The sequence below is a fragment of the Oncorhynchus clarkii genome, chromosome 28 (genome assembly GCF_045791955.1).
Source record: "Oncorhynchus clarkii lewisi isolate Uvic-CL-2024 chromosome 28, UVic_Ocla_1.0, whole genome shotgun sequence".
Lineage (NCBI taxonomy): Eukaryota > Metazoa > Chordata > Actinopteri > Salmoniformes > Salmonidae > Oncorhynchus > Oncorhynchus clarkii.
In genome coordinates, this window is record NC_092174.1 from 631,059 (window position 1) to 775,237 (window position 144,179).

Below are 144,179 nucleotides of genomic sequence, written 5' to 3' on the forward strand. Positions count from 1 at the left end.
TGTGCATTTGCAATATGTTTAAACGGAGAGGGACCATCACCAAAATGGCATTCTGAAATCAACACAAAAAATGGCATCACCATAGTCTCCTGACTGTGCTGAGTTCAACGAGCTATCCCGCTTGACCGTAGCTCGCTCGGTCTAAGCGCAACGACCATTAGAAAAGTAGGCCCAAAATGAAGCCTGCCCCACAATGTCATTTGCTTTTGAGTGACAGTGAGAGAACCGTTTAGGTGAGAAGAAAAATTCCACCACGTGAATGTTCCTAAGGTCCTCCCGATCCGTGCAAGCCTAACCTTGACCATGTGGCATTAACCCTTAACAGTAAAACAGTGTTTTTTGATCTCACAGATTACAGTGTCATCTCTCCCCATAGGAATACATTGCCTGCACCCCTAATTTCAACCTGAAGTCTATATGGGTTATGAATGCCGTATGAACCTGTCTTCGGTACCGGTCCATCAGGCCACTATGAGGTCTACCTGTGTTGATTCTGAGCTTCCTGGACCAACCGGAAGTGGTTAAAATGCCCCTAAAAGTGTTTACCCATACCCTGCCTGCAGTTTGACAGACATAGTGCATTCAACCCTGTGTAAATAAGTCAATTCTTAACGTAAGGACTTAAAACTCAGGATTCTGTAACAGCATACCCCAATGAGGATATGTGTTGATTTGTAGCTTCCTGTGCCAACCGGAAGTGCCATAATTGGTGTCTCAGGGGCTGTTTCGAAGGGTTAAAAAAGTCAGATCTGTCCAAAACTTCATATGTGTGATTAGGCAACCCCCATGAACTGTAAATCAGTCATTTTTCCCCAAAAAATTCAAAGGAAAAAAAAATCACACTAAAACACAACTTGAATGGAGGGACGTATTGGGGTGCGTAGAGACAGACAGTGGCTGCAATAGTTAGCTTTGTTCGAGCTAAAAAAGAACCGTCAGACCTAGAGTTCCGAAACTTTAGAAACCTGTTCTAGACCTCCGGTCGATGGTGCGTGGTGAGTTACGTGGCTCTAGAAGGTTCTCGGACCGAGAAACAGCCTCGTACATTTGCAATACCTTCAATTCATTTTGACCATCACGAAAATGACTACGTTTAGAAAAGTCTCAGAGACGCAAGGCTAGGTGCATTGAAACCGGCTCGGCCCATAGAGACGGACCCCGACGTTTCTGTCCGATAGCTCGTTCAAGGACCCCGTAGCAAGTCATGGAAAATAGTGGATTTCCATCACCAATTAGGGTTTTTCTCGGACACCAAATTACCTATCGAGCTGAAACTTGGGATTCGGGGTCGCCTCAGCTAGGCCAACACATAACATAAGAAATGGACCCGCAGCTAGAACGTAACTACGTGTTTTATGTTTTTTTTATGGTTTGAACCCAAGGCGTTGTGAATTTTGGGCCAGCTCTGAAGTATGTAATAGTTGGCTACTAAACGAGTTGGAAAAAGTGGGTTTGGTGTCAGTTTGTATCAGTTTGGTGTCAGAATGATATCTAATTGACTGATGGACTCTTGTCCACTTGACTCTTGTACATTTGCAATATGTTTAAACAGTGAGGTACCATCACCAAAAGCGACATTCTGAAATCAACCCTAACGAGCGATTGAGATGAACCAGAATCACTGCAAAGCCATCCCGAGTTCATCGGGCCAGTCAATTTCACATTCCTGCAGGATTTTTATAGCATGACCAATTCGTGATGGTGCCGGCCCATTGAAACATATTGCAAATGCACAGTGACTTTGAAAAAGTAAGGAAACATAAACAAAAAAAATCCATTTTTTTTTTTTTTGGGTGACCAGTTGCACGTGCATTTGCAATATGATTCTATAGTGAAAAAACATCACCAAATGCGACATTCTGAAATCAACCCAAAGGAGCGATTGAGATGACCCAGAATCACTGCAAAGCCATCCCGAGTTCATCGGGCCAGTCAATTTCACATTCCTGCAGGATTTTTATAGCATGACAAATTCGTGATGGTACCTGCCCATTAAAACATATTGCAAATGCACAGTGACTTTGAAAAAGTAAGGAAACATAAACAAAAAAAATCTAAATTTTTTTTTGGGGGATGACCAGTTGCATGTGCATTTGCAATATGATTCTATAGTGAAAAAACATATTGCAAATGCACAGTGACTTTGAAAAAGTAAGGAAAAATAAACAAAAAAAATCTAAATTTTTTTGGGGGGGATGACCAGTTGCACATGCATTTGCAATATGATTCTATAGTGAAAAAACATATTGCAAATGCACAGTGACTTTGAAAAAGTAAGGAAACATAAACAAAAAAAATCTAAAAAATTTTTTGGGGGGTGACCAGTTGCACGTGCATTTGCAATATGATTCTATAGTGAAAAAACATATTGCAAATGCACAGTGACTTTGAAAAAGTAAGGAAACATAAACAAAAAAAATCAAAACATTTTTTTTTTGGGTGACCAGTTGCACGTGCATTTGCAATATGATTCTATAGTGAAAAAACATCACCAAAAGCGACATTCTGAAATCAACCCAAACGAGCGATTGAGATGACCCAGAATCACTGCAAAGCCATCCCGAGTTCATCGGGCCAGTCAATTTCACATTCCTGCAGGATTTTTATAGCATGACAAATTCGTGATGGTACCTGCCCATTAAAACATATTGCAAATGCACAGTGACTTTGAAAAAGTAAGGAAACATAAACAAAAAAAATCAAAAAAAATTTTGGGGGATGACCAGTTGCATGTGCATTTGCAATATGATTCTATAGTGAAAAAACATATTGCAAATGCACAGTGACTTTGAAAAAGTAAGGAAACATAAACAACATTTTTTTATTTTTGGGTGACCAGTTGCATGTGCATTTGCAATATGATTCTATAGTGAAAAAACATATTGCAAATGCACAGTGACTTTGAAAAAGTAAGGAAAAATAAACAAAAAAAATCTAAAAATGTTTTTGGTGGATGACCAGTTGCACGTGCATTTGCAATATGATTCTATAGTGAAAAAACATATTGCAAATGCACAGTGACTTTGAAAAAGTAAGGAAAAATAAACAAAAAAAATCTAAATTTTTTTTGGGGGGATGACCAGTTGCACGTGCATTTGCAATATGATTCTATAGTGAAAAAAACATATTGCAAATGCACAGTGACTTTGAAAAAGTAAGGAAACATAAACAAAAAAAATCTAAAAATTTTTTTGGGGGGTGACCAGTTGCACGTGCATTTGCAATATGATTCTATAGTGAAAAAACATATTGCAAATGCACAGTGACTTTGAAAAAGTAAGGAAACATAAACAAAAAAAATCAAAACATTTTTTTTTGGGGTGACCAGTTGCACGTGCATTTGCAATATGATTCTATAGTGAAAAAACATCACCAAAAGCGACATTCTGAAATCAACCCAAACGAGCGATTGAGATGACCCAGAATCACTGCAAAGCCATCCCGAGTTCATCGGGCCAGTCAATTTCACATTCCTGCAGGATTTTTATAGCATGACAAATTCGTGATGGTACCTGCCCATTAAAACATATTGCAAATGCACAGTGACTTTGAAAAAGTAAGGAAACATAGAATCAAATTATTTTTTTTTGGGTTACCAGTTGCACATTTCAGATCACCAGTTGCACATTTCAGATCACCAGTTGCACGGAGGAAAATCGTTACTTTTGACTTTGACTTTTAACTTCCTATGACATCATATTGCAAATGGACAAAACATATTCCTTATGCACAAGTAAAAAAAATAAAATTATGATAATAACATTTTACAAAAGTATATTCATACACTTCTTACACATGATTAATTGTCTTAAAATCGAAACAATTTCGAAAAACGGTCCAGAAAGCACTTTTTTTAGTTTTTAAAGTTTAAAAAATCAAATTTTCGACTTTTGACATCCTATTAAATCATATTGCAAATGGACAAAACATATGCCTTATGCACAAGTAAAAAAAAAAAAAAAAATTATGATAATAAAATACGAATAAAGTATGTTGATACAGTTCTTATACGTGTGTAATTGACACAAAATTCGAAAGAATTTTGAAAAACGGTCCAGAAAGCACTTTTTTAAGGATGTGTGAAGTTTTTTACCAAATTTTGACATTTTTGACTTTTGACTTTTGACTTCCTATGAAATCATATTGCAAATGGACAAAACATATGCCTTATGAGCATGTAATTAAAAAAAAAAAAAATTGATATCAAAATTGGACAAAAGTATATTCATACAGTTCTTACACATGTGTAATTGACAAAAAAAGCGAAAGAATTTCGAAAAAATCGAACCATCGCGGCCCGTTAACAAGGACTGTGCCTCCCCCCTCCTCCGTGGCCGATGTGAGTAAGACATTTAAGCATGTTAACTCTCGCATGGCTGCTGGCCCAGACGGCATCCCTAGCCGAGTCCTTAGAGCATGCACAGACCAGCTGGCTGGAGAGTTTTGGACATATTCAATCGCTCCCTATCCCGTCTGCTGTCCCCACATGCTTCAAGATGTCCACCATTGTTCCTGTACCCAAGAAAGCAAAGGTAACTGAACTAAATTACTATCGTCCGGTAGCACTCACTTCTGTCGTCGTGAAGTGCTATGAGAGACAAGGAAAGGATCATATCACCTCTACCTTACCTGCCACCCTAGACCCACTTCAATTTGCTTTCCTCCCCAACAGGTCCACAGTCGAGGCAATCGCCATCACACTGCACACTGCCCTATCCCATCTGGACAAGAAGAATACCTATGTAAGAATGCTGTTCATTGACTACAGCTCAGCATTCAACACCAGTTCCCTCCAAGCTCATCATTAAACTGGATGCCCTGAGTCTCAACCCTGCCCTGTGCAATTAGGTCCTGGACTTTCTGATGGGCCGCCTCCAGGTGGTGAAGGTAGGAAACAATGTCTCCACTTCGTTGACCCTCAACACTGGGGACCCACAAGGGTGCATGCTCAGCCCCGTTCTGTACTCCCTGTTCACCCATGACTGCGTGGCCATTCACACCTCCAACTCAAACACCAAGTTTGCAGACAACACAACAGTAGTGGGCTTGATTACCAACAACTACGAGACAGCCTACAGGGAGGAGGTCAGGGCACTCGGAGTGTGATGCCAGGATAACAACCTCTCAGAGAGAGGGAGCACCCCCCTATCCACATCGAAGGGACAGTAGTAGAGAAGTTGGAAAGTTTTAAGTTTCTCGGCATGCACATCATAGACAAACTGAAATGATCCACCCACACAGACAGTGTGGTGAAGAAGGCGCAACAGCACCTCTTCAATCTTAGGAGGCTGAAAAATCCCTGACAAACTTTTACAGATGCACATTCGAGAGCATCCTGTCGGGCTGTATCACCGCATCGTACAGCAACTGCACCGCCCTCAACCGCAAGGCTCTCCAGAGGGTGGTGTGGTCTGCACAATGCATCACCGGGGGCAAACTACCTGTCCTCCAGGACACCTACAGCACCCGATGTCACAAGAAGGCCAAAAAGATCATCAAGGACAACAACCACCCGAGCCACTGCCTGTTCACATTGCTACCATCAAGAAGGTGAGGTGCATCACAGCTGGGATCGAGAGACAGAAGCTGTTTTTCAATGTCAAGGATATCAGACTGCTAAACAGCAATCACTAACTCAGAGAGGCTGCTGCCTACATTGAGACCCAATCACTGGCCACTTTAATAAATGGATCACTAGTCACTTTAAACAATGCCACTTTAAATAATGACACTTTAATAATCAAAGCAAATCAAATGTATTTATATAGCCCTTCGTACATCAGCTGATATCTCAAAGTGCTGTACAGAAACCCAGCCTAAAACCCCAAACAGCAAGCAATGCAGGTGTAGAAGCACAGTGGCTAGGAAAAACTCCCAAGAAAGGCCAAAACCTAGGAAGAAACCTAGAGAGGAACCAGGCTATGAGGGGTGGCCAGTCCTCTTCTGGCTGTGCCGGGTGGAGAATATAACAGAACATGGCCAAGATGTTCAAATGTTCATAAATGACCAGCATGGTCAAATAATAATAATCACAGGCAGAACAGTTGAAACTGGAGCAGCAGCATGGCCAGGTGGACTGGGGACAGCAAGGAGCCATCATGCCAGGTAGTCCTGAGGCATGGTCCTAGGGCTCAGGTCCTCCAAGAGAGAGAAAGAAAGAGAGAAAGAGAATTAGAGAGAGCATACTTAAATTCAAACAGGACACCGGATAAGACAGGAGAAGTGCTCCAGATATAACAAACTGATCCTAGCCCAGCGACACATAAACTACTGCAGCATAAATACTGGATGCTGAGACAGGAGGGGTCAGTAGACACTGGGGCCCCATCCGATGATACCCATGGACAGGGACAGGGCCAAACAGGAAGGATATAACCCCACCCACTTTGCCAAAGCATAGCCCCCACACCCACCAGGGATATCTTCAACCACCAACTTACCATCCTGAGACAGGGCCGAGTACAGCCCACAAAGACATCTGCCACAGCACAACCCAAGGGGTGGCGCCAACCCAGACAGGAAGATCACATCAGTGACGCACCCCTCAAGTGACGCACCCCTCCTAGGGACGGCATGAAAGAGCACCAGTAAGCCAGTGACTCAGCCCCTGTAATAGGGTTAGAGGCAGAGAATCCCAGTGGAAAGAGGGGAACCGGCCAGGCAGAGACAGCAAGGGCGGTTCGTTGCTCCAGAGCCTTTCCGTTCACTTTCACACTCCTGGGCCAGACTACACTCAATCATATGACCCACTGAAGAGATGAGTCTTCAGTAAAGACTTAAAGGTTGAGACCGAGTCTGCGTCTCTCACATGGGTAGGCAGACCGTTCCATAAAAATGGAGCTCTATAGGAGAAAGCCCTGCCTCCAGCTGTTTGCTTAGAAATTCTAGGGACAATTAGGAGGCCTGCGTCTTGTGACCGTAATGTACGTGTAGGTACAGTGGGGCAAAAAAGTATTTAGTCAGCCACCAATTGTGCAAGTTCTCCCACTTAAAAAGATGAGAGAGGCCTGTAATTTTCATCATAGGTACACTTCAACTATGACAGACAAAATGAGAAAAAAAATCCAGAAAATCACATTGTAGGATTTTTTATGAATTTATTTGCAAATTATGGTGGAAAATAAGTATTTGGTCAATAACAAAAGTTTATCTCAATACTTTGTTATATACCCTTTGTTGGCAATGACAGAGGTCAAACGTTTTCTGTATGTCGTCACAAGGTTTTCACACACTGCTGCTGGTATTTTGGCCCATTCCTCCATGCAGTTCTCCTCTAGAGCAGTGATGTTTTGGGGCTGTTGCTGGTCAACACGGACTTTCGACTCCCTCCAAAGATTTTATATGGGGTTGAGATCTGGAGACTGGCTAGGCCACTCCAGGACCTTGAAATGCTTCTTATGAAGCCACTCCTTCGTTGCCTTTGGTGTGTTTGGGATCATTGTCATGCTGAAAGACCCAGCCACGTTTCATCTTCAATGCCCTTGCTTATGGAAGGAGGTTTTAACTCAAAATCTCACGATACATGGCCCCATTCATTCTTTCCTTTACACGGATCAGTCATCCTGGTCCATTTGCCGAAAAACAACCCCAAAGCATGATGTTTCCACCCCCATGCTTCACAGTGGGCATGGTGTTCTTTGGATGCAACTCAGCATTCTTTGTCCTCCAAACACAACGAGTTGAGTTTTTACCAAAAAGATATATTTTGGTTTCATCTGACCATATGACATTCTCCCAATCTTCTTCTGGATCATCCAAATGCTCTCTAGCAAACTTCAGACGGGTCTGGACATGTACTGGCTTAAGCAGGGGGACACGTCTGGCACTGCAGGATTTGAGTCCCTGGCGGCGTAGTGTGTTACTGATGGTAGGCTTTGTTACTTTGGTCCCAGCTCTCTGCAGGTCATTCACTAGGTCCCCTCGTGTGGTTCTAGGATTTTTGCTCACCGTTCTTGTGATCATTTTGACCCCACGGAGTGAGATATTGCGTAGAGCCCCAGATCGAGGGAGATTATCAGTGGTCTTGCATGTCTTCCATTTCCTAATAATTGCTCCCACAGTTGATTTCTTCAAACCAAGCTGCTTACCTATTGCAGATTCAGTCTTCCCAGCCTGGTGCAGGTCTACAATTTTGTTTCCGGTGTCCTTTGACAGCTCTTTGGTCTTGGCCATAGTGGAGTTTAGAGTGTGACTGTTTGAGGTTGTGGACAGGTGTCTTTTATACTGAGAACAAGTTCAAACAGGTGCCATTAATACAGGTAACGAGTGGAGGACAGATGAGCCTCTTAAAGAAGAAGTTACAGGTCTTGTGAGAGCCAGAAATCTTGCTTGTTTGTCGGTGACCAAATACTTATTTTCCACCATAATTTGCAAAAAATTCATTAAAAATCCTACAATGTGATTTTCTGGATATTGTCTCTCATTTTGTCTGTCATAGTTGAAGTGTACCTATGATGAAAATTACAGGCCTCTCCCATCTTTTTAAGTGGGAGAACTTGCACAATTGGTGGCTGACTAAATACTTTTTTGCCCCACTGTATGTGTATAGATAAACAAATCTATGTATGTCCATGTAAGTGTATCTTTGTTCATACATATGCACACCTAAGAGTGTATATTTCTGTACTTATATACAAGTGTGCATATGTACATTGACCCTGCTTGCTCAGAAAGGTAGGGCTATCTTCTTGTTCCAACGGTCTACCATTTTAGCTTGACTGTTTTATGTCATTATCATCTCTTGAACTCTTGAAAGTAGTTCATGATCATGAGATTTGATAAGGAGTTTGTTACTCAGATAATATACAGTATATTAGCCCTTATGGCACATATCCTCTCTCTCTCTACTGGCCTGTTTATTTGGCAATGCAACAAAGTGAGTTTTGAGATAGCTGAAAGACTGAAAGGTTGGAGGAAGTATTTATTCATGACAAATATAAAATGTGTTTGTTTTATTTTTGCTTATAATGGGATCCATTTGAAGAGACTTTTCTGTCAAGGTAAATTATACAATGCTAATTTGAGCGATAAAGTGATTAACAGCCTAGGAAGTCAAACCATTTGTTGTAGTGCTGGGGGCTGCCACAGTTACTGCATCAATCCCCCAGTTGTTAGTAGTTCTCCTTCACTTTAATTGTGATATTATATGTATAGTGCGAGAAATATGCATTTAACGAATCTTGAGATTGTTGTGAAACGTGCATTTTCATGGAAATCTCCCCTGCTTGACCAGAGTATCAATCCATGAAGTGAAAATGGTATTACACATACACACACTCACACTAATGCACACACATTGTTTCACAAGATCAAATTTGAAAATTGTAACAAACCAAGCATTGTGTGTGATACAAATTTTAGCTTGAGGATAGATGCTTCGTTTCATACCGGGCTTCCATCAGTATTGGTCTGCAAGTTTCAACGGAGAAGGATGAAGTTGCCCAACTAATGGTTAAAGGGGGGCTGAACTTCCTCATTTAGACACATTTTTCATATTGCCCATTAAGAAATGCAGCAGCCATGACTGAAGCCAAATGAGAGTTGTCTTGTACATTCACTCCGCCAAAACAGTACACAATTAGTCACTCACCCTTATAGATAACTTGAAACAGTCAAACCAGGTCATTTTCATGTTGCACACCTTTTAGTTTTCTTATTAAATGCTTTCAATTTTTGTATATGAATTTCTATAATTTATAGCTGGAGGTTTTTAAGTCATAATAATTTGGAGATATTGTCGTTTTAAAATTTGAGGCTGACAAACTCCCCCGTCCCTGCTGATGACAAGCACACCCATAACATGAAAATACAGACAGTTTCACTTTGCATTTGATTTGACCCAATACATTTGTTTTTAATTTAGGCCAGAAAGTTAAAATCTTTGCCGAGTTGTCTTGCCGTATTACTTAACGGTCTTGTTGGAAACAGAATGGATGATTTGTAGTGGATTTTTTAATACAGGCCGAAGCATGAGGTCATGTTGTTGAGCTTCAGGATTATTATAGCATTTTTTTTTTTTACTCTTATTCAATTTTACGGTGGAATATGATTCATTTTTATGTTTGTTTAGATTTGTCATGGAGGAATTTGCTGTGACTGACGGAGGTGTGAAAATGACTCTGAATGACATGCCATTTTTAGGTACACGGTTTCGCCTTAGTTTAAAATAAACCTTTTATTGTGTATTGAGTGTATGTTTGTTTCTGTTTGGGGTAGGAAAAAAACTGTGTCATTGACAGCTACACCACTATCCTTGTGTTTGGCATTGACTGTTTACAGTAGCTCATTCAGCTAGGTTATTCCTTGTGGGAGAAAATGTGTTAGCACGTCTTGTTATTGTTCCTAATATGTGTGATGAGAATTGAAGCTTTCATCACAGCCCCTTTAGACTAGGCTTTTTGTTACGTTTCTCAACAAAGTTTGTGGGATTTCAGCACAGGCAAAATCAGTGGAATGAAGTGGGATGAAGGAGTGATTAAGCCATGGCAATCAATTGGCTGATTCCCAAATCCTCTAGATTTTTACATTTACTTAAATATTTATTTAATCTAGAATTATACCAGGTGCTAGACATGGGTAATAATAATTAATTAAACATATTCTAATGCATCAAATTCATGTTAGATTCCGCGCCTGTGTTATTGTAACGGTTTTCTTCTATCTCCTCCTCTGATGAAGAGGTAGAACAAGGATCGGACCAAAATGCAGCGTGTAGATTTCGATCCATGTTTTAATAAACAAACATAAAACACGAATCAATACAAACACTACAAAAATAAGAACGTAATGAACGTAACGAAAACCTAAACAGCCTATCTGGTGAAAACACATAGACAGGAACAATCACCCACAAACACACAGTGAAACCCAGGCTACCTAAATATGGTTCCCAATCAGAGACAATGACGAACACCTGCCTCTGATTGAGAACCATATCAGGCCGAACATAGAACTAGACAAACTAGACATGTAACATAGAATGCCCACTCAGATCACACCCTGACCAACCAAAACATAGAAACATACAAAGTAAACTATGGTCAGGGTGTGACAGTACCCCCCCCCAAGGTGCGGACTCCGGCCGCAAAACCTGAACCTATAGGGGAGGGTCTGGGTGGGCATCTGTCCGCGGTGGCGGCTCTGGCGCTGGACGTGGACCCCACTCCATAATAGTCTTAGTCCACCTCCTTAGCGTCCCTAGATAGGTTACCCTCCTAAATGACAGCTCGGGACAGAGGGGCAGCTCGGAACAGAAGGACAGCTCGGGACAGAGGTAGCTCGGGACTGATGGGTAGCTCAGCACTGAGAGGAAGCTCAGCACTGAGAGGAAGCTCAGCACTGAGAGGAAGCTCAGTACTGAGAGGAAGCTCAGGCATGTAGTTGAATCCGGCAGATCCTGGCTGGCTGGCGGTTCTGGCAGATCCTGGCTGACTGGCAGATCTGGCAGATCCTGGCTGACTGGCAGATCCTGGCTGACTGGCAGATCTGGCAGATCCAGGCTGACTGGCAGATCTGGCAGATCCTGGCTGACTGGCAGATCTGGCAGATCCTGGCTGACTGGCAGATCTGGCAGATCCTGGCTGACTGGCAGATCTGGAAGAGTCTGGCTGACTGGCAGATCTGGAAGAGTCTGGTCGACTGGCAGATCTGGAAGAGTCTGGTCGACTGGCAGATCTGGAAGAGTCTGGTCGACTGGCAGATCTGGAAGAGTCTGGTCGACTGGCAGATCTGGAAGAGTCTGGTCGACTGGCAGATCTGGAAGAGTCTGGTCGACTGGCAGCTCTGGCTGCTCCATGCTGACTGGCTGCTCCATGCTGACTGGCAGCTCTGGCTGCTCCATGCTGACTGGCTGCTCCATGCTGACTGGCAGCTCTGGCTGCTCCATGCTGACTGGCTGCTCCATGCTGACTGGCAGCTCTGGCTGCTCCATGCTGACTGGCTGCTCTGGCTGCTCCATGCTGACTGGCTGCTCCATGCTGACTGGCGGCCCTGGCTGCTCCATGCTGACTGGCGGCCCTGGCTGCTCCATGCTGACTGGCGGCCCTGGCTGCTCCATGCTAACTGGCGGCTCTGGCGGCTCCTTGCAGACTGGCAGCTCTGGCGGCTCCTTGCAGACTGGCAGCTCTGGCGGCTCCTTGCAGACTGGCAGCTCTGGCGGCTCCTTGCAGACTGGCAGCTCTGGCGGCTCCTTGCAGACTGGCAGCTTAGGCGGCATCCTGCAGACTGGCAGCTCTGGCGGCTCCTTGCAGACTGGCAGCTCCTTGCAGACTGGCAGGTTTATGCAGACTGGCAGCTCCTTGCAGACTGGCAGCTCTATGCAGACTGGCAGCTCCTTGCAGACTGGCAGCTCCATGCAGACTGGCAGCTCCATGCAGACTGGCAGCTCCTTGCAGACTGGCAGCTCCTTGCAGACTGGCAGCTCCTTGCAGACTGGCAGCTCCTTGCAAACTGGCAGCTCCTTGCAAACTGGCAGCTCCTTGCAAACTGGCAGCTCCTTGCAAACTGGCAGCTCCTTGCAAACTGGCAGTTCTGAACAGGCGGGAGACTCCGGCAGCGCTGTAGAGAAGGAAGGCTCGAACAGCGCTAAACAGGCGGGAGACTCCGACAGCGCTGAAGAGGAGGAAGGCTCAGGCAGCGCTGGACAGGCAAGGCGCACTGTAGGCCTGATGCGTGGTGCTGGCACTGGTGGTACTGGGCCGAGGACACGCACAGGAAGCCTGGTGCGGGGAGCTGCTACCGGAGGGCTGGGGCGTGGAGGTGGTACTGGAAAAACCGGACCGTGCAGGCGCACTGGAGCTCTTGAGCACCGAGCCTGCCCAACCTTACCTGGTTGAATGCTCACGGTCGCCCTGCCAGTGCGGCGAGGTGGAATAGCCCGCACTGGGCTATGCAGGCGAACCGGAGACACCGAGCGCAAGGCTGGTGCCATGTAAGCCGGCCCAAGGAGACGCACTGGGGACCAGCTGCGTAGAGCCGGCTTCATGGCATTAGGCTCGACGCTCAATCTAGCCCGGCCGACACGCAGAGCTGGAATATACCGCACCGGGCTATGCACCCGCACTGGAGACATCGTGCGCACCACTGCATAACACGGTGCCTGTCCGGTCTCTCTAGCCCCCCGGTAAGCACAGGGAGTTTGCGCAGGTCTCCTACCTGGCGTAGCCATACTCCCTGTTAGCCCCCCCCCAAGAAATTTTTGGGGCTGCCTCTCGGGCTTCCTTGCCAGCCGTGTTCCCTCATATCGCCGGCTCCTCTCTCCGGCTGCCTCAGCTCTCCTAAGTGCCTCCACCTGTTCCCATGGGAGGCGATCTCTTCCAGCCAGTATCTCCTCCCAAGTGTAACAGCCCTTGCCATCCAAAACGTCCTCCCATGTCCATTCCTCTTTATGCTGCTGTTGCTGCCTGTTGACACGCTGCTTGGTCCGTTGGTGGTGGGTGATTCTGTAACGGTTTTCTTCTATCTCCTCCTCTGATGAAGAGGTAGAACAAGGATCGGACCAAAATGCAGCGTGTAGATTTCGATCCATGTTTTAATAAACAAACATAAAACACGAATCAATACAAACACTACAAAAATAAGAACGTAATAAACGTAACGAAAACCTAAACAGCCTATCTGGTGAAAACACATAGACAGGAACAATCACCCACAAACACACAGTGAAACCCAGGCTACCTAAATATGGTTCCCAATCAGAGACAATGACGAACACCTGCCTCTGATTGAGAACCATATCAGGCCGAACATAGAACTAGACAAACTAGACATGTAACATAGAATGCCCACTCAGATCACACCCTGACCAACCAAAACATAGAAACATACAAAGTAAACTATGGTCAGGGTGTGACAGTTATTCTGTTTTTTCCTCACTCAAGTTGGATGTATATTGGACTGGCACTGCCAAACCGTGCTTTTTAGAAGGCTAGTTTGACATTTGTTTTATTGTGAAATAACTGGATGCAGAGCTACCCATGTTCCGCATGTGTGTTGGCTTCATTGTTTGATATTGTGTGTTGAGAACAGAACCATGACTCCATTATTCATCGAATAATAAAGATTTTATGTTGAATTATTGTGAATGCTTGTTTCATTTAAAAGCTTTAGGGGGGACTGAAAGATAGTGATGGACTCTGAGTCATGGGTGGCTGGAGGGAGAGAGTTACAGAGCCTAGGAAAAGGCCCTGTGGCCGAAGCTATGGAGCTTCAACCTGGGGGATGGTAAGGTGGCCCGCTGTGGGGGAACGGAGTCTGCGTGTTGATTGGTGGGGGAAAAAAGGTTCGTAGGTCAGAAGGAGGAGCTTGTAATCAATCAATCAACTGTATTTATAAAGCCCGTTTTACATCAGCTGATGTCACAAAGTGCTGAACAGAAACACAGCCTTAATCCCCAAACAGCAAGCAATGCAGATGTAGAAGCAAGGTGGCAAGGAAAACTCCACTAGAAAGACCAGAATTTAGGAAGAAACTGAGATGAACCAGGCTCTGAGGGGTGGCCAGTCCTCTTCTGGCTGTGCCAGGTGGCGATTATAACAGAACATGGCCAAGATGTTCAAACGTTCATAGATGACCAGCAGGGTCAGATAATAATCAGTGGTTGTAGAGGGTGCAGAAAGTCAGCACCTCAGGTGTAAATGTCAGTTGGCTTTTCATAGCCGATCATTCAGAGTTAGAGAGAGAGAGTCCAAAACAGCAGGTCCAGGACAAGGTAGCACGTCCAGTGAACAGGTCAGGGTTGCATAGCCGCAGGCAGAACAGTGGAAACTGGAGCAGCAGCATGATCAGGTGGACTGGGGACAGCAAGGAGTCATCAGGCTAGTTGTCCTGAGGCATGGTCCTAGGGCTCAGGTTCTCCAAGAGAAGAGGGAGAGAAAAAGAGAGCGAATTTTTAGGGAGCATACTTAAATACACACAGGACGCGGGATACGACATGATAATTACTTCAGATATAACAAACTGACCCTAGCCCCCCGACACAAACTATTGCAGCATAAATACTGGCGGCTGAGACCGGAGGGGTCGGGAGATACCGTGGCCCCATCCGACGATACCACCGGACAAGGCCAAACAGGCAGGATATAACCCGACCCACTTTGCCAAGGCACAGCCCCCACACCACTAGAGGGATATCTTCAACCACCAACTTACTTACGAAGACCTCCCCCATGGCACGAACCCAAGGGTGGTGCCAACCCGGACAGGAAGATCATGTCAATGACTCAAGTGACGCACCCCTCCTAAGGACGGCATAGAAGAGCACAAGTAAGCCAGTGACTCAGACCTCGTAATAGGGTTACACTCAATCATAGGACCTACTGAATAAATGAGTCTTCAATAAAGACTTAAAGGTCGAGATCCAAGTTTGCGTCTCTCAATTTCATTGGGAGCCAGTAGAGTTCACAGAGGACAGGGGTGATGTGCTGCCAGGACTTAGTGTGGGTGAGGAGTCACTTTGGAGCTTATGGAGGGCCCTTGATTTGATGCCGGAGAGTAGTGAGTAGCAGTAGTCATGAGGATTTCAGCAGCAGGACGGGTGAGGCCTTTGGCAAGGTGGAAGAATGAGGATTTGACAGTCTGTCTAATGTGGTGGTCAAATGAGAGGGTGTAGTTGTGTGCATGGATGGAGATTTCGTGGTGTCATCTTTGGTGAGGATGGATTTGGTGCCTATGAGTAGGAGTTCAATTTTATCACTGTTGAGCTTAAGGATGTTTTGTTGCATTGATGTTTTTATTTTATTGTTATTTAACCAGGTAGGCCAGTTGAGAACAAGTTCTCATTTACAACTGCGACCTGGCCAAGATAAAGCAAAGCAGTGTGACACAAATAACAACACAGAGTTACACATGGAATAAACAAACATACAGTCAATAACACAATAGAAAAATATATATACAGTGTGTGCAAATGGAGTAAGATTAGGGAGGAAAGGCAATAAATAGGCCGTAGTGGCAAAATAATTACAATTTAGCAATTAAACACTGGAGTGATAGATGTGCAGAAGATGAATGTGCAAATACTGGGGTGCAAAGGATCAAAACAAATAAATAACAATATGGGGATGAGGTAGTTGGATGGGCTATCTACAGATGGGCTATGTACAGGTGCAATTATCTGTAAGCAGCTCTGACAGCTGATGCTTAAAGTTAGAGAGGGAGATATGAGTCTCCAGCTTCAGTGATTTTTGCAGTTCGTTCCAGTCATTGGCAGCAGAGAACTGGAAGGAAAGGCGGCCAAATGAGGAGTTGGCTTTGGGGTTGACAGGTGAAATATACCTGCTGGAGCGCGTGCTATGGGTGGGTGCTGCTATGGTGACCAGTGAGCTGATATTCTAGGAAGCCGATTCTAGATTTAATTTTGGATTGGAAATGCTTGATGTGAGTGTGGAAGGAGAGTTTACAGTCCAACCAGACTCCAGGTATTTGTAGTTGTTCACATATACTAAGTCAGAACCGTCCAGAGTAGTGATGCTAGATGAGCGGGCTGGTGCGGGCAGCGATCGGTTGAAGAGCATGCATTTAGTTTTACTTGCATTTAAGAGCATTTGGAGGCCATGAGTTGTATGGCATTGAAGCTCATCTGGAGGTATGTTAACACAGTGTCCAAAGGGCCAGAGTGGTTTCCAAAATGGTTTCGTTTGCATAGAGGTGGATCAGATAATCAAAAGCAACAAGCGAAAAGAGTCGGCCTGAGAATTGAACCCTGTGGCACCCCCATAGAGACTGCCAGATGTCCGGGCAAAAGGACCTCCGAGATGACACACTGAACTCTGTCTGAGAAGTTGTTGGTGAACCAGGGCAGGCAGTTATTTGAGAAACCAAGGCTGTTGAGTCTACCGATAAGAATGCGGTGATTGATGGAGTCAAAAGCCTTGGCCATGTCGATGAAGACAGCTGCACAGTACTGTCTCTTATCGATGGCGGTTATGATATCATTTAGGACCTTGAGCGTGGCTGAGGTGCACCCATGACCAGCTCGGAAACCAGATTGCATAGCAGAGAAGGTACGGTGGGATTCGAAATGGTCGGTGAACTGTTTCTTAACTTGGCTTTCGAAGACCTTGTAAAGGCAGGGTAGAACGGATATAGGTCTGTAACAGTTTGGGTCTAGAGTGTCTCCCCCTTTGAAGAGGGGGATGACCGCGGCAGCTTTCCAATCTTTGGGGATCACAGACGATATGAAAGAGAGGTTGAACAGGCTAGTAATAGGGGTTGCAACAATTGAGGCGGATCATTTTAGAAAGAGAGGATCCATATTGTCTAGCCCAGCTGATTTGTAGGGATCCAGATTTTGCAGCTCTTTCAGATCATCAGCTATCTGGATTTGGATGAAGGAGAAATGGGGGAGACTTGGGCAAGTTGTAGTGGGGGGTGCAGAGCTGTTAACCGGGGGAGGGGTAGCCAGGTGGAATGCATGGCCAGCAGTAGAAAAATGCTTATTGAAAAAAATGCTTATTGACGCAAGCAATGAGGCAGTGATCGCTGAGATCCTGGTTGAAGACAGCAGAGGTGTATTTAGAGGGCAGGTTCATCTGGCTGATATCTCTGAGGGTGCCCGTGTTTACGAATGTAGGGTTGTACCTGGTAGGTTCCATGATAATTTGTGTTAGATTGAGGACATCTAAGGACATCTACTTCAAGATTGGTGGGTCCCCTGCGGGACGGTTGAGCTAATGTAGGCTAATGCCATTATCATGAGGTTGTACGTAACAAGAACATTTCCCAGGACATAGACAAATCTGATATTGGCAGAAAGCTTAAATTCTTGTTAATCTAACTGCACTGTCCAATTTACAGTAGCTATTACAGTGAAATAATACCATGCTATTGTTTGAAGAGAGTGCACAGTTTTGAACATGAAAATATATTAATAAACTAGGCACATTTGGGCAGTCTTGATACAACATTTTGAAAATAAATGAAATGGTCCATTGGATCAGATAAAAACCTTTGCACATACACTGATGCCATCTAGTGGCCAATATCTAAATTGCACATGGGCTGGAATAATACATTATGGCCTTTCTCTTGCATTTCAAAGATGATGGTACAAAAAAAATACAAAAGAGCGGTTGTTTTTTTCTTTGTATTATCTTTTACAAGATCTAATGTGTTATATTCTCATACATTCCTACCACATTTCCACAAACTTCAAAGTGTTTCTCTACAGGCCGTTTGGGTATGTCATTTTAGGAGAAAATTGTAAAAAAGGGGTCGATCCTTAATTAAGAGGTTTTTAAGCATATCCCAGTTTAGGTCGCCGAACAAACTCTGAAGATAGATGGGGGGCAATTACTTCACATATGGTGTCCAGGGCACAGCTTGGGGCTGAGGGGGGTCTATAACAAGCGGCAACAGTGAGAGACTTATTTCTGTAAAGGGGGATATTTAGAAGTAGAAGCTAGAATTGTTTGGGCACAGACCTGGATTGCATGACAGAACTCTGCAGGCTATCTCTGCAGTATATTGCAACTCCACCCCCTTTAGCAGTTCTATCTTGGCGGAAAATGTTGTAGTTGGGGATGGAAATTTCAGAATTTATTGTGGCTTTCCTAAGCCTGGATTCAGACACGGCTAGGACATCAGGGTTGGCGGAGTGTGCTAAAGCAGTGAGAAGAACTTAGGGAGGAGGCTTCTAATGTTAACATGAAACCAAGGCTTTTACAGTTACAGAAGTCAACAAATTATAGCTCCTGGGGAATAGGAGTGGAACGGGGGGCTACAGGGCCTGTGTTAACCTCTACATCACCAGAGGAACAGAGGAGGAGTAGGATAAGGGTACGGCTAAAGGCTATAAGAACGGGTTGTCTAGTGCGTTGGGGACAGAGAATAAAAGTAGAAGATTTCTGGGCGTGGTAGATTAAATTTTCAAGGAATAATGTACAGACAAGGGTATGGTAGAATGTGAGTACAGTGGAGGTAAACCTATGCTTTTGATGACATTGAGAGAGGTTTCTTCTCTGGAGGCATCAGTTAACCTAGGTGAGGTCTCCTCATGTGTGTGGGGTGGGACAAAAGAGCTATCTAAGGCATGTTGAGGGCTCTACAGTGAAATAAAACAATAAAAACTAGCCAAGCCAGGAGTAGATAAGGCATATTAACATTAGAGAGAGGTGTAAAGCAATCACAGGTGTTGATCAGAAGAGCTAAGACCACAACGTGTAAATGGCGATGAATGGGCAGAGCGGGTCAGCTAGGTACATACAGGACCTGAGTTCGAGGCTGGTGCCGGCAGGTAAACAAAATGAGGTACCATGTAATTGAAGCAGTCCAGGGGGCATCAGCTGTGTAGCCGAGGGGTCATAGTGTCAAAAGAGCAGCAATAGGTGAGTCAGGGTGCTGTTCTGTAGTCAATGTGGACACCAAGGAACTTGAAACTTGAAACTCCCGACCCGCTCCACTAGAGCCCCGTTGATAATAATGGGGGCCTGTTTTGCCAGTCTTTTCCTGTAGTCAACGATCAGCTCCTTTGTCTTGCTCACATTGAGGGAGAGGTTGTTGTCCTGGCCCCACACTGCCAGTTCTCTTACCTCCTCCCTGTGGGCCGTCTCATCGTTATCGGTGATCAGGCCTACCACTGTTGTGTCATCAGCAAACTTAATGATCGTGTTGGAGTCGTGTTTGGCCACGCAGACGTGGGTGAACAGGGATTTCAGGAGGGGCTCCAGTGTTAAGGATCAGCGTGGCAGACGTGTTGTTGCCTACTCTTACCACCTGAGGATGGCCCGTCAGGAAGTCCAGGATCCAGTTGCAGAGGGAAGTGTTTAGTCCCAGAGTCCTTAGCCTAGTGATGAGCTTTGTGGGCCCTATGGTGTTGAATGTGATTGAGATTGCGTAATCTGTGGATTTGTTAGGGCGGTGTGCGAATTGGAGTGGTTCTAGGGTATCCAGGAGGATGCTGTTGATGTGAGCCATGACCAGCCTTTCAAAGCACTTCATGGCTACCGACGTGAGTGCCACGGGGCGTTAATCATTTGGGCAGATTACCTTCGCTTCCTTGGGCACAGGGACTATGGTGGTCTGCTTGAAATATGTAGGTATTACAGACTCGGTCAGGGAGAGGTTGAAAATGTCAGTGAAGACACTTGACAGTTGGTCCGTGCATGCTTTGAGTGCACATCCTGGTAATCTGTCTGGCGCAGCGGCTTTGTGAATGTTGACCTGTTTAAAAGGCTACCGAGAGCGTTATCACACAGTCATCCAGAACAGATGGTGCTCTCGTGCATGCTTCAGTGTTGCTTGCCTCGAAGCTAGCATAAAATACATTTAGCTCATCTGGTAGGCACTGGGCAGCTCGCATCTGGGTTTGCCTTTGCAATCAATAATAGTTTTCAAGCCCTGCCACATCCGACGAGATTCAGAGTAACATATGAACAAAACCTGTAGTAGGATTCAATCTTAATCCTGTATTGACACTTTGCTTGTTTGATGTTTCGTCTGAGGGCATAGAGGGATTTCTTATAAGCGTCCGGATTAGTCTCCCACTCCTTGAAAACGGCAGCTCTATCCTTTAGCTCGATGTGGATGTTGCCTGTAATCCATTGCTTCTGGTTGGGATATGTACGTACGGTCACTGTGGGGACGACGTCGTCAATGCACTTATTGATGAAGCCGATGACTGAGGTGGTGTATTCCTCAATGCCATTTGATGAATCCCGGAACATATTCCAGTCTGTGCTAGCAAAACAGTCCTTTAGCATAGTATCCGAGTCATCTGACCACTTCTGTATAGAGTAACTGACTGGAATATTTGAGTGTATTTGTATTTGTATTTATTATGGATCCCAATTAGCTTCTGCCAAGGCAGCAGTTACTCTCCTTGGGGCCGGAAAAATTAAGACCGTTATCCAAATTTTTAAACGTTACAATACATTCCTTACAGATTCCACAACAGACTAAGTGTGTGCCCTCAGGTGGGTTTCTGCGATAGTCGGAATATGAATGCCATCTGTTACAAGCAAGTCATTGACTTCATGGACCTTGTTAATAATCAGGCTGCATACGTTAATATGGGCTATTTTAGCACTTTTCTGGGTTGCTTGATTGTTTGTAATGCTTTACTGGGAAGCTTATCAGAAGAAGACTTGATAGTGTAGGGTGAGCTGCACAAAGTGTTCTTCCTAATATTGCACACCGCCTCAGTGCTAACAGTGTAACTCTGGTTCATAGGCTTATGATTACTGCATCCAATAGCCGTAGGATTAACAAAGGTATTCAGGGCAATTATTGTCACAATGGTAGGGATTAGCTGAGCTGGTCTTGGGTCATTGATAAATCATTGTTTCAATGCAGCCTTGAAGTGCGTGGACAGGAGTCCAGGAGCCAAGATGATTTGGATTTTATCTTCTCTTTCCAGAAGGTGTCATCAGCAAAGCAGTGGAAGTCAATGTTGAAATGATTGAGGATCTGACCAAGGGGGAGGATGTAGATGATGAAGAGTGAGGGACCATAGCACAGATCCCCAGGGGACAAACTTTATAACTGCAGCTGAGTCTGGCCATTGAGTGTGATGTAGTGGGTCCAGTTTGTGAGGTATGATTGTAGCCAGGAGAGGGCAGTTCCCTCAACACCCAAGCCCTCAGCAGAGGTTAGGAGGTCATTAATAACTTTGAGGAGTGCAGTTTCACTACTGTGGAGGGGGCGGAAACCAGACTGGAGGGGCTCAAACAGGTTGTTGATTAGCAGGTGGGTTTGTAATTGGGAGGCAACAGTATGTTTCCAGAATCTTGTCAAGGAGGGGGGTTTGGAAATGGGGCGGAAGTTATTGAGGATGGTGACTTCCAGTGCTGGCATTTTTAAGATGTGGGTGAGCAGCTGTTTCATAGTTAGAGGGGACAGTAGCATGTGTGAGAGAGAGGTTGATGATGTGTGTGAAATATGGTTAGAGAGCAGGCAGGCAGACTTTGATGAGAACAGTAGGGAGAGGATCCAGGGAGAAAGTTGTAGTCTTGGATGACATGATACGTTTTGAGATATAGGGAGAGTCAATGGGGGCAAATTAAGAGGGCTGGGTTTCAGGGGTGACTGTTGAGAGGTTGACAGAGGGATGGGTGTCTGAGTGAGATTGATCAGTCATTGATGAGTTTATTTTGGTGATTTGTCCTTGAAAAACTGAAGGAAGGAGTTGCAGAGTTCAGTGGAGAGAAGGTGTGGTCACAGGGCTGAAGTAATTTGCTGACAGTTGTCTTGACGTGGCCCTCTTTGGGTATAGCGAGTACCATCCCCCTCTCTCTCACAACCTCTCTCCTTCCCCTACACCCAGGTTTTGTTATCTCAGGTCGTAAATTCCTGGAGGAGACTCTCTCCCCTGGCCAGTATAGAGAGAGAGAGTTTCACAGTAGAACAAAGGAACTTCTACATCACAGAACTTGAGAACTGAACAATATCCATGTTTTGGAGAATGTGTAAATGGTCGGTGGAGAAGCCAGCTACAACCTGGCCCGTTTTGTTTCATTTTGTGACCTTATGAAAGACAATACAGCCACATTACCATAACTGTTTATACAGGAGCCTCCGTTATGAGGTGTGAGTCTAATTATTGTAGAAAATGAATGAGTAAAGATGAAACTATTTGTGAAATTATGTAGGGTGATGTTGAAACATTATTGTGAGAGAATTGTATTCCCTTCAAAGTTTAACTAAGTCATTGGCCCACCCCCTGAGCACAGACATGATCTGGCTCATGGGACAGCCCTTTCTACTTTTCCGAATAAAACCCCCATCTGGAGAAATCCACTTCAGACCAGGCAAATGCTTGACTAGAGACCACAAAAACCTCAGTATAGGCTAAGGTTGTAATGGTTGTTGAATTCCTAACCAAACCACGTGAAGCATTGGCTACACGAGTGGAAATGGTTAAACTCTGAGACTATCGATGCCGACAGAATAAGAGCAAATCTTCAATACCAATTACTAGTCTGCAGCTATAAATTGTGTACCATTTAATGCGAGGACCGACAACCGCCAAAACATCTATACTATAAGAACATTCCTGAATGGGACTCTGGAGTATCCATTATGACCACAAAAGACTTCTTGGAAGCAGATGGATCAAATCAAAAATCAAAATCAAATTTATTTATATAGCCCTTTGTACATCAGCCTATATCTCAAAGTGCTGTACAGAAACCCAGCCTACATCCCCAAACAGCAAGCAATGCAGGTGTAGAAGCACGGTGGCTAGGAAAAACTCCCTAGAAAGGCCAAAACCTAGGAAGAAACATAGAGAGGAACCAGGCTATGAGGGGTAGCCAGTCCTCTTCTGGCTGTGCCGGGTGGAGATTATAACAGAACATGGCTAAGATGTACATAAATGACCAGCATGGTCAAATAATAATAATCACAGGCCGAACAGTTGAAACTGGAGCAGCAGCATGGCCAGGTGGACTGGGGACAGCAAGGAGTCATCATGCCAGGTAGTCTTGAGGCATGGTCCTAGGGCTCAGGTCCTCCGAGAGAGAGAAAGAAAGAGAGAAAGAGAGAGAGCATACTTAAATTCACACAGGACACCGGATAAGACAGGAGAAGTACTCCAGATATAACAAACTGACCCTAGCCCCCCGACACATAAACTTCTGCAGCATAAATACTGGAGGCTGAGACAGGAGGGGTCAGGAGACACTGTGGCCCCATCCAATGATACCCCCGGACAGGGCCAAACAAGAAGGATATAACCCCACCCATTTTGCGAAAGCAAAGCTACTACACCACTAGAGGGATATCTTCAACCACCAACTTACCATCCTGAGACAAGGCCGAGTATAGCCACAAAGATCTCCGCCACGGCACAACCCAAGGGGGAGCGCCAACCCAGACAGGAAGATCACATCAGTGACTCAACCCACTCAAGTGACGCACCCCTCCTAGGGACGTCATGAAAGAACACCAGTAAGCCAGTGACTCAGCCCCTGTAATAGGATTAGAAGCAGAGAATCCCAGTGGAAAGAGGGGAACCGGCCAGGCAGAGACAGCAAGGGCGGTTTGTTGCTCCAGAGCCTTTTCGTTTACCTTCACACTCCTGGGCCAGACTACACTCAATCATATGACCCACTGAAGAGATGAGTCTTCAGTAAAGACTTAAAGGTTGAGACCGAGTCTGCGTCTCTCACATGGGTAGGCAGACCATTCCATAAAAATGGAGCTCTATAGGAGAAAGCCCTACCTCCAGCTGTTTGCTTAGAAATTCTAGGGACAATTAGGAGGCCTGCGTCTTGTGACTGTAACGTACGTGTAGGTATGTACGGCAGGACCAAATCAGAGCAATAGGTAGGAGCAAGCCCATGTAATGCTCTGTAGTTTAGCAGTAAAACCTTGAAATCAGCCCTTGCCTTGACAGGAAGCCAGTGTAGGGAGGCTAGCACTGGTGTAATATGATCAAATTTTTTGGTTCTAGTCAGGATTCTAGCAGCCGTATTTAGCACTAACTGAAGTTCATTTAGTGCTTTATCCGGGTAGCCGGAAAGTAGAGCATTGCAGTAGTCTAACCCAGAAGTAACAAAAGCATGAATTAATTTTTCTGCATAATTTTTGGACAGAAAGTTTCTGATTTTTGCAATGTTTCGTAGATGGAAAAAAGCTGTCTTTGAAACAGTCTTGATATGTTCGTCAAAAGAGAGATCAGGGTCCAGAGTAACACCGTGGTCCTTCACAGTTTTATTTGAGACGACTGTACAACCATTATAATTAATTGTCAGATTCAACAGAAGATCTCTTTGTTTCTCGGGACCTAGAACAAGCACCTCTGTTTTGTCCGAGTTTAAAAGTAGAACGTTTGCAGCCATCCACTTCCTTATGTCTGAAACACAGGCTTCTAGCGAGGGCAATTTTGGGGCTTCACCATGTTTCATTGAAATGTACAGCTGTGTGTCATCCGCATAACAGTGAAAGTTAACATTATGTTTTCGAATGACATCCCCAAGAGGTAAAATATATAGTATATAGTGGTCCTAAAACGGAACCTTGAGGAACACCGAAATTTACAGTTGATTTGCCAGAGGACAAACCATTCACAGAGACAAACTGATATCTTTCCGACAGATAAGATCTAAACCAGGCCAGAACTTATCCGTGTAGACCAATTTGGGTTTCCAATCTCTCCAAAAGAATATAGTGATCGATGGTATCAAAAGCAGCACTAAGGTCTAGGAGCACGAGGACAGATGCAAAGCCTCGGTCTGATGCCATTAAAAGGTCATTTACCACCTTCACAAGTCAGTCTCAGTGCTATGGTGGGGTCTAAAACCAGACTGAAGCATTTCGTATACATTGTTTGTCTTCAGTAAGGCAGTGAGTTGCTGTGCAACAGCCTTTTCTAACATTTTGGAGAGGAATGGAAGATTCTATATAGGCCGATAGTGTTTTTATATTTTCTGGGCCAAGGTTTGGCTTTTTCAAGAGAGGCTTTATTACTGCCACTTTTAGTGAGTTTGGTACACATCCGGTGGATAGAGAGCCGTTTATTATGTTCAAAATAGGAGGGCCAAGCACAGGAAGCTCTTTCAGTAGTTTAGTTGGAAAAGGGTCCAGTATGCAGCTTGAAGGTTTAGAGGCCATGATTATTTTCATCATTGTGTCAAGAGATTTAGTACTAAAACACTTGAGTGTCTCTCTTGATACTAGGTCCTGGCAGAGTTGTGCAGACTCAGGACAACTGAGCTTCGAAGGAATACGCAGATTTAAAGAGGAGTCCGTTATTTGCTTTCTAATAATCATGATTTTTCCTCAAAGAAGTTCATGAATTTATTACTGCTGAAGTGAAAGCCATCCTCTCTTGGGGAATGCTGCTTTTTAGTTAGCTTTGCGACAGTATCAAAAAGAAATTTCGGATTGTTCTTATTTTCATCATTAATTTTTTTTGTAAATTGAAATTTGCTATTGTAAATGTTAGCAACACTTCCGCCTTTGCGGAATGCACGGGGGATATGGTCGCTAGTGTAACCAGGAGGTGGGGCCTCATTTAACACAGTAAATTCATCAGGCTTTAGCCATGTTTCAGTCAGGCCAACACATCAAGATTATGATCAGTGATTAGTTCATTGACTATAATTGCCTTTGAAGTATAAGGGATCTAACATTAAGTAGCCCTATTTTGAGATGTGAGGTATCACGATCTCTTTCAATAATGACAGGAATGGAAGAGGTCTTTATCCTAGTGAGATTGCTAAGGCGAACACCGCCATGTTTAGTTTTGCCCAACCCAGGTCGAGGCACAGACACGGTCTCAATGGGGATAGCTGAGCTGACGATACTGACTGTGCCAGTGGCAGACTCCACTAAGCTGGCAGGCTGGCTAACAGCCTGCTGCCTGGCCTGCACCCAATTTCATTGTGGAGCTAGAGGAGTTAGAGCCCTGTCTATGTTGGTAGATAAGATAAGAGCACCCCTCCAGCTAGGATGGAGTCCGTCACTCCTCAGCAGGTCAGGCTTGGTCCTGTTTGTGGGTGAGTGCCAGAAAGAGGGCCAATTATCTACAAATTCTATCTTTTGGGAGGGGCAGAAAACAGTTTTCAACCAGCAATTGAGTTGTGAGACTCTGCTGTAGAGCTCATCACTCCAGCTAACTGGGAGGGGGCCAGAAACAATTACTCGATGCCGACACATCTTTCTAGCTGATTTACGCGCTGAAGCTATGTTGCGCATGGTGACCTCTGACTGTTTCATCCTAACATCGTTGGTGTCGACGTGGATAACAATATCTCTATACTGTCTACACTCGTCAGTTTTAGCTTTAGCCAGCACCATCTTCAGATTAACCTTAACGTCAGTAGCCCTGCCACCTGGTAAACAGTGTATGATCACTGGATGATTTGTTTTAAGTCTAATTGTCATGTATTGTCATATTATGTCTTGTTCCTGTTCTTTCTCTTCACTCCGTCTCCCTCTGCTGGTCGTATTAGGTTACCTTCTCTTCCTCTCCTTCCCCCAGCTGCTCCTCATCTTCTCTAACTACCTCGTTCACCCTTTTCCCACCTGTTCCCTCTTTTCCCTCTGATTAGGTCTCTATTTCTCTCTCTGTTCCTGCTTCTGTCTTTGTCAGGTTCTCGTTTGAGTTTCTCATGCCAGAACCAAACTATCGTCTCGTTTGCTTCACCCTTGTCCTGTCCTGTCGGAATCTGCCTGTTCATCTGATGCTACGTGTGATCAGGTACCTCTGTCCTCTACAACCCAGCTATTCTCCTCTGCTGCTAGAAGGGGAACTCTTCTGTGATATTCAGAAGGACTTTATGTTTCATTTGTCGCCCTCTCTGCGGGTTGTTTATTTTGCCATCATATACATTTGAAGAGGATCTATGTCTTACCTGTGTTTTGACATTAAAGGACTCTGTTTTTGTTAAACCGCTTTTGGGTCCTCACTCACGTGCATAACACTAATACTGCTGGTAATGGAGTCGCCAATGACTAGGGTTTTCAATTTGTCAGAGCTAATGGTGGGAAGCTTAGGCGTCTCAGACCCTGTAACGGGAGGAGTAGAGACAAGAGAAGGCACGGCCTCAGACTTTGACTCGCTGCTTAATGGAGAAAACCGGTTGAAAGATTCTGTCGGCTGAATGAGCAACACTGGTTGAACATTCGTACAGCATTTCCATCCAGAAGCCATGAGAAAGTTGTCCGGCTGCAGGGACCGTGCGAGTGGTTTTATACTAACGTTACTATCTGTACTTACTGGTGGCACAGACGCTGTTTCATCCTTTCCTACACTGAAATGACCCTTGCCTAACGATTGCGTCTGAAGCTGGGCTTGCATCACAGCTATCCTCGCCTTAAGGTGATCGTTCTCCTGTATATTATGAGTACAGCGACTGCAATTAGAAGGCATCATGTTAATGTTACTACTTAGCTTTGGCTGGTGGAGGTCCTGATGAACCATGTCCAGATAAAGCGTCCGGAGTGAAAAAGTTGAGTGAGGGAAAAAGCAAAAATATAAACGGTAATTAAAAAGTAAACACCGTAAAGTTGTCAGGTAGCAAAGTAAGGTTGGCAACAAAACGCACAGCAACACGTAAACAAGTCTGCAAGTTGTGACCGGAAATGGCGTGGAGAATTGAACGGATTAACTTTCCAACAGGAAGACGGGCAATTCCAACAGAGAACTCTGACAACACACTGAGCGTAAATATATATCGATTGCAATGATTCCTGAATATCCAGAGAGTCCAGGGATGGGGATGGAGTGACATGCCTGTTGCTCCTGGTGACACACCTACTCTGGCAGATACCCCTGACAGAGGCGCTGTCCAAGGGGACAGAGAAACAACGACAGGAGAATGGGAAGGAGACTCCCTACCATCAACTTCTCTGCACTCACATGGTCTTCCTAACAGACATTGGAAACCAGGACAGATGAAGAACGGTAGAATGACCTTGAAAGTAACAGTGGCAAACCTAGAAGAAATTGTAAAATCACCTCCCACTAGCATTTTACACCAACTAAGACAATGGCAAAACCACAAGAAAGTGGGTTGATGAAGAAAATCTGGACATCTGTTACCAACTGGGGAGGCTACAATGCAGAAACGACTACTGAATCAAACATAGATTTTTTTTGAAAAGCAACAAAAAATGGCTGGTAGAAGTGGGCCAGCCAAAAAACATAGAATGGACAATTGTATACTTTGTTGCAAATCCCCCATGACAGGTAAATTAATAATACCTAAACCTGCAACGTTTGATGTTTGTGCAAATAGGCAAACTAGATGATGTTGTGAAATGTACCCAATTTTCTGTGCTATGTGTCAAAAGGGTGACTGTCCCTTATGATTGGGATGAGAAATGTGTTTAAGTAGACACATAGTATAACAGAATATAACCATGTACTCAATGTAACAGTTGCTGAATGACAAATTATGTTAGACCTTCTGAATATCTGTTCACCTAGACATGTATGGGTTTGTCCTTAATCCTCCTTTTCATTATGATATAATAGTTGTTAGAGAGGTGTGTGCGAGGAAGGGTTTTATGTTTAGGTATCTTATTTAGAATGACATTGTAAGGGTTTATGAAGGTTACTTACCTTTTTGATTGTTTTATTATTTTCATATATTCTACATAACTGAGACTCGGTTTCAACCTTTAAGTCTTTACTGAAGACTCATCTCTTCAGTGGGTCATATGATTGAGTGTAGTCTGGCCCAGGAGTGTGAAGATGAACGGAAAGGCTCTGGAGCAACGAACCACCCTTGCTGTCTCTGCCTGGCCGGTTCCCCTCTTTCCACTGGGATTCTCTGCTTCTAACCCTATTACAGGTGCTGAGTCACTGGCTTACTGGTTCTCTTCCATGCCGTCCCCAGGAGGGGTGCGTCACTTGAGTGGGTTGAGTCACTGACATGATTTTCCTGTCTGGGTTGGCGCCCCCCCCCCCCTTGGGTTGTGCTGTGGCGGAGATCTTTGTGGGCTATACTCGGCCTTGTCTCAGGATGGTAAGTTGGTGGTTGAAGATATCCCTCTAGTGGTGTGGGGGCTGTGCTTTGGCAAAGTGTGTGGGGTTATATCCTGCCTGTTTGGCCCTGTCCGGGGGTATCATCGGGTGGGGCCACAGTGTCTCCTGACCCCTCCTGTCTCAGCCTCCAGTATTTATGCTGCAGTAGTTTATGTGTCGGGGGGCTAGGGTCAGTTATATCTGGAGTTATTCTCCTGTCTTATCCAGTGTCCTGTGTGAATTTAAGTATGCTCTCTCTAATTCTCTCTTTCTTTCTCTCTCTCGGAGGACCTGAGCCCTAGGACCATGCCTCAGGACTACCAGTCCACCTGGCCGTGCTGCTGCTCCAGTTTCAACTGTTCTGCCTGCGGCTATGGAACCCTGACCTGTTCACCGGACGTGCTACCTGTCCCAGACCTGCTGTTTTCAACTCTCTAGAGACAGCAGGAGCGGTAGAGATACTTAATGATCGGCTATGAAAAGCCAACTGATATTTACTCCTGAGGTGCTGACTTGTTGCACCCTCGATAACTACTGTGATTATTATTATTTGATCATGCTGGTCATTTATGAACATTTGAACATCTTGGCCATGTTCTGTTATAATCTCCACCCGGCACAGCCAGAAGAGGACTGGCTAACCCTCATAGCCTGGTTCCTCTCTAGGTTTCTTCCTAGGTTTTGGCCTTTCTAGGGAGTTTTTCCTAGCCACCGTGCTTCTTCACCTGCATTGCTTGCTGTTTGGGGTTTTAGGCTGGGTTTCTGTACAGCACTTTGAGACATCAGCTGATGTCAAATTTTATTTGATTTTAATTTGATTTGCTGTTTCTCAGTAATTTTATAATTAAATCCCACCTGTTCCTGTCATTTCCAGTGAGATTGATCAGGCCTCACTGTAAAAGTCAGTTATAGAGGGCATGCGACACCATTCAAATATTTCCTCTCCCTGTCCTTTCCCTGACCTACTGAAACCATTTAAAAACCTTTCAAAACATTTCCATCCTTCTGTATACCCAATTTCAAACTGAAATGAAAAGAAACAATCACAAAACACCTATCCAGTAACCTTATCAGTTTAACCTGTTGCATTAGGTTAGTAAAATACAAAACTGTTATTTAACAAATGTAGAACCTTCAAAAAGTTGGTGCTGTCTAATCAGCTTGGCAGTCAATAGTTATTTACAGTGCCTTGCGAATGTATTCGGCCCCCTTGAACTTTACGACCTTTTGCCACATTTCAGGCTTCAAACATAAAGATATAAAACTGTATTTTTGTGTGAAGAATCAACAACAAGTGGGACACAATCATGAAGTGGAACGACATTTATTGGATATTTCAAACTTTTTTAACAAATCAAAAACTGAAAAATTGGGCGTGCAAAATTATTCAGCCCCTTTACTTTCAGTGCAGCAAACTCTCTCCAGAAGTTCAGTGAGGATCTCTGAATGATCCAATGTTGACCTAAATGACTAATGATGATAAATACAATCCACCTGTGTGTAATCAAGTCTCCGTATAAATGCACCTGCACCGTGATAGTCTCAGAGGTCCGTTAAAAGCGCAGAGAGCATCATGAAGAACAAGGAACACACCAGGCAGGTCCGAGATACTGTTGTGAAGAAGTTTAAAGCCGGATTTGGATACAAAAAAAAATCCCAAGCTTTAAACATCCCAAGGAGCACTGTGCAAGCGATAATATTGAAATGGAAGGAGTATCAGACCACTGCAAATCTACCAAGGCCTGGCCGTCCCTCTAAACTTTCAGCTCATACAAGGAGAAGACTGATCAGAGATGCAGCCAAGAGGCCCATGATCACTCTGGATGAACTGCAGAGATCTACAGCTGAGGTGGGAGACTCTGTCCATAGGACAACAATCAGTCGTATATTGCACAAATCTGGCCTTTATGGAAGAGTGGCAAGAAGAAAGCCATTTCTTAAAGATATCAATAAAAAGTGTTGTTTAAAGATTGCCACAAGCCACCTGGGAGACACAGCAAACATGTGGAAGAAGGTGCTCTGGTCAGATGAAACCAAAATTGAACTTTTTGGCAACAATGCAAAACGTTATGTTTGGCGTAAAAGCAACACAGCTGAACACACCATCCCCACTGTCAAACATGGTGGTGGCAGCATCATGGTTTGGGCCTGCTTTTCTTCAGCAGGGACAGGGAAGATGGTTAAAATTGATGGGAAGATGGATGGAGCCAAATACAGGACCATTCTGGAAGAAAACCTGATGGAGTCTGCAAAAGACCTGAGACTGGGACGGAGATTTGTCTTCCAACAAGACAATGATCCAAAACATAAAGCAAAATCTACAATGGAATGGTTCAAAAATAAACATATCCAGGTGTTAGAATGGCCAAGTCAAAGTCCAGACCTGAATCCAATCGATAATCTGTGGAAAGAACTGAAAACTGCTGTTCACAAATGCTCTCCATCCAACCTCACTGAGCTCGAGCTGTTTTGCAAGGAGGAATGGGAAAAAATTTCAGTCTCTCGATGTGCAAAACTGATAGAGACATACCCCAAGCGACTTACAGCTCTAATCGCAGCAAAAGGTGGCGCTACAAAGTATTAACTTAAGGGGGCTGAATAATTTTGCACGCCCAATTTTTCAGTTTTTGATTTGTTAAAAAAGTTTGAAATATCCAATAAATGTCGTTCCACTTCATGATTGAGTCCCACTTGTTGTTGATTTTTCACAAAAAAATACAGTTTTATATCTTTATGTTTGAAGCCTGAAATGTGGCAAAAGGTCGCAAAGTTCAAGGGGGCCGAATACTTTCGCAAGGCACTGTGTTTCCACTGTATTACTGGACTCTGCTCCACGTAATGGAAATATATAATACTTTTATAATACATTAACTTCCTGCTCAAATTCACTGGAGTTACCTAACTATAAAACCAAGCAACAGTAATAAGAATGTTTCTCATACTTCTACTTCAAATGTCTACCTGCTTGATTTCAACTGCAGCTAATCTTGTTTTACAATCTCAAGGATCAATCCCTCTACTCATCCTTTAACCTTGTATTGAAACCTCAGCTGAGGTAAGAGAGAATGAAGGATCTTATGGTCAGACAGTGGTAACAGGGAGGGGGCAATATGAGTTAGGTTGAGGTCAGACAGTGGGAACAGGAAGGGGTAATATGAGTTAGGTTGAGGTCAGACAGTTGGAAAAGAGAGGGGGCAATATGAGTTAGGTTGAGGTCAGACAGTGGGAGAGGGTCAGACAGTGGGAAGAAGGAGGGGGTAATATGAGTTAGGTTGAGGTCAGACAGTGGGAAATGGGAGAGGGTCAGACAGTGGGAAGAAGGAGGGGGTAATATGAGTTAGGTTGAGGTCAGACAGTGGGAAATGGGAGAGGGTCAGACAGTGGGAAGAAGGAGGGGGTAATATGAGTTAGGTTGAGGTCAGACAGTTGGAACAGAGAGGGGGTAATATGAATTAGGTTGAGGTCAGATGTCAGTTAGGTTGAGGTCAGACAGTGGGAACAGGGTTGGGAAATAAATCAAATCAAATTTTATTTGTCACACACACATGGTTAGCAGATGTTAATGCGAGTGTAGTGAAATGCTTGTGCTTCTAGTTCCGATAATGCAGTAATAACCAACGAGTAATCTAACCTAACAATTTCACAACAACTACCTTATACACACAAGTGTAAAGGGATGAAGAATATGTACATAAAGATATATGAATGAGTGATGGTACAGAACGGCATAGGCAAGATGCAGTAGATGGTATCAAGTACAGTATATACATATGAGATGAGTAATGTAGGGTATGTAAACATATAAAAGTGTCATTGATTAAAATGGCTAGTGATACATGTATTACATAAAGATGGCAAGATGCAGTAGATGGTATAGAGTACAGTATATACATGTGAGATGAGTAATGTAAGATATGTAAACATTATATTAAGTGACATTGGTTAAATTGACAAGTGATACATTTTTTACATACATTTTTCCGTAATTAAAGTGGCTGGAGTTGAGTCAGTATGTTGGCAGCAGCCACTCAATGTTAGTGGAGGCTGTTTAACAGTCTGATGGCCTTGAGATAGAGGCTGTTTTTCAGTCTCTCGGTCCCTGCTTTGATGCACCTGTACTGACCTCGCCTTCTGGATGATAGATGGCAGTGGCTCGGGTGGTTGTTGTCCTTGATGATCTTCATGGCCTTCCTGTGACATCGGGTGGTGTAGATGTCCTGGAGGGCAGGTAGTTTGCCCCCGGTGATGCGTTGTGTAGACCTCACTAGCTTCTGGAGAGCCTTACGGGTTGTGGGTGGAGCAGTTGCCGTACCAGGCGCTGATACAGTCCGACAGGATGCTCTCGATTGTGCATCTGTAAAAGTTTGTGAGTGCTTTTGGTGACAAGACAAATTTCTTCAGCCTCCGAAGGTTGAAGAGGCGCTCCGTGATGTGTACGCAGAGGAACTTAAAACGTAATACCCTCTCCACTACTGTCCCGTCGATGTGGATAGGGGGGTGCTCCTGCTGTTTCCTGAAGTCCACAATCATTTCCTTTGTTTTACTGACGTTGAGGTTATTTTCCTGACACCACACTCCAAGGGCCCTCACCTTCTCCCTGTAGGCCGTCTCGTCGTTTTTGGTAATCAAGCCTACCACTGTAGTGTCGTCTGCAAACTTGATTACTGAGTGGGAGGCGTGCATGGCCACGCAGTCGTGGGTGAACAGGGAGTACAGGAGAGGGCTCAGAACCCACCTTTGTGGGGCCCCAGTGTTGAGGATCAGCGGGGTGGAGATGTTGTTACCTACCCTCAACACCTGGGGGCGGCCCGTCAGGAAGTCCAGTACCCAGTTGCACAGGGCGGGGTCGAGACCCAGGGTCTCGAGCTTGATGACGAGCTTGGAGGGTACTATGGTGTTAAATGCTGAGCTGTAGTCGATGAACAGCATTCTCACATAGCATTCCTCTTGTCCAGATGGTTTAGGGCAGTGTGCAGTGTGGTTGCGATTGTGTCGTCTGTGGACCTATTGGGGCGGTAAGCAAATTGGAGTGGGTCTAGGGTGTCAGGTAGTGTGGAGGTGATATTGTCCTTGACTAGTCTCTCAAAGCACTTCATGATGACGGAAGTGAGTGCTACGGGGCGGTAGTTGTTTAGCTCAGTTACCTTAGCTTTCTTGGGAACAGGAACAATGGTGGCCCTCTTGAAGCATGTGGGAAGAGCAGACTGGGATAAGGATAAAACACACCAGCCAGCTGGTCTGCGCATGCTCTGAGGACGTGGCTGGGGATGCCATCTGGGCCTGCAGCCTTGCGAGGGTTAACACGTTTAAATGTTTTACTCACGTCGGCTGCAGTGAAGGAGAGTCCGCAGGTTTTGGTAGCGGAACGTGTCAGTGGCACTGTATTGTCCTCAAAGCGAGCAAAGAAGATATTTAGTCTGTCTGAGAGCAAGACATCCTGCTCCGCGACGGGGCTGGTTTTCTTTTTGTAATCCGTGATTGACTGTAGACCCTGCCACATACCTTCTGTGTCTGAGCCGTTGAATTGCGCCTTTATTTTGTCTCTATACTGGCTCTTAGCTTGTTTGATTGGCTTGCAGATGGAATAGCTACACTGTTTGTATTCGGTCATGTGTCCGGTCACCTTGCCCTGGTTAAATGCAGTGGTTCGCGCTTTCAGTTTCGCGCGAATGCTGCCATCAATCCACGGTTTCTGGTTTGGGAATGTTGTAATAGTTGCTGTGGGTACGACATTGCCGATGCACTTGCTAATAAACTCGCTCACCGAATCAGCATATTCATCAATGTTGTTGTTTGACGCAATGTGGAACATATCCCAATCCACGTGATCGAAGCAATCTTGAAGCGCGGAATCAGATTGGTCGGACCGGCGTTGAACAGATCTGAGCGCGGGAGCTTCCTGTTTTAGTCTCTGTCTATAGGCAGGGAGCAACAAAATGGAGTTGTGGTCAGCTTTTCCGAAAGGAGGGCGGTGGAGGGCCTTATATGCTTTGCGGTTGTTAGAATAACAATGATACAGGGTTTTACCAGCCCTGGTAGCACAATCGTTATACTGATAGAATTTAGGGAGTCTTGTTTTCAGATTAGCCTTGTTAGAATCCCCAGCTACAATGAATGCAGCCTCAGGATATGTGGTTTCCAGTTTACATAGAGTCAAATAAAGTTTGTTCAGGGCCATCGATGTGTCTGCTTCGGGGGGAATATATGTGTCTGTGATTATAATCGAAGAGAATTCTCTTGGTAGATAATGCGGTCGACATTTGATTGTGGGGAATTCTAAGTCAGGTGAACAGAAGGACTTGAGTTCCTGTATGTTGTTATGATCACACCACGTCTTGTTTATCATAAGGCATACACCCCCGCCCCTCTTCTTACCAGAAAGATGTCTGTTTCTGTTGGAACGATGCGTGAAGAAACCAGCTGGCTGTACCGACTCCGATAACGTGTCTCGAGTGAGCCATGTTTCCGTGAAGCAAAGAACGTTACAGTCTCTTATGTCTCTCTGTAATGCTACCCTTGCTCGGATTTCATACACCTTGTTGTCAAGAGACTGGACATTGGCAAGCAGTATGCTCGGGAGCGGTGTGCGATGTGCCCGTCTCCGGAGCCTGAACAGAAGACCGCTTCGACTGCCCCTTTTACAGAGTCGTTGTTTTGGTTCGGCGGCTGGGATCCGATCCATTGTCCTGGGTGGAGGGCAAAACACAGGATCCGCTTCAGGATAGTCATATTACTGGTCGAAATGATGGTGAGATGACGTTGCTCTTATATCCAGTAGCTCACGACTGCATGTAATCAACCTAAGATTACCTGGGGAACCAATGTAAGAAATAACACGTAAAAAAAACAAATACTGCATAGTTTCCTAAGAACGCGAAGTGAGGCGGTCATCTCTGTCGGAGCTGGAAGTTGAGTTAGGTTGAGGTCAGACAGTGGGAAAAGGGAGAGGGAATATGAGTTAGGTTGAGGTCAGACAGCGGGAACAGTGAGGGGGACAGACAGTGGGAACAGGGATGGGTAATATGAGTTAGGATAAGGTCAGACAGTGGGAACAGTGAGAGGGTCAGACAGTGGGAACAACAAGCCAAGTCCTCCATCACCCCTAGTGGAGTGGGGTGACACAGGAAACATAACCAGCTGAGTCCTCCATCACCACCATTGGACTGACACAGGTAACCAAAACCAGCAGTGGCCTCCACCACTACCATTGGAGTGGGATGACACAGGTAACCAAAACCAGCAGTGGCCTCCACCACACCCCAGTGGAGTGGGGTGACACAGGTAACCATAACCAGCTGAATCCTCCATCATCCCCAGTGGAGTGGGGTGACACAGGAAACGTAACCAGCTGAGTCCTCCATCACCACCATTGGACTGACATAGGTAACCACAACCAGCAGAGGCATCCATCACTACCACTGGAGTGACACGGGTAACCACAACCAGCTGAGTCGTCCATCACCACCACTGGAGGGACACAGGTAACGACAACAAACTGAGTCCTCCATCACCAACATTGGAGTGGAGTGACACAGGAAACATAACCAGCTGAGTCCTCCATCACCGCCATTAGAGTCGAGTGACACAGGAAACATAACCAGCTAAGTCCTCCATCCCCACCTTTGGAGTGGAGTGACACAGGTAACCAAAACCAGCTGAGATCTCCATCTACCTGTGTCATCCCACTCCACTGGTAGTGGTGGAGGCCACTGCTGGTTTTGGTTGCCTGTGTCACTCCAATGGTGAGACAGGTAACAAAAACCAGCAGTGGCCTCCACCACCCCCAGTGGAGTGGATTGACACAGGTAACCAAAATCAGCAGTGACCGCCACCACTACCAGTAGAGTGGGATGACACAGGTAACCACAACCAGCAGTGGCCTCCACCACCCCCAGTGGAGTGGGGTGACACAGGAAACATAACCAGCTGAGTCCTCCATCAACACCATTGGAGTGGGGTGACACAGAAAACATAACCAGCTGAGTCCTCCATCACCACCATTAGAGTGGAGTGACACAGGAAACATAAATAGCAGAGTCCTCCATCACCAACATTGGAGTGAGGTGACACAGGTAACCACATCCAGCTGAGTCCTCCATCACCCCCAGTGGAGTGGGGTGACACAGGAAACATAACCAGCTGAGTCCTCCATCACCACCATTGGAGTTACACAGGTAACTAGAGGCATCCACCACTACTAGTGGAGAGGGGTGAGATAGGTAGCCATAACCAGCAGAGGCCTCCACAACTACCAGTGGAGTGGGGTGTCGTAGGTAACCATAGCCACTAGAGGTCTCCACCACTACCAGTGGAGTTGGACAGGTAACCATAACCATCATAGGACTCCACCACTACCAGTGGAGTGGGACAGGTAGCCATAATCATCAGAGGCCTCCACCACTACCAGTGGAGTGGGACATGTCACCATAACAATCAGAGGCCTCCACCACCACCAGTGGAGTATAACAGTCAACCATAACCAGCAGAGGCCTCCACCACTACCAGTTGAGTGGGACAGGTAACTATAACCAGCAGAAGCCTCCACCATTACCAGTGGAGTGGATGACACAGGTAACCATAACCAGCAGAGTCCTCCACCACTACCAGCAGAGTGGAACAGGCATCTATAACCAGCAGAGGCCTCCACCACAACCAGTGGAGTAGGACAGGTAACCAAAACCAGCAGAAGTCTCCACCACTTCCAGTGGAGTGGGACAGGTAGCCATAACCAGCAGAGGCCTCCACCACTACCAGCGGAGTAGGAAAGGCAACCATAACCAACAGAGGCCTCCACCTCTACCCGTGGAGTGGGAAAGGTAACTATAACCACAGAGGCCTCCACCTCTACCAGTGGAGTACAGTTAGCCATAACCAGAAGAGGCCTCCACTACTACCAGTGAAGAGGGGTGACATAGGTAGTCATAACCAGCAGAGGCCTCCACCACTACAATGGAGTGGGACAGGGATCCATGTCCAGCAGAGGTCTCCTCCGTTAACCAGTTGAGTTTGACAGATATCCAAAGCCAGCAGAGGCCTCCACCACTACCAGTGGAGTGTGAAGACACAGGTAACCATAACCAGCAGAGGCCTCCACCACTACCAGTGGAGTGGGGTGACGTAGGTAACCATAACCAGCAAAGGCCTCCACCACTAACAGTGGAATGGGACAGGTAACCATAACCAGCAGATTTCTCCAACACTACTAGTGGAGTGGGGTGACGTAGGTAGCAATAACCAGCAGAGGCCTCCACCACTACCAGTGGAGTGGGACAGGTATCCATTACGAGCAGAGGCCTCCACCACTACCAGTGGAGTGGGGTGACATAGGTAGCCATAACCAGCAGAGGCCTCCACCACTACCAGTGGAATGGGACAGGTAACCATATCCGACAGAGGCCTCCACCACTACCAGTGGAGTACAGTTAGCCATAACCAGCATAGGCCTCCACCACTAACAGTGGAATGGGACAGGTAACCATATCCGGCAGAAGCCTCCACCACTACCAGTGGAGTACAGTTAGCCACAACTAGCAGAGACCCCCATCACTACCAGTGGAGTGTGAAGATGCAGGTAACCATAACCAGCAGAGGCCTCCACCCCTAACAGTGAAGTGGGACAGGTAACCATAACCAGCTGAGTCCTCCATCACAACCATTGGAGTGGGGTGACACAGGTAACAATAAGCAGCTGAGTCCTCCATCACCTCCATTGGAGTGGGGTGACACAGGTAACAACAACCATCTGAGTCCTCCATCACCACCATTGGAGTGGGGTGACATAGGTAACCACAACCAGCTGAGCCCTCTATCACTACCACTGGAGTGACACAGGTAACCACAGCCAGCTAAGTCATCCATCACCACCATTGGAGTGACACAGGTAATCACATCCAGCTGAGTCGTCCATCACCACCACTGGAGGGACACAGGTAACCACAACCAGCTGAGTCCTCCATCACCAACATTGGAGTCGAGTGACACAGGGAACATAACCAGCTGAGTCCTCCATCACCGCCATTAGAGTGGAGTGACACAGGAAACATAACCAGCTGAGTCCTCCATCACCACCTTTGGAGTGGAGTGACACAAGTAATCACAACCAGCTGAGTCGTCCATCACCACCACTGGAGGGACACAGGTAACCACAACCAGCTGAGTCCTCCATCACCAACATTGGAGTCGAGTGACACAGGGAACATAACCAGCAGTGACCTCCACCACTACCAGTGGAGTGGGATGACACAGGTAACCACAACCAGCAGTGGCCTCCACCACCCCCAGTGGAGTGGGGTTACACAGGAAACATAACCAGCAGTGGCCTCCACCACTACCAGTGGAGGGGGATTACACAGGTAACCAAAACCAGCAGTGACCTCCAACACAACCAGTGGAGTGGGATTTCACAGGTAATCACAACCAGCTGAGTCGTCCATCACCACCACTGGAGGGACACAGGTAACCACAACCAGCTGAGTCCTCCATCACCAACATTGGAGTGAGGTGACACAGGAAACATAAATAGCAGAGGCCTCCATCACCACCATTTGAGTGGGATGACAAAGGTAACCACAACCAGCAGAGGCCTCCATCACCACCACTGGAGTGACACAGTTAACAACAACCAGCTGATTCGTCCATCACCACATCTGGAGGGACACAGGTAACGACAACCAGCTGAGTCCTCCATCACCAACATTGGAGTCGAGTGACACAGGTAACCACAACCAGCTGAGATCTCCATCTACCTGTGTCATCCCACTCCACTGGTATTGGTGGAGGACACTGCTGGTTTTGGTTACCTGTGTCACTCCAATGGTGCCACAGGTAACCAAAACCAGCAGTGGCCTCCACCACTACCAGTGGAGTGGGATGACACAGGTAACCAAAACCAGCAGTGGCCTCCACCACCCCCAGTGGAGTGGGGTGACACAGGAAACATAACCAGCTGAGTCCTCCATCACCAAAATTGGAGTGAGGTGACACAGGTAACCCCATCCAGCTGAGTCCTCCATCACCCCCAGTGGAGTGGGGTGACACAGGAAACATAACCAGCTGAGTCCTCCATCACCACCATTGGAGTGGGGTGACACATGTAACCATAACCAGCTGAGTCCTACAACACCACCATTGGAGTGGGGTGACACAGAAAACATAACCAGCTAAGTCCTCCATCAACACCATTGGAGTGGGTGACACAGAAAACATAACCAGCTAAGTCCTCCATCAACACCATTGGAGTGGGGTGACACAGGTAACCATAACCAGCTGAATCCTCCATCACCCCCAGTGAAGTGGGGTGACACAGGAAACATAACCAGCTAAGTCCTCCATCAACACCATTTGAGTGGGGTGACACAGGTAACCAAACCAGCTGAATCCTCCATCACCCCCAGTGGAGTGGGGTGACACAGGAAATGTAACCAGCTGAGTCCTCCATCACCACCATTGGACTGACACAGGTAACCACAACCAGCAGAGGCCTCCATCACTACCACTGGAGTGACACGGGTAACCACAACCAGCTGAGTCGTCCATCACCACCACTGGAGGGACACAGGTAACGACAACAAGCTGAGATCTCCATCTACCTGTGTCATCCCACTCCACTGGTATTGGTGGAGGACACTGCTGGTTTTGGTTACCTGTGTCACTCCAATGGTGACACAGGTAACCAAAACCAGCAGTGGCCTCCACCACTACCAGTGGAGTGGGATGACACAGGTAACCAAAACCAGCAGTGGCCTCCACCACCCCCAGTGGAGTGGGGTGACACAGGAAACATAACCAGCTGAGTCCTCCATCACCAAAATTGGAGTGAGGTGACACAGGTAACCCCATCCAGCTGAGTCCTCCATCACCCCCAGTGGAGTGGGGTGACACAGGAAACATAACCAGCTGAGTCCTCCATCACCACCATTGGAGTGGGGTGACACATGTAACCATAACCAGCTGAGTCCTACAACACCACCATTGGAGTGGGGTGACACAGAAAACATAACCAGCTAAGTCCTCCATCAACACCATTGGAGTGGGTGACACAGAAAACATAACCAGCTAAGTCCTCCATCAACACCATTGGAGTGGGGTGACACAGGTAACCATAACCAGCTGAATCCTCCATCACCCCCAGTGAAGTGGGGTGACACAGGAAACATAACCAGCTAAGTCCTCCATCAACACCATTTGAGTGGGGTGACACAGGTAACCATAACCAGCTGAATCCTCCATCACCCCCAGTGGAGTGGGGTGACACAGGAAATGTAACCAGCTGAGTCCTCCATCACCACCATTGGACTGACACAGGTAACCACAACCAGCAGAGGCCTCCATCACTACCACTGGAGTGACACGGGTAACCACAACCAGCTGAGTCGTCCATCACCACCACTGGAGGGACACAGGTAACGACAACAAGCTGAGTCCTCCATCACCAACATTGGTTTTGAGTGACACAGGAAACATAACCAGCTGAGTCCTCCATCACCGCCATTAGAGTCGAGTGACACAGGAAACATAACCAGCTAAGTCCTCCATCCCCACCTTTGGAGTGGAGTGACACAGGTAACCACATCCAGCTGAGTCCTCCATCACCCCCAGTGGAGTGGGGTGACACAGGAAACATAAACAGCTGAGTCCTCCATCAACACCATTAGAGTGGAGTGACACAGGAAACATAAATAGCAGAGGCCTCCATCACCACCATTGGAGTGGGGTGACACAGGTAACCACAACCAGCTGAGTCCTCCATCACCACCATTGGAGTTACACAGGTAACCAGAGGCATCCACCACTACTAGTGGAGAGGGGTGAGATAGGTAGCCATAACCAGCAGAGGCCTCCACCACTACCAGTGGAGTGGGGTGTCGTAGGTAACCATAACCACTAGAGGTCTCCACCACTACCAGTGGAGTGGGACAGGTAACCATAAACATCATAGGACTCCACCACTACCAGTGGAGTGGGACAGGTAGCCATAATCAGCAGAGGCCTCCACCACTACCAGTGGAGTGGGACATGTCACCATAACAATCAGAGGCCTCCACCACCACCAGTGGAGTATAACAGTCAACCATAACCAGCAGAGGCCTCCACCACTACCAGTTGAGTGGGACAGGTAACTATAAACAGCAGAAGCCTCCACCATTACCAGTGGAGTGGATGACACAGGTAACCATAACCAGCAGAGTCCTCCACCACTACCAGCAGAGTGGAACAGGCATCCATAACCAGCAGAGGCCTCCACCACAACCATTGGAGTAGGACAGGTAACCAAAACCAGCAGAAGTCTCCACCACTTCCAGTGGAGTGGGACAGGCAACCATAACCAACAGAGGCCTCCACCTCTACCAGTGGAGTACAGTTAGCCATAACCAGAAGAGCCCTCCACTACTACCAGTGAAGAGGGGTGACATAGGTAGTCATAACCAGCAGAGGCCCCCACCACTACAATGGAGTGGGACAGGGATCCATGTCCAGCAGAGGTCTCCTCCGTTAACCAGTTGAGTTTGACAGATATCCATAACCAGCAGAGGCCTCCACCACCACCAGTGGAGTAGGACAGTTAACCAAAGCCAGCAGAGGCCTCCACCACTACCAGTGGAGTGGGACAGGTAACCATTTCCGGCAGGGGCCTCCACCACTACCATTGGAGTTGGACAGGTAGCCATAACCAGCAGAGGCCTCCACCACCACCAGTGGAGTAGGACAGTTAACCAAAGCCAGCAGAGGCCTCCACCACTACCAGTGGAGAGAGATGACATAGGTAGCCATAACCAGCAGAGGCCTCCACCACTACCAGTGGAGTGGGGTGACGTAGGTAACCATAACCAGCAAAGGCCTCCACCACTAACAGTGGAATGGGACAGGTAACCATAACCAGCAGATTTCTCCAACACTACTAGTGGAGTGGGGTGACGTAGGTAGCAATAACCAGCAGAGGCCTCCACCACTACCAGTGGAGTGGGGTGACATAGGTAGCCATAACCAGCAGAGGCCTCCACTGCTACCAGTGGAGTTGGGTGACGAAGGTAACCATAACCAGCATAGGCCTCCAACACTAACAGTGGAATGGGACAGGTAACCATATCCGACAGAGGCCTCCACCACTACCAGTGGAGTACAGTTAGCCATAACCAGCATAGGCCTCCACCACTAACAGTGGAATGGGACAGGTAACCATATCCGGCAGAGGCCTCCACCACTACCAGTGGAGTACAGTTAGCCACAACCAGCAGAGACCCCCACCACTACCAGTGGAGTGTGAAGATGCAGGTAACCATAACCAGCAGAGGCCTCCACCCCTACCAGTGAAGTGGGACAGGTAACCATAACCAGCAGAGGCCTCCACCACTACCAGTGGAGTTGGGTGACGAAGGTAACCATAACCAGCATAGGCCTCCACCACTAACAGTGGAATGGGACCGGTAACCATATCCGACAGAGGCCTCCACCACTACCAGTGGAGTACAGTTAGCCATAACCAGCATAGGCCTCCACCACTAACAGTGGAATGGGACAGGTAACCATATCCGGCAGAGGCCTCCACCACTACCAGTGGAGTACAGTTAGCCACAACCAGCAGAGACCCCCACCACTACCAGTGGAGTGTGAAGATGCAGGTAACCATAACCAGCAGAGGCCTCCACCCCTACCAGTGAAGTGGGACAGGTAACCATAACCAGCAGAGGCCTCCACCACTACCAGTGGAGTTGGGTGACGAAGGTAACCATAACCAGCATAGGCCTCCACCACAAACAGTGGAATGGAACCGGTAACCATATCCGACAGAGGCCTCCACCACTACCAGTGGAGTACAGTTAGCCATAACCAGCATAGGCCTCCACCACTAACAGTGGAATGGAACAGGTAACCATATCCGGCAGAGGCCTCCACCACTACCAGTGGAGTACAGTTAGCCATAACCAGCATAGGCCTCCACCACTAACAGTGGAGTGGGGTGACATAGGTAGCCATAACCAGCAGAGGCCTCCACTGCTACCAGTGGAGTTAGGTGACGAAGGTAACCATAACCAGCATAGGCCTCCACCACTAACAGTGGAATGGGACAGGTAACCATATCCGACAGAGGCCTCCACCACTACCAGTGGAGTACAGTTAGCCATAACCAGCATAGGCCTCCACCACTAACAGTGGAATGGGACAGGTAACCATATCCGGCAGAGGCCTCCACCACTACCAGTGGAGTACAGTTAGCCACAACCAGCAGAGACCCCCACCACTACCAGTGGAGTGTGAAGATGCAGGTAACCATAACCAGCAGAGGCCTCCACCCCTACCAGTGAAGTGGGACAGGTAACCATAACCAGCAGAGGCCTCCACCACTACCAGTGGAGTTGGGTGACGAAGGTAACCATAACCAGCATAGGCCTCCACCACTAACAGTGGAATGGGACCGGTAACCATATCCGACAGAGGCCTCCACCACTACCAGTGGAGTACAGTTAGCCATAACCAGCATAGGCCTCCACCACTAACAGTGGAATTGAACAGGTAACCATATCCGGCAGAGGCCTCCACCACTACCAGTGGAGTACAGTTAGCCATAACCAGCATAGGCCTCCACCACTAACAGTGGAATGGGACAGGTAACCATATCCGGCAGAGGCCTCCACCACTACCAGTGGAGTACAGTTAGCCACAACCAGCAGAGACCCCCACCACTACCAGTGGAGTGTGAAGATGCAGGTAACCATAACCAGCAGAGGCCTCCACCCCTACCAGTGAAGTGGGACAGGTAACCATAACCAGCAGAGGCCTCCACCACTACCAGTGGAGTGGGACAGGTAACCATAACCAGCAGAGGCCTCCACCACTACCAGTGGAGTGGGACAGGTAACCATAACCAGCAGAGGCCTCCACCACTACCAGTGGAATGGGACAGGTAACCATAACCAGCAGAGGCCTCCACCACTACCAGTGGAGTGGGACAGGTAACCATAACCAGCAGAGGCCTCCACCACTACCAGTGGAGTGGGACAGGTAACCATAACCAGCAGATGCCTCCACTTCTACCAGTGGATTGGGGTGACGTAGGTAACCATAACCAGCAGAGGCCTCCACCACTACCAGTGGAATGGGACAGGTAACCCATAACCAGCAGAGGCCTCCACCACTAACAGTGGAGTGGGACAGGTAGCCATAACCAGCACAGGTCACCACTACCTGTGGAGTGGGACAGGTAACCATTTCCAGCAGAGGCCTCCACCACTACATATGGAGTGTGAAGACACAGGTAACCATAACCAGCAGAGGCCTCCACCACTACCAGTGGAATGGGACAGGTATCCATAACCAGCAGAATCCTCCACCACTACCAGTGGAGTGGGTCAGGCAACCATAACCAGCAGAGGCCTCCACCACTACCAGTGGAGAGGGACAGGTAACCATAACCAGTAGAGGCCTACAATGGAGTGGGACAGGTAACCATATCCAGCAGGGTCTCCTCCATTAACCAGTTGAGTTTGACAGGTATCCATAACCAGCAGAGGCCTCCACCACTACCAGTGGAGTGTGAAGACACAGGTAACCATAACCAGCAGAGGCCTCCACCCCTACCAGTGGAGTAGGACAGGTAACCATTTCCAGCAGAGGCCTCCACCCCTACCAGTGGAGTTGGACAGGTAGCCTTAACCAGCAGAGGCCTCCTCCACTACAAGTGGAGTGGGACAGGTAACCATAACCAGAAGAGGCCTCCACCACTACCAGTGGAGTGGGTCAGGTAACCATAACCAGCAGAGGCCTCCACCACTACCAATGGAGAGGGACAGGTAACCATATCTAGCAGAGGCTTCTATCATGGGCAGCGGATTGGGACAGGTAACAATAACCAGCAGAGGTCTCCTCTAATTCCAGTGTAGTTGGACAGGTAACCATAACCAGCAGAGTTCTCCATCATGAGCAGTGGAGTGGGACAGTAAACCATAACCAACAGATGTCTCCACCACTACCAGTGGAGTTGGACAGGTAACCATACCCAGCAGATGCTTCCGTCACTAGCAGTGGAGTGGGACAGGCAAGAATAACCATTAGAGGTCTCCACCACGGCAGGTGGAGCAGGTTGACATGATAGCCATAACCAGTAAAGGCGTCCACCACAACCAGTGAAGTGGGACAGGTAGCCATAACCAGCAGAGGCCTCCACCACTACCAGTGGAGTACAGTTAGCCATAAACAGCAGAGACCTCCACTACTACCAGTGGGGTGGGACAGGTAACCATAACCAACAGATGTCTCCACCACTACCAGTGGAGTGGGACAGGTAACCATAACCAGCAGATGCTTCCATTACTACCAGTGGAGTGGGACAGGTATCTATAACCAGCAGATGTCTCCACCACTACCAGTGGAGTAGGACAGGTAACCATAACCATCAGAGGCCTCCACCACTACCAGTGTAGAGGGGTGACATAGTTAACCATAACCAGCAGATGCTTCCATCACTAGCAGTGGAGTGGGACATGTACCCATAACCAGCAGAGGTCTCCAACATGGCAGGTAGAACAGGTTGACATGGTAGCCATAACCAGTAGAGGCCTCCACCACTACCACTTCATCACAGTGATTACGTGTCGTAAAGGTGAGTTCCATGAGAGAGAGAGAGAGAGAGAGAGAGCCTCTCCAAGCTCATAGTTTATAGATTGATGATCTGTAATAGTGTATTGCATGTGTTAACTTCATGCAAGAGAGAGGCAGCCATGATTTTATTTTTGATAATTGTGTAGAGTAGATTTGAGTTTGACCTGCTATACCAACATTTTTTGTAAATGTTTTCAACCGTATGTTGCTATTTATTAATACAGTAAAGTAACGGTATTATACATTGAAAATATTTTGCTAAGTTTCAAACCATACCGTGTGTAGAGCAGCAGTAGTAACAACCTGAAATAGGGGAAGTGAGAAAAATACTGGGAAATTATTCATACAGTAGCAGAGAAAAAGTACAAAATGGTAGTTTAATTGAATATTACAGTCACACCAGTATTCAGTACAGTATGAATGGCCATGGCCCCCAAGAATGATTGAACTGTACCAGAGTAAGTTCCCCGCTGCAAGGCCCCCCTTATCCTTGTACATTTGCAAGTTAAGATTTGTCTGAATCCTTTTCTCAAAGTTACTAGAAATGAGCATTTAAAACGAGTTTGTATTTAAAATGGGGGCATAACCCCAGACTACAGTCGCAAAATGTGTCCTGCCCCAATGTCAGAGTCGCTCCCACGCCCCTGGGCCTGGTTAATTTTCATTCAATACTGAGCAATCTGTGCTTAAGTGTCTCCAGAATTAAGAATATCCATGTACACCTTCTCAAGCAGTGCTCTATTACTTAGTAGCCGAAAGATGGGCTTGGCCTACAGTGTATCAATGTCAAAAGCCATCACACGTTGAATACAATTGCACACAGCATCTGCGTTCAGATTGCTGCTGTCACAAAAGTGTCACTTCCTACTTGCAAAATCAATTCCTTTTATAGTTCTGAGGTCCCTCACCGAGGTAAAGTAGGTTTTATATCAGACATTCACCTTTAAATCTCTTGTTCGCAATAACTTTTGCATTGATTGTCATAGGAACATCAAAACAAGTGCTAATTATTCTAAAAATGTCTGGCCTACTTTTATAAATCAAATCAAATGTATTTATAAAGCCCTTTTTACATCAGCAGATGTCACAAAGTGCTTATACAGTAACCCAGCCTAAAACCTCAAGAAATTCAGATGTAGAAGCACGGTGTCTAGGAAAAACTCCCTAGAAAGGCAGGAACCTAGGAAGAAACTCAAAGAGGAACCTGGCTCTGAGGGGTGGCCAGTCCTCTTCTGGCTGTGCCAGGTGGAGATTATAACAGAACATGGCCAGATTGTTCTTCAAGACGTTCAAACATTCATAGATGACCAGCTGGGTCAAATAATAATCAGTGGTTGTAGAGGTTACAACCTTAGGAGTAAATGTCAGTTGGATTTTCATAGCCGAGCACCCAGAGGTCGAGACAGCAGGTGTGGTAGAGACGAGGAAGAGAGGGAGAGAGAAGGAGAGTCGAAAACAGCAGGTCCGGGACCAGGTAGCACGTCTGGTGAACAGGAACTGGAGCAGCAGCACGGCCAGGTGGACTGGGAACAGCCAGGAGTCATCAGGCCTGAGGCCTAGTCCTTAGGGCTCAGGTCCTTCGAGAGGGAGAGCATACTTAAATTCACACAGGACACCAGATAAGACAGGAGAATTACACCAGATACAACCTTTGATTTGCATAAAAATGTATGTGTTGATTTGATAGAAATAAGGAAATCATATAAAAATGCATTTAAATCTCTTGTTCGCAATAACTTTTGCATTGATTGTGATAGAAACATCAAAACAAGTGCAAAATATTCTAAAAACATCTGGGAAAGAAGTTCAAAGACGAGACAGATACTTTAATTGGAGAAACAGGAAGGACTGAGATCAAAAAGAGGATAACAGAAGAATGCAGAGAATATTTAAAACATTTCATGATTAATCCTATCTTCATGGCTTCACCCTCTTATTATATTGAAAAACTTTGTCTCTTTCTTAAAAAATTTTGAGTTAGCTTTAGTTCTGTAAACCATTTTCCAACAGTATCTACTGAATCTCAATTGCTTAAACAGTATGTCGCATTAAATCTGCATTAGGCAATACACTCACATAGCTCATTTTCAAAGATTTGTGGAAAAGGAAGAGGACACCCATGTGTCTTTTGACAATGTGTATCACAGTCCACATTAGTTTAGGTATACAGCTGAGGAATGTCATCCCTCTCCAATTAATGAATGCTGAATGTCAACAATTCATTTTATAATCCAACGACAGGGCAGTTTCTCAAACCTTTTCAAAATGTATTTTTCAATATTTTCAATAAATCACTAACTTTTTTATTTTTTTTATTTCACCTTTATTTAACCAGGTAGGCTAGTTGAGAACAAGTTCTCATTTGCAACTGCGACCTGGCCAAGATAAGGCATAGCAGTGTGAACAGACAACACAGGGTTACACATGGAGTAAACAATTAACAAGTCAATAACACAGTAGAAAAAAGGGGAGTCTATATATACATTGTGTGCAAAAGGCATGAGAAGGTAGGCAAATAATTACAATTATGCAGATTAACACTGGAGTGATAAATGATCAGATGGTTATGTAAAGGTAGAGATATTGGTGTGCAAAAGAGCAGAAAAATAAATAAATAAAAACAGTATGGGGATGAGGTAGGTGAAAATGGGTGGGCTATTTACCAATAGACTATGTACAGCTGCAGCGATCAGTTAGCTGCTCAGATAGCAGATGTTTGAAGTTGGTGAGGGAGATAAAAGTCTCCAACTTCAGCGATTTTTGCAATTCGTTCCAATCACAGGCAGCAGAGAACTGGAACGAAAGGCGGCCAAATGAGGTGTTGGCTTTAGGGATGATCAGTGAGATACACCTGCTGGAGCGCGTGCTACGGATGGGTGTTGCCATCGTAACCAGTGAACTGAGATAAGGCGGAGCTTTACCTAGCATGGACTTGTAGATGACCTGGAGCCAGTGGGTCTGGCGACGAATATGTAGCGAGGGCCAGCCGACTAGAGCATACAAGTCGCAGTGGTGGGTGGTATAAGGTGCTTTAGTGACAAAACGGATGGCACTGTGATAAACTGCATCCAGTTTGCTGAGTAGAGTGTTGGAAGCAATTTTGTAGATGACATCGCCGAAGTCGAGGATCGGTAGGATAGTCAGTTTTACTAGGGTAAGTTTGGCGGCGTGAGTGAAGGAGGCTTTGTTGCGGAATAGAAAGCCGACTCTTGATTTGATTTTCGATTGGAGATGTTTGATATGGGTCTGGAAGGAGAGTTTAGAGTCTAGCCAGACACCTAGGTACTTATAGATGTCCACATATTCAAGGTCGGAACCATCCAGGGTGGTGATGCTGGTCAGGCGTGCGGGTGCAGGCAGCGAACGGTTGAAAAGCATGCATTTGGTTTTACTAGCGTTTAAGAGCAGTTGGAGGCCACGGAAGGAGTGCTGTATGGCATTGAAGCTCGTTTGGAGGTTAGATAGCACAGTGTCCAAGGACGGGCCGGAAGTATATAGAATGGTGTCGTCTGCGTAGAGGTGGATCAGGGAGTCGCCCGCATGAGAAACATCATTGATATATACAGAGAAAAGAGTCGGCCCGAGAATTGAACCCTGTGGCACCCCCATAGAGACTGCCAGAGGACCGGACAGCATGCCCTCCGATTTGACACACTGAACTCTGTCTGCAAAGTAATTGGTGAACCAGGCAAGGCAGTCATCCGAAAAACCGAGGCTACTGAGTCTGCCAATAAGAATACGGTGATTGACAGAGTCGAAAGCCTTGGCAAGGTCTATGAAGACGGCTGCACAGTACTGTCTTTTATCGATGGCGGTTATGATATCGTTTAGTACCTTGAGCGTGGCTGAGGTACACCCGTGACCGGCTCGGAAACCAGATTGCACAGCGGAGAAGGTACGGTGGGATTCAAGATGGTTGACTTGACTTGGCTTTCGAAGACCTTAGATAGGCAGGGCAGGATGGATATTGGTCTGTAACAGTTTGGGTCCAGGGTGTCGCCCCCTTTGAAGAGGGGGATGACTGCGGCAGCTTTCCAATCCTTGGGGATCTCAGACGATATGAAAGAGAGGTTGAACAGGCTGGTAATAGGGGTTGCGACAATGGCGGCGGATAGTTTCAGGAATAGAGGGTCCAGATTGTCAAGCCCAGCTGATTTGTACGGGTCCAGGTTTTGCAGCTCTTTCAGAACATCTGCTATCTGGATTTGGGTAAAGGAGAACCTGGAGAGGCTTGGGCGAGTAGCTGCGGGGGGGGGGGAGCTGTTGGACGAGGTTGGAGTAGCCAGGCGGAAGGCATGGCCAGCCGTTGAGAAATGCTCGTTGAAGTTTTCGATAATCATGGATTTATCGGTGGTGACCGTGTTACCTAGCCTCAGTGCAGTGGGCAGCTGGGAGGAGGTGCTCTTGTTCTCCATGGACTTCACAGTGTCCCAGAACTTTTTGGAGTTGGAGCTACAGGATGCAAACTTCTGCCTGAAGAAGTTGGCTTTAGCTTTCCTGACTGACTGTGTGTATTGGTTCCTGACTTCCCTGAACAGTTGCATATCGCGGGGACTGTTCGATGTTAGTGCAGTCCGCCACAGGATGTTTTTGTGCTGGTCGAGGGCAGTCAGGTCTGGAGTGAACCAGGGGCTATATCTGTTCTTAGTTCTGCATTTTTTGAACGGAGCATGCTTATCTAAAATGGTGAGGAAGTTACTTTTAAAGAAAGACTAGGCATCCTCAACTGACGGGATGAGGTCAATGTCCTTCCAGGATACCCGGGCCAGGTCGATTAGAAAGGCCTGCTCACAGAAGTGTTTTAGGGAGCGTTTGACAGTGATGAGGGGTGGTCGTTTGACTGCGGCTCCGTAGCGGATACAGGCAATGAGGCAGTGATCGCTGAGATCCTGGTTGAAGACAGCGGAGGTGTATTTGGAGGGCCAGTTGGTCAGGATGACGTCAATGAGGGTGCCCTTGTTTACAGAGTTAGGGTTGTACCTGGTGGGTTCCTTGATGATTTGAGTGAGATTGAGGGCATCTAGCTTAGATTGTAGGACTGCCGGGGTGTTAAGCATATCCCAGTTTAGGTCACCTAACAGAACAAACTCTGAAGCTAGATGGGGGGCGATCAATTCACAAATGGTGTCCAGGGCACAGCTGGGAGCTGAGGGGGGTCGGTAGCAGGCGGCAACAGTGAGAGACTTATTTCTGGAGAGAGTAATTTTCAAAATTAGTAGTTCGAACTGTTTGGGTATGGACCTGGAAAGTATGACATTACTTTGCAGGCTATCTCTGCAGTAGACTGCAACTCCTCCTCCTTTGGCAGTTCTATCTTGACGGAAGATGTTATAGTTGGGTATGGAAATCTCAGAATTTTTGGTGGCCTTCCTGAGCCAGGATTCAGATACGGCAAGGACATCAGGGTTAGCAGAGTGTGCTAGAGCAGTGAGTAAGACAAACTTAGGGAGGAGGCTTCTGATGTTGACATGCATGAAACCAAGGCTTTTTCGATCACAGAAGTCAACAAATGAGGGTGCCTGGGGACATGCAGGGCCTGGGTTTACCTCCACATCACCCGCGGAACAGAGAAGGAGTAGTATGAGGGTGCGGCTGAAGGCTATCAAAACTCAAGATGAACTGGAAGAGGTGGCTGACTGGACGAGGTGGCTGACTGGACGAGGTGGCTGACTGGACGAGGTGGCTGACTGGACGAGGTGGCTGCAGCTAATGTCCATGAATCCCAGTAAAGGATCCTGGCCAAACACGCCCCCATTCACATCGACTGGGCTGTACAGGAGTGGGTAAAGAGCTTTAACTTCCATGTGTTCACATCGCTAAGGACCTATCATGGTCCAAGCACACCAACACAATCACGAACAGGGCACGACAACGCCTCTTCTGCCTCAGGAAGCTGAAAAGATTTGGCATTGGCCCTCAGATCCTTAAAATGTTCAACAGCAACACCATGGAGAGTGTCTGGACAGGCTGCATCACAGCTTGGTATGGCAACTGCTCTGCATCCATCCGCAAGGGTAGTGCATACGTCCCAGTACATCACTGGGGTCGAACTCCCTGCCATCCAGGACCTCTATGCCAGGAGGTGTCAGAGGAAGGCCCTAAAAATGGTCAGACTCCAGCCATTCAAGTCTGGGACCAAAAGGCTCCTGAACAGCTTCTACCCCTAAGCCATAAGACTGCTAAATAGTTAACCAAATAGCTACCAGGACTATCTGCAAAGACCCTTTTACTATTTTTTGACTGTGTGCACACACTGGACTCTACCCATACACTCACACATACTGACACTGACACTCCAACACATGCACACATCATTTTAAAATATGGAGTCAATGCATGCACCTGTGCGAAAATCTATTTAGCATATTAATACAATCCCCATCAAAATCTGTCCGTTTAAGCTATGGGCCAAGTCTTAATCCTCAGCATCTGCCGATATCGGCCTTCCGCATCTGCGGTGAAAAGTGGCAGAGCTACGGAGGTGTTTGAAAGTCCAGGAGACATTACGAAATTCGGTCTTCTCACGAAAACGTCTGTACGCCGAACAGTTTGGGCTACAAACTATTATGACCACTCTATCGAAAGATGAGACTCTAACAAACACAAGAGATGTAGATCTACCACATAGATAGGACAGACACTTCAAAACAAACGTCCTTCTGATTTATTTTTTGACTATCTGGTTTTCCATGTATGAATCTGTTATTCAAAGTGTTTCGAAAGGATAATAGCAGTAAATTTAATCAAATACATGTAAAAATATTTTTGTTATATATTTTTTATATTCGTTTTATACCTACAGGGATCCTACAATTATAAATCTAATGGCTAAACTATCCTTGGTATGACCAACTTAAAATATTTCTATATGTTAGCTTAGTAGAAATCCAGCCCCGTGCCCTTAGAGTCTAGGGAGTTATAGGGTAGGGCAATGTCTCTTCTTCCTTAGTCCACAGAGAGAAATTGACTATTTGTTTCACAGGACCAGAACCTCAAAGTAACAGATTCATATAGTAGTTAACATCTTCCAAGAACAGCTATTCATATAGCAGAAATGACATGCCATTCATATGAGAACATCAATTCATAAACTTTAAAGTCCCACAAATCCTCCATTATGAAATGGGCCCCTGCTGACAGGCGAGTAGAAACATACCGGGCCATGACAGACGGAGCGGGGACAGGGGGCACTTTTCCTCCTACCAGTGTGGATGCAACCATGACATACCCAGTACTTACCGTATATATACAGTGCCTTGCGAAAGTATTCGGCCCCCTTGAACTTTGCGACCTTTTGCCACATTTCAGGCTTCAAACATAAAGATATAAAACTGTATTTTTTTGTGAAGAATCAACAACAAGTGGGACACAATCATGAAGTGGAACAACATTTATTGGATATTTCAAACTTTTTTAACAAATGAAGAACTGAAAAATTGGGCGTGCAAAATTATTCAGCCCCTTTACTTTCAGTGCAGCAAACTCTTTCCAGAAGTTCAGGGAGGATCTCTGAATGATCCAATGTTGACCTAAATGACTAATGATGATAAATACAATCCACCTGTGTGTAATCAAGTCTCCGTATAAATGCACCTGCACTGTGATAGTCTCAGAGGTCCGTTAAAAGCGCAGAGAGCATCATGAAGAACAAGGAACAAACCAGGCAGGTCCGAGATACTGTTGTGAAGAAGTTTAAAGCCGGATTTGGATACAAAAAGATTTCCCAAGCTTTAAATATCCCAAGGAGCACTGTGCAAGCGATAATATTGAAATGGAAGGAGTATCAGACCACTGCAAATCTACCAAGACCTGGCCGTCCCTCTAAACTTTCAGCTCATACAAGGAGAAGACTGATCAGAGATGCAGCCAAGAGGCTCATGATCACTCTGGATGAACTGCAGAGATCTACAGCTGAGGTAGGAGACTCTGTCCATAGGACAACAATCAGTCGTATATTGCACAAATCTGGCCTTTATGGAAGAGTGGCAAGAAGAAAGCCATTTCTTAAAGATATCCATAAAAAGTATTGTTTAAAGTTTGCCACAAGCCACCTGGGAGACACACCAAACATGTGGAAGAAGGTGCTCTGGTCAGATGAAACCAAAATTGAACTTTTTGGCAACAATGCAAAACGTTATGTTTGGCGTAAAAGCAACACAGCTGAACACACCATCCCCACTGTCAAACATGGTGGTGGCAGCATCATGGTTTGGGCCTGCTTTTCTTCAGCAGGGACAGGGAAGATGGTTAAAATTGATGGGAAGATGGATGGAGCCAAATACAGGACCATTCTGGAAGAAAACCTGATGGAGTCTGCAAAAGACCTGAGACTGGGACGGAGATTTGTCTTCCAACAAGACAATGATCCAAAACATAAAGCAAAATCTACAATGGAATGGTTCAAAAATAAACATATCCAGGTGTTAGAATGGCCAAGTCAAAATCCAGACCTGAATCCAATCGATAATCTGTGAAAATAACTGAAAACTGCTGTTCACAAATGCTCTCCATCCAACCTCACTGAGCTCGAGCTGTTTTGCAAGGAGGAATGGGAAAAAATTTCAGTCTCTCGATGTGCAAAACTGATAGAGACATACCCCAAGCGACGTACAGCTGTAATCGAAGCAAAAGGTGGCGCTACAAAGTATTAACTTAAGGGGGCTGAATAATTTTGATATGAGTCTAGTTGTTTTGGGCAGGGAAGAGGTGTAGGAGCTTGATGCTAGGAGCTTGATGCTCTCTCGGCAACTGCTTGACGAAGGCTGAGAGGGGGCGACAGGAATTGGGGATCTGCAACCCAAGATGACTGCCTTTGATTGGCTGACCCCACGGTATGATAAGGCACCTGGCAACCTGATCCCTAGCAACCAATCGGTTTGGTTCGGGCCAGAGGTGGGAAGGGCCAGTTACATATTTTGTCTCTGAGAGAGGGCTGTGAGATGGTGTGCTAAAAGTCACCGGCAGGAAATTCTGTAACACAATTAGCGAAACCAAAACTTGTATGGCGTTGATGCCTTGTGTCAGTTCCATTGATGGTTTGAATCATTTAGTTTTAGTTTGATGCTTCTATGATGATCCATGAAAAATGTATTGAGGATAAAAAATTTAAATGCATTTTTATATGATTTGATTATTTCTATCAAATCAACACAACTTTTTATGCAAATCAAAGGTTGTAAAAGTAGGCCAGCCATTTTTTTAATAATTAGCACTTGTTTTGATGTTTCTATGACAATGCAAAAGTGATTGTGAGCAAGAGATTTAACGTCAAATGTCTGTTGAATGTCTGATATAAAACCTACTTTACCTCGGTTCAGCCCTCTCGGTGATGGCTGGTGACGTCATACAAATAATCCGCAGTACTAGAAGGAACCTGTGCAACTGACAACCATCATTTTTCCGGGTTGGCCTGGTTGTTTTGAGTTCTACGTGTTAATACGACGATTTCCTTATCGATTCCAGGTGTAGACCTATACTTTCTCGAGCTTGAAGGTATGTGTTTATCTGGACTGTAATCTACTGTTGTGCTTTCACTTTGAAGGTACTAAAGTGTCTTCAATTAATCTATGTAGGGTTACTACAAACGCGCAGCATAATTTCAAGCATTAGCAACAGGTATCATGACTAAAAAAATGTGTTAATGTTTTGGTTGTAGCATGTTGAAACACTTTTGCCTGTAAACAAATTAAGTTGGGCGCCTGAGTGATAGCCTAGGCCTATATCCTTCAAATTGTTATAAACTGATAAAGCAAACTCAGATATGAACTCGACGGCTGAAAATTGCATAGCCTAAGAGAAAGCAATTGGTTGATTTAAATTCTCATCTCAAAGAATGATCATGCTTATGTCAAATAATTAGCAAAATGGTTATAGTTGCTGTTGTGAGAATAGAGCCAGTCTACAAATTGAAAGGAAAAAAGCAAAACTATTCTCATACTTCCTCAATGTGAAGGCAGCTTTTCAAAGTAATTATACCACTTCCTCATTTTGTTTATTCAAAACACGCATTTAATTCGCCAAATTCTCTCATTTGCTTTGTCGATCTTATGCATTGTTACTTATAGTTTGAGATGTGTTATTTTGTGCAACAATGTAATTTTGTGTAACGATACATTACAATAGATTTTTTATTGAAGGTTACAAGTAGACTACAGTTATTCAGCCTTGATAACATTTCCCAGGAGAGAAAGAAGGTAGGCAGCAGGAGAGAAGCGGTCTTATCGGCATTCACTTGAATGATACTACAATATATGCAGAAGGACGTTTAGAAGATTTTAGGAAGCAATAGTGATGACACAGAAAGGACACTGTCACCTGTGCTTTGACATGCATTTCATCTGTAAGAACAAGGTTGATGATTCTGCATGGAAATTAAAGGACTTGAGATGCGCTATGCAGATATCGCTCCTCCATTTCCTGGTTCTTAAAATTCGAATAATTAGCCTAAATTCGGTTTGTGACAAGACAAGAAAGTATAGTGTAGAGAGTCATTGTACCATCTAAACAGCGGCGAAATATATTTTCCAGAACCAAAAATATAGTTTTTTTTCAGCTGTTTGAAACTGGTGTACAAAACTGAAAGTACAAGACGCAAAAACGAAACTTAAGAACGGGAAGTATATAAATAACGCACATAGAACAAATCTACCGCTTCTTAGACTTGCTTTCGATGGGAATGACAGATCTAACACTTATATTTCTATGTGAATATGGTCGGACAGCCCAAAAAGTTACATATTGCAGCTTTAAAGGCTTATCATACTAAGAATGATCTTTGTCTGTTACTTCTGCTTGCTGGAGTTGTGTATTGCCTTGTACTTCACAGATCATACTATATTTTAGTTAAAAACCTGTGCAGAGAACTTACTGAAAGCTTCAGTGTGGGAGTTGATGTCTGACTCTAATGCAATGCTATCTTTTGGTATAAATCCTTTGTAATGAGATGAACCTCTCAATCTCTTTGCTGTGGTGTCAGTTACTAGTGGGTAGAGTAAACACCTCATGTTCAGCTATTGTCTGTTTATTTGCAAACCCTTGAAATTGTGCATGCTGCAAACAGGTATTGCAGTTATAAGTACTATATTGGTGTATGTAGTATACTAGACTGTAATTCCATTTCAAAGTGGGACCACTTTGTGGTTAGAGTTATTACTTAGCTACATCAAATCAAATCAAATTTTATTTGTCACATACACATGGTTAGCAGATGTTAATGCGAGTGTAGCGAAATGCTTGTGCTTCTAGTTCCGACAATGCAGTAATAACCAACAAGTAATCTAACTAACAATTCCAAAACTACTGTCTTGTACACAGTGTAAGGGGATAAAGAATATGTACATAAGGATATATGAATGAGTGATGGTACAGAGCAGCATAGGCAAGATACAGTAGATGGTATCGAGTACAGTATATACATGAGATCCACAGCAAGGTGACTTCCTTCAAATCAACCAAGACTGCCGCTATTGGCTCTTCTCAGTTTGAGCCATCCTTTCAGGTCTGTCCACATTTGGAACAGCCAGCCAATAGTGGAAGTCTTCTTGGGAGATTTAACTGTTATTGATATTGATTTCTCTAAGAAGTCATGTTTTAGAGTAAACCTTTTGCTAAATTAAGTTCAAGTTTTATTAGTCGTATGTACAGGATACACATGGTATACATTGTCCAACGAAATGCTTACTTGCAGGTTCCTTCTAGACAATGCAACAACAATAATAAATAATAAAATATAAGAATACGAACATAAAGTAAATGGCTCAGTGGAATAGAATAAACATTTTAGCATCAGTATAATACAGGAAGGCCCAATTTATAGTCCAATATTTACACGTGTATTGGGGAAGGGTGGGGATGGGGGACAAATGTTTAAATTCAGCAGTTTATTAAGAGCAGCAGTTGTGATGTGTGTGTGTGTACGTCTGTGTGGTTGTGTGCATGAGTGGGTGCCAAGGTGCAGAGAATCTGAGCAAGTGGTCAGTCCAGTTCAACTTGGAATGATTATGAGTAGTAACATAGTAATGAAGTTCCTAATATTTTAATGATTATGAGTAGTAACATAGTGATGAAGTTCCTAATATTGGAATGATTATGAGTAGTAACATAGTGATGAAGTTCCTAATATTGGAATGATTATGAGTTGTAACATAGTGATGAAGTTCCTAATATTGGAATGATTATGAGTAGTAACATAGTGATGAAGTTCCTAATATTGGAATGATTATGAGTAGTAACATAGTGATGAAGTTCCTAATATTGGAATGATTATGAGTAGTAACATAGTGATGAAGTTCCTAATATTGGAATGATTATGAGTTGTAACATAGTGATGGAGTTTGTTCATGCTTCTACATCTGCTCTGGCAGAATGTTTACACATCATGGTATTCTAGATGTATCAGCCCAACGGCAGCCCTGTCACAGGGCTAGAGAAATCTAACCACTTTCAAATTCATAGATGTAAAGACTGACATTTTAAATAGGGCCGTCTCCATTTAGTTGACTGGTTGATTGTTTGGTCGATAGTATGTTGACAGATTTCTTTAGTCGAGCAGTAGCAAAACAATTAAATAATTGAATGGTGTACAAGACACCAGTCTGATAGGTTCCTGTCTGTGTGGACTAATCCATTGTGGAGGATGGCACGGTCCATCACTAAGACATGTGCTACTGAAATGGTATATTGTTGGTTATATATTATTGAAATGGTGCAATACTAATAAACATTTTATTATTTTATAACAAATGCACTTTCTCCTGCATTGGATAGCGGTCATTGTCTGAGGTTCTGAAACATCAGTGCGCTGTTGAATTGAGCCTTTTCCTAGACCATGTTGCTATGTGCATAATAGCAAAGTTAACCAGCATATTGGTGTTGAGAACAATGCGGTAGAGGGAGAAGCGGAGTTAGGAGACGAGAAAACAGCCCCTGCCTTATTGTCTAAGAAAAGTGAGAGAGGAAACTCCAACTTAATTAGGTCTGTAATTAATAACCTAACTGTTAAATGTCGCTGGCTTCATAAATCATCCATATATATCTACAGAAATAAGACAGATCCTGTTTCTGCTTGTGTTTTTTTAGTAGCCTACTGTTTCAGTGAGCACCAAGCTTCACACTAAGCTTCACACCAAGCTTCACACAACCACATGTCGGTTAAACAATTTCACAAATGTGTCTGTTTTTAATGTTTGCTAAGCTGTAATAAAGGCTTTACACTTTTTGTTCGTTAGAACAGCCTCTCTGGTATTACTTATCATTTATTTAGTGTTGTTTACACTCTTCCAAATTGTCAGAAAAGTAATATTTATAATAAAAATAACCCTCCTTTTTCTTGATCTCCGTATCGTTATTATTATGTCGTTATTATTAGGCTTAGTATAGCAGCTTTGTGTAACCACCACCGAGCTGCAGGCCAAAGAGTGTTAGTCTTAAAACCGTGACTCACTTAGGCCTATATTTCAAAATTATATAGGTTACTGTATCAGTCAGTCATTAATTTGTTCATGTCATCACACAGCAGACGAGTCATTCATGATTTGAAATGCAATCAAGCATTTTAGTTTTAGTTTTAAAATAAAGCGACCCTTGGAGAATTAGCATAAACAAAAAATACACCGTTCCATTTTGGAAATTGCATTCACAAATGAATGTGACTGTTTTTAGTCTTCGCTGTAATAAAGGCTTTACAAACAAATTACGACAGACTCTCTGGTACGCTTGTCATGTATTTAGTGTTGTTTACATTGTTCCAAATGGTCAGAAAAATTATATTGTAATCTAACAGCACATGTTTGACCCACATATTATGCACGGAGTACTTTCTCCTTACCTTCTTTTTCTTGATCTCCAGTATTTTCCACAACTAGTCAAATTTATTCCACACATCTGACTTCCCCTTTACCTCGCGAGCAACCAGTAAACATACCCCTGTTTAGAGTTTATTTGCCACGTCCTCTGCATCCATTTTGCTGTCACATGTGTTTGGAGTTTGTTATAACCAATATATTGATGTGACTATGATATGCTATAGTTCAGGCCCTATTGGTCACCTACATGCGATGCATACATGTGTCATGTAAAGACAGCAAGAGTTGAGGAATAGGGAATCAGTTTCGGTATCAGGACTTCTCAGTCAGAAATTGCTGTAATTATGTTGTAGCTTCAGCAACATGGACAGCACGATAAACACTGATGAAGTTCTGTAGTTGTCGCAGCAGCAGGGAGGACAGAGAGACAACGGGTGCTAGTCACACAATCACTCGCTGTCATTTTTTCAACACAGCACTGTCTGAGCACAATCTAATTAAGAAATGTCAACCAATCGATTGGTGGAAAGAATAGACAGCTCTCGGTCGACCAATATTTTTGGGGGTGAAAAATTACATTATTGGGTTATTCTGAGGCGTTTATAAGTTATATTCTACTCAAAATATTCGGTATCATTAAATTAAATGGCCATTGAATAGCAGGAAATACAGTTGAAGTCGGAAGTTTACATACACTTAGGTTGTAGTCATTAAAACTAATTTTTCAACCCCTCCACAAATTTCTTGTTAACAAACTATAGTTTTGGCAAGTCGATTAGGATATCTACTTTGTGCATGAAGTTTACATTCACTAAGTTGACTGTGCTTTCAAACAGCTTAGAAAATTGCAGAAAAGGATGTCATGGCTTTAGAAACTTCTGAGAGGCTAATTGACATCATTTGAGTCAATTGGTGTTGTACCTGTGGATGTATTTCAAGGCCTACCTTCAAACTCAGTGCCTCTTTGCTTGACATCATAGGAAAATCGAAAGAAATCAGCCAAGACCTCAGAAAAACAATTGTAGACCTCCACAAGTCTGGTTCATCCTTGGGAGCAATTTCCAAATGCCTGAAGGCACCACGTTCATGTGTACAAACAATAGTACGCAAGTATAAACACCATGGGACCACGCAGCCGTCATACCGCTGAAGGAGACACCTTCTGTTTCCTAGAGATGAACGTACTTTGGTGCGAAAAGTGCAAATCAATCCCAGAACAACAGCAAAGGACCTTGTGAAGATGCTGGAGGAAACAGGTACAAAAGTATCTATATCCACAGTAAAATGAGTCCTTTATTGACAACCTGAAAGGCTGCTCAGCAAGGAAGAAGCCGCTGCTCCAAAACCGCCATAAAAAAGCCAGATAATGTGCAGATTTGCAACTGCACATGGGGACAAAGATTGTACTTTTTGTAGAAATGTCCTCTGGTCTGATGAAACAAAAATAGAACTGTTTGGCATGATGACCATTGTTATGTTTGGAGGAAAAAGGGGGTCGCTTGCAAGCTGAAGAACACCATCCTAACTGTGAAGCACTGGGGTGGCAGCATCATGTTGTGGGGGTGCTCTGCTGCAGGAGGGACTGGTGCACTTCACAAATAGATGGCATCATGAGGTAGGGAAATTATGTGGATATATTGAAGCAACATCTCAAGACATCAGTCAGGAAGTTAAATGGGTCTTCCAAATGGACAATGACCCCAAGCATACTTCCAAAGTTTTGGCAAACTGGCTTAATGACAACAAAGTCAAGGTATTGGAGTGGCCATCACAAAGTCCTGACCTCAATCCTATAGAACATTTGTGGGCAGAACTGAAAAAGCGTGTGCGAGCAAGGAGGCCTACAAACCTGACTCAGTTACACCAGCTCTGTCAGGAGGAATGGGTCAAAATTCACCCAACTTATTGTGGGAAGCTTGTGGAAGGCTACCCAAAACATTTGACACAAGTTAACAATGTAAATGCAATGCTACCAAATACTAATTGAGTGTATGTAAACTTCTGACCCACTGGGAATGTGATGAAAGAAATAAAAGCTGAAATAAATAATTCTCTTTACTATTACTTTCACATTCTTAAAATAAGGTGGTGATCCTAACTGACCTAAGACAGGGCATTTTTACTAGGATTAAATGTCAGGAATTATGAAAAACTGAGTTTAAATGTATTTGGCTAAGGTGTATGTAAACTTCTTACTTCAACTGTAGATTCTGCCTTAACATTTACCTTGCAGCAGAAGAATGTATACGTGTTCAAGGTACTGTATGTAGAGGGAACTGTATCTCTGGTGTGTGAATACTATAATTTTGAGCCTAAGAAGTGTTATGGAAATCAAAATGATAAGAGAGCATAAGTGTAGGTTTAGTCTGCATAGGGCAGGACCAGAAGGTGGCATTTCTATGTGCTGCAGCATAACTTAAGTGCTGCTTGACATAGCCTTAAGGCAAAGATACTTGTCTGACTAGCTAGCTCTGTAAGTGTTGATTTGTGTTTGGCCTCTTGTCTCTCTCCTGTATGCCAGCGGTCTTTCATGGATGCTAGTGTTTTGGTAATGGTGTTATGAAGTTTTTATTCCTTCCTTGTATGTTTTAGGTTTACCTGTGATATAATTGTTTACATAAAGTTGCAGAGAACATGAACGTAGCATGATGATTACATCATGAATACAACATGTTATCACAATCATACACTGCATTTCGCATCTGTTAAATAAACTTCTGGATTTTCCTAGACCACATTGCTGCTATACTAATGGTCTATTGCTGGTCTGAAAGAGAAATTGGAGTTTGTCTCTGGTGTATGTCACCAACAGATGTAGCGTTTACCTTTGTTAGTTGGCTACAATTTGTTCAATGTGTTGTTAAGCTTGGCATGTCTGTTTGACAGACTGAAGATAGACACTGACACATTGCCAAAAAGAGAATTGAGTGGAGAAGACAAGAGAGACAGCCAAACACAAATACAGAGGAAATGCCAGTCTGATACTTTGTAACTTCCTGGGTGGCTTGTGTCTGATGTAGCACATTTGTCACACTATAAAATTGACACATCCGTCTTTAAACACTCTGCAACACGCTGCAGGACTAAAGCAATGTGAACTAGTCCCCAGAAGCCTTCAACATATTTTGAGTTGTCTTTTCCGTCATCTTACCCTCCTTTAGAAATTAGCATGATAAATTGAATTGAGGGTAACACTTAGGCAGGGTTCAATCCAAAATTACGCTGTAGCATGCTTGACATTTTTAAAGTTCCAGTATGTAGCGGGCGACCTGACCAAATGCAAAAATAAATGTGTGTTTATCGATCTGTCATTCTCATTGACAGCAAGCGGTAGATCCCTTCTGTGTGCGCTATTTCTCAGTGATTTAGACTGTACACTGATTTTGTCACAAACTGAAATGAGTCGAACATGATAGAATTTTAGCAACCAGGAAATGGCGGAGACATTTCTACATATTGTGGCTTTAAAGGTAATTTTCAATTGAGCCAATATCTGCAGCATTTTCCTTGAATGCGAACTCTGCAGAAACCGTAACATTTTCTTTAAAATACACATGGTCTACGTATGATCGGATTGAATCCCAGCTTGACTCTAGTAAAGTTCATTCTTCTGAAATGTATCCATTTACAGTGCTAATCGGTGATTGGTACATCTATTTTTGGACTTTTAAATAATTATATTTTATTAAGAATAGAATATAACTTAAAATAGTTAGAATAGTTCAAATGTCTAACCCATCAGAATCCAACATATAAGCATTTTGTACTCCATTGTTTGTGAACAAACACTGTCTAGCCTCAAAACAAGGATAACACTATAATTTGTATACCATGGATGGTCAGTCCTTGCATCAATAGCTCTGTGAGAGTGGTTACATTTCCCAGGCCCCATCCCTCAGCGTTGTACTAAAACAGTGGGAGGGTGCCCTTTAATGTGTTTACCATAATACTTATTGTAAAATGTGGTATCGGCAGTCAGAATGTCAAAGCAACTATTGCTGTTGTGCATCACTGAGTTTAAACCCCTAGGCAATAACAATGCCTAATATTACACCTTCTCAGAGCTCCTAGATTTAAAATTCTAAACACTGTGCTTGGTCAATAAGATGTAGTTTTCTAAAGAGATTTCTGTTGTTTATAGATATTAATTAGACATTATCTGTACATAATGTACACACTTCCTAAAGAATTTAGTTACATGCTTGCTTTGCTTCATGTTTGCTCCATAATCTTTTGTGAATGCTTTATGTTGCTGAGGTTCAATATTTAGCAAGCATTCAAATTGGTTATGAAGGTAAAGTAGCTCCTTTGTAGTTGCGTTTTACTATTTTATAAATCCTTTACAAAACCTTTGTAGAAGTGTCCATGGTAAAAAAAAAATGTTTTGTTTGTGCATGTGTACTAGAAGTCGACTGATTAATTAGGGCCGATTTCAAGTTTTCATAACAATCAGTACGGCATTTTTGGATGCCGATTATGGCCGATTACATTGCAATCCACGAGGAGACCTTTTGGCAGGCTGACCACCTGTTACGCGAGTGAAGCATCAAAAGGACCTTGTGGCTGCAAGGAGCCAAGGTAAGTTGCTAACTAGCATTAAACATATCTTATAGAAAAAAAATCAATCTTAAACGCTAGTAAAACCAAATGCATGCTTTTCAACCGTTCGCTGCCTGCACCCGCACGCCTGACCAGCATCACCACCCTGGATGGTTCCGACCTTGAATATGTGGACATCTATAAGTACCTAGGTGTCTGGCTAGACTCTAAACTCTCCTTCCAGACCCATATCAAACATCTCCAATCGAAAATCAAATCAAGAGTCGGCTTTCTATTCCGCAACAAAGCCTCCTTCACTCACGCCGCCAAACTTACCCTAGTAAAACTGACTATCCTACCGATCCTCGACTTCGGCGATGTCATCTACAAAATTGCTTCCAACACTCTACTCAGCAAACTGGATGCAGTTTATCACAGTGCCATCCGTTTTGTCACTAAAGCACCTTATACCACCCACCACTGCGACTTGTATGCTCTAGTCGGCTGGCCCTCGCTACATATTCGTCGCCAGACCCACTGGCTCCAGGTCATCTACAAGTCCATGCTAGGTAAAGCTCCGCCTTATCTCAGTTCACTGGTTACGATGGCAACACCCATCCGTAGCACGCGCTCCAGCAGGTGTATCTCACTGATCATCCCTAAAGCCAACACCTCATTTGGCCGCCTTTCGTTCCAGTTCTCTGCTGCCTGTGATTGGAACGAATTGCAAAAATCGCTGAAGTTGGAGACTTTTATCTCCCTCACCAACTTCAAACATCTGCTATCTGAGCAGCTAACCGATCGCTGCAGCTGTACATAGTCTATTGGTAAATAGCCCACCCATTTTCACCTACCTCATCCCCATACTGTTTTTATTTATTTATTTTTCTGCTCTTTTGCACACCAATATCTCTACCTTTACATAACCATCTGATCATTTATCACTCCAGTGTTAATCTGCATAATTGTAATTATTTGCCTACCTTCTCATGCCTTTTGCACACAATGTATATATAGACTCCCCTTTTTTCTACTGTGTTATTGACTTGTTAATTGTTTACTCCATGTGTAACCCTGTGTTGTCTGTTCACACTGCTATGCCTTATCTTGGCCAGGTCGCAGTTGCAAATGAGAACTTGTTCTCAACTAGCCTACCTGGTTAAATAAAGGTGAAATAAAAATAAATAAATAAAATCTTCACATAATCACTAGTTAACTACACATGGTTGATGATATTACTAGTTTAACTAGCTTGTCTTGCATTGCATATTATCAATGCAGTGCCTGTTAATTTGTCATCGAATCACAGCCTACTTCAACTTCGCCAAAGCGCATTCGCGAAAAAAGCAGAATCGTTGCACCAATGTACATAACCATGAACATCAATGCCTTTCTTAAAATCAATACACAAGTATAAATTTTTAAACCTGCATATTTAGTTAAAACAAATTCATTTATCAGGAAATATTAACTAGGAAAATTGTGTCTCTTCTCTTGCGTTCTTTGCAAGCAAAGTCCGGGTATGTGCAGCAGTTTGGGCCGCCTGGCTTGTTGCGAACTGTGTGAACTGTGTGAAGATCATTTCTTACTAACTAAGACCGTAATTAATTTGCCAGAGTTTTACATAATTATGACATAACATTGAAGGTTGTGCAATGTAACAGCAATATTTAGACTTAGGGTTGACACCCGTTTGATAAAGTACGGAACGGTTCCTTATTTCACTGAAAGAATAAACATTTAGTTTTTGAAATGATAGGTCATATGGTCAAATCTGGAAACTAAGGCTCATATTTCTGTGTGTTTATTATATTATAATTAAGTCTATTATTTGATAGAGTAGTCTGACTGAGTGGTGGTAAGTAGCAGCAGGCTCGTAAGCATTCATTCAAACAGCACTTTCCTGCGTTTGCCAGCAGCTCTTAGCAATGCTTGAAGCACAGCGCTGTTTATGACTTCAAGCCTATCAACTCCCGAGGTTAGGCTGGTAATACTATAGTGCCTATAATAACATCCAATAGTCAAAAGTATATGAAATACAAATGGTGTAGAGAGAAAAATCCTATAATAATAACAACAACCTAAAACTTCTTAACTGGGAATATTGAAGACTCATGTTAAAAGGAACCACCAGCTTTCATATGTTCTCATGTTCTGAGCAAGGAACTGAAACGTTAGCTTTCTTACATGGCACATATTGCACTTTTACTGTCTTTTCCAACACTGTGTTTTTGCATTATTTAAACCAAAGTGAACATGTTTCATTATATATTTGAGACTAAATGTATTTTATTTATGTATAATATTAAGTTAAAATAAAAGTGCTCATTGTTCATTCAGTATTGTTGTAATTGTCATTATTACAAATATATAAAAATCGACCGATTAATCGGTATCTGCTTTTTTTGGAACTCCAATAATGGATATCGGTATCGGCGTTGAAAAATCATAATCGGTCGACCTCTAGTGTGTACGTGTGTGCATGTACATGTGTGTGTGTGTGTGTGTGTACGTGTGTGTACGTGTGTGTACGTGTGTGTGTGTGTGTGTGTGTGTACATGAGCTCAAGACACAGAGGCTGCATAGCAGGCCTGCCTCTGCAAAAAGGAGGCTAACGCTCAGATTCAGTAGTTGGTGGTAGCATGCCTTGGTGGAATAAACAATACTGTATGTAGACCTCTCCCTAATTGAATAACTGGTGAAATGATGCATTGAGTTGTACTTCAAGCACACAAGTCCATAGGCCTACACCTGCGATGCGTAAATAGTACACCTCTACAAAATGTTCATTCTGTCTAGTATGTCACAATGTTTCATTGTGGATCCCACTAAAGCATTCAACTAGATGTGCAAAGTATGTTCATTCAGACGCATGTTTCAGTCAGACATGTATGCACAGTCACTCGATGGGTGGCAAGTTCACACAGGTTTCCCCCAAGTTGCGGATCACACCTCTCCTGCTCTTTGCATTTTTCTGTGCTCACTCGTTCCCCTTTTATTCCATGGCACAGATACATGGGTATGCAGTAGACTAGAGGGGTAAACTACAAAGATACACAGATACATGGGTATGCAGTAGACTAGAGGGGTAAACTACAAAGCAGGATCAAGGAGTTAGCCAGCAAATGTTCCTAAATATTATTAATTACATTTTTGAAAGGTAAGCTTTAAGTGGGCATGATCTAATTGATACAACAACCAAACACACATTGAAGTTAAGCTTTCTTAACAAACCAGAGCATCTGTAGTTCATTTTGGTTGCTTATCAAAGTTAAGCTTTCTTAACGAACCAGAGCATCTGTAGTTCATTTTGGTTGCTTATCAAAGTTAAGCTTCCTTAATGAACCGGAACATCTGTAGTTCATTTTGGTTGCTTATCAAAGTTAAGCTTTCTTAATGAACCGGAACATCTGTAGTTAATTTTGGTTGCTTATCAAAGTTAAGCTTTCTTAACGAACCAGAACACCTGTAGTTAATTTTGGTTGCTTATCAAAGTTAAGCTTCCTTAATGAACCGGAACATCTGTAGTTCATTTTGGTTGCTTATCAAAGTTAAGCTTTCTTAATGAACCAGAACTTGGTTGCTTTTCAAAGTTAAGCTTTCTTAACGAACCAGAACATCTGTAGTTCATTTTGGTTGCTTATCAAAGTTAAGCTTCCTTAATGAACCGGAACATCTGTAGTTCATTTTGGTTGCTTATCAAAGTTAAGCTTTCTTAATGAACCGGAACATCTGTAGTTAATTTTGGTTGCTTATCAAAGTTAAGCTTTCTTAACGAACCAGAACACCTGTAGTTAATTTTGGTTGCTTATCAAAGTTAAGCTTCCTTAATGAACCGGAACATCTGTAGTTCATTTTGGTTGCTTATCAAAGTTAAGCTTTCTTAATGAACCAGAACTTGGTTGCTTTTCAAAGTTAAGCTTTCTTAACGAACCAGAACATCTGTAGTTCATTTTGGTTGCTTATCAAAGTTAACTCATCGATTCTGCTTTGTAGTATACCCCTCAGGAGTCTCCAACACCTGTCTTCTGTTTTGTTTTGTGTGTTTTTGTTCCAACCCAGCACAATGAAATAACACATATGGAATCATATAGTAACCAACAAAGTGTTAAACAAATCAAAATATATTTTATGTTCTTCAAATAGCCACCCTTTGACTTGATGACAGCTTCACACACTCTTGGCATTCTCTCAACCAGCTTCAACTGGAATGCTTTTCCAACAGTCTTGAAGGAGTTCCCACATATGCTGAGCACTTGTTGGCTGCTTTTCCTTCACTCTGCGGTCCAACTCATCCCAAACCATCTCAATTGGGTTGAGGTCGGGTGATTTTGGAGGCCAGTTCATCTGATGCAGCACTCCATCACTCTCCTTCTGGAGGTGTGTTGGGTCATTGTCCTGTTGAAAAACAACAGGACAATGATAGTCCCACTAAGCACAAACGAGATGGGATGGCGTATCGCTGCAGAATGCTGTGGTAGCCATGCTGGTTAAGTGTGACTTGAATTCTAAATAAATCACTGACAGTGTCACCAGCACAGCACCCCCACATTCTCAAATGTGGACTATAAAAATTTCCACCAGTCTAATGTTCATTGCTCGTGTTTCTTGGCCCAAGCAAGTCTCTTCTTATTATTGGTGTCCTTTAGTAGTGGTTTCTTTGCAGCAATTCAACCATGAAGGCCTGATTCACGCAGACTCCACTGAACAGTTGATGTTGAGATGTGTCTGTTGCTTGAACTCTGAAGCATTTATTTGGGCTGCAATTTCTGACGCTGGTAACTCTAATGAACCTATCCTCTGCAGCAGAGATAACTCCGGGTCTTCCTTTCCTGTGGCGGTCCTCATGATGGCCAGTTTCATCATAGTGCTTGATGGTTTTTGCGACTGCACTTTCAAAGTTCTTTAAATTCTCCGGATTGACTGACCTTCATGTCTTAAAGTAATGATGGACTGTCATTTCTCTTTGCTTATTTGAGCAGTTCTTGTCATAATATGGACTTGGTCTTTTACCAAATAGGGCTGTCTTCTGTATACTCCCCCTACCTTTTCACAACAGAACTGATTGGTTCAAATGCATTAAGAAGGAAAGAAATTCCACAAATTAACTATTAACAAGGCACACCTGTTAATTGAAATGTATTCCAGGTGACTACCTCATGAAGCTGGTGGAGAGAATGCCAAGAGTGTGCAAAGCTGTCATCAAGCAAAAGGTGGCTACTTTGGAGAATCTGAAATATAAAATATATATTGATTTGTTTAACACTTTTTTGGTTACTACATGATTCCATATGTGTTATGTCATAGTTTTGATGTCTTCACTATTATTCTACAACGTAGAACATTTTAAAAAGAAAGAAAACCCTTTGAATGGGAGTAGATGTGTCCAAACTTTTGATTGGTACTATACATGTATAAAATCAATCATTTTGGATTTACTGTAACATATCTAAAATACTGTGTTTGAATTATTGTCTGGGCAGCATTTAAAAAACCTTAATATTCTCAACTTTCCTTTTAACAATTTCCATGAGTAGATGACAATATGGATGTGGATATGAGGTCAACAGCACGAAGAAGCATTACATGCCGTAATCACGAGCTGCATCCTGTCTATTTAGAATATCACAGTTTTTTTAGGGCATTGTCTGGGCTGCATTGCATGTGTAAAACCCAATTCCAGTGGGTCAGAAGTTTACATACACTAAATTGACTGTGCCTTTTAAACAGCTTGGACAATTCCAGAAAATGATGTCATGGCTTTAGAAGCTTCTGATAGGCTAATTGACATCATTTGAGTCAATTGGAGGTGTACCTGTGGATGTATTTCAAGGTCTACCCTCAAACTCAGTGCCTCTTGCTTGACATCATGGGGAAATCGAAAGAAATAAGCCAAGACCTCAGAAAAACAATTGTAGACCTCCACAAGTCTGGTTCATCCTTGGGAACAATTTACAGAAGCCTGAAGGTACCACATTCATCTGGACAAACAATAGTACGCAAACCGCTCAGGAAGGAGACGCGTTCTGTCTCCTCGAGATGAACGTACTTTGGCGCGAAAAGTGCAAATCAATCCCAGAACAACAGCACCTTGTGAAGATGCTGGAAGAAACGGGTACAAAAGTATCTATATCCACAGTAAAACACGTCCTATATCGACATAACCTAAAAGGCCGCTCAGCAAGGAAGAAGCCACTGCTCCAAAACCGCCATAAAAAAAGCCAGACTACGATTTGCATCTGTACATGGGGACAGAGATCATACTTTTTGTAGAAATGTCCTCTGGTCTGATGAATCAAAAATAGAACTGTTTGGCCACAATGACCATGGTCATGTTTGGAGGAAAAAGGGGGAGGCTTGCAAGCTGAAGAACACCATCCCAACCGTGAAGCGCGCGGGGGGGGGGGTGTGTGAGTGGCCATCAAAAAACCCTGACCTCTATCCTATAGAAAATGTGTGGGTAGAACTGAAAAAGTGTGTGCGAGCAAGGAGGCCAACAAACCTGACTCAGTTACACAAGCTCTGTCAGGAGGAATGGGCCAAAATTCACCCAACTTATTGTGGGAAGCTTGTGGAAGGCTACCCGAAACATTTGACCCAAGTTAAAGATTTTAAAGGCAATGCTACCAAATAGTTATTGAGTGTATGTAAATGTCTGACCCACTTGGAATGTGATGAAATAAATAATGCTTAAATAAATCATACTCTCTACAATTATTCTGACATTTCACATACTTAAGATAAAGTGGTGATCCTAACTGACCTAAGACAGGGAATTGTTTATGGATTAGATGTCAGGAATTGAAAACTGAGTTTAAATGTATTTGGCTAAGGTGTATGTAAACTTCAACTGTATGTCTTTTCATTTGTTACATCAATTAAACCATGCCCATTTCAAGCTTATCCATCTTCAAAATAAAACGTTTTTTCAGAATATTTAGGCAAGTTAGCTGGCTAACTCATCAATCCTTATTTGTAGTATAGCCCTGTGCTTACGATGAATTAGTCAGGTTAAGCCCTGTTGTTGGTGGCAGTTGGCAGTGAGGGAAGAGTTAATGTGGTGTCGCACGAATGCTTGACACACACACACACACACACACACACACGACAAACATATGCACACACTCCTCTCCCCCTGTTCCTGTCCCCAAGTTGCAGCTGTTTTCTGTCACGCTCTCTGTGGCGTCCAGATGTGTCCATCGTGACTGAGCAGGTGGCTGAGAGAGGGTTAGGCAGGCACGTACACACACGCATTTTACACACTCAAACAAGCAGACTCTGTTGTATGTTAATCTTGAAGTCGTCATGCAATATGCACGTTTTTCTGGACATATGGTCTCACAAAGACACACAATCACACAGACGTACATGCCCCGCAATGCCCACAGGAATCGTGAGGGTACTAAATAAGGATGAGCCTGTCATGCATGTCTAATGTTACCCACCCCCCTGTGTTTAGGTTCTTGTTTTGCCAGAATGGGGAACCTGATCAAGGTGTTGACCAGGGACATAGACAACAATGCAGGGAATTTCTTCCTGGACTTTGAGAGTAAGTGATTTACACGCATTCATGCACACATCACATCTATAGCGCCACTGATTCCTCCAAAGAAAAAAGTACTGGTAGGGTGGTGTATTGGGGTGAAATGATAATTAAAACAAACTTGTTACTTTCATTTTATTTCCTGAATTGACTACTCTAAACTACAAATTGTCCCCAAGCCTAAAATATCCTCAGCCCTGATGTTATCTAGAAGTTGTCTAAAAGATTGCGTTCCATGCATTCAGCTCGTCCCTGTACAAACTCAACCATGTTATTAGCAAAGTATCAAATCCATGGCCCTCTTTTTCCTCTTAATTCTGGTCCAACATGTTGGAGACTACTTATGACTTCCATCCGGTTCAATTCAGATCCTTGATTTGCATAGTTCTCTTAAGGCAACAGTTCATGGTAAGGCTAAAATACCAGTCTGTTCTATTTATCCACATTTCCATAACAACTGGAGTTTTTTTCCTCACAGAGTATCTGGTGAATCTATTGGATTGGGATGCGAAAAGCATAGGAGCATCAGGCTTACCTATCAAATTTAGATCAAATATTTTTAAGGGCTTCACAGGCACAGCGGGGTCTGGAAATGCTACATGGCATGAAATCTGATTGGAGGATCAGATTGTGCCTTCAAAAACCTCTCCCAGCTCTCTCTATTCCCCCCTCATCTTGGAATTTGTAGCTTAGGTCAGAATTTGGAATTAGCTGAGGGTTAGTTTATGGGGTTTAGCAGGGCGAGAGAGGGAGAAATGCAGAGAAGCGAGTCGGGATTAAAAAATATGGTAGAATGGATCAAATAATCTTTAGAAGGCCCACGTAGGTAGGATACAGAGAAGGAAAGAGCTACCTGAATTGAAGGAATCTGGCAAAAATGGGCTTGAGAAAAAATAAACATTTTCCCTAATAAAAAATCCATAATTTGATATTTTTGGAAAAAGCTCTCTGTTTTTCTTTCTTTAGATATCGGGGAGTAGGGTGAGGGAGTAGCCATGCCCGTTGGGGTGATGGGACGAGCTTGGGTGGGAAATCATACACACTATTTATAATGTACAGACATAATATCTCCACTTAATGTACTGTATAATGGATTAGTACATAGTTTATTCATTATTTAGTAATCATTACTCAATTTTTAAGATGTTAATATCCTTATAAACCATTTACTAATCATTAGTTAAGTCTTTGCATGACCTCATCTAGTGTGGGCTATTTATACTTTATAAATACTTTATAAATGTTTTGAATGACCAGTGTAATTTCTCACAAAAAGATGGGCTTGCCATTGGTAGACATTCCGAGACTACCTGATGCTCCTTAAGGTCTCAAAATAAATCCTTAAGGATCATCAGGTACTGCTGGAATGTCTACAAATGGCATGTCCATCGTTTTGTAAGAAATTACACTGGGCACTCAATACATTTATAAGGTATTCATAAATAGCCCACAATTTAGATGAGGTCACGCAAAAATACTAAACTAATGATTAGTGAATGGTTTATAAGAACCTATATTAAACATCTTATAAATGGAATCATTATTAAACACTATAAAAAAGTTGTTTATAAATGTGTGAATACCTAGGTTACTAACTTTACAAATTTGGGAGTAATTATTACTAAATGATGAATAAACTATCTACTAATCCATTATAAATGCTTTATTACATGATGTTATTATTAAGTGCTACCCTGCACTATTTTTGTCTGTTTTGCATGTAGAGATAATTAACAACTAAAAAGGAATCACACCAAAAAATGCCCAATGCTCTCACTGATGCACAGATGAATACTGGTACTCTGCGCCACTTTGCTTCAACATACTATAAAAGTTTCAATGTTTGCTCTGAATTGCTTCCTGACCTACTCAGATGCCCAGCCTACAGAGGCAGAGAGGGCAGTATGGGAGCAGGTGAACGAGGTACTGATGGAGGCTCTGGCTATCCTAGATGACCTGCAGTCCTACAACGGAGCAGGAGAAGAGATACGACAGGTGGGTTAAGTTAATAAACACCAGAGTTTGGTTAAATTTCCTCAATCTTAGCAAATTTTCTGGAAAAAATACTGGAAAATTTTAGCATTCTAGTGCAGAGGTATTCAACCTGAGGTCTGCGGCCCCGAGGTACAGCAGTTAGTAGGCAATATTCTTTTAAAAAACATTTTAAAAACATTTTATGAATGTACCTTCATTTTATGTACCTTCAGTATTCATATTTTTTAAGATGTGAACTTTATTTCTCAATTTCTAATATTGAGCAAATTACACTCATTGGATTATCTGCCAGGCTTTGAAAAAGCTCCCACGAGTACCTGTCGCGGCAAGTGCCGCTGGCAGCTGGTTAGCTTTCTTGACATGGACATTTTGCTAACATATGATGGGGGTCCCTGTGTCGCCGCTTTGCACAACATTTTAATACCACTGAATTAAATACAAAGGACATTTATAAATGTTATGCCAAACTCTATGGCTTTCATAACCAGTAGCCAATTATGGCTTGATACAGGCTACTGTTCATGGTTGCCATGGAAACAGGAGAGCCAGTTTGTCTTCAGCTACTGATCACTTTTTTTCTGTGCAAATGTTCTGAATTCTTCTTACAAATGTTTTTTTGTTTGTTGTTGTTGTTGTTCAAACCGTCTCATTGTGTGTAAAGGGGGTCCATTGAGGAGTTTCATCTGACATTTTAATCCTCTCACTCACTCATTCACTCTCATCCAGGCGATACAGAATCCAAGTGAGGACCAGGTACAGGAGCGAGCCTGGGCTGCTGTGGTCCCACTGGTCGGGAAACTAAAGAAGTTCTATGAGTTCTCTCTGAGGTTGGGTAAGTATGCCTTGACAACCCTGAATGCTGTGATCAGGCGCCATATCCACAAAGCGGTCATAAGTGCTGAGAATAGAGACATTTTACTCCTACTTTTATGGGTAAAAATAAAAGCTTTGCATGAAGCCTCTTTAGTCATAATAGCCACACCTAGTCGACAGATATTTAGGACACTTCATGAGCTGTTCTAACCAGTTACATGCAACAGTAGGCTATCCATTGCGACTTAATTTACATGATGACCACTAGGCTAATACATAATCATCTTTTTATTTTGATTATTTGATCAACCTACATGTTATTTCAAGTTATTCCTTTGGAGCACAACATCACGTTGTTAAAATATATGCCTTAATTGGGCATGCCTATAAGTTGGGCAATTGACAGCATCTAGGGTAGGGATGGGTAACTCTGTCCCCCCTTTTAACACCCTTGGATCAACTTCCAAATTATTATTATTTTTGGTGGGGGACTCAGTTGGGGTCTCAACTTACTGTTGTGAGTTAGGATAGTATATAGAATACACAAGGTGCACATCAGCACTCTAGTTACAGTGCCTTGCAAAAGTATTCATACAAAGTGGGATTCAAATGGGTTTAATTGTAATTTTTTGGTCAACCATGCACACAAAATACTCTGTAATATTCAAAGTAGAAGTAGAATTATATATATATTTTCAAGATTAATATAAATGATAACTAAAATATAGTCTTTGCATAAGTATTCATCCCCTTTGTTTAGGCAAGCCTAAATTATTTCAGGACAAAAATGTGGCATATCAAATCACATAATAATTTATATGAACTCACTCAGTGTGAAATAATAGGGGTTGACATGATTTTTGAATGACTAACCATTTATCTGTCCCCCATACATACAACATCTGTCAAGTATTGAATTTAAAGCACAGAGTCAACATCAAAGACCAGAGAGCTTTTCAAAAGCATCAAAGAAGGGCAGTGATTGGTAGATGTGTAACAATAAACAATCAGACATTGAATATCTCTTTAACTATGGTCATGTTAATAATTATTATGTGGATGATGTATTAAACCACCCAGACACATCAAAGACACAGTCATCCTTCTGAACTGAGCTGCAGGACAGGAATGAAACTGCTTAGGGATGTTACCATGAGGCCATTAGTGATTTTAAAACAGCTACAGAGTTCAATGGCTGTGATGGGAGAACACTGAGGATGGATCAACAACATTGTAGTGATTCCATTTGTGCTACACAGTTCTCAACACACACACACACACACACACACACACAGCACAGCACAGAGGGGCCCAGCTCAAGAGCTCCATCAGCAGCAGATTTAAATTTAGAATGAAAAATGAATGTGCTTATGCAACAAATGTTAGTGCATCATATCATATTGAACCGCATCGATTCGTTCCTCTAATAAATCCGAATCGCACCGAATAATTTCAAACTAAAACGTATAATTTATGTATTGTATCGGAGCCCATGTACAGTCCCTTCAGAAAGTATTCACGCCCCTTGACTTTTTGCCCTGAATACAAAGTGTTATGTTTGGGGAAAATCCATTTTTTTTTCTAGCAATGATCAACAACCACAGAGCTTGAAGAATTGTTGCACAAATGCGCAAATGTTGCACAATCCACATGTGGAAAGCTGCTAGAGACTTACCCAGAAAGATTCACAGCTGTAATCGCTGCCAAACATACTTCTACAAAGTATTGACTCAGGGGTGTGAATAATTATGTTAATGAGATATTTTGGGGATTTCATTTTCAATAAATTAGCAAAACTGTACAAAAACATGTTTATGGGGTATTGTGTGTAAATGGGTGAGAAAAAAAGTGTTTAAAGTTGAGTCTTTATGCGTGACTGAAAGATGACATTGTTATAATAATAATATGATGTATTATGTATATACAGTGCCTTGCGAAAGTATTCGGCCCCCTTGAACTTTGCGACCTTTTGCCACATTTCAGGCTTCAAACATAAAGATATAAAACTGTATTTTTTTGTGAAGAATCAACAACAAGTGGGACACAATCATGAAGTGGAACGACATTTATTGGATATTTCAAACTTTTTTAACAAATCAAAAACTGAAAAATTGGGCGTGCAAAATTATTCAGCCCCCTTAAGTTAATACTTTGTAGCGCCACCTTTTGCTGCGATTAGAGCTGTAAGTCGCTTGGGGTATGTCTCTATCAGTTTTGCACATCTAGAGACTGAAATGTTTTCCCATTCCTCCTTGCAAAGCAGCTCGAGCTCAGTGAGGTTGGATGGAGAGCATTTGTGAACAGCAGTTTTCAGTTCTTTCCACAGATTCTCAATTGGATTCAGGTCTGGATTTTGACTTGGCCATTCTAACACCTGGATATGTTTATTTTTGAACCATTCCATTGTAGATTTTGCTTTATGTTTTGGATCATTGTCTTGTTGGAAGACAAATCTCAGTCCCAGTCTCAGGTCTTTTGCAGACTCCATCAGGTTTTCTTCCAGAATGGTCCTGTATTTGGCTCCATCCATCTTCCCATCAATTTTAACCATCTTCCCTGTCCCTGCTGAAGAAAAGCAGGCCCAAACCATGATGCTGCCACCACCATGTTTGACAGTGGGGATGGTGTGTTCAGCTGTGTTGCTTTTACGCCAAACATAACGTTTTGCATTGTTGCCAAAAACTTCAATTTTGGTTTCATCTGACCAGAGCACCTTCTTCCACATGTTTGGTGTGTCTCCCAGGTGGCTTGTGGCAAACTTTAAACAAGACTTTTTATGAATATCTTTAAGAAATGGCTTTCTTCTTGCCACTCTTCCATAAAGGCCAGATTTGTGCAATATACGACTGATTGTTGTCTTATGGACAGAGTCTCCCACCTCAGCTGTAGATCTCTGCAGTTCATCCAGAGTGATCATGGGCCTCCTGGCTGCATCTATGATCAGTCTTCTCCTTGTATTAGCTGAAAGTTTAGAGGGACGGCCAGGTCTTGGTAGATTTGCAGTGGTCTGATACTCCTTCCATTTCAATATTATCGCTTGCACAGTGCTCCTTGGGATGGTTAAAGCTTGGGAAATCTTTTTGTATCCAAATCCGGCTTTAAACTTCTTCACAACAGTATCTCGGACCTGCCTGGTGTGTTCCTTGTTCTTCATGATGCTCTCTGCGCTTTTAACGGACCTCTGAGACTATCACAGTGCAGTTGCATTTATACGGAGACTTGATTACACACAGGTGGATTGTATTTATCATCATTAGTCATTTAGGTCAACATTGGATCATTCAGAGATCCTTACTGAACTTCCGGAGAGAGTTTGCTGCACTGAAAGTAAAGGGGCTGAATAATTTTGCACGCCCAATTTTTCAGTTTTTGATTTGTTAAAAAAGTTTGAAATATCCAATAAATGTCGTTCCACTTCATGATTGTGTCCCACTTGTTGTTGATTCTTCACAAACAAATACAGTTTTATATCTTTATGTTTGAAGCCTGAAATGTGGCAAAAGGTCGCAAAGTTCAAGGGGGCCGAATACTTTCGCAAGGCACTGTATAATGTAATACAAAAGATACATTTTCATTATATAAATAATATGTATACAGTACCAGTCAAAAGTTTGGGGACACCTACTCATTCCAGTGTTTTAATTTATTTGTACTATTTTCTACATTGTAGAATAATAGTGAAGACATCAAAACTATGAAATAACACTGTGTCTCACCATCCATCTGATGGTCAGTCTAGAGGGAGGGCTGTTTCTCACCATCCATCTGATGGTCAGTCTAGAGGGAGGGCTGTTTCTCACCATCCATCTGATGGTCAGTCTAGAGGGAGGGCTGTTTCTCACCATCCATCTGATGGTCAGTCTAGAGGGAGGGCTGTTTCTCACCATCCAGCTGATGGTCAGTCTAGAGGGAGGGCTGTTTCTCACCATCCAGGTGATGGTCAGTCTAGAGGGAGGGCTGTTTCTCACCATCCATCTGATGGTCAGTCTAGAGGGAGGGCTGTTTCTCACCATCCATCTGATGGTCAGTCTAAAGGGAGGGCTGTTTCTCACCATCCATCTGATGGTCAGTCTAGAGGGAGGGCTGTTTCTCACCATCCATCTGATGGTCAGTTCAGATCAGATGAGGCCACTGAGTCAATGGGTTTACCTTGTACTGTCCATTGTTGCATACTGTGACGGCAAATGGCTTCTTTTGAATAAGAGTAACAACCATATTGTGACGGCCCTGAATTTTTCTGAACCGTCTCAGTGCTTCTCCTTCCAATAGGGGCTTCCCCTTCAATTCCCAATTAAATATTCAATTAAATAATCAATCCGCTAACAGATGTCCAGCGGAGAAAGGCCACGAAGAACAGAGAGGTGTAGTCCACGGACGCAAAGAGTGGATCCGGTCCTGGGTAAACTCTATTAGGCTACAAAACAAACGGAATAGAGAAGCTTCGGAACTGAGGGATGAACACATCCTCATTCACGTCTCCATCACAACCCCCCTTTTGTGCAGCTGATGCTGGCTATTTAATTGGGAATTAAAGGGAAAGTGCCATATTGGAAGGAGAAGCACTATTTAATTGGGAATTGAAGGGGAAGTGCCCTATTGGAAGGAGAAGCACTATTTAATTTGGATTTGAAGGGGAAGCGCCCTATTGGAAGGAGAAGCACTATTTAATTGGGATTTGAAGGGGAAGCACCCTATTGGAAGGAGAAGCACTGAGACGGTTCAGAAAAATTCAGGGCCGTCACAATACGGTTGTTACTCTTATTCAAAAGAAGCCATTTGCTTCCTACATCAAAATGAGCTTGATAAGGTCATTGAGTCAAATAAGCAAATTATTGACAGCTTGGTAAAGGCAGTACCGCCCATTGTAGGGAGCACATTTACGTCATTCCTCAAAGACCAATATTATAGTCTAGCTAGCAGCTAGGATCAAGTCTTTTCTATTTCCCATTATTATTTTATAGGGACAAGGAAATATTGTCAGAATCTTCTGCAGCATTTTGAAAGGGATTGAGTCAATTCCATTGTAATTCTGAGAATAATGGTCAATGGTGGTCAATGGTAATTATGTTGAATTGCAGTTAATTCCCATGAAGTTGAACTGCCTACTTATTGCCTACAATGTTTGACAACTTTCACTGACAGTATAATTTGCACTATCCTGCCCTCTCTAGCTTTACCGCTCTATTTCATTTCTCCTCCATCCTTCCATTCTCCTTTACTGTAGCTCCATCTGTCCTTCTCATATTTATCATTTCCTGTTACACTACTCCATATCCTAGTTTTACTTTCGCCTATCCCTCTATCCATTTCTGCATCTCACTCTCCCTCCATCTCTAATCCACCTCTCCAAGTTCTCATTTAACTTGCATCTTCCCCTCTTTTTACCCCTCCTTGGCTATGTCCCTCCATCTTTTCCTCCACCTCCTCTGTCCATCTATCCTGATCGCATTCATCCCATCTGGCCTGCATATGCTCATTCTAATCCCTCCATGTCTTTTCTCTATCTCCCACTTTCCCCTCTCTTTCACCTGGTCTCCCTCCCTCTCTACCCTCTATTTTCCTCTCTCCCCCTGTATATCTATCCATTATATCCCCTATTTTCTTCCCTTACTTTCTCTCTCTCTCTCCCTCCCTTTCACCATTCACCCCCCCCCCGTTATCTCTTTCTCCATTCATTCCCTTTCTCCCTTCTTTCTCTCACTTCCCCTATTCCATCCCCCCATCTCTTTGATACAGAGGGGTCATTGCATGGTCTCCTGAAGGCTCTGACGAGCGCTCGCTGCAGTCCCACCCAGCATCTGGAGCAGGAGCAGGCATTGGCTCGACAGTTTGCAGAGATCCTGCATTTCACCCTGCGCTTTGATGAGCTCAAGGTACTTCTATCCCCTCCAATGAGCAAGATATACAGAGTGCTTCTTCCTTCTTTGCTTTGAAATAATCTCCTTATCATTTATCTTAAATGTACACAATAATAAAATGCTTTTTCTTACACTCCAAAAAGCTTTAAATTATGAGAGTAAATGAAGGTGAAGGTTTGTATCAGAATGCTCACCACATATCAATTATCACACTGGAGGTGAGAAGTGATTGTGGCAATTTGTAGCCTTTTACCTTCCCCAGGATACTCCTCCCTGTAACAACATCCAATGCCGCCACAACTCTTAACAAATGTATGGATATCTGACTTTTTTGTTTTGAAATGTACAGATTTGTGTTAGTTTGGTCAGTCTAAGTAGTACCTGGTGAATACACACAGGTAACAGGATGCATTGCCCTCCACCTACCCTGTTCACTGATAAGCAATAGCTTGACCCCTAGACCTATTTGCAATTTAGAAAAAGTAAAAATATGCACAACCCCAACCAAAAGCAAAGCACCTTTAATGTTAGCCAGCAGATTCCAACCTTACCTTTACCTTTACACCGAGCTGCTAGTTTATCCTGAAAATTGTTATTTTTTTGTCCACATGCTAGCTAGCAGTAGCCAATGCCGCCATTGTGGAATGGCAGTGTCAGCCAATCAGCTTCTTTGTTGTTCAACGTGACATACCATTTTATTAAATCTGCTGGTTATTTTAAAGGGGCAATAAGCAGTTGCTACAGCCATTTTTTTAAAACTTAGAAATGAATATTACCCACTGATCCTTGAAGAATATAACTTATTTGTTTATAAACAAAGGAAATGTAAACAAACATCATATAGCCTCAAAACATGGTTAAAACTATAATTGTGATATCATGGATGTTCAGTCCCTGCATCCATGGCTGCGCTAATGAGTTTGAGAGTGGTTACATTTCTCTAGCCCCATCCCCTAGCTTTTTACCGAACCAGGGGTGGGGAGGCCGCTTTGTTATTGTTTCTACTGCTGATTGCCACTTTGAAGCATCATATTAAAGCTTTGATAAAGCAGCAATAGATCAGCAACAGCAATCATAAACCAACTCAATATTGATGCAATGGGTTTTTTTGTACTGGAAATATCCAGTAATCAAATCAGGTCAATAGTCTAAAGTTCAATGGTCAAAGACAGAAAGATATTCAGTTCAACCAAAAATCTCTTTCAATTCAAGATTCGCTAAAATAATTAAATTCAGTTCTTAAGAGTTGTTTCCCCAAAAATGGAAATACACAAAAAAGAGACTTTATTATCCAATGGGACATTATTATCCAATGGGAAGAGCAGGAGAGACATGCAATCTGATACGCTCTCTACTCCTTGGTGTTTAATCCTTGTGCTTATGTGTCCAGTAATTCCCCTTTTCCCGGCAAATAGCCCAGTGGAACAGGTTTTAACAGAACTATTTTAATTTAAACGTTTTTTTTAACAGTTCCCCTTTCTTCTTCTTCTATAATGTCATGGCGGTCCGCAAACTATCGTTTAAGAACTTGCCGCCACCTACTGTGCTGGAATGTACGATCAATCATGATCTGCTCAATTCTGTACCACCATGGTAATAAAACTCTAAACCAAATCAATCCTAACTTCTACCACACCCTCCTCCAAAAAACCCTCCCCAACCATAATACCCCATGAAACGTTATCTATATCATGCTGAAACACACTCTTAGGATTGTTTAGTATGTCAACAACCATTTCAACAGTAACATCTGTTACCCCCGATATCTCTTTTGCGGTCTCCACAATAACCTTCAACCTGGCAATTCTGCTTTCCACAACCTGAGTTGTATTGATAACCTTACCAATAAAAGCTATGAAGTCAATTTTATTCATTATAAAATTGTCCTTTGACAGCGTACATTTGACAGCGTACATTCATGAGCAGCCATAGTAGCTCCATCAGTCTGACAGTAGATCCACTTACCACAGGAGCAGCCATAGTAGCTTCATCAGTCTGACAGTAGATCCACTTACTACAGGAGCAGCCATAGTAGCTCCATCAGTCTGACAGTAGATCCACTCACTACAGGAGCAGCCATAGTAGCTCCATCAGTCTGACAGTAGATCCACTTACTACAGGAGCAGCTATAGTAGCTCCATCAGTCTGACAGTAGATCCACTTACTACACGAGCAGCTATAGTAGCTCCATCAGTCTGACAGTAGATCCACTTAATATAGGAGCAGCCATAGTAGCTCCATCAGTCTGACAGTAGATCCACTTTCTACAGGAGCAGGCATAGTAGCTCCATCAGTCTGACAGTAGATCCACGCACTACAGGAGCAGCCATAGTAGCTCAATCAGTCTGACAGTAGATCCACTCACTACAGGAGCAGTCATAGTAGCTCCATCAGTCTGACAGTAGATCCACTTACTACATGAGCAGCCATAGTAGCTCCATCAGTCTGACAGTAGATCCACTTACTACAGGAGCAGGCATAGTAGCTCCATCAGTCTGACAGTAGATCCACTCACTACAGGAGCAGCCATAGTAGCTCCATCAGTCTGACAGTAAATCCACTCACTACAGGAGCAGCCATAGTAGCTCCATCAGTCTGACAGTAGATCCACTTACTACAGGATCAGCCATAGGAGCTCCATCAGTCTGACATTAGATCCACTTACTACAGGAGCAGCCATAGTAGCTCCATCAGTCTGACAGTAGAGCCACTTAATACAGGAGCAGCCATAGTAACGCCATCAGTCTGACGGTAGATCCACTTACTACAGTAGCAGCCATAGTAGCTCTATCAGTCTAACAGTAGATCAACTCACTACAGGAGCAGCCATAGTAGCTCCATCAGTCTGACAGTAGATCCACTTACTACAGGAGCAGCCATAGTAGCTCCATCAGTCTGACAGTAGATCCACTTACTACAGGAGTAGCCATAGTAGCTCCATCAGTCTGACAGTAGATCCACTTACTACAGGAGCAGCCATAGTAGGTCCATCAGTCTGACAATAGATCCACTTACTACAGGAGCAGCCATAGTTACTACAGGAGCAGCCATAGTTGCTCCATCAGTCTGACAGTAGAATCACTTACTACAGGAGCAGCCATAGTTGCTCCATCAGTCTGACAGTAGATCTACTTACTACAGAAGCAGGCGTAGTAGCTCCATCAGTCCATCAGTCTGACAGTAGATCCACTTACTACAGGAGCAGCCATAGTAGCTCCATCAGTCTGACAGTAGATCCACTTACTACGGGAGCAGCCATAGTAGCTCCATCAGTCCATCAGTCTGACAGTAGATCCACTTACTACAGGAGCAGCCATAGTAGCTCCATCAGTCTGACAGTAGATCCACTTAATACAGGAGCAGCCATAGTAGCTCCATCAGTCTGACAGTAGATCCACTTAATACAGGAGCAGCCATAGTAGCTCCATCAGTCTGTCAGTAGATCCACTCACTACAGGAGCAGCCATAGTAGCTCCATCAGTCTGACAGTAGAGCCACTTAATACAGGAGCAGCCATAGTAACGCCATCAGTCTGACGGTAGATCCACTTACTACAGTAGCAGCCATAGTAGCTCTATCAGTCTAACAGTAGATCAACTCACTACAGGAGCAGCCATAGTAGCTTCATCAGTCTGACAGTAGATCCACTTACCACAGGAGCAGCCATAGTAGCTCCATCAGTCTGACAGTAGATTCACTTACTACGGGAGCAGCCATAGTAGCTCCATCAGTCTGACAGTAGATCCACTTACTACAGGAGCAGCCATAGTAGCTCCATCAGTCTGACAGTAGATCCACTTACTACAGGAGTAGCCATAGTAGCTCCATCAGTCTGACAGTAGATCCACTTACTACAGGAGCAGCCATAGTAGGTCCATCAGTCTGACAGTAGATTCACTTACTACGGGAGCAGCCATAGTAGCTCCATCAGTCTGACAGTAGATCCACTTACTACGGGAGCAGCCATAGTAGCTCCATCAGTCCATCAGTCTGACAGTAGATCCACTTACTACAGGAGCAGCCATAGTAGCTCCATCAGTCTGACAGTAGATCCACTTAATACAGGAGCAGCCATAGTAGCTCCATCAGTCTGACAGTAGATCCACTTACTACAGGAGCAGCCATAGTAGCTCCATCAGTCTGTCAGTAGATCCACTCACTACAGGAGCAGCCATAGTAGCTCCATCAGTCTGACAATAGATCCACTCACTACAGGAGCAGCCGTAGTAGCTCCATCAGTCTGACAGTAGATCCACTTACTACAGGAGCAGCCATAGTAGCTCCATCAGTCTGACAGTAGATCCACTTACCACAGGAGCAGCCATAGTAGCTCCATCAGTCTGACAGTAGATCCACTTACTATTGGAGTAGTCATAGTTGCTCCATCAGTCTGACAATATATCCACTTACTACAGGAGCAGCCATAGTAGCTCCATCAGTCTGACAGTAGATCCACTTACTACAGGAGCAGCCATAGTAGCTCCATCAGTCTGACAGTAGATCCACTTACTACAGGAGCAGCCATAGTAGGTCCATCAGTCTGACAATAGATCCACTTACTACAGGAGCAGCCATAGTAGCTCCATCAGTCTGACAGTAGATCTACTTACTACAGGAGCAGCCATAGTAGCTCCATCAGTCTGACAGTAGATCTACTTACTACAGAAGCAGGCATAGTAGCTCCATCAGTCCATCAGTCTGACAGTAGATCCACTTACTACAGGAGCAGCCATAGTAGCTCCATCAGTCTGACAGTAGATCCACTTACTACAGTAGCAGCCATAGTAGCTCTATCAGTCTAACAGTAGATCAACTCACTACAGGAGCAGCCATAGTAGCTCCATCAGTCTGACAGTAGATCCACTTACCACAGGAGCAGCCATAGTAGCTCCATCAGTCTGACAGTAGATTCACTTACTACGGGAGCAGCCATAGTAGCTCCATCAGTCTGACAGTAGATCCACTTACTACAGGAGCAGCCATAGTAGCTCCATCAGTCTGACAGTAGATCCACTTACTACGGGAGCAGCCATAGTAGCTCCATCAGTCTGACAGTAGATCCACTTACTACAGGAGCAGCCATAGTAGGTCCATCAGTCTGACAATAGATCCACTTACTACAGGATCAGCCATAGTTGCTCCATCAGTCTGACAGTAGATCCACTTACTACAGGAGCAGCCATAGATGCTCCATCAGTCTGACAATAGATCCACTTACTACAGGAGCAGCCATAGTAGCTCCATCAGTCTGACAGTAGATCCACTTACTACAGGAGCAGCCATAGTAGCTCCATCAGTCTGACAGTAGATCCACTTACTACGGGAGCAGCCATAGTAGCTCCATCAGTCCATCAGTCTGACAGTAGATCCACTTACTACAGGAGCAGCCATAGTAGCTCCATCAGTCTGACAGTAGATCCACTTAATACAGGAGCAGCCATAGTAGCTCCATCAGTCTGACAGTAGATCCACTTACTACAGGAGCAGCCATAGTAGCTCTATCAGTCTAACAGTAGATCCACTCACTACAGGAGCAGCCATAGTAGCTCCATCAGTCTGTCAGTAGATCCACTCACTACAGGAGCAGCCATAGTAGCTCCATCAGTCTGACAATAGATCCACTCACTACAGGAGCAGCCGTAGTAGCTCCATCAGTCTGACAGTAGATCCACTCACTACAGGAGCAGCCATAGTAGCTCCATCAGTCTGACAGTAGATCCACTTACTACAGGAGAAGCCATATTTGCTCCATCAGTCTGACAGTAGATCCACTTACCACAGGAGCAGCCATAGTAGCTCCATCAGTCTGACAGTAGATCCACTTACTATAGGAGCAGCCATAGTAGCTCCATCGGTCTGACAGTAGATCCACCTACTACATGAGCAGCCGTAGTAGCTCCATCAGTCTGACAGTAGATCCACTCACTACAGGAGCAGCCATAGTAGCTCCATCAGTCTGACAGTAGATCCACTTACTACAGGAGCAGCCATATTTGCTCCATCAGTCTGACAGTAGATCCACTTACTATAGGAGTAGTCATAGTTGCTCCATCAGTCTGACAATATATCCACTTACTACAGGAGCAGCCATAGTAGCTCCATCAGTCTGACAGTAGATCCCCTTACTACAGGAGCAGCCATAGTAGCTCCATCAGTCTGACAGTAGATCCACTTACTACAGGAGCTGCCATAGTAGGTCCATCAGTCTGACAATAGATCCACTTACTACAGGAGGAGCCATAGTAGCTCCATCAGTCTGACAGTAGATCTACTTATTACAGGAGCAGCCATAGTAGCTCCATCAGTCTGACAGTAGATCCACTTACTACAGGAGCAGCCATAGTAGCTCCATCAGTCTGACAGTAGATCTACTTACTACAGAAGCAGGCATAGTAGCTCCATCAGTCCATCAGTCTGACAGTAGATCCACTCACTACAGGAGCAGCCATAGTAGCTCCATCAGTCTGACAGTAGATCCACTTACTACGGGAGCAGCCATAGTAGCTACATCAGTCCATCAGTCTGACAGTAGATCCACTTACTACAGGAGCAGCCATAGTAGCTCCATCAGTCTGACAGTAGATCCACTTAATACAGGAGCAGCCATAGTAGCTCCATCAGTCTGACAGTAGATCCACTTACTACAGGAGCAGCCATAGTAGCTCCATCAGTCTGACAGTAGATCCACTTACTGCAGGAGTAGTCATAGTTGCTCCATCAGTCTGACAGTAGATCCACTCACTACAGGAGCAGCCATAGTAGCTCCATCAGTCTGTCAGTAGATCCACTCAATACAGGAGCAGCCATAGTAGCTCCATCAGTCTGACAGTAGATCCACTTACTACAGGAGCAGCCATATTTGCTCCATCAGTCTGACAGTAGATCCACTTACCACAGGAGCAGCCATAGTAGCTCCATCAGTCTGACAGTAGATCCACTTACTATAGGAGCAGCCATAGTAGCTCCATCGGTCTGACAGTAGATCCACCTACTACATGAGCAGCCGTAGTAGCTCCATCAGTCTGACAGTAGATCCACTCACTACAGGAGCAGCCATAGTAGCTCCATCAGTCTGACAGTAGATCCACTTACTACAGGAGCAGCCATATTTGCTCCATCAGTCTGACAGTAGATCCACTTACCACAGGAGCAGCCATAGTAGCTCCATCAGTCTGACAGTAGATCCACTTACTACGGGAGCAGCCATAGTAGCTCCATCAGTCTGACAGTAGATCCACCTACTACAGGAGCAGCCATAGTAGCTCCATCAGTCTGACAGTAGATCCACTTACTGCAGGAGTAGTCATAGTTGCTCCATCAGTCTGACAATATATCCACTTACTACAGGAGCAGCCATAGTAGCTCCATCAGTCTGACAGTAGATCCACTTACTACAGGAGCAGCCATAGTAGCTCCATCAGTCTGACAGTAGATCCACTTACTACAGGAGCAGCCATAGTAGGTCCATCAGTCTGACAGTAGATCCACTTACTACAGGAGCAGCCATAGTAGCTCCATCAGTCTGACAGTAGATCCACTTACTACAGGAGCAGCCATAGTAGGTCCATCAGTCTGACAATATATCCACTTACTACAGGAGCAGCCATAGTAGCTCCATCAGTCTGACAGTAGATCTACTTACTACAGGAGCAGCCATAGTAGCTCCATCAGTCTGACAGTAGATTCACTTACTACGGGAGCAGCCATAGTAGCTCCATCAGTCTGACAGTAGATCCACTTACTACAGGAGCAGCCATAGTAGCTCCATCAGTCTGACAGTAGATCCACTTACTACGGGAGCAGCCATAGTAGCTCCATCAGTCTGACAGTAGATCCACTTACTACAGGAGCAGCCATAGTAGGTCCATCAGTCTGACAATAGATCCACTTACTACAGGATCAGCCATAGTTGCTCCATCAGTCTGACAGTAGATCCACTTACTACAGGAGCAGCCATAGATGCTCCATCAGTCTGACAATAGATCCACTTACTACAGGAGCAGCCATAGTAGCTCCATCAGTCTGACAGTAGATCCACTTACTACAGGATCAGCCATAGTTGCTCCATCAGTCTGACAGTAGATCCACTTACTACAGGAGCAGCCATAGATGCTCCATCAGTCTGACAATAGATCCACTTACTACAGGAGCAGCCATAGTAGCTCCATCAGTCTGACAGTAGATCCACTTACTACGGGAGCAGCCATAGTAGCTCCATCAGTCCATCAGTCTGACAGTAGATCCACTTACTACAGGAGCAGCCATAGTAGCTCCATCAGTCTGACAGTAGATCCACTTAATACAGGAGCAGCCATAGTAGCTCCATCAGTCTGTCAGTAGATCCACTCACTACAGGAGCAGCCATAGTAGCTCCATCAGTCTGACAATAGATCCACTCACTACAGGAGCAGCCCTAGTAGCTCCATCAGTCTGACAGTAGATCCACTCACTACAGGAGCAGCCATAGTAGCTCCATCAGTCTGACAGTAGATCCACTTACTACAGGAGCAGCCATATTTGCTCCATCAGTCTGACAGTAGATCCACTTACCACAGGAGCAGCCATAGTAGCTCCATCAGTCTGACAGTAGATCCACTTACTATAGGAGCAGCCATAGTAGCTCCATCGGTCTGACAGTAGATCCACCTACTACATGAGCAGCCGTAGTAGCTCCATCAGGCTGACAGTAGATCCACTTACTACAGGAGCAGCCATATTTGCTCCATCAGTCTGACAGTAGATCCACTTACTACAGGAGCAGCCATAGTAGGTCCATCAGTCTGACAGTAGATCCACTTACTACAGGAGGAGCCATAGTAGCTCCATCAGTCTGACAGTACATCTACTTACTACAGGAGCAGCCATAGTAGCTCCATCAGTCTGACAGTAGATCTACTTACTACAGAAGCAGGCATAGTAGCTCCATCAGTCCATCAGTCTGACAGTAGATCCACTTACTACAGGAGCAGCCATAGTAGCTCCATCAGTCTGACAGTAGATCCACTTACTACGGGAGCAGCCATAGTAGCTCCATCAGTCCATCAGTCTGACAGTAGATCCACTTACTACAGGAGCAGCCATAGTAGCTCCATCAGTCTGACAGTAGATCCACTTAATACAGGAGCAGCCATAGTAGCTCCATCAGTCTGACAGTAGATCCACTTACTATGGCAGCAGCCATAGTAGCTCCATCAGTCTGACAGTAGATCTACCTACTACAGGAGCAGCCATAGTAGCTCCATCAGTCTGACAGTAGATCCACTTACTGCAGGAGTAGTCATAGTTGCTCCATCAGTCTGACAATATATCCACTTACTACAGGAGCAGCCATAGTAGCTCCATCAGTCTGACAGTAGATCCACTTACTACAGGAGCAGCCATAGTAGCTCCATCAGTCTGACAGTAGATCCATTTACTACAGGAGCAGCCATAGTAGGTCCATCAGTCTGACAATAGATCCACTTACTACAGGATCAGCCATAGTAGCTCCATCAGTCTGACAGTAGATCTACTTACTACAGGAGCAGCCATAGTAGCTCCATCAGTCTGACAGTAGATCCACTTACTACAGGAGCAGCCATAGTAGCTCCATCAGTCTGACAGTAGATCCACTCACTACAGGAGCAGCCATAGTAGCTCCATCAGTCTGACAGTAGATCCACTTAATACAGGAGCAGCCATAGTAGCTCCATCAGTCTGACAGTAGATCCACTTACTACAGGAGCAGCCATAGTAGCTCTATCAGTCTAACAGTAGATCCACTCACTACAGGAGCAGCCATAGTAGCTCCATCAGTCTGTCAGTAGATCCACTCACTACAGGAGCAGCCATAGTAGCTCCATCAGTCTGACAGTAGATCCACTTACTACAGGAGCAGCCATATTTGCTCCATCAGTCTGACAGTAGATCCACTTACCACAGGAGCAGCCATAGTAGCTCCATCAGTCTGACAGTAGATCCACTTACTATAGGAGCAGCCATAGTAGCTCCATCGGTCTGACAGTAGATCCACTCACTACAGGAGCAGCCATAGTAGCTCCATCAGTCTGACAGTAGATCCACTTACTACAGGAGCAGCCATATTTGCTCCATCAGTCTGACAGTAGATCCACTTACCACAGGAGCAGCCATAGTAGCTCCATCAGTCTGACAGTAGATCCACTTACTACGGGAGCAGCCATAGTAGCTCCATCAGTCTGACAGTAGATCCACCTACTACAGGAGCAGCCATAGTAGCTCCATCAGTCTGACAGTAGATCCACTTACTACAGGAGCAGCCATATTTGCTCCATCAGTCTGACAGTAGATCCACTTACCACAGGAGCAGCCATAGTAGCTCCATCAGTCTGACAGTAGATCCACTTACTACGGGAGCAGCCATAGTAGCTCCATCAGTCTGACAGTAGATCCACCTACTACAGGAGCAGCCATAGTAGCTCCATCAGTCTGACAGTAGATCCACTTACTACAGGAGCAGCCATAGTAGCTCCATCAGTCTGACAGTAGATCCACTTACTACAGGAGCAGCCATAGTAGGTCCATCAGTCTGACAATATATCCACTTACTACAGGAGCAGCCATAGTAGCTCCATCAGTCTGACAGTAGATCTACTTACTACAGGAGCAGCCATAGTAGCTCCATCAGTCTGACAGTAGATCCACTTACTACAGGAGCAGCCATAGTAGCTCCATCTGTCTGACAGTAGATCCACTCACTACAGGAGCAGCCATAGTAGCTCCATCACTCTGCCTAGTAGTTCCACCAATCTGTCTTACAGCCTCTGCGTATGATACATCATGATTGTTTCTATATCTCTGGGCCGTTCTTTACTCTCTCTGTACCTGGCATCCACCAAATGCTGCACTAAGTTCCCCCCCACAATTACAACAGTTAACCTTCACATTGCTTCCACAGTCACCGTAATCATGTTTTCATCCACACATCTTTTCTTTCCTTTCCACTGAGCAGCTACATGGCCCATTCTTTGGCATTTGAAACACCGCAATGGGGATGGGACAAATTCTCTGATTTTGAAACTAAGGAATCCTATCTGTACTTTTCCAGTCAATTCCTTCTAAAACCTCAGCAGCACTGATAAGCTTTCACTTCTTTGTCCCTCTTTCCTACTGATCAACCTTTTGGCCTCAATCACTCTGCCTCCCTTCACATTTTCTTTAATATCTAGTGGACATAGATATTGGGACCCCAGTGAAAACTCCTCTCAATCTAGCATAAGCACCAGGGACCTGCCTTTTAATCTTCTTCCCATCAAGTTTTTCAATTTTCAGCCTGGCTACCACACAATATACTAATATACCAATATACCACACAGCCTGGCTACCACACAATATTAACAACCTACCATTTCTAATGAACCAAGCTAATTTCACTTCACCTACCTCTTTCTCTATGGCAGTGGTTCCCAAACGTTTTATAGTCCCGTACCCCTTCAAAAATTCAACCTCCAGCTGCGTTCCCCCTTTATCACCAGGGTCAGCACACTCACAGATGTTGTTTTTTGCCATTCTTGTAAGCCTTCCACACATACACTTTACGATACATTTATTAAACATAAGATTGAGTGTGAGTTTTTGTCACAACCCGGCTTGTGGGAAGTGACAAAGAGCTCTTATAGGACCATGGCACAAATAATAATATAATAACCAATAATTTTGCTCTTTATTTAGCCATGTTACATATAAAACCGTATTTGTTCATAACAAATGGTGATTAACTCAAAACACAGGTTAATAAGAAGGGTGTGCTTGAAAGGATGCACATAACTCTGCAATGTTGGGTTGTATTGGAGACAGTCTCAGTCTTAAATAATTTTCCACACGCAGCCTGTGCCTGTATTTTGTTTAATGCTAGTGAGGGCCAAGAATCCACTCTCACATAGGTATGTGGTTTCAAAGGGCATCAGTGTCCTAACAGCGCGATTTGCCAAGGCAAGAAACTCTGGCAGTGGCTTCTGATTAAATTCAATTTTCACAGAAACGCTTGTTGCAATAGCGATTGCAAGAAGACAGTGAATGTTCAGTCATACTTTCCAGGTCTATACCCAAACAGTTTGAGTTACAGTTTTGACTTAAATCTACTTGAAAATCTATGGCAAGAAGTGAAAATGGTTGTCTAGCAATGATCAACATCCAATTTGATTGAGCTTTAAGAATACATTTTTTTTTAAATAATGTGCAAATATTGTAGAATCCATGTGTGCAAAGCTCTTATAGACTTACCGTGACAGACTCAACTGTAATTGCTGCCAAAGGTGATTCTAAGATGTATTGACTCAGGAGGTTGAATACTTATCTAATCAAGATATAGTCGTGTTTTATTTTTCATTAATATTTCTTCCACTTTGACATTACAGAGTATTTTGTGTAGATTGTTGACAAAAAAAATGACAATTGAATCCATTTTATTCCCTTTTTGTAACAACAAAATGTGTCAAAATTCAAGGGATGTGAATACTTTCTGAAGGTACTGTAGATTGACTCATCTCTACCAACCTCCCCATGTACCAGACTTCTGACTCAACTGCAATGCTATGGATATGAGAACCACCGTTCTGCCCTTCAGCTCAAGTTGCACTCTTTCTCTCTGTCTTTGATCTTTAGGATTATTCATGGGAAGAAAGGGGAATAGAGAGAGAGGGGAGAGGGTACTCCCTTGATTTTATACCCTCCACCTCTTTTAAATTTTATCTCTTTAAATGCTCATACCTGAGCTGACAAGGTAAAAATCTGTCATTCTGCCCTGAGCATGGCAGTTAACCCACTGTTCCCAAGGTGCCGAAGACGTGGGTATCGGTAAAGGCAGCCCACCACACCTCTCTGATTGAGGGGTTGGATTAAACGCGGAAGACACATTTCATAAGTAGGAAGCCGAAAGAGAAGAGATAGTTGAAAGAGTCAAGATAGTTGTCAAGTCTGAATCCTGGCTTAGAAAGGCCACCAACAATTCTGAGATTTCCATACTCAGCTACAAAATGTTCCGTCAAGATAGAACTGCCAAAGGGGGAGGAGTTGCAATCTACTGCAGAGAGAGCCTGCAAAGTTCAGTCATACTTTCCAGGTCTATACCCAAACAGTTTGAACTTCTAATTTGAAAAATGAACCTCTCCAGAAATAAGTCTCTCACTGTTGTTGCCTGCTATCGACCCCCCTCCGCTCCCAGCTGTGCCCTGGACACCATTTGTGAATTGATCGCCACCCATCTAGCTTCAGAGTTCGTTCTGTTAGGTGACCTAAACTGGGATATGCTTAACGCCCCGGCAGTCCTATAATCTAAGCTAGATGCCCTCAATCTCACACAAATCATCAAGGAACCCACCAGGTACAACCCTAAATCCGTAAACATGGGCACCCTCATAGACATTATCCTGACCAACTTGCCCTCCAAATACACCTCCGCTGTTTTCAATCAGGATCTCAGCGATCACTGCCTTATTGCCTGTTTCCGCTATGGGTCTGCGGTCAAACGAACACCCCTCATCACTGTCAAACACTCCCTAAAACCCTTCTGCGAGCAGGCCTTTCTAATCGACCTGGCCCGGGTATTCTGGAAGGATATTGACCTCATCCCGTCAGTAGAGGATGCCTGGTCATTCTTTAAAAGTAATTTCCTCACCATCTTAGATAAGCATGCCCTATTCAAAAAATGCAGAACTAAGAACAGATATATCCCTTGGTTCACTCCAGACCTGACTGCCCTTGACCAGCACAAAAACATCCTGTGGCGGACTGCAATAGCATTGAATAGTCCCCACGATATGCAACTGTTCAGGGAAGTCAAGAACCATTACATGCAGTCAGGAAAGCAAAGGCTAGCAAGCAAAGGCTAGCTTTTTCAAGCAGAAATTCACATCCTGTAGCTCTAACTCCAAACTCCACAAGTGCACCTCAGCCACGCTCAAGGTACTAAATGATATCATAACCGCCATCGATAAAAGGCAGTACTGTGTACCCGTCTTCATCGACCTGGCCAAGGCTTTTGACTCTGTCAATCACCGTATTCTTATCGGCAGACTCAATAGCCTTGGTTTTTCTAATGACTGCCTCGCCTGGTTTGCAGACATAGTTCAGTGTGTCAAATCGGAGGGCCTGTTGTCCGGACCTCTGGCAGTCTCTACCACAGGGTTCAATTCTCGGGCCGTCTCTTTTCTCTGTATATATCAATGATGTCGCTCTTGCTGCAGACGATTCCGTGATCCACCTCTACGCAGACGACACCATTCTGTATACTTCTGGCCCTTCCTTGGAAACTGTGCTAACTACAACACTCCTTCCGTGGCCTCCAAGTGCTCTTAAACGCTAGTAAAACCAAATGCATGCTTTTCAACTATTCACTGCCCGCACCCGCCCGACTGACTAGCATCATCACCCTGGACGGTTCCGACCTAGAATATGTGGACAACTATAAATACCTAGGTGTCTGGCTAGACTGTAAACTCTCCTTCCAGACTCATATTAAACATCTCCAATCCAAAATCAAATCTAGAATCGTCTTTCTATTTCGCAACAAAGCCTCCTTCACTCACGCCGCCAAACTTACCCTAGTAAAACTGACTATCCTACCAATCCTCAACTTTGGCGATGTCAACTACAAAATAGCTTACATCACTCTACTCAGCAAACTGGATGCAGTCTATCACAGTACCATCCATTTTGTTACCAAATCACCTTATACCACCTACCACTGCGACCTGTATGTTCTAGTCGGCTGGCCCTCGCTACATATTCGTCGCCAGACCCACTGGCTCCAGGTCATCTATAAGTCTATGCTAGCTAAAGCTCCGCCTTATCTCAGTTCACTGGTCACGATAACAACACCCACCCGTAGCACACGTTCCAGCAGGTATATCTCACTGTTCATCCCCAAAGCCAACACCTCATTTGGCCGCCTTTTCTTCCAGTTCTCTGCTGCCAGTGACTGGAACGAATCGCTGAAGTTGGAGACTTTTATTTCCCTCACCAACTTTAAACATCAACTATCTGAGCAGCTAACCGATCACTGCAGCTGTACATAGCCCATCTGTAAATAGCCCATCCAATTTACCTACCTCACCCCCATACTGTTTCTATTTGATTTACTTTTCTGCTCTTTTGCACAGCAGTATCTCTACTTGCACATCACCATCTGCTCATTTATCACTCTAGTGTTAATCTGCTAAATTGTAATTATTCGCTCCTATGGCCTATTTATTGCCTACCTCCTCATGCCTTTTGCACACACTGTATATAGACATTCTTTTTTCTACTGTGTCATTGACTTGTTTATTGTGTTTTTGTCTTGTTTACTCCATGTGTAACTCTGTGTTGTTGTCTGTGCCACACTGCTTTGCTTTATCTTGGCCAGGTCGCAGTTGCAAATGAGAACTTGTTCTCAACTAGCCTGCCTGGTTAAATAAAGGTGAAATAAAAAATAAATATACAGGCACCGGTTAGTCGGGCTAATTGAGGTAGTATGTACATGTAGGTATGGTTAAAGTGACTATGCATATATGATAAACAGAGAGTAGCAGTAGCGTAAAAGAGGGGTTTGGTTTTGATTACCTGTTCAGGAGTCTTATGGCTTTCGGGTAAAAGCTGTTGAGAAGCCTTTTGGTCCAAGACTTGGCACTCCGGTACTGCTTGCCATGCAGTAGTAGAGAGAACAGTCTATGACTGGGGTGGCTGGGGTCTTTGATACCTTCCTCTGACACCGCCTGGTGTAGAGGTCCTGGATGGCAGGTAGCTTAGCCTGTTTGATGGTTTGTCAGAGGGCATAGCAGGATTTCTTATACGCTTCGGGGTTAGAGTCCCGTACCTTGAAAGCGGCAGCTCTACCCTTTAGCTCAGTGCGAATGTTGCCTGTAATCTATGGCTTCTGGTTGGGGTATGTACATACAGTCACTGTGGGGACGACGTCGTCAATGCACATATTGATAAAGCCAGTGACTGATTGGGTGTACACCTCAATGCAATCGGAAGAATCCCGAAACCTGTTCCAGTCTGTGATAGAAAAACAGTTCTGTTGTTTAGCATCTGCTTCATCTGACCACTTTTTTTTGTAGACCACTGGTGCTTCCTGCTTTAATTTTGGCTTGTAAGCAGGAATCTGGAGGATAGAATTGTGGTCAGATTTTCCAAATGGAGGGCGAGGGAGAGCTTTGTACTCATCTCTGTGTGTGGAGTACAGGTGATCTAGAATGTTTTTCCCTCTGGTTGCGCATTTAACATGTTGATAGAAATGAGATAAAACTGATTTAATTTCCCTGCATTAAAGTCTCCGGCCACTAGGTTTTTCGCCTCTGGGTGAATGGTTTCCTGTTTGCTTATTTCCTTATACAGCTGACTGAGTGCGGTCTTAGTGCCAGCGTCCGTCTGTGGTGGTAAATAAACAGCCACGAAAAGTATCGATGAAAACTCTCTTGGCAAATAGTGTGGTCTGCAGTTTATCATAAAATACTTCACGCTAGCAAAATCTAGAGGCTTCCTTAGATTTTGTGCACCAGCTGTTGTTTACAAATATGCACAGACCGCCCCCCCTCGTCTTACCGGAGTGTGCTGTTCTATCTGTTCTATCTAGCCGGTGCAGTGTGTGTGTATCCTGCTATCTGAATATCCATGTCATCATTCAGTGCAATGCAGAAAACGAACCAGGGGAACTGAATCTGAGAGGGACTGAATATAAACACAAGAAAGAGGAGACAAGAGTCAGATAAAATAAGGCAGAAAGGGAGGACAATGTGTGAGCAAAGCCTAGTTTCAATCAGACGTAGTATTTACTTGCACTTGCCAACACCCGCATATTGATGTTTGGCAGTCTCGGAGGAGTAACTGCGTTGGAGCTGTCAAAGCGCCTTCTCTTGTGGTCATTATCATGAAGCCACACCCTTTCCACCTGCGTATTATGTTCAGAACAAAAAAGTGTAGGCTATATAGAAACAGTGATGCTCAAATTGAAAATCATTACCCCCAAATTATACGGATCTCTATCAGCCTAATTTGAAGTGTAGATTACTTCACAAGTGTCCACACTTGTAACACAGCTGCATGAGATTTCTACTAATGCAACTCGGTGCATCCAATGGCAATGTCCGCTTTAGGTGTAATGCCGGGAGCCACTTGTGGATCTTCACAGCTCTAACACAGTTCCACCTCCGACACTGCCAAAACAACAGCTATGCGAGTGTCGGCTAGCTGGGATATGATTGAATTTAGGCCGAAGTGAGGAGGAAGGGAGAGAGAGATAGCAGAGCACTATAGAAAACTAGAAAGGGGGAATAAGAAATGTTAAGGAAAAATTAAAGTTGGAGTAAAGGCAGCTTGTATACAATAGGTTCCATGGAGGTAAATATCACTTCAAAATGGAAAGGATTTGTCCTGGAGGGGAAGCCTGGGTCATTAGTGAATACCTTTTTAAATGAAAGCTGTGCTGGAACACAGGTATATTCCCTCTCCTCCCCCCATCCACACTGTCTTCCTAAAACCTCATTCAAACCTTTAATTGACACTACCATACATGATTTTGTAATGGAGTTCGTATTAGTATTTAGCATTTTATTACGATCCGCCAATTAGCTGCTTCCAAGGCAGCGACTACTCTTCCTGAGGTCCAAACAGGAAAAAAAACACAACAAATGCAATATACACAACAAATACAATATACAGTGCCTTCAGAAAGTATTCAGACCTCTTGACTTTTTCTACATTTTGTTACGTTACAGCCTTATTCTAAAATGGATTTAAAAAAATTAAATCCTCAGCCATCTACACACAATACCCCATAATGACAAAGTGAAAACAGGTTTTTAGAAATGTTTGCAAATGTATTAAAAATATAAAACATAAATACCTTATTTACATACAATACCAGTCAAAAATGTGGACACACCTACTCATTCAAGGGTCTTTCTTTATTTGGACTATTTTCTACATTGTAGAATAATAGTGACGACATCCAAACTATGAAATAACACATATGGAATCATGTAAACTCCTTTTCCAGGACCCTGTCTTTCAAAGATTTTGTAAAAATCCAAATAACTTTACAGATCTTCATTGTAAAGGGTTTCCCATGCTTGTTCAAAGAACCATAAATAATTAATAAACATGCACCTGTGGAATGGTCTTTAAGACACTAACAGCTTACAGAAGGTAGGCAATTAAGGTCATAAATATGAAAACTTAGGACACTAAAGAGGCGTTTCTACTGACTCCAAAAACACCAAAGAAAGATGCCCAGGGTCACTGCTCATCTGCGTGAACATGCCTTAGGCATGCAGCAAGGAGGCATGTGTCACGTATTAACAAGGTGGGTGGAATCAGGCGCAGAGAGCAGGTGCAGTGAGTCGATAGTTTAATCTCCGGAACCAAACACTGTCAACCCAAAAACAGGGTGAAATAATCCAACACAGGATTAAATATATCGGAGCAAATAACACAATACGTATTCACGAAAACACATGAAACCAAAACAATCCCGCACGAAACAAGGGCGGGACAACCTACTATATATAAGGACGTCAATAAACTAAAATACACACAGGTGAAACTAATAAGACAAAACCAACAGACAAACGAAAAAAGGATCGATGGTGGCTAGTAGGACGGTGACGACGACCGCCGAGCACCGCCCGAACAGGCAGGAGAGCCAACTTCGGCGGAAGTCGTGACAGCATGAGGAGTGCAGATGTGGCCAGCTCAATAAATTGCAATGTCCGTACTGTGAGACACCTAAGACAGCGCTACAGGGAGACAGGACGGACATCTGATCATCCTCGCAGTGGCAGACCACGTGTAACAACAGCTGCACAGGATCGGAACATTCGAACATCACACCTGCGGGACAGGTACAGGATGGCAACAACAACTGCCCGAGTTACACCAGGAATGCACAATCCTTCCATCAGTGCTCAGATTGTCTGCAATAGGCTGAGAGAGGCTGGGCTGAGGGCTTGTAGGCCTGTTGTAAGGCAGGTCCTCACCAGACATCACCGGCAACAATGTTGCCTATGGGCACAAACCCACCGTTGCTGGACCAGTCAGGACTGGTAAAAAGTTATCTTCACTGACGAGTCACGGTTTTGTCTCACAAGGGGTGATGGTCGGATTCGTGTTTATCGTCGAAGGAATGAGTGTTCCACCGAGGCCTGTACTCTGGAGCGGGATCGATTTGGAGGTGGAGGGTCATGGTCTGGGGTGGTGTGTCACAGCATCATCGGTCTGAGCTTGTTGTCATTGCAGGCAATGTCAATGCTGTGCGTTACAGGGAAGACATCCTCCTCCCTCATGTGGTACCCTTCCTGCAAGCTCATCCTGACATGACCCTCCAGCATGACAATACCACCAGCCATACTACTCGTTCTGTGTGTGATTTTCTAAAAGACAGGAATGTCAGTGTTCTGCCATGGCCAGCGAAGAGCTCGGATCTCAATCCTATTGAGCACGTCTGGGACCTGTTGGATCGGAGGATGAGGGCTACGTATGAGGGCTACGTAGAAATGTCCAGGAACTTGCAGGTGCCTTGGTGGAAGAGTGGGGTAACATCTCACAGCAAGAACTGGCAAATCTGGTGCAGTCCATGAGGAGGAGATGAACTGCAGTACTTAATGCAGCTGGTGGCCACACCAGATATTGACTGTTACTTTTGATTTTGACCCCACCTTTGTTCAGTGACACATTATTCAATTTCTGTTAGTTTATGTCTCAGTTGTCGAATCTTGTTATGTTCATACAAATATTTACACGTTAGTTTGCTGAAAATTAAAGCAGTTGACAATGAGAGGACGTTTCTTTTTTTGCTGAGTTTAGTAACCAAAAAAGTGGTCTCCATCATTCTTCTTGGAAGAAGTTTGGAACCACCAAGGCTCTTCCTGGAGCTGGACGCCCGGCCAAACTGAGCAATTGGTGGAGAAAGACCATTGTCAGGGAGGTGACCAAGAACCCGATGGTCAGTCTGACAGCTCTAGAGTTCCTCTGTGGAGATGGGAGAACCTTCCAGAAGGACAACCATCTCTGCAGAACTCCCATCAATCAGGCCACACAGCCAAGACAATGCACGAGTTGCTTCGTGACAAAATCTCAGAATATCCTTGAGTGGCCCAGCCAGAGCCTAGACTTGAAACCTATCAAAGATCTCTGGAGAGATCTGAAAATAGATGTGCAGCAACACTCCCCATCCAACCTGACAGCGCTTGAGAGGATCTACAGAGAAGAATGGGAGAAACTCCTCAAATACAGGTGTGCCAAATTTATAGCGTCCTACCCAAGAAGACTCAAGGCTGTAATCGCTGCCAAAGGTGCTTCAACAAAGTACTGAGTAAGGGTCTGAATACTTATGTAAATGTGATATTTCAGTTGTTTATTTTTAATAGATTTGCACAAATAAAAAAAACGTGTTTTTTGGGGGAGTATTGTATGTAGATTTGAGGGAAATATTTATTTTAATCCAGTTTAGAATAAGGCTGTAATGTAACGAAATGTGGAAAAGGTGAAGGGGTCTGAATACTTTCTGAATGCACTGGACATACCACTACATAATATAATACAATACATAATATGCATAACCCTACATAATACAATACCTAATACTATACATAATATACGTAACCCTACATAATACAATACATCATATACATAACACTACAGAATACAATACATAAAATAAAAAATTTACAGTTATGTACCGTATATTATTTTTTTATTTCACCTTTATTTAACCAGGTAGGCTAGTTGAGAACAAGTTCTCATTTGCAACTGCGACCTGGCCAAGATAAAGCATAGCAGTGTGAACAGACAACAACACAGAGTTACACATGGAGTAAACAATAAACAAGTCAATAACATAGTAGAACAAAAATAATCTATATACAGTGTGTGCAAAAGGCATGAGGAGGTAGGCAATAAATAGGCCATAGGAGTGAATAATTACAATTTAGCAGATTAACACTGGAGTGATAAATGATCAGACGAACATGTGCAGGTAGAGATACTGGTGTGCAAAAGAGCAGAAAAGTAAATAAAATAAAAACAGTATGGGGATGAGGTAGGTAAATTGGGTGGGCTATATACCGATGGACTATGTACAGCTGCAGCGATCGGTTAGCTGCTCAGATAGAAGATGTTTAAAGTTGGTGAGGGAGATAAAAGTCTCCAATTTCAGAGATTTTTGCAATTCGTTCCAGTCGCAGGCAGCAGAGAACATAATATACATAACACTGCATAATACATTACATAATATACATTACACTACATAATACAATACATAATATACTGTACATAACTGTACAGAATAGACTACATCATACAATACATGATATATATATATAACACTACATAATACAATACATAATATACAGTACATAACAGTACATAATACTCTACATAATATATATAACACTGCATAATACAATACATGATACTATACATAATATACATAACACTACATAATAATAAAACACATACTATGCATAACTCAATACAATACATAATATTCATAACACTACATAATACAATACATAATATACATAACACTGCATAGTATAATAATAATACACTATATACTACAATACATAATATACATAACACTGCATAATACAATACATCATGGAATTCATAATATACATAACACCACATAATATTATACATAACACAGCATAATACAATACATAATATACAGTACATAACAGTACATACTACAATACATAATATACATAACGCTACATGTTACAATACATAATATATATAACTCTGCCAGGTCGCAGTTGTAAATGAGAACTTGTTTTCAACTAGCCTACCTATACTACAGAATACATGATACAATACATAATATACATAACACTACAAAATACAATACCTAATATACATAAAACTACATACTGTAATACACAATACAATAGATTATATATAACATTGCATAATACAATACATAATTTACATAACACTACATAATACAATACGTAATACAATACATAATATACATAACACTACATAATACAATACATAACATACATAAAATTGCTTAATACAATACGTAATATGCATAACACTACTTAATACAATGCATAATACAATACATAACATTGCATGATACAATACGTAATATGCTTAACACTACATAATACAATGCATATTATACAGTACATAACACTACATATTATACAATACATAATAGACTACATAATACAATGCATAATATACATAACACAATACATAATACAACACAATACACTACATCATATACATAACACTACATAATGCAATACATTATACACTACATGATAATACAATACATCATACACATAGCACAACATAATACATTGCATAATACATTACATAATATACATAACAATATATAAAACAATACATAATATACATAGCAATACATAATATACAGTACATAATACAATACATAATATACATAACATTGCATAATACACTACATAATACAATACGTGATATATATGCATAGCACTACATAATACAATGCATATTATACAGTACATAACATATTATACAATACATAATAGACTACATAATACAATGCACAATATACATAATACAACACATAATGCACTACATCATATACATAACACTACATAATACAATACATAATGCAATACACTATAATACAATACATCATATACATAGCACAACATAAAACAATCCATAATACACGGCATGAATATACAATGCATCATATACATAGCACAACATAATACATTACATAATATACATAACAATATATAATATACATAGCAATACATAATATACAGTACCTTCAACACATCAACACCTTGCACAAAGATCAATAGTGATGCAGTCAATCTCTCTTCAACTTTGAGCAAGGAGAAATTGACATGCATGTCATTGACATTCGTGGACATCTAAGTGCAATATGTGGACAACTAAATGCTGCTCTGTTCTGGACCAACTGCAATTTGCCTATGTCCTTCTTTGCAGCACATGACCACACATCTGGACAGTAGTCCAGGTACGACTAAACTAGGGCCTGTAGGACCTGTCTGGTTGATTGAGATGTCAAGAAAGCAGAGCAATGCCTTATCATAGACAGACCTCTTCCCATTTTAGTACCAAAGAGGCTATATGTTTTCTCCATGACATTTGGTTATCTAGGGTGAAACCCAGCAGTCTCTTCAACTTGCTCAATAGCCACATTATTCAATAATAGATCCAGATGAGGTTTTAGTTTTGGAGATAAATAGCACCAGCCTATTAGTAGTTACCCATTCTAGATTGATTGGTAATCTCACTCCTCAGCTTGAAATGCCATCAAATTGCTATATTTCGTCTGTGCACTTGGCTAAGGTGTTGTTATGTTTGTTTGCGAGACAGAGGATACAATGAATTGTGAACAAGAATTATATATTTTTAAGCAAGCAAGTGTTGCTGTCACACTTTTGTTCTAGCGCAGCATGAACACACCTGTTTTAAATAGTCAACTAGCCATCAAGACAGTCAGAGTTCAGGAGATAGGCTAGTACGACAGGCTAAGTACTAATAACTGGATTTCAAATTGGCACAATCCCTCCTCAACTCCCCACTGTGGGACATTGAAGATAATCATGAGTGATTTTGTGTTAACATTTGCACCCTCTACTACAGATGACGAACCCTGCCATCCAGAATGATTTCAGCTACTACAGGAGAACACTCAACCGCATGCGCATCAACAATGTTGCCGTGAGTGTACATTTACATTTAAGTCATTTAGCAGATGCTCTTATCCAGAGCGCCTTACATTTGTGAGTGCATACTTTTTCATATCAACTTTTGACTGATACTGTATATACACACACACAGTTAAACATACCCACAGTAAATGGATTCTAACAGTAGTACATTAGTCACCTCATCCTCCCATTGGTCAAAGGGAAAGCCCCATGGGCGGTGACGAGACAGGGGATCATTGACCTTGTGTCTCCAATTAAGAGCCCATGCGACTTGTGAATAATTACTTGAGGGCCTATGTAATGAGGCAGAAGAGCGCATGTAAAATGACATGTAGAATGCATGCAGAACAGCACAGCAAGTAGTGTGCTGACTGTGTAATGTCTTATTACAGTTTTGATAGAATGAATTGCCCAAAATTCACAAGTTGCACTTGAAGTCAGAAGTTTACATACACCTTAGCCAAATACATTTAAACTCCGTTTTTCACAATTCCTGACATTTAAACCTAGTAAAAATACCCTGTCTTAGTTCAGTTAGGATCACCACTTTATTTTAAGAATGTGACATTTCAGAATAATAGTAGAGAGAATGATTTATTTTAGCTTTTATTTCTTTCATTACATTCCCAATGGGTAGTTTACATACAGTACACTCAATTAGTATTTGGTAGCATTGCCTTTAAATTGTTTAACTTGGGTCAAACGTTTCAGGTAGCCTTCCACAAGCTTCCCACAATAAGTTGGGTGAATTTTGGCCCATTCCTCCTGACAGAGCTGGTTTGAGTCAGGTTTGCAGGCCTCCTTGCTTGCACATGCTTTTTCAGTTCTGCCCACAAATGTTCTATAGGGTTGAGGTCAGGGCTTTGTGATGGCCACTCCAATACCTTGACTTTGCTGTCCTTAAGCAATTTTGCCACAACTTTGGAAATATGCTTGGGGTCATTGTCCTGTTGGAAGACCCATTTGCGACCAAGCTTTAACTTCCTGACTGATGTCTTGAGATGTTGCTTCAATATATCCACATACATTTCCTTCCTAATGTAGCTATCTATTTTGTGAAGTGCACCAGTCCCTCCTGCAGCAAAGCAGCCCCACAATATGATGCTGCCACCCCCATGCTTCACGGTTGGGATGGTGTTCTTCGGCTTGCAAGCCTCCCCCTTTTTCCTCCAAACATATCAATGGTCATTGTGGCCAAACAGTTATATTTTTGTTTCATCAGACCAGAGGACATTTCTCCAAAAAGTACAATCTTTGTTCCCATGTGCAATTGCAAACCGTAGTCTGGCTTTTTATGGCAGTTTTTGAGCAGTGGCTTCTTCTTTGCTGAGCGGCCTTTCAGGTTATGTCGATATAGAACTCATTTTACTGTGGATATAGATATTTTTGTACCTGTTTCCTCCAGCATCTTCACAAGGTCCTTTGCTGTTGTTCTGGGATTGATTTGCACTTTTCGCACCAAAGTGCGTTCATCTCTAGGAGACAGAATGCGTCTCCTTCCTGAGCGGTATGACGGCTGCGTGTTCCCATGGTGTTTATACTTGCGTACTATTGTTTGTACGGATGAACGTGGTACCTTCAGGTACACCTCCGAATTACATTAATTAGCCTATCAGAAGCTTCTATAGTCATGACATAATTTTCTTAAATTTTCCAAGCTCTTTAAAGGCACAGTGAACTTAGTGCATGTAAACTTCTGACCCACTGGAATTGTGATACAGTGAATTATAAGTGAAATAATCCGTCTGTAAACAATTGTTGGAAAAATTACTTGTGTCATGCACAAAGTAGATGTCCTATCCGACTTGCCAAAACTATAGTTTGTTAACAAGACATTTGTGGCGTGGTTGAAAAATTATGTTTAATGACTCCAACCTAAGTCTATGTAATCTTCCAACTTCAACTGTATTTTGCATACGAATTTGAAATGATATACTAAATTAAATATTTGTAAAAAAATAAATAATAATTTAAGTGCAATATTTAAGGATATAGCCATAAGTTTTGCTGGTGTTTTTCTGTCCGGCCTTCTTGTGAAGTAGGGTGTTATATTAACACTTTTTAAAGAATGATAAAACATTTATAACATCCTAACAGCACTAATCCTGCTGTATACTTCTTTCAATTCTATTTTTGTTTGAAAGACACCAAGGCCAGGATTCAATTAGATCAGCTGTAACCCATGTTAGCCGACAAACACATAGCTTTTCATTGCTTTTGTTTAGGCGGTGTCTGAGGTATAACTACATTAGAGCTGTCAAATACACAAGCGGCTCCTTACGTTACTTATCGCGGACATTGCCATTGGATTCACCAAGTCACATTAGTAGAAATCCCATGCAGCCACATTACAAGTTTGAACACAGGAATGCATGATGTACTCTACACCTCAATTAGGCTGATAGAAATCCCTATCAGTTTCTTTAATGATTTTACATTTGAGTGTCATTATTTCTAGATAGCCTGACTTTCTTGTTTAGAGCTTCTAACTCTTGTGGGTTATAAGGACGGTTTTGTTTTGTGACAATGACCATAAGATCAGCCATGCGGTCACCGATTTGACAGCTCTAACGCAGTTACATCTCAGACACCGCTGAAACAAAATCCATGAAAAGCTACGTGTTTGTCTGCTAACATGGGTTACCACTGATCTGATTCAATCCTCCACTCTTTTGCTTTCAGGCAGAGGAGGAGAACGAAGTCAACAATGAGCTGGCCAATCGGATGTCTCTGTTCTACGCCAATGCCACGCCCATGCTGAAAACGCTAAGCGACGCTACAACAAAGTTTGTTTCAGACGTAAGTGAAAAAGCATTACATTGTTTAAGAATAATAGCTCCTATTTCATAGTGTGAAAGTCCTGGATAGGCAGTTCACTGGACAACTTGATGGTACTTTAGTTAAATTGTAATTTGCCAAATGTAATGGAACAGGGCAGCATCTGTCTCTGATAAAGAGGGAGCTACAGTATCAGTTTATTTGACAGTGATCATGGAAAACAAACATGGCAAAATATGTTAGCTACGTAGTTTATTCTCATCTTCTGGCTTATCGTACAGCAGTTTTTCTTTAAACAGAATCGCACAGTCAAATAAAATTGCACCGTTTAGTGCTGTTTTGCTTTAGGAAAACATCAATGTGAAAGGTTACAAAAGGTGTGTCAATAAGATGGTGTTTTCTGTTGATTTGACCAGAACACAGATCTACCCATTGAAAACACAACGGACTGCTTGTGCACGATGGCCAGCGTATGCAAAGTCATGCTGGAAACTCCGTGAGACAGACCTCTTTTCTAGTCCAATTTATTTCCCCCTCTGTGACATTCAGAAAGTCAGATCACAAATGACTCTGTACTGTACTTTCTACCATGAAGTCTGTCTGCTTTGTTGCATCTGCTTTGAGGTTTAATTTCTTTGAACACTAAACATTATCTAAAAATGCTGTTTGTTTTTTGGTTTGTCTGTGTGTTTGGGGGCATGCATGTGACTGCGTGTGTACGCTTGTGTGTCTACACACGTATCTTTGCACACGCGTGTTTGTGTGTGTGTGCCTCCACAGGGAATACCGTAGCCGTTTTGCCAGCGAGGATACTGTGTCCTTCTGTTTGCGTGTGATGGTGGGAGTGATCATTCTTTATGACTATGTTCACCCTGCTGGAGCCTTCATCAAGTCCTCCAAGATCGAGGTGCGTTAACAGAGTTCTTATGACATTTATTGTGGCCGTATGTATCAAGCGTCTTAGGGTAGGACTGCTGATCTAGGATCAGTTCTCCCCTGTCTATGTAATCTGATTCATTGTGATCTAAAAGGCCAAAGTGATACTTAATCAGCACTCCTACACTGAGATGCTTAATACATACAGCCCCCGATGTTGTCATACCTGAAAAACGACTTAATATATCACTGTTGTATCAACAGGGAGGGGAAACGTTGTTCTAGTCCAACAACACAAATTAAATAATCCACTAACAACCAGCCCATGATTAGTTGAATCAGGTGTGTTACTGCTGGGCTAAAACAAAAATGTGCACCTCCTAGGGATCCCGCAGGAATACATACAGGGACACTGACATATGGAACCATAAATGTGTAACTGACTTTGTTTTGATATAGATGAAAGGGTGCATCAAAGTCTTAAAGGATCAGCCTCAAAGCAGTGTGGAAGGCCTGCTAAATGCTCTCAGGTAAGTGGCTTCTCTGTCCTATACATGCTGCCAACTTGAATGTATAATAGTGTGTGTGTACTTACATGCTAACTACATGTTAAATTACTTTTCAATGACAGGGGTCACAACTTCCGTGTAAAGGGCCACACTAACACACCTGACTCATGTAATCAACCAATTTATGGGTCTTCAAAGTTGACCATGATTAGATTAATCAGATGTGTAAGAGTTTGGCATTGCAGCCACCCATGACTGAAGTTGTCCACCCATGTTATATTACATTGTTTGTGTTTGTATTTGTATTTATTAAGGATCCCCGTTAGTTCCTGGTAAGGCAGCAGCTATAACACATTAAGTGTGTGCCCTCAGGCCACTACTATACTAGCATGTTGTTGATTTGTCCTTGAACACTTTTTCCAGTAGTGATGATATTTTATTCCGACTTTTAAGCCACTCTGTTCAGTCCCCTGCCTGCCACATGCTTTTGTATGTTGTATGTTATCTATTTTTATGTCCTGTGAGGAGTTTATTTATGAGGCACATTTCTGTGAAGCAGACAATAAAATGCTTTCTTATCTATGTTATCTTACCCTAGAGTCCAGACCTTTCCATCAGTACATCAAATGACTCAGCAATTCTTCAGAGCAAATATGTGGATGTTAAGATGATTTATACCATTTAGCTGCAATCTACTGTTAATATTGTTTTTAGGTAACACTAGAGTTGTTTTGGATAGATGTTCAGACTGTACTCTCTTTCTTCACGTTCAGGTACACAACAAAACATCTGAATGACGAGACTACCTCCAAGCAAATCAAAAATATGTTGCAAGTTAACTGAGAGAATGTTTAAATAGCATCCAACGTTCTGTAGTTTCTGGAATAAGGATGATCTTCTATTTCCAGTGAGAGGCATCATGTTTGGTACTGTTGTAAAGAAATCTTTCATGTAACAAGGCCATATCAAGTAGCAGCTACTGACTTAGTGTCTCATCAGCTGGATGTCTGGACATTTGTGGATCAGTAAGGAAAGTCATTTCACTGGAACATTTTGACTGAAACAATAATAATTTGTAATAATTTCACAGTATGAGGTACTTTATTGAAGAATATACTGCTCGAGGGACTTCATTTTATATGATGGCAGCATAAATCTTGTATTAGAATTTTTACAGGGGGAGTTTTACAGTATTTGTATAATATAATGTCAAGTTATTTTTCAATGACAATTCATGTGAAAGGGAAAGTAAAGCTTTTGTGATTTTTCTAAAGCTTTTCTCTGATCACTTATTTCTTAATAGATTTACGGGTTCAAATAATGTGTCACCATTACTGACTCTTACCTCACTATTTAAGTACAAACTATTTCCCTTATGAATACCACACCCTTCAACCCCATGAGAAACATGAACAGTTTGGGAAACTCTCAGAAACGCAGTCCTAGGCCATTTAGTAGTTCTTATGAAATGATGTAGGATTATTAGATCATTTGGCAACACTTTATTTTATAGCCTGGCATTGACACAACTAGGGCTGTGGCGTTCACAACATTTAGTCAGTCGGTGATTGTCAAGCAACTGTCAGTCTCACGGTAATTGACCATTAATTAACAAATACATTTAGCATCTCCTGGCTTCCACACATAGCCTAACAAGCCACTAATGCAGACCTTTAGAACATCTACATTTTGCGAAGTCTAATCAATCCATGTAATATAGCCTACACCTTCACGATAAATCCAGTATTTATTTATAAGAAACATGATAAGAAAATGTAGTCAGTATTTCAGAAGAACAGAATAGCATACTTTTGAGTTGTCCTTCTGTTAGGTTCTGATCTGTCTATGCCAAGTGGCTGTGGGCTACACTAGTTTATTTAGCAGACAAGATCTGCTTTGGGCTCAGAGCTGTAAAACAGTTTGAGAACCGCAAATGTGTCACGTCTGCTTCCGCTCTCCCCCCCTTGCGCTTGAGGGCGCCAGGCTGCCCTGCATCACGCACTCCTATCATCCATTACGCACACCTGCCTTCCCTCGTCACGCGCATCAGCGATATTGGACTCACCTGGACTCACTCAATCACCTGTTTATTACCTCCCCTATATTTGTCTGTTCCCCAGCTCTGTTCCCCGCCTTCTGCATTAATAGTTTTTTGTTTGCGTTACCTGTTTGCTGATGCTGTTCCTGTCTCGTTCCTTGTGCGTTATTTATTACATGTTTTACTCCCCGTACCTGCTTCGTCTCTCCAGCGGCATTCCATGTGACAAAATCCTCTCCTACTTCTAACTCGATTCCACTGTGCCTCCGATGATGTAGAGCAAGACGCAGTAGTTCGTTGGTGGGATGTGTTAATAAAGGAAAGTGGTCCAAGGTAGTACCCTCAGTAGCTACTGTAGAGAATCCCAGTCTCATAGAACACCCTGGATTATCCTCTTTGTCATTTAGAATTGTCGCATCAAAAACAGCATGCAGTCTTGAAGTCTTCTTAGCCAGAGCGAGATGTTCTTTTCAAATCAATTCAAATTAAACAAAAGGCATGGACTAACAGTGAAATGCTTACTTACGAACCATTCCCGATAATGCAGAGAGAAAAAAATGTAATACAGTAGAAGAAAAAAATTCCACAATGAGTAACGATAACGTGGCAATATGCACGGGTCACCGCTACCATGTCCATGTGCAGGGGTATAATGTAATTGAGGTAAATATGTACATTTGCTTTGTCTTGGCCAGGTCGCAGTTGTAAATGAAAGCAGCATCGCTGGTGCGGGCAGCAATTGGTTGAAGAACATGCATTAGTTTTACTAGCATTTAAGAGCACTTGGAGGCCACGTAAGGAGTGTTGTATGGCATTGATTTGGAGGTTAGTTAACACAGTGTCCAAAGAAGAGCCAGACATATACAGAATGGTGTCGTCTGCGTAGAGGTGGATCAGAGAATCACCAGCAGCACGAGCGACATCATTGATGTATACAGTGAAAAGAGTCGGCCCGAGAATTAAACCTTGTGGCACCCCTATAGACGGGTCAGTTTGTCAGAGGTCCGGACAACAGGCCCTCCGATTTGACACACTGAACTCTATCTGAGAAGTAGTTGGTGAACCAGGCGAGGCAGTCATTTGAGAAACCAAGGCTGTTGAGTCTGCTAATCACAATGCGGTGATTGACAGAGTCGAAAGCCTTGGCCAGGTCGATGAAGACGGCTGTCTTTTATCGATGGCGGTTATGATATCGTTTAGGACCTGAAATGCACCCATGACCGGCTCGGAATATACCAGGATCTGGGTGGGGCTAAAAAGTATTTAGTCAGCCACGAATTGTTCAAGTTTTCCCACTTAAAAAGATGACAGAGGCCTGTAATTTTCATCATAGGTACACTTCAACTATGACAGACAAAATGAGAAAAAAAATCCAGAAAATCACATTGTAGGATTTTTAATGAATTTATTTGCAAATTATGGTGGAAAATATTTTTTGTTTGAATTATGTCTGTGAGTATAACAGAACTCAAATGGCAGACAAAAACCTGAGAAGAAATCCAAACAGGAAGTGAGAACTCAATTTAGAAAACAGTGCCATTGGATGTCCACCTTAGATATGGATGAGAATGCACTTCCTAGGGCTTCCACAAGATGTCACCGTCTTTAGATTCTGGTTGTATGATTCTACTATGAAGGAGGGGCTCATAATAGCTCTTTGTGTGGGTGGTCTGGCAGAAAGCCTCAGTCTCATTACGCGCGGTCACAAGAGAGTGTTCTTGCGTTCCTATGCTTTTCTTCAGACAATGAAATTCTCCGGTTGTAACCTTTTGCTGATTAATGTTTAAAACATCCTAAATATGGATTGCATACATCATTTGACTTGTTTCTACGACCGGTAACGGAACTTTTTGAGTTTTTGTCTGGAGGAATTGCTTGTGCTTTTTGAGGATTGAATGCTGGGCTGAACAAGCTAAAAACAAGTGGCTAAATTATGGGCTTTTTGGAACTTTATGGAGCAAATCAGTCATTTATTGTCGAACTGGGATTCCTGGAACTGCCTTCTGATAAAGATATTCAAAGGTAAGTGAATATTTATAGTTTTTAGTTTTTTGTAGCTTCTGTTGACGCCAAAATGGCGGCTATTTCTTTGGGTTCTGAGCGCCTTTCTCAGATTTTTATTTTTCTGTAAAAATTTTTTTTTTAAATCTGACAGCGGTTGCATAGGGGATACATTTATTTTAAATTCTGTGAATAACACTTGCATCTTTTATCAATGTTTATTGTGAGTATTTCTGCAAAATCACTGGATGTTTTGGAATCAAAACATTACTGCACGTAACGCGCCAATGTAAACTGAGATGTTTTATATATATATATATATATATATATATACAGTGCCTTGCGAAAGTATTCGGCCCCCTTGAACTTTGCGACCTTTTGCCACATTTCAGGCTTCAAACATAAAGATATAAAACTGTATTTTTTTGTGAAGAATCAACAACAAGTGGGACACAATCATGAAGTGGAACGACATTTATTGGATATTTCAAACTTTTTTAACAAATCCAAAACTGAAAAATTGGGCGTGCAAAATTATTCAGCCCCTTTACTTTCAGTGCAGCAAACTCTCTCCAGAAGTTCAGTGAGGATCTCTGAATGATCCAATGTTGACCTAAATGACTAATGATGATAAATACAATCAACCTGTGTGTAATCAAGTCTCCGTATAAATGCACCTGCACTGTGATAGTCTCAGAGGTCCGTCAAAAGCGCAGAGAGCATCATGAAGAACAAGGAACACACCAGGCAGGTCCGAGATACTGTTGTGAAGAAGTTTAAAGCCGGATTTGGATACAAAAAGATTTCCCAAGCTTTAAATATCCCAAGGAGCACTGTGCAAGCGATAATATTGAAATGGAAGGAGTATCAGACCACTGCAAATCTACCAAGACCTGGCCGTCCCTCTAAACTTTCAGCTCATACAAGGAGAAGACTGATCAGAGATGCAGCCAAGAGGCCCATGATCACTCTGGATGAACTGCAGAGATCTACAGCTGAGGTGGGAGACTCTGTCCATAGGACAACAATCAGTCATATATTGCACAAATCTGGCCTTTATGGAAGAGTGGCAAGAAGAAAGCCATTTCTTAAAGATATCCATAAAAAGTGTAGTTTAAAGTTTGCCACAAGCCACCTGGGAGACACACCAAACATGTGGAAGAAGGTGCTCTGGTCAGATGAAACCAAAATTGAACTTTTTGGCAACAATGCAAAACGTTATGTTTGGCGTAAAAGCAACACAGCTGAACACACCATCCCCACTGTCAAACATGGTGGTGGCAGCATCATGGTTTGGGCCTGCTTTTCTTCAGCAGGGACAGGGAAGATGGTTAAAATTGATGGGAAGATGGATGGAGCCAAATACAGGACCATTCTGGAAGAAAACCTTGCAAAAGACCTGAGACCTGAGTCTGCAAAAGACCTGAGACTGGGATGGAGATTTGTCTTCCAACAAGACAATGATCCAAAACATAAAGCAAAATCTACAATGGAATGGTTCAAAAATAAACATATCCAGGTGTTAGAATGGCCAAGTCAAAGTCCAGACCTGAATCCAATCGAGAATCTGTGGAACTGATTGTGGAACTGAAAACTGCTGTTCACAAATGCTCTCCATCCAACCTCACTGAGCTCGAGCTGTTTTGCAAGGAGGAATGGGAAAAAATGTGCTGTGCAAAACTGATAGAGACATAACCCAAGCGACTTACAGCTGTAATGCAAAAGGTGGCGCTACAAAGTATTAACTTAAGGGGGCTGAATAATTTTGCATGCCCAATTTTTCAGTTTTTGATTTGTTAAAAAAGTTTGAAATATCCAATAAATGTCGTTCCACTTCATGATTGTGTCCCACTTGTTGTTGATTCTTCACAAAAAAATACAGTTTTATATCTTTATGTTTGAAGCCTGAAATGTGGCAAAAGGTTGCAAAGTTCAAGGGGGCCGAATACTTTCGCAAGGCACTGTATATGCACATTATCGAACAAAACACACAATACATGTATAACATGATGTCCTATGAGTGTCATCTGATGGAGATAATCAAAGGTTAGGGATTCATTTTATCTATATTTATGCTTTTGTGACTGAAATATCGCTCTGTGTGTTTTTGAATTTGGTTTCATATTTAAATAAATATATGTTGTGTTTTCGCTGTAAAACATTTTAAAAAATCGGACACGATGGGTAGATTAACAAGATGTTTATCTTTCATTTTCTGTATTGGACTTGTTAATGTGTGAAAGTTAAATATTTCTAAAGAATATTTTTAGCAGCTGAATGTGAGGGCGTGTTCCCTTCAGAGAACTCCTTGTGCCACCCTAGCCCCAACAGGATAAAGTCATACAAAATAAATAGTCACGAGCTACTCATATACAGCCTCTAAATGTTTTTATTGTCTGGGCAAAATTGTATGATTTTTTTTGGCTCTGTTGTTTGAAGTGTTTTAAAGGTTTTAAATGAACTTGTCTCAGCAGTACTGTACATAATGGATACAAAGAGGGTAGAAATTGCTTATTTGGTCGACATTACTTGCCAAGCCAAGCAGAGCTGTTTCATTGAGATACAAATATCCAGTGCTTTTTCATTTGGCGCCTACTGACGCCGCTTGGCTACATTGTAAATATGAAGCATATGGGGCTCAGCCGGGACTGTTACTTTTGTAACTGAATGAATCCATTTTGACAATGTGATTTAACCTAGTTGAAGTTGGGAAAATAGATGGCAAAAATGTAGAATGGTGTTAAAGGCTTGTAAACAGCTTGGGGAGGAAAAATATTTCACTGTTTTAACCATGGACCTACTGATTATTTCTCAGTATCTATTTGCTAGCTACTCATTGACAGATGGCGAGCTACAGGAACGTTTGGTAGGCTAAAGGAAGGCTACACAGATTCAGTCTGCTTTACTGAGAAGCCTAATCAGACAAGCCGGTGCTCATCATGGTTCTGACGGTCAAAGTGAAATGACAGAATGAATTTGCTTGTGATGCATACAGCTCAAATGATATGCAACAACACTATTGGACCAACACAATCGGACATGAAACAACGATACAAATGTAAGAACAGCACAACAAAACACTTTTTTTTTGCAGGTGCGTTTTCATTTTATACAGCAGTGTGGCACAGCAGTGTGGCTTTCTAACTGCACTGAACCAAAACAGTGGTGCGCGGGAGTGAAGAAAAACTTTCCAGAGCTCAAAACCACTCATCTTGAGTCGATGGGGGGTTACAATTTAAATCTGGTAATTAGCATATATAATATGGACATATTAACACCCCTAGACTTTTTCCACATTTGGTTTTTACAGCCTGAATTCAAAATGTATTAAGTTGTGATTTGTTCCATCACTGGTCTATACGCAATACCCTATAATGTCAAAGTGGAATTATTACAAATACTCGAAAGGAAAAAACTATTTTTCAGGACCCTGTCTTTCAAAGTAATTAGTAAAAATCCAAATAACTTCACAGATCTTCATTGTAAAGGGTTTAAACATTTAGGACACTAATGAGGACTTTCTACTGAAAGGAAGATGCCCAGGGTCCCTGCTCATCTGCATGAATGTGCCTTAGGCATGCTGCAAGGAGGTATGAGGACTGCAGATCTGGCCAGGGCAATAAATTGCAATGTCCGTACTGTGAGACGACTAAGACAGCGCTACAGGGAGACAGGGCGGACAGCTGATCGTGTAACAACACCTGCACAGAATCGGTACATCCGAACATCACACCTACCGGACAGGTACAGGATGGCAACAACAACTGCCCGAGTTACACCAGGAATGCACAATCCCTCTATCGGTGCTCAGACTGTCCACAATAGGCTGGGAGAGGCTGGACTGAGGGCTTGTAGGTCTGTTGTAAGGCAGATCCTCACCAGGGTGAAGGCTAGGGCTAATATTGATAAAGCCAGTGACAGATGTGGTGTACTCCTCAATGCCATCGGAAGAATCCCGGAACATGTTCCAGTCTGTGATAACAAAACAGTCCTATAGTTTAGCATCTGCTTCATCTTTTCACTTTTTTATAGACCGAGTCACAAGTGCTTCTTCCTGCTTTAATTTTTGCTTGTAAGCAGGAATCAGGATGATAGAGTTGTGGTCGGATTTCCCAAATGGAGGGCGAGGGAGAGCTTTGTACGTGTCTCTGTGTGTGGAGTACAGGTGATCTAGAATTTTTTTCCCTCTGGTTGTGCATTTAACATGTTGATAGAAATTTGGTAGAACTTATTTAAGTTTCCCTACATTAAAGTCTCCGGCCACTAGCCGGAAGAACTGGCAAATCTGGTGCTGTCCACAAGAAAGAGATGCACTGCCGTGCTTAACCTGTTGCGACGACCAAACCCGGATCCGGGATTCTATTTATTATTATTATTATTATTATTTATTCTAAGCTCATTACCATAACGCAACGTTAACTATTCATGAAAATCGCAAATGAAATGAAATAAATGTGCTATCTCTCAAGCTTAGCCTTTTGTTAACAACACTGTCATCTCAGATTTTCAAAATATGCTTTTCAACCATAGGAAAACAATCATTTGTGTAACAGTAGCTAGCTAGCGTAGCATTTAGCGTTAGCATTAGCGTTAGCATTTAGCAGGCAACTATCACAAAAACAAGTAAAGCCTTCAAATAAAATAAAATAACTTACCTTTGAAGAACTTCTGATGTTTTCAATGAGGAGACTCTCAGTTAGATAGCAGATGCTCAGTTTTTCCAAAAAGATTATTTGTGTATTAGAAATAGCTCCGTTTTGTACATCACATTTGGCTACCAAAAAAAAAAAAAAAAAAAAAAACGAAAATTCAGCCCTCAAAACGCGAACTTTTTTCCAAATTAACTCCATAATATCGACTGAAACATGGCAAACGTGGTTTAGAGTCAATCCTCAAGGTGTTTTTCCACATATCTCTTCGATGATATATCCTTCGTGGAAGCCTGGTTTCTCCTTGCTCTCAAATGGAAAAATAATTGCACCTGGCTTTGCGCTCCAATTTCGACGCAGGGACACCAGGCGGACACTTGGAAAATGTAGTCTCTTATGGTCAATATTCCAATGATATGCCTACAAATACGTCACAATGCTGCAAACACCTTGGGGAAACGACAGAAAGTGTAGGCTCATTCCTTGCGCAAACACAGCCATATAAGGAGACAATGGAAAACAGAGCTTCAGAGATTCTGCTCATTTCCTGGTTGACGTATCATCTTGGTTTCGCCTGTAGAATGAGTTCTGGGGCACTTACAGACAATATCTTTGCATATTCTGAAACTTCAGAGTGTTTTCTTTCCAAAACGGTCAATAATATGCATAGTCGAGCATCTTTTCGTGACAAAATATTGCGCTTAAAACGGGAACGTTTTTTATCCAAAAATGAAATAGCGCCCCTAGAGATCCAAGAGGTTAATGCAGCTGGTGGCCACACCAGATACAGACTGTTACTTTTGATTTTGACTCCCCCCTTTTGTTCAGGGACACATTATTCCATTTCTGTTAGTCACATGTCTGTGGAACTTGTTCCGTTTATGTCTCAGTTGTTCTATCTTGTTATGTTCATACAAATATTTACACATGTTAAGTTTGCTGAAAATAAACGCAGTTGGAGAGGACGTTTATTTTTTTGCTGAGTTTATTTGTTAAAAAAAGAAATAATAATTGAAAATGAAAAGCAGAAATTTCTTGAGAATAAGTATTCAACCCCTTAATTAAGTCAGGAAGTAAATATCTTCAATAATAGTTTTTAACATGATTTTTGAATGTCTACGTCATCTCTGTATCCCACACATTAAATTATCTGTCCCTCAGTCGAGCAATGCATTTCAAACACATATTCACCTACAACGACCAGAGAGGTTTTCCAATGAACATTTTGAACTTCTATCCTCTCAGACCAGGGGCAAAATGTATGCATTTATGTTTGGATCAGAATTGCCATTATAGTCATTGGCCAGTACGGAGAATTAAGTAAAACCACAAGTCCAAATCCATCCATGGATATTTAGGAAAGGGAAGATTTTAGCTTGCTAGCTATCCACCGGAGGACAACGACACAATGAGATGCCACAATTACATTTTTTTCTGACGTTTTGCTTTTGATTTGATGTGATTAGTCTGACGCCAAATCTAAACTGGATTCCATTAACACTTTTTTTTGGTGAGCCAGGACCATTCACAGTTGACCTCACTCAGTTTAGCTCAATGCGGATTCGCTATTGTTATAATTTTTTAATTATCAAAGGAGGCCAAGTGACCGCTGGCTTCCCTTGCTACTGAATTCAATGCTATGGGTGACAACATTGTCATACAGTTTTGGGCCAGACAACATAAGATAAATGTGCTACACATACTGGGGCACTGTTTCGCTCGCTCTGTTGTTTTCTCCGGTGAGACAAATTAAACCTCTTGCGAATTTAAAGAAAATGATGAAACACAAAGAGATGAAAGATAAATGATTTTATTCTTAAAGAAAAATACACTACATGACCAAAAGCATGTGGACAATAGCTCGTCGAACATCTCATTCCAAAATCATGGGCATTAATATGGAGTTGGTCCACCCTTTGTTGCTATAATAGCCTCCACTCTTCTGGGAAGGCTTTCCACTAGAAGGTCGAACATTGCTGCAGGGACTTGCTTCCATTCAGCCACAAGAGCATTAGTGAGGTCGGGCACTGATGTTGGGTGATCATCCCAAAGGTGTTCAATGGGGTTGAGGTCAGGGCTCTGTGCAAGCCAGTCAAATTCTTCCTCACCGATGTCAACAAACTGTTTCTGTATGGACCTTGCTTTGTGCACGGGGGCATTGTCATGCTGAAACAGGAAGGAGCCTTCCCCAAACTGTTGTCACAAAGTTGGAAGCACACAATCATCTAGAATGTCATCGTATGCTGTAGCATTAAGATTTCCCTAAGGTTTTTACCCGAACAATGAAAAACAGCCCCAGACCATTATTCCTCCTCCAAACAGTTGGCACTATGCATTCAGCCAGGTAGCGTTCTCCTGGCATCTGCTACCTTTCAAGCATGCAAAGAGAATGGCAAAACATATTTCGGTATGCAGCCTTTGTCTGTTTTTGCTGACTACTACTGTGTGTGTTCCCTGTAGGGAAAATGAAGATGGGAGCCGACGTTTTGCGGATTCACAAACTGAGGGTCTCGAATGAGTGAACTTGATATGAATCCTAATGCACTAGTGCAGGCTTGCAATACACTGTGGAGAGATTAGATTGGAGGGGTGTGTGTGCGTGTATGTATGTGTGCGTGAGAGAGAGAGAGAGTGTGTTCATGTCAATTAGTGTGTGTCTGTTCCTGTGACCATATCAAAGCTTTTCTTGGGCTGTGAGTGTATGCGGTCACGAAAGCACTGAGATTCATGACAGACGAATATGAACAGGAGTCAGGGATCTGCAGGTGGCAGTGGACACTTGTTAGTCTGGAGACAGTCACATATTTAGCCCTGCAGTGGCTCTGGGGGTGAAGTTTCCACCAGGTATAGATCTAGGATCTGCTTCCCCTTCTCCAATCCTAAACCTAACCATCAATGGGGAACATGCAAAACTGAACCAATGTCAGCGTCAAAGGCAACTTCTCCCTACACCCCCACAAAGCAGACACTATAGATGTCTCTTGATGTACAGAATCCCTTTCTGACACACTGACTGTACTTTTCTACTGCAAGTTTAAAATAATGTTTCTCACTTGGAAACAGACCTTATACTCTCATATAATGAGTACATCTTTCTTTTTATATACACTAACTTTGGTCACAGTTGAGCAACCTTGAGCTCTTATGCTTCTGGAAAGTATTTTGATGCACTATGGGGTGATAACAGGCACTAGAAGTGCAATCATAATGACTCATAATGCATTATAAACAACCATATCACAGAAAGTGTTTCTATTATGTTTTTGTATAACTACAGTGCCCATTTATTTTTACCTACCCATTCATTCCCTATTCTGACCCCAAGACCATTCACATCAAGTGTCTGCTTCATAGAATGTGTAAAGACATTTCAATGAGAGGGCTAGTAAAGGTCTTATCTACCTGTATCTATGAGGATAGCTGCCCACCTTAGAGCTATAGTTTATCCCCTCCCTGCCATTGCAGATCTTTTCTCAGTCCATTATCTAAATTGCGTAATCTACCAGAAGGATCACAGCAGACTATTTGGTAGGAAAATCGCTAGGTTCTCTATTTCCCCATTGAAATAACAACAAAGTAGGAGCATCAGAAACTTTAGCCTGATAAATGTAAACTGTAAGCAGTCAACTGTTAGTCTACACCTGTTGATTACGAACGATGTGACAAATAAACATTTGATTTGAATATAGGAGTATTAGATCTATACTTCATACAAACAGTTCATTTTAAATGGCAGAATAATATAATCTGTCCCATTTTAAATAACTTTATTCAACATTATTTTCATTTGATAAAATGTTGAGATATATAACTCAATCAATTTGTTTAGTTACACATTTCAAATATGGACAGTGCATGATGATCATTACTAGACAGCCATTTTCACTTCTTGCCATAGATTTTCAAGCCAATTTCAGTCAAAACTGTAACTCAGCCACTCAGGAACATTCAATGTCATCTTGGTAAACAATTCCAGTGTATAACATGATGTAGCCACCACCATGCTTGAAAATATGAAGAGTGGTATTCAGTGATGTGTTGGATTTGCCCCAAACACAACACTTTGTATTCAGGACATTTCTTTGCCACATTTTCTGCAGCTTTACTTTAGTGCCTTATTGCAAACAGGATGCATGTTTTGGAATATTTGTATTCTCTACAGGCTTCCTTTTTTTCACTTTGTCATTTAGACTAGCATTATGGAGTAACCACAATGTAGTTGATTCATCCTCAGCCAACTCACTGAGTGGTTTCCTTTCTCTCTGGCAACTGAGTTAGGAAGGACGCCTATATCTTTATAGTGAGTGTAATTAATAACTTCACCATGCTCAAAGGGATGTCCAATGTCTGCTATTTATTTTAGGTGCTCTTCTTTGTTAGCCATTGGAAAACCTCCCTGGTCTTTGTGGTTGAAACTGTGTTTAAATTTCTCTGCTCGACTAAGGGACCATACAGATAATTAATTGTATGTGTGGTGTACAGAGATGAGGTAGTCATTAAAAAATCATGTTAAACACTATTATTGCACACAGAGTGAGTCCAACCAACATTTTGTGACTTTTTTTTTCTCCTGAAAGTATTTAGGCTTGCCATAACAAAGGGGTTGAATACTTATTGACTCAATAAATTTTAGATTTTATTATGTGTAGGCCAGTGACACAAAATCTAAATTTGATCCATTTTAAATTAGGGCTATAACACAAGAAATTGTGGAAAAAGTCAAAGGGTGTGAATAGTTTCTGAAGGCACTGTATATAATGGTGTGTATAGACAGTATGGACCTGAATAGAAAAGGTGTGTGTATAGCAGTAGTTATATGTAGGATGAGCCTTGACCGTCAGGAAGTTCTGGACCCACTTGCATGGGGAGGGGTTCAGACCCACGACCCTGAGCTTAGTGATGAGCTTGGAGGGTACTATGGTGTTGAAGGCTGAGCTGTAGTCGATGAACTAGTCGATGGACATTGTATCAAATGGTGGGATGAACAACTACATTGGTATATGTTCATATACAAAGTCCTTATTTACCGCCTTATCTTCCGCCTGCTCTCCTTCACCGCTAGCAGATACCAGACACAGTCTACTAAGTGGTTGCTACTTAAAAGCACCCAGGGCGTTTACCGAGTTAGGCAAAACTGCCTTCTCGTATTGTGCACCAGAAGCATGGAATTGTCTACAAAGTCTACAAAGTATGTACGTATTAGTACCCCTCAGTACCCCTCAGAGTTTAAAACACTGGTGCAAAATACTGTTCACGAAAAGTGTACATCTTTCCTGTAGGCTGGATTGTGTTGCTGTACCGGTTGTATTGTATGTTTAACATTTTGTAATGCATTGCCTATTGCTGCCTTTGCAGGTGTCCCTTGCAAAATATACTCTGTCTCAATGCCAACTGCCAACTGCGAAACGGTCTATGACTCTGTCATACAGTACACACTTTTAGTTTTTTGTTGTACTAGGCTACCTGGCTAAAATGCTTGCTCGCTAGGCTAACTTCCTTTCACGACACAGCTAGTTAACATTAGCCTACTACATCTAGCTACATATTAAACTTCCATCATCTCAGACCAGGGGTACAATGTATGAATTGATGGTTGGATCAGAGTCTCTGTTATAATCATTGACCAGTACGGAGAATTAAGTAAAACCGCAAGTATAAATCCTTATCTCTTTTTTTTCTGTAAATTATGTTTCATATTTGATGCGTTGTGATTGGTGTGAAGCCAAATACTTTTTTTGGTGCGCCAGGACCATTCACAGTTGAGCTCACTCAGTTTAGCTCAATGCTGATTGGACATTATTATTTTTTGTTTTTTATCAATGCTTGCTGGCTTCCCTTGCGTTCAATGTGTTCATTCTAGGTGTTTATGTAAATCTATGGTTGCCTGGATTGGTTCTCAATCAGAGGCAGGTGTTTATCGTTGTCTCTGATTGGGAACCATATTTAGGCAGCCATGTTCTTTGGGTATTTTGTGGGTGATTGTTTCCTGTGTCAGTGTTTGTGCCACACGGGAATGTTTCGTTGCCAGTTCACTTTATTATTTTGTATTTTTGTTCATGTTTAGTTTTTCTTATTAAAAACCATGGACACCTACCACACTGCGTATTGGTCCGATCCTTGTTTCACCTCTTCAGAGGAAGAGGAGGAAATCTGCCGTGACAGAATCACCCACCACTACAGGACCAAGCAGCGTGGTTACAGGCAGCGGCAGGAGGAGCAGCGATGTCAGGACTATTGGACTTGGGAGGAGATACTGGATGGAGATGGACCCTGGACGCAGCCGGGGGAATATCGCTGCCCCAAGGCAGAGCTGGAGGCAGCCAAAGCGGAGAGGCGACGGTTTGAAGAGGCAGCACGGAAGCAGGGCTGGAAGCTCGAGTGTCAGCCCCAAAAATGTCTTGGGGGGGGCCACACAGGAAGTATGGCGAAGCCAGGTAGGAGACCTGCGCCAACTTCCTGTGCTTACCGGAGAGCGAGAGAGACCGGGCAGGCACCGTGTTATGCTGTGGAGTGCACAGTGTCCCCAGTGTGGGTGCATAGCCCAGTGCGGTACATACCAGCTCCTCGCATCGGCAAGGCTAGAGTGGGCATTGAGGCAGGTGCCATGAAGCCAGCTCTACGCATCTGGTCTCCAGTGCGTCTCCTTGGGCTGGCGTTCATGGCACCGGCCTTATGCATGGTGTCCCCGGTTCGCCTGCACAGCCCAGCGTGGGCTATTCCACCTCGCCGCACTGGCAAGGCGACCGGGAGCATTCAACCAGGTAAGGTTGGGCAGGCTCGGTGCTCAAGAGCTTCAGTGCGCCTGCACGGTCCGGTCTATCTAGTGCCACCTACACGCACCAGCCCTCTGGTGGCAGCCCCCAGCACCAGGCTTCCTGTGCGTGTCCAGAGCCCAGTACTCCCTGTTCCTCCTCCCCGCACTTGCCCTGAGGTGCGTGTCCACGGCCCAGTACCACCAGCGCCGGCACCGCGCACCAGGCCTACAGTGCGCCTCGCCTGTCCAGCACCGCTAGAGCCTTCCTCCTCTCCAGAGCCGCTAGAGTCTCCCGCCTGTCCAGAGCTGCTAGAGTCTCCCGCCTGTCCAGAGCCGCTAGAGTCTCCCGCCTGTCCAGAGCCACTAGAGTCTCCCGCCTGTCCAGAGCCGCTAGAGTCTCCCGCCTGTCCAGACCTGCTAGAGTCTCCCGCCTGTCCAGAGCCGCTAGAGTCTCCCGCCTGTCCAGGGCCGCTAGAGACTCCCGCCTGCCCAGAGCCGCTAGAGTCTCCCGCCTGCCCAGAGCCGCTAGAGTCTCCCGCCTGTCCAGACCTGCTCGAGTCTCCCGCCTGTCCAGACCTGCTCGAGTCTCCCGCCTGTCCAGAGCTGCTAGAGCCGCCAGAGCCGCCAGTCTGCAAAGAGCCGCCAGAGCCGGCAGTCTGCAAGGAGCCGCCAGGGCCGCCAGTCTGCCAGGAGCCGCCAGGGCCGCCAGTCTGCCAGGACCCGCCAGGGTCGCCAGTCTGCCAGGACCCGCCAGAGCCTCCAGTCTGCCAGGATCCGCCAGAGCCGCCAGTCTGCCAGGATCTGCCAGTCTGCCAGGATCCGCCAGTCTGCCAGGATCCGCCAGAGCCGCCAGGATCCGCCAGAGCCACCAGTCTGCCAGGATCCGCCAGCCTGCCAGGATCCGCCAGTCTGCCAGGATCCGCCAGAGCCGCCAGGATCCGCCAGAGCCACCAGTCTGCCAGGATCCGCCAGAGCCGCCAGTCTGCCAGGATCCGCCAGAGCCGCCAGTCAGCCAGGATCCGTCAGAGCCGCCAGGATCTGCCAGAGCCACCAGGATCTGCCAGAGCCGCCAGTCAGCCAGGATCTGCCAGAGCCGCCAGTCAGCCAGGATCTGCCAGAGTCGTCAGCCAGTCCGGAGCTGCCCTTCAGTCCGGAGCTGCCCTTCAGTCCTGAGCTACCCTTCAGTCCAGAGCTGCCCCTCAGTCCAGAGCTGCCCCTCAGTCCAGTGGGGCCATTTAGTAGGGTTGCAAATCCTAGGTCGGCGGCGAGGGTTGCCGTTCCGAGGATGCCACAAAAGCGGACTAAGACTATGGTGGAGTGGGGTCCACGTCCCGCGCCAGAGCCGCCACCGTGGACAGACGCCCACCCAGACCCTCCCCTATGGGTTTAGGTGTGCGGCCAGGAGTCCACACCTTTGGGGGGGGGGGGGGGGGGTACTGTCATGCCCTGGCCTTAGTTATCTTTGTTTTCTTTATTATTTTGGTTAGGCCAGGGTGTGACATGGGTGATGTATGGTTTTTGTCTCATCTAGGGTGTTTGTACTGTCTAGGGGTTTTGTAGATTTATGGGGTTGTGTTCATTCTAGGAGTTTATGTAAGTCTATGGTTGCCTGGATTGGTAGAGGCAGTTGTTTATCGTTGTCTCTGATTGGGAACCATATTTAGGCAGCCATGTTCTTTGGGTATTTTGTGGGTGATTGTTTCCTGTGTCAGTGTTTGTGCCACACGGGACTGTTTCATTGCCAGTTCACTTTATTATTTTGTATTTATGTTCATGTTTAGTATTTCTTCTTAAAAACCATGGACACCTACCACACTGCGTATTGGTCTGATCCTTGTTTCACCTCTTCAGAGGAAGAGGAGGAAATCTGCCGTGACAGACAACTCATCTAAATGTAAATCAAAACTGTTGAAATTATGTGTGTTCCCAGTGGGTTGTTGACCATTTTAAAATGGCACACGCTATAATGGCACAGATACAAAAATGAATCTGTAATATATCTCTATGGCCTGTCTCATTGGCTAGAATGGTCCAGCCCTATCTCACCTCCTCCCGTCTAACTTCCATCTTTGAGGACATCTATTTCCATTGTCAGAGCGGTCAATCGACTATCTTGCCAATATAATAGACAATCTTTGGCTTTAAGTGTGGTATTAAGGTGGCCAATAATGGTTTCAATTGAGATCATCGGTGCTGGTGATCTTGATGCATATTGATGGTTTATCATAAGATCACCTCGTTATAATACGGTGGCCAATATTGGTTTGGAATAGGTCCCAAATGTTTACTCTAACTGCCTTAGCAGTGCTAACAAGTAGGTTTGTTTTATTTGGGCCAAATTCAGGCATAGAATATCTATTCCTTTTTAATGTGCTTTGAATTAAGTTGGTATTCAGACAGGCTTTGCAGGTGTTTCTACCTTGCGTGCACTGAATACATTTAAATAAACCACTGAAAACCTTGCCACATGCTGGCCAACAGCTTTTCTCGTGGAGTTTTCATTTAATATGGTTTTCAGTATATTAATCTAAAGTCATTCCTTTAAATACGGATTACCTGTAATACATCTTTTTCGACAACCTAGAATATACTGTACATGGAGATACAGTTGAAATCAGAAGTTTACAAACACTTAGGTTGGAGTCATTAAAACTCGTTTTTCAACCACTCCACAAATGTCTTGTTAACAAACTATAGTATACCATATCATCAAGAAAACCAGTCAGTTGATTATTGACAAGTTTTTCCAACACTTTTGATAAACAGGGTAAAAATGAATAGGCCTGTAACAGTTCCAAGCAATGGGAACCTCCCCAGAGAGAAGAGAGGTTAAAAAGGTCAGAGATATGCTTGGCGAGTATAGTGGAGTCTAGGCAGCAACATTAAAGAAGTAAGAGTCGAAACCATCTGACCCAGATGTTTTTTGGGGTCAAGTTTAAGGAACTACTTTAGAGCCTCAGACTCAGTGACCGCCTGCAGGGAGAAACTTTGTAGCTGGGCAGAGGAAAAAGAAGGAGAAGCATCGGGGATAGTTGCATTAGAAGGGGTGGGAGATGAGGAAATGTTGATGGGCAAGGAGGCATGGCTGAGTCCAAAAAGAATCCTGACTCCTCTTAAGTCGACCCACTACTTTTTCGAACATTCTGTTAAAAATCGCACAACATTTCAGCGTCCTGCTACTCATGCCAGGAATATAGTATGTGGATAGAAAACACTCTGAAGTTTCTAAAACTGGTTAATTAACCTCTTACTCCCACCTGAGACGCAGACGTCTCATCTAGACACCTGGAAATGCAAATGCGCTACGCTAAATGCTAAATGTACTCGTTAAAACTCAAACGTTCATTAAAACACACATGCAGGGTATTGAATTAAAGCTACACTCGTTGTGAATCTAGCCAACAAGTCAGATTTTTAAAATGCTTTTCGGCGAAAGCATGAGAAGCTATTATCTGATAGCATGCAACACCCCCAATATACCTGAAGGGGACGTAAACAAAATAATTAGCGTAGCCGGCGCTACACAAAACGCAGAAATAAAATATAAAACATTCATTACCTTTGATGATATTCTTTGTTGGCACTCCTATATGTTCCATAAACATCACAATTGGGTCTTTTTCACGATTAAATCCATCCATGTATGCCCAAAATATCCATTTGTATAGCCTGTCTGGTTCAGGAAAAAGCTCCCTTCCAAATCGCAACGTCATTTTTTAAAATTTAAAAAGTTGCCTATATTCTTTGACAAAACACTTCAAACTACTTTTCTAACCCAACTTTAGGTATTTGTAAACGTTAATAATCGATCAAATTGATCACTGGGCGATCTGTATTCCATAGCAGGTACTCAAGAAAACGTTGTCCTTTGTCTCTCTTCCAAAAATATTTTCCTGTATGCTGGACAAAATGAAGGATCTATTTGTCATTACATAAAATGATTTCTGTCGTTTTTGGCGACATCGTGGAAGTTGTAGGAACTGCAAGCTCCCGGCTATATATTTTTGCTTGCAATAAACAATTCAGAGACTGGCGGATTAATACTTTTCTGTGGTTTTTGTGACCAGGTTTTTCTTGTTATTTCGCTTGCTGTTCACGTTCTGTTATAGTCACAGACATTATTTAAGTGGTGTGATTGTGATTCTTGTAAGTAACAAAAACATCATCAACTTTAAGGGACATGGGTAGTTTTGAGGAGGAGGGTTTATTCTCTATTCTTTTCTCCCGAACTTCTTGGAGTTACAATAAGAGAACAGCTCCTATCAAGAGCCAGTCAGCCTGAGTATGCATGTGCCGAGCATGCAGAACTGCAGACCACTCTGGATAGTACCAAGTAGTGATGCTGTACTGCAGACCACTCTGGATAGTACCAAGCAGTGATGAAGTACTGCAGACCACTCTGTATAGTACCAAGCAGTGATGCAGTACTGCAGGCCAATCTGGATAGTACAAAGCAGTGATGCAGTACTGCAGACCAATCTGGATAGTACCAAGCAGTGATTCAGTACTGCCGACAACTCTGGATATTACCAAGCAGTGATGCTGTACTGCAGACCACTCTGGATAGTAGAAAGCAGTTATGGAGTACTGCAGACAACTCTGGATAGTACCAAGCAGTGATGCTGTACTGCAGACCACTCTGGATAGTAGAAAGCAGTGATGGAGTACTGCAGACAACTCTGGATAGTACCAAGCAGTGATGATGTACTGCAGACCACTCTGGATAGTACCAAGCAGTGACAAAGTACATCAGACCACTCTGGATAGTACCAAGCAGTGATGCAGTACTGCAGACCAATCTGGATAGGACCAAGCAGTGATGCTGTACTGCAGACCACTCTGGATAGTACCAAGCAGTGATGAAGTACTGCAAAACAATGTGAATAATACCAAGCAGTGATGCAGTACTAAAGACCACTCTGGATAGTACCAAGCAGTGATGCTGTACTGCAGACAACTCTGTATAGTACCAAGCAGTGACACAGTACATCAGACCACTCTGGATAGTACCAAGCAATGATGCTGTACTGCACACCACTCTGGATAGTACCAAGCAGTGATGCAGTACTGCAGACCACTCTGGATAGTACCATGCAGTGATGCAGTACTGCAGGCCAATCTGGATAGTACAAAGCAGTGATGCAGTACTGCAGACCAATCTGGATAGTACCAAGCAGTGATTCAGTACTGCAGACATTTCTGGATAGTACCAAGCAGTGACGCAGTACATCAGACCACTCTGGATAGTACCAAGCAGTGATGCTGTACTGCAGACCACTCTGGATAGTAGAAAGCAGTGATGGAGTACTGCAGACAACTCTGGATAGTACCAAGCAGTGATGCTGTACTAAAAGACCACTCTGGGTAGTACCAAGCAGTGATGCTGTACTAAATAGCACTCTGGATAGTACCAAGCAGTGATGCAGTACTAAAGACAACTCTGGATAGTAGAAAGCAGTGATGGAGTACTGCAGACAACTCTGGATAGTACCAAGCAGTGATGATGTACTGCAGACCACTCTGGATAGTACCAAGCAGTGACAAAGTACATCAGACCACTCTGGATAGTACCAAGCAGTGATGCAGTACTGCAGACCAATCTGGATAGGACCAAGCAGTGATGCTGTACTGCAGACCACTCTGGATAGTACCAAGCAGTGATGAAGTACTGCAAACCAATGTGAATAGTACCAAGCAGTGATGCTGTACTGCAGGCAACTCTGGATAGTACCAAGCAGTGATGCTGTACTGCAGACCACTCTGGATAGTAGAAAGCAGTGATGGAGTACTGCAGACAACTCTGGATAGTACCAAGCAGTGATGATGTACTGCAGACCACTCTGGATAGTACCAAGCAGTGACAAAGTACATCAGACCACTCTGGATAGTACCAAGCAGTGGTGCAGTACTAAAGACAATTCTGGATAGTACCAAGCAGTGATGCAGTACTAAAGACCACTCTGGATAGTTCCAAGCAGTGATGTTGTACTGCAGACAACTCTGGATAGTACCAAGCAGTGATGCTGTACAGCAGACTACTCTGGATAGTAGAAAGCAGTGATGGAGTACTGCAGACAACTCTGGATAGTACAAAACAGTGATGCTGTACTAAAGACCACTCTGGATAGTACCAAGCAGTGACAAAGTACATCAGACCACTCTGGATAGTACCAAGCAGTGATGCAGTACTGCAGACCAATCTGGATAGGACCAAGCAGTGATGCTGTACTGCAGACCACTCTGGATAGTACCAAGCAGTGATGAAGTACTGCAAACCAATGTGAATAATACCAAGCAGTGATGCAGTACTAAAGACCACTCTGGATAGTACCAAGCAGTGATGCTGTACTGCAGACAACTCTGTATAGTACCAAGCAGTGACACAGTACATCAGACCACTCTGGATAGTACCAAGCAATGATGCTGTACTGCACACCACTCTGGATAGTACCAAGCAGTGATGCAGTACTGCAGACCACTCTGGATAGTACCATGCAGTGATGCAGTACTGCAGGCCAATCTGGATAGTACAAAGCAGTGATGCAGTACTGCAGACCAATCTGGATAGTACCAAGCAGTGATTCAGTACTGCAGACATTTCTGGATAGTACCAAGCAGTGACGCAGTACATCAGACCACTCTGGATAGTACCAAGCAGTGATGCTGTACTGCAGACCACTCTGGATAGTAGAAAGCAGTGATGGAGTACTGCAGACAACTCTGGATAGTACCAAGCAGTGATGCTGTACTAAAAGACCACTCTGGGTAGTACCAAGCAGTGATGCTGTACTAAATAGCACTCTGGATAGTACCAAGCAGTGATGCAGTACTAAAGACAACTCTGGATAGTAGAAAGCAGTGATGGAGTACTGCAGACAACTCTGGATAGTACCAAGCAGTGATGATGTACTGCAGACCACTCTGGATAGTACCAAGCAGTGACAAAGTACATCAGACCACTCTGGATAGTACCAAGCAGTGATGCAGTACTGCAGACCAATCTGGATAGGACCAAGCAGTGATGCTGTACTGCAGACCACTCTGGATAGTGCCAAGCAGTGATGAAGTACTGCAAACCAATGTGAATAGTACCAAGCAGTGATGCTGTACTGCAGGCAACTCTGGATAGTACCAAGCAGTGATGCTGTACTGCAGACCACTCTGGATAGTAGAAAGCAGTGATGGAGTACTGCAGACAACTCTGGATAGTACCAAGCAGTGATGATGTACTGCAGACCACTCTGGATAGTACCAAGCAGTGACAAAGTACATCAGACCACTCTGGATAGTACCAAGCAGTGGTGCAGTACTAAAGACAATTCTGGATAGTACCAAGCAGTGATGCAGTACTAAAGACCACTCTGGATAGTTCCAAGCAGTGATGTTGTACTGCAGACAACTTTGGATAGTACCAAGCAGTGATGCTGTACAGCAGACTACTCTGGATAGTAGAAAGCAGTGATGGAGTACTGCAGACAACTCTGGATAGTACAAAACAGTGATGCTGTACTAAAGACCACTCTGGATAGTACCAAGCAGTGATGCAGTACTAAAGACCACTCTGGATAGTAACAAGCAGTGATGCTGTACTGCAGACCAATCTGGATAGTACTAAGCAGTGATGTAGCACTGCAGACAGCTCTGGATAGTACCAAGCAATGATGCTGTGCTGCAGACAACTCTGGATAGTAGCAAGCAGTGATGAAGTACTGCAAACCAATCTGAATAATACCAAGCAGTGATGATGTACTGCAGACCACTCTGGATAGTACCAAGCAGTGACAAAGTACATCAGACCACTCTGGATAGTACCAAGCAGTGGTGCAGTACTAAAGACAATTCTGGATAGTACCAAGCAGTGATGCAGTACTAAAGACCACTCTGGATAGTTCCAAGCAGTGATGTTGTACTGCAGACAACTCTGGATAGTACCAAGCAGTGATGCTGTACAGCAGACTACTCTGGATAGTAGAAAGCAGTGATGGAGTACTGCAGACAACTCTGGATAGTACAAAACAGTGATGCTGTACTAAAGACCACTCTGGATAGTACCAAGCAGTGATGCAGTACTAAAGACCACTCTGGATAGTAACAAGCAGTGATGCTGTACTGCAGACCAATCTGGATAGTACTAAGCAGTGATGTAGCACTGCAGACAGCTCTGGATAGTACCAAGCAATGATGCTGTGCTGCAGACAACTCTGGATAGTAGCAAGCAGTGATGAAGTACTGCAAATCAATCTGAATAATACCAAGCAGTGATGCAGTACTGAAGACAACTCTGCATATTACCAAGCAGTGATGCTGTACTGCAGACCACTCTGGATAGTCTCAAGCAGTGACAAAGTACATCAGACCACTCTGGATAGTACCAAGCAGTGATGCAGTACTGCAGGCCAATCTGGATAGGACCAAGCAGTGATGCTGTACTGCAGACCACTCTGGATAGTACCAAGCAGTGATGAAGTACTGCAAACCAATGTGAATAATATCAAGCAGTGATGCAGTACTAAAGACCTCTCTGGATAGTACCAAGCAGAGATGCTGTACTGCAGACCACTCCGGATAGTACCAAGCAGTGACATTGTACATCAGACCACTCTGGATAGTACCAAGCAATGATGCTGTACTGCACACCACTCTGGATAGTACCAAGCAGTGATGCAGTACTGCAGACCAATATGGATAGTACCAAGCAGTGATTCAGTACTGCAGACCACTCTCGAAAGTATCAAGCAGTGATGCAGTACATCAGACCACTCTGGATAGTACCTAGCAGTGATGAAGTACTGCAAACAAATGTGAATAATACCAAGCATTGATGAAGTACTAAAGACCACTCTGGATAGTACCAAGCAGTGATGCTGTACTGCAGACATCTCTGGATAGTACCAAGCAGTGATGCTGTACTGTAGACCACTCTGGATAGTAGAAAGCAGTGATGGAGTACTGAAGACAACTCTGGATAGTACCAAGCAGTGATGCTGTACTAAATAGCACTCTGGATAGTACCAAGCAGTGATGCAGTACTAAAGACAACTCTGGATAGTACCAAGCAGTGATGCTGTACTGCAGACAACTCTGGATATTACCAAGCAGTGATGCTGTACTGCAGACCACTCTGGATAGTACCAAGCAGTGACACAGTACATCAGACCACTATGGATAGTACCAAGCAGTGATGAAGTACTGCAAACCAATGTGAATAATACCAAGCAGTGATGCAGTACTAAAGACCACTCTGGATAGTACCAAGCAGTGATGCTGTACTAAATAGCACTCTGGATAGTTCCAAGCAGTGATGCAGTCCTAAAGACAACTCTGGATAGTACCAAGCAGTGATGCTGTACTGCAGACAACTCTGGATATTACCAAGCAGTGATGCTGTACTGCAGACCACTCTGGATAGTACCAAGCAGTGACAAAGTACATCAGACCACTCTGGATAGTACCAAGCAGTGATGCAGTACTGCAGACCAATCTGGATAGTACCAAGCAGTGATGCTGTACTGCAGACCACTCTGGATAGTACCAAGCAGTGATGCTGTACTGCAGACCACTCTGGATAGTACCAAGCAGTGACAAAGTACATCAGACCACTCTGGATAGTACCAAGCAGTGATGCAGTACATTTGACCACTCTGGGTAGTACCAAGCAGTGATGAAGTACTGCAAACCAATGTGAATAATACCAAGCAGTGATGCTGTACTAAAGACCACTATGGATAGTAACAAGCAGTGATGCACTACTAAAGACCACTCTGGATAGTACCAAGCAGTGATGCTGTACTGCAGACCAATCTGGATAGTAACAAGCAGTGATGCAGCACTGCAGACCAATCTGGATAGTAACAAGCAGTGATTCAGCACTGCAGAAAACTCTGGATAGTACCAAGCAATGATGCTGTACTGCAAACCAATGTGAATAATACCAAGCAGTGATGCAGTACTAAAGACCACTCTGGATAGTACCAAGCGGTAATGCTGTACTGCAGACCACTCTGGATTGTAGAAAGCAGTGATGGAGTACTGCAGACAACTCTGGATAGTACCAAGCAGTGATGCTGTAATAAAGACCACTCTGGATAGTACCAAGCAGTGATGCTGTACTAAAAGACCACTCTGGATAGTACCAAGCAGTGATGCAGTACTAAATACCACTCTGGATAGTACCAAGCAGTGATGCTGTACTGAAGACAACTCTGGATAGTACCAAGCAGTGATGCTGTACTGCAGACTACTCTGGATAGTAGAAAGCAGTGATGGAGTACTGCAGACAACTCTGGATAGTAGCAAACAGTGATGCTGTACTAAAGACCACTCTGGATAGTACCAAGCAGTGATGCAGTACTAAAGACCACTCTGGATAGTACCAAGCAGTGATGCTGTACTGCAGACCAATCTGGATAGTACTAAGCAGTGATGTAGCACTGCAGACAGCTCTGGATAGTACCAAGCAATGATGCTGTACTGCAAACCAATGTGAATAATACGAAGCAGTGATGCAGTACTAAAGACCTCTCTGGATAGTACCAAGCAGAGATGCTGTACTGCAGACCACTCCGGATAGTACCAAGCAGTGACATTGTACATCAGACCACTCTGGATAGTACCAAGCAATGATGCTGTACTGCACACCACTCTGCATAGTACCAAGCTGTGATGCAGTACTGCAGACCAATATGGATAGTACCAAGCAGTGATTCAGTACTGCAGACCACTCTCGATAGTATCAAGCAGTGATGCAGTACATCAGACCACTCTGGATAGTACCTAGCAGTGATGAAGTACTGCAAACAAATGTGAATAATACCAAGCAGTGATGAAGTACTAAAGACCACTCCGGATAGTACCAAGCAGTGATGCTGTACTGCAGACATCTCTGGATAGTACCAAGCAGTGATGCTGTACTGTAGACCACTCTGGATAGTAGAAAGCAGTGATGGAGTACTGAAGACAACTCTGGATAGTACCAAGCAGTGATGCTGTACTAAATAGTCTCTGGATAGTACCAAGCAGTGATGCAGTACTAAAGACAACTCTGGATAGTACCAAGCAGTGATGCTGTACTGCAGACAACTCTGGATATTACCAAGCAGTGATGCTGTACTGCAGACCACTCTGGATAGTACCAAGCAGTGACAAAGTACATCAGACCACTCAGGATAGTACCAAGCAGTGAGTCAGCACTGCAGACCAATCTGGATAGTACCAAGCACTGATGGTGTACTGCAGACCACTCAGGATAGTACCAAGCAGTGATGCTGTACTGCAGGCAACTCTGTACAGTACCAAGCAGTGATAATGTACTGCAGACCACTCTGGATAGTAGAAAGCAGTGATGGAGTACTGCAGACAACTCTGGATAGTACCAAGCAGTGATGCTGTACTAAAGACCACTCTGGATAGTACCAAGCAGTGATGCTGTACTGCAGGCAACTCTGGATAGTACCAAGCAGTTATGCTGTACTGCAGACCACTCTTGATAGTAAAAAGCAGTGATGGAGTACTGCAGAAAACTCTGGATAGTACCAAGCAGTGATGCTGTACTAAAGACCACTCTGGATAGTACCAAGCAGTGATGCACTACTAATGATCACTCTGGATAGTACCAAGCAGTGATGCTGTACTGCAGACCACTCTGGATAGTAGAAAGCAGTGATGGAGTACTGCAGACAACTCTGGATAGTACCAAGCAGTGATGCTGTACTAAAGACAACTCTGGATAGTACCAAGCAGTGATGCTGTACTGCAGACCACTCTGGATAGTAGAAAGCAGTGATGGAGTACTGCAGACAACTCTGGATAGTACCAAGCAGTGATGCTGTACTAAAGACCACTCTGGATAGTACCAAGCAGTGATGCACTACTAAAGATCACTCTGGATAGTACCAAGCAGTGATGCTGTACTGCAGACCACTCTAGAGAGTAGAAAGCAGTGATGGAGTATTGCAGACAACTCTGGATAGTACCAAGCAGTGATGCTGTACTAAAAGACCACTCTGGATAGTACCAAGCAGTGATGCAGTACTAAAGACAACTCTGGATATTACCAGGCAGTGATTCTGTACTGCAGACCACTCTGGATAGTACCAAGCAGTGACAAAGTACATCAGACCACTCTGGATAGTACCAAGCAGTGATGCAGTACTGCAGACCAATCTGGATAGTACCAAGCAGTGATGCTGTACTGCAGACCACTCTGGATAGTACCAAGCAGTGATGCTGTACTGCAGACCACTCTGGATAGTACCAAGCAGTGACAAAGTACATCAGACCACTCTGGATAGTACCAAGCAGTGATGCAGTACATTTGACCACTCTGGGTAGTACCAAGCAGTGATGAAGTACTGCAAACCAATGTGAATAATACCAAGCAGTGATGCTGTACTAAAGACCACTATGGATAGTAACAAGCAGTGATGCACTACTAAAGACCACTCTGGATAGTACCAAGCAGTGATGCTGTACTGCAGACCAATCTGGATAGTAACAAGCAGTGATGCAGCACTGCAGACCAATCTGGATAGTAACAAGCAGTGATTCAGCACTGCAGAAAACTCTGGATAGTACCAAGCAATGATGCTGTACTGCAAACCAATGTGAATAATACCAAGCAGTGATGCAGTACTAAAGACCACTCTGGATAGTACCAAGCGGTAATGCTGTACTGCAGACCACTCTGGATTGTAGAAAGAAGTGATGGAGTACTGCAGACAACTCTGGATAGTACCAAGCAGTGATGCTGTAATAAAGACCACTCTGGATAGTACCAAGCAGTGATGCTGTACTAAAAGACCACTCTGGATAGTACCAAGCAGTGATGCAGTACTAAATACCACTCTGGATAGTACCAAGCAGTGATGCTGTACTGAAGACAACTCTGGATAGTACCAAGCAGTGATGCTGTACTGCAGACTACTCTGGATAGTAGAAAGCAGTGATGGAGTACTGCAGACAACTCTGGATAGTACCAAGCAGTGATGATGTACTGCAGACCACTCTGGATAGTACCAAGCAGTGACAAAGTACATCAGACCACTCTGGATAGTACCAAGCAGTGGTGCAGTACTAAAGACAATTCTGGATAGTACCAAGCAGTGATGCAGTACTAAAGACCACTCTGGATAGTTCCAAGCAGTGATGTTGTACTGCAGACAACTCTGGATAGTACCAAGCAGTGATGCTGTACAGCAGACTACTCTGGATAGTAGAAAGCAGTGATGGAGTACTGCAGACAACTCTGGATAGTACAAAACAGTGATGCTGTACTAAAGACCACTCTGGATAGTACCAAGCAGTGATGCAGTACTAAAGACCACTCTGGATAGTAACAAGCAGTGATGCTGTACTGCAGACCAATCTGGATAGTACTAAGCAGTGATGTAGCACTGCAGACAGCTCTGGATAGTACCAAGCAATGATGCTGTGCTGCAGAAAACTCTGGATAGTAGCAAGCAGTGATGAAGTACTGCAAATCAATCTGAATAATACCAAGCAGTGATGCAGTACTGAAGACAACTCTGCATATTACCAAGCAGTGATGCTGTACTGCAGACCACTCTGGATAGTCTCAAGCAGTGACAAAGTACATCAGACCACTCTGGATAGTACCAAGCAGTGATGCAGTACTGCAGGCCAATCTGGATAGGACCAAGCAGTGATGCTGTACTGCAGACCACTCTGGATAGTACCAAGCAGTGATGAAGTACTGCAAACCAATGTGAATAATATCAAGCAGTGATGCAGTACTAAAGACCTCTCTGGATAGTACCAAGCAGAGATGCTGTACTGCAGACCACTCCGGATAGTACCAAGCAGTGACATTGTACATCAGACCACTCTGGATAGTACCAAGCAATGATGCTGTACTGCACACCACTCTGGATAGTACCAAGCAGTGATGCAGTACTGCAGACCAATATGGATAGTACCAAGCAGTGATTCAGTACTGCAGACCACTCTCGAAAGTATCAAGCAGTGATGCAGTACATCAGACCACTCTGGATAGTACCTAGCAGTGATGAAGTACTGCAAACAAATGTGAATAATACCAAGCATTGATGAAGTACTAAAGACCACTCTGGATAGTACCAAGCAGTGATGCTGTACTGCAGACATCTCTGGATAGTACCAAGCAGTGATGCTGTACTGTAGACCACTCTGGATAGTAGAAAGCAGTGATGGAGTACTGAAGACAACTCTGGATAGTACCAAGCAGTGATGCTGTACTAAATAGCACTCTGGATAGTACCAAGCAGTGATGCAGTACTAAAGACAACTCTGGATAGTACCAAGCAGTGATGCTGTACTGCAGACAACTCTGGATATTACCAAGCAGTGATGCTGTACTGCAGACCACTCTGGATAGTACCAAGCAGTGACACAGTACATCAGACCACTATGGATAGTACCAAGCAGTGATGAAGTACTGCAAACCAATGTGAATAATACCAAGCAGTGATGCAGTACTAAAGACCACTCTGGATAGTACCAAGCAGTGATGCTGTACTAAATAGCACTCTGGATAGTTCCAAGCAGTGATGCAGTCCTAAAGACAACTCTGGATAGTACCAAGCAGTGATGCTGTACTGCAGACAACTCTGGATATTACCAAGCAGTGATGCTGTACTGCAGACCACTCTGGATAGTACCAAGCAGTGACAAAGTACATCAGACCACTCTGGATAGTACCAAGCAGTGATGCAGTACTGCAGACCAATCTGGATAGTACCAAGCAGTGATGCTGTACTGCAGACCACTCTGGATAGTACCAAGCAGTGATGCTGTACTGCAGACCACTCTGGATAGTACCAAGCAGTGACAAAGTACATCAGAACACTCTGGATAGTACCAAGCAGTGATGCAGTACATTTGACCACTCTGGGTAGTACCAAGCAGTGATGAAGTACTGCAAACCAATGTGAATAATACCAAGCAGTGATGCTGTACTAAAGACCACTATGGATAGTAACAAGCAGTGATGCACTACTAAAGACCACTCTGGATAGTACCAAGCAGTGATGCTGTACTGCAGACCAATCTGGATAGTAACAAGCAGTGATGCAGCACTGCAGACCAATCTGGATAGTAACAAGCAGTGATTCAGCACTGCAGAAAACTCTGGATAGTACCAAGCAATGATGCTGTACTGCAAACCAATGTGAATAATACCAAGCAGTGATGCAGTACTAAAGACCACTCTGGATAGTACCAAGCGGTAATGCTGTACTGCAGACCACTCTGGATTGTAGAAAGCAGTGATGGAGTACTGCAGACAACTCTGGATAGTACCAAGCAGTGATGCTGTAATAAAGACCACTCTGGATAGTACCAAGCAGTGATGCTGTACTAAAAGACCACTCTGGATAGTACCAAGCAGTGATGCAGTACTAAATACCACTCTGGATAGTACCAAGCAGTGATGCTGTACTGAAGACAACTCTGGATAGTACCAAGCAGTGATGCTGTACTGCAGACTACTCTGGATAGTAGAAAGCAGTGATGGAGTACTGCAGACAACTCTGGATAGTAGCAAACAGTGATGCTGTACTAAAGACCACTCTGGATAGTACCAAGCAGTGATGCAGTACTAAAGACCACTCTGGATAGTACCAAGCAGTGATGCTGTACTGCAGACCAATCTGGATAGTACTAAGCAGTGATGTAGCACTGCAGACAGCTCTGGATAGTACCAAGCAATGATGCTGTACTGCAAACCAATGTGAATAATACGAAGCAGTGATGCAGTACTAAAGACCTCTCTGGATAGTACCAAGCAGAGATGCTGTACTGCAGACCACTCCGGATAGTACCAAGCAGTGACATTGTACATCAGACCACTCTGGATAGTACCAAGCAATGATGCTGTACTGCACACCACTCTGCATAGTACCAAGCTGTGATGCAGTACTGCAGACCAATATGGATAGTACCAAGCAGTGATTCAGTACTGCAGACCACTCTCGATAGTATCAAGCAGTGATGCAGTACATCAGACCACTCTGGATAGTACCTAGCAGTGATGAAGTACTGCAAACAAATGTGAATAATACCAAGCAGTGATGAAGTACTAAAGACCACTCCGGATAGTACCAAGCAGTGATGCTGTACTGCAGACATCTCTGGATAGTACCAAGCAGTGATGCTGTACTGTAGACCACTCTGGATAGTAGAAAGCAGTGATGGAGTACTGAAGACAACTCTGGATAGTACCAAGCAGTGATGCTGTACTAAATAGTCTCTGGATAGTACCAAGCAGTGATGCAGTACTAAAGACAACTCTGGATAGTACCAAGCAGTGATGCTGTACTGCAGACAACTCTGGATATTACCAAGCAGTGATGCTGTACTGCAGACCACTCTGGATAGTACCAAGCAGTGACAAAGTACATCAGACCACTCAGGATAGTACCAAGCAGTGAGTCAGCACTGCAGACCAATCTGGATAGTACCAAGCACTGATGGTGTACTGCAGACCACTCTGGATAGTACCAAGCAGTGACACAGTACATCAGACCACTCAGGATAGTACCAAGCAGTGATGCTGTACTGCAGGCAACTCTGTACAGTACCAAGCAGTGATAATGTACTGCAGACCACTCTGGATAGTAGAAAGCAGTGATGGAGTACTGCAGACAACTCTGGATAGTACCAAGCAGTGATGCTGTACTAAAGACCACTCTGGATAGTACCAAGCAGTGATGCTGTACTGCAGGCAACTCTGGATAGTACCAAGCAGTTATGCTGTACTGCAGACCACTCTTGATAGTAAAAAGCAGTGATGGAGTACTGCAGAAAACTCTGGATAGTACCAAGCAGTGATGCTGTACTAAAGACCACTCTGGATAGTACCAAGCAGTGATGCACTACTAAAGATCACTCTGGATAGTACCAAGCAGTGATGCTGTACTGCAGACCACTCTGGATATTAGAAAGCAGTGATGGAGTACTGCAGACAACTCTGGATAGTACCAAGCAGTGATGCTGTACTAAAGACAACTCTGGATAGTACCAAGCAGTGATGCTGTACTGCAGACCACTCTAGAGAGTAGAAAGCAGTGATGGAGTATTGCAGACAACTCTGGATAGTACCAAGCAGTGATGCTGTACTAAAAGACCACTCTGGATAGTACCAAGCAGTGATGCAGTACTAAAGACCACTCTGGATAGTACCAATCAGTGATGCACTACTAAAGATCACTCTGGATAGTACCAAGCAGTGATGCTGTACTGCAGACCACTCTAGAGAGTAGAAAGCAGTGATGGAGTATTGCAGACAACTCTGGATAGTACCAAGCAGTGATGCTGTACTAAAAGACCACTCTGGATAGTACCAAGCAGTGATGCAGTACTAAAGACAACTCTGGATATTACCAGGCAGTGATTCTGTACTGCAGACAACTCTGGATATTACCAAGCAGTGATGCTGTACTGCAGACCACTCTGGATAGTACCAAGCAGTGACAAAGTACATCAGACCACTCAGGATAGTACCAAGCAGTGATTCAGTACTGCAGACCAATCTGGATAGTACCAAGCACTTATGGTGTACTGCAGACCACTCTGGATAGTACCAAGCAGTGATGCTGTACTGCAGACCACTCTGGATAGTAGAAAGCAGTGATGGAGTACTGCAGACAACTCTGGATAGTACCAAGCAGTGATGCTGTACTAAAGACCACTCTGGATAGTACCAAGCAGTGATGCTGTACTGCAGGCAACTCTGGATAGTACCAAGCAGTGATGCACTACTAAAGATCACTCTGGATAGTACCAAGCAGTGATGCTGTACTGCAGACCACTCTGGATAGTAGAAAGCAGTGATGGAGTACTGCAGACAACTCTGGATAGTACCAAGCAGTGATGCTGTACTAAAGACAACTCTGGATAGTACCAAGCAGTGATGCTGTACTGCAGACCACTCTGGATAGTAGAAAGCAGTGATGGAGTACTGCAGACAACTCTGGATAGTACCAAGCAGTGATGCTGTACTAAAGACCACTCTTGATAGTACCAAGCAGTGATGCACTACTAAAGATCACTCTGGATAGTACCAAGCAGTGATGCTGTACTGCAGACCACTCTGGAGAGTAGAAAGCAGTGATGGAGTATTGCAGCCAACTCTGGATAGTACCAAGCAGTGATGCTGTACTAAAAGACCACTCTGGATAGTACCAAGCAGTGATGCTGTACTAAATAGCACTCTGGTTAGTTCCAAGCAGTGGTGCAGTCCTAAAGACAACTCTGGATAGTACCAAGCAGTGATGCTGTACTGCAGACAACTCTGGATATTACCAAGCAGTGATGCTGTACTGCAGACCACTTTGGGTAGTACCAAGCAGTGACAAAGTACATCAGACCACTCTGGATAGTACCAAGCAGTGATGCTGTACTGCAGACCACTCTGGATAGTACCAAGCAGTGACACAGTACATCAGACCACTCTGGGTAGTACCAAGCAGTGATGAAGTACTGCAAACCAATGTGAATAATACCAAGCAGTGATGCAGTATTAAAAACCACTCTGGATAGTAGAAAGCAGTGATGGAGTACTGCAGACAACTCTGGATAGTACCAAGCAGTGATGCTGTACTAAAGACCAATATGGATAGTAACAAGCAGTGATGCACTACTAAAGACCACTCTGGATAGTACCAAGCAGTGATGCTGTACTGCAGACCAATCTGGATAGTAACAAGCAGTGATGCAGCACTGCAGACCAATCTGGATAGTACCAAGCAGTGATGCTGTAATAAAGACAACTCTGGATAGTACCAAGCAGTGATGCTGTACTAAAAGACCACTCTGGATAGTACCAAGCAGTGATGCTGTACTAAATACCACTCTGGATAGTACCAAGCAGTGATGCTGTACTGCAGACAACTCTGGATAGTACCAAGCAGTGATGCTGTACTGCAGACTACTCTGGATAGTAGAAAGCAGTGATGGAGTACTGCAGACAACTCTGGATAGTAGCAAACAGTGATGCCTTACTAAAGACCACTCTGGATAGTACCAAGCACTGATGCTGTACTGCAGACAACTCTGGATAGTACCAAGCAGTGATGCTGTACTGCAGACTACTCTGGATAGTAGAAAGCAGTGATGGAGTACTGCAGACAACTCTGGATAGTAGCAAACAGTGATGCTGTACTGCAGACAACTCTGGATAGTACCAAGCAGTGATGCTGTACTGCAGACTACTCTGGATAGTAGAAAGCAGTGATGCTGTACTGCAGACCAATCTGGATAGTACTGAGCAGTGATGTAGCACTGCAGACAGCTCTGGATAGTACCAAGTAATGATGCTGTACTGCAAACCAATGTGAATAATAC

The 144,179-nt window shown here is 43.6% G+C and overlaps 1 protein-coding gene across 1 annotated transcript; it reads left to right on the forward strand.

The window, feature by feature from the left end:
• The first annotated feature begins 56,361 nt into the window (after window positions 1-56,361).
• Window positions 56,362-110,672, forward strand: LOC139386960 (family with sequence similarity 49 member Ba). Its single transcript, XM_071132871.1, has 11 exons — window positions 56,362-56,497; window positions 72,806-72,895; window positions 74,763-74,884; window positions 75,611-75,716; window positions 81,434-81,570; window positions 105,169-105,246; window positions 107,919-108,035; window positions 108,431-108,510; window positions 108,795-108,921; window positions 109,350-109,420; window positions 110,173-110,672. Exons 2-11 carry the CDS (start codon window positions 72,823-72,825, stop codon window positions 110,240-110,242), a joined length of 981 nt encoding a protein of 326 aa, XP_070988972.1. The 5' UTR covers window positions 56,362-56,497; window positions 72,806-72,822; the 3' UTR covers window positions 110,243-110,672.
• Window positions 110,673-144,179: the final 33,507 nt, after the last annotated feature.

Coding starts and splice junctions, on each gene's coding strand:
- LOC139386960 (XM_071132871.1), top strand. CDS start 72,823: ATGGGGAACCTGATCAAGGTGTTGACCAGGGACATAGACAACAATGCA. Junction 81,571..105,168: donor TGCGCTTTGATGAGCTCAAG/GTACTTCTATCC, acceptor CCTCTACTACAG/ATGACGAACCCTGCCATCCA. Junction 108,036..108,430: donor CAACAAAGTTTGTTTCAGAC/GTAAGTGAAAAA, acceptor TGATTTGACCAG/AACACAGATCTACCCATTGA.